The sequence below is a fragment of the Mesocricetus auratus genome, unplaced genomic scaffold (assembly GCF_017639785.1).
Source record: "Mesocricetus auratus isolate SY011 unplaced genomic scaffold, BCM_Maur_2.0 Super-Scaffold_100011, whole genome shotgun sequence".
In the NCBI taxonomy this organism is placed as follows: Eukaryota; Metazoa; Chordata; class Mammalia; order Rodentia; family Cricetidae; genus Mesocricetus; species Mesocricetus auratus.
The window spans coordinates 7,159,962-7,283,112 of NW_024429195.1; the positions used below are offsets into that span (position 1 = coordinate 7,159,962).

A 123,151-nucleotide genomic window follows, 5' to 3' on the forward strand; every position below is an offset into this window, starting at 1 on the left:
TAAAAGCATCATTGTTTCCAGTTTTCATCTGCAAATAGGCTGGCTGAGATCCGTGTCACACCAGAAATCGTACACAGTGACTTCTAGGCCTGACCCTGGGCATCTAATGAATCAGGTAACCAGATGACCACTATATTATCCTGGATACTTTTCTGAGTATGTGCACATATTTTACAAAATAACTAAAGAGCAATGAATTGAAAGTGAAGCCCCAGAAGGCAAGAGGTGACCCATGGTGGCCGGAATCTCAGGTGTTTGGTGCTTTCAAGACAACAGGATGGAGCAAGCCCAAACTAGGGCTAGAATGACCCAAAATATCTCAGGCACAAAATACACAGGATATCAAAAAAACCAAAACAAACAAAAACACTAACTAATAGAAAGTAATAGCCTCTTAAGTCAAGCCGGCAAACTACAGACCAAAGGCTGATGTCTGATATTGTAAACAGAGTTTTACTGGAATTTCCAATAGGCATTTTTTTTCTAGTAAAAATCCGACTTCACAGCTCCCTCAATCCCTCAATGCCAAGTGGTGCCCATCTCCAGAAGACACTTCCTCTTAGAAAGCTGGAAGGGCTGGCTCGGAGGAAAGCCAGACTGCTTCTTTGCAGGCTGGGGGGGGGCTGCAGCTGAAACGACCTTGCGGGGAGGGGGGGGTTGGGGGAAGGGGAGTCCTGCCAAGGCTCCCCACCCCGCACCGCGCTAAAGGGGGTCCTGCGGCTTTAAATCCCCGCCAGGGTCGGAGGTTGCCCTGGGAGACCGACGCTCAACAGCAGCGAGCTTGCTCCAGGGACCGCCCGGCCGGCAGACATGCACCCGAGTCGCAGCGCGCCAGAGCCCAGGAAGGGCAGCCCGAAGGAGCAGGAGGAGGCCTCCTTCGGGGACGAGGAGGTGGAGGAGGAGGAAGAGGAGGAGGAGGACGACGACGACGACGAGGAGGAGGCGGCAAGCCAGCTGCTCCCGGAGTTGCTGGAAGATGAAGACCTCTGGAAGGTCATGGACGCTAGCTTTTCCGAAGACCTGGGGGGGTTTCGTCCCCGCCTGACTAGCGTGGCCACCCCCAGCCTGAGCACCACACTCCCGCCCAGCCAGCCTTCCAGCCCCACGTGGAGCGAGGAGGTCGAGGAGGAGGAGCAGGGGGAGCCGGAGAAGGAGGAGAAGGAGGAGAAGGAGGAGAAGGAGGAGAAGGAGGAGAAGGAGAAGGAGAAGGAGAAGGAGAAGGAGAAGGAGAAGGAGAAGGAGAAGGAGAAGGAGAAGGAGGAGGAGAAGGAGGAGGAGGAGGAGGAGCTGCAGCCCAGCGGGCGCACCTCTGCTTCCAGCAGCGCCTCGTCCCAAAGATGTAGCGTCGGGCTTCTCTTCCCGGGGTGCGGGGAGGGAGAGCTGCGTACCCCTCCCTCTGCTGCCCACTGTGCGCGGGCGCTCACACACGCACACACACGCACACACACACACACACACACACACACACACACGCCATCAAGTCTTGGCTGACCATGCAGGTGGCTCCTGGCGTAGGATACAGGGGAACTGCTTAGTAAAAGGTGGAAGCTGGGGTCCCTCCCCGCACCCCTACCCCGCGGGAGTGCCTTGCCAGGTGCTGACTGGCCTCCTTAACTGACTAATTCTGCAGTAACACGCAACTCTGTCCTGTGCGCTGAACTTCCGCGCAGACACCTCTAGATGACTTTCCTTATTTAAAAAGGAAAGCAGAGCATTTAGAACAGGCTGCTCAAACTCGCGCAGTTCGCGTTTTCACCGTGGGTGTGGCTTTGCTGTTGGGGAAAGGTTGATGTCCTTGTGCGTTCTAGGAGATTTTGTTTACCAGCATCCCTGGCCTTCTCTACCCCTGATAATGAACTTATAAATACACGCGGGATCATGAACACACAAAAATCATAACCACATCCCTGTGACAACCGGACTGTCTCCAACCCTCACCAAATGTTCCCTGGGAACAAAATTTCCTTTAAAGAACCAGTGGCGTAGAATGTGGAGTGGCTAAATAGTTTAATGTTTCATTCAACAGCTTATCCTAAAATATTTCAAACGTTTAAGAAAGACCTGTCTGAAGTGACTGTGGATAGGTAAGAAGAAGTTTTCGATTGTTGTATTTTTTAAACAGATAAATGTTTACCCCTTTAGACTTGTTATAAATGACACAAAGCGCGTACAACTTTCTTATTCAAAAAGTTTCGTTGATGTTGTTTTTTTTTCCAAGCGTGTTAGTACATGCTGCAATCCCAGCATTCCAGAGTCTGAGGCAACCCACTCTGGCTTACACAGCATAAAACAAAACAAACAAACAAAAAAAACTTAACAAACAAAAACTCCCACACTGGTAGGCATTCTGTAAGACATAAAGATGAAGTCCCTGTCTTCATCTAGTTACCCAACTGTGAGTATGATGTGTCTGCTTATCAACATGACACAAATTAATTAAGTACAGACCGTGCTAGGGCTGGAAGATGGCTCACCAGTTAAGGGAGTGTACTGAGTTGGGTTTTATCACCCACTTGGGGCGTTTCACAACTACCTGTAACTCCAGCTCCAGCAGGCTCCAGAACCTCTGGTCTCAACTGGCACCTGCACATAACACCACACACACACACACACACACACACACACACACACACACACACTTGAGACAGAATGCTTGTAGGGTTTGTCCATTTAACTCAAATTTCTAATGACATGTGTGGTTTAAAAAAATTAAAGTGTACAAACATACAAAAGTGAAAATCACCATCTCTTCCCTGCCCCACCAGACATAGTTAACATAATGCCAGCAGTCTTGGTTTTCTTTCTATTATGTGTGTGCCTCATAAATCTTTCTAAGAAGATGTTTTAAAATTTTAACACACACAGACTTCAAAGTGTTCTTTACTGAAGTTGGTGAGATTATGGGTGCTTTTTTATGCCCTAAAAATGCAGCCAACATCAGTTCAACTTCTATTTTCAATTGCCTGACTGCTATTCTCACTGAAAGGCGGTTTATGGTAGTCTGAGTGGGAACACACCCCCTACCCCCAAAGGCTCACATATTGGAATGCTTTGTCAGCAAGGAGTAGAACTGTTTGAGGAGGATCAAAAGGACCAGGAGGTGTGGCCTTGTTGGGGTAGATGTGGCCTTGTTGAAGGAAGAGTGTCAATGGAGATGGGCTTTGAGATTTCAAAAGTCCATGGCAGGCCCCATCTCTTGTCTCTGTCTCTGTCTCTCTCCTCTCTGTCTCTTCTCTGTGTGTGTCTCTCTCTATTCTCTCCTGTCCTCTCTGTCTCACTTCTCTGACTGTCTCTGTCTCTCTGTCTCTCTGTCTCTGTCTCTCTGTCTCTCTGTGTGTGTCTGTCTCTGTCTGTCTGTCTGTCTGTCTGTCTGTCTGTCTCTCTCTCTCTCTCTCTCTCTCTCTCTCTCTCTCTCCCTGAAGATCAAGATGTAAAGGTATCAGCTACAGCTCCCATACTAAACTATCTACTTCCCACCATGATGGCCATGGACTAACCCTCTAAAACTAAGAGCAAATTCCCGGTTAGAAGGTTTCTTTTATAAGAGTTGCCTTGGTTATGATGTCTCTTTACAGCAATTAAATAATAACTAAGACACAGATGAAAGTGACAAAGCAAGTTTTGGACCAAGAAAAAAAAATCCTTCCTTTTGTGAATGTCCTTTCATCTCTATGGGCCTCCATTTCCTTGCCAGTGAAAAGGAATTACTAAGACTTTGATTAGCTTTCGTGAAGGTAATCAAAATTGCCTTCTGCAACGTGAATTCTGTGGCCATCCATTTATGAAATTTTTAGGTGGATGATCAATGAGGATGGCCACAGAATTCACGTTGCAGAATTCACTTTGTGGTGAGCATACTGGGTAGGAATGAATACTGCTTTGATTACCTTCACAAATGATTAAGGAAGGCAAGGACACTTAAATGGAAAAAAAAGTATTCATTTTTGTTAGCTGTTGCACTGAGAGGGAAATGTCTAGGGATTTTCCTCTGGTGTTGCTTTACTGGTAGTCCCTGCAGCTTGTCTCTCAGGAAGGTTGGGTAAACAGGATTGCCTGGGAGACTTACCCAAGTGGCTTCCACAGAGGAATTCTTTGCCTATTCCAGTACATAGTCACTTCGGAACTGAAAAACAAAAGCACTTCACTGATGCAATGTGCCGGGAAACTGTCAAAAATGCTGGTGAAGACACAGTTGCCCTGTGGTAGAAAAGTAACAATGTACTAACTGAAACAAATGCTGCTTGATCATTTTAGAAGATAACAATCTCTTAATTAAATGCAGAGCAGCAAGGGAGATTGAAAAGCACTGTTTACTTGTCTCTCTAGAGATAACCTACTTCCCTATCATGTCAGGGATTGCTCAAATAACTGATCAAATTACTCAGAGAAGGAGTAGAGGTGCTTAATTACAGTGCATTTGTCTTAAAATCAGCACTTTGTAGAAGGCTTGCATAATTTCTTAGCATTCAGGAGGGGGAAAAAGGCAGCCCAATCTCTAAGCTCAAGGCCAGCCTGGTCTGTAGCTCAAGGCCAGCCTGGTCTGTAGCTCAAGGCCAGCCTGGTCTGTAGCTCAAGGCCAGCCTGGTCTGTAGCTCAAGTTGCATGACAGCCAGGCTATACAGAGAAACCCTGTCTTGAAAAACAAACTAAAACCTTTGTATAATTTGTGTGTGCACACATGTGTGTGCAGTATGTGTATGCATGTTTGTGCGCAGGTGCAGTCATGCCTGTGTGAGCATGTAGGGCCAGAGGTATGTTTATTGCTTTCCACTTGTTTTTTTCCTCACATAGACTCTCACTGAAGCTGGAGAACCACAGTGCCTAGCCTGGCCAGCAAGCACAGCCTTGTATTCATTTTAAACTAAATAAAGCAAGCGCTTAGTGAGAATTTAAATTTATGTAAATGTCTAAATGTGCTCATCGCTAGCACACACAATATGTATCCCACACACGCTCAGATACAATGCTGGTAAATCCCTATAGGAAAAAGATGACTTTAGAAACGTCTGGGATCTAGAAAGTGTCAGGTTTGAGCTGGTCCTGCTCAGGCTACACTCGCCTACAGCCATCTCTTGTCTCTTTCTTACTCTCACAGTTGCTGTGAAAGAAACTCTTCTGTGGCTGTCTATGGGTCTGCAACCCCCTCCCCCCCCGATCCCTCAGAGAGCGGTTAACATGCACTGTAACCGCTCAGGAGCCACAGGTCACATCCTGGAGGACGGGCAGTCACTGAAAGTCCCTGTCGTTCCCACTTTCTGCTGTTGTTGGGACTCGGAGACAGCAGCCAGTCTGCACTGTCACTAACTTGTAACTTGTCCGCATCAAGGACACGTCATGAGGCCTCCTCCCCTTTACCTCTTAACCTCCTAGGCCTAAATTCTTGTTAGAACTCCAACCGTGCCTGTCGATCTATGGTTTAAAGAACTCCTAATAAAACTCCTACCCAAAAGGTCAGTCCTCCTCACTGCCCCTCATGGACCTCATAGCTGAGGACTTTCAGGAAGGAAGACACGTCATGTTTAACTTTACTGAAAATATAGGAATGGAAGAAAGTATTCCAGGGAAAACATCAGAACTTTCAATGGCATATATTATTCGACTAAAAATACTACTATACAGAGTAGGTTTGCTAGCAACCATATAATTATACTCAAACTAACATTGTGATTTAAATTTCAGAAATATGTACACAAGCTTGGATCAGACAGTTCAGATATCAGTACAAACAGAAGAAAGTTGGCTTCAACAAATTTTTGCTCTGAGGGAGCTAAGTGAGTCGTTTGATTCCTGAGCCTTTGCTGGGGGATTGAATTGTGGATTGGGAAACTTAACCAGCGTGGAAGGGCGGATGCTGAACCCAGGCAGTGTAAATAGACACTGGAAAGATTGGTCAGTCTCACCAGGCCTTAGGCACTTTATCTCTTAGTAACTTAGTAGTGACACAGGAGTGCTGATCATCAAAATGAGATTAGATATTTAAGTCACTGGTATACAATATTTAATAAATGGCAATGCTTTTATTCATCAAGAAATAATCTACCATTAACACAAGTACGGTGGTGCTTATCTTTAATCCCAATACTCAGAAAGCATAAGCAAGCAGATCTTTGTGAGTTCAAGGACAGCCTGGTTTACATAGTGAGTTCTAGGCCAGCCAAAGATATGCAGTAAAACCCTGTCTTGAGAGAGAGAGAGAGAGAGAAAGTTCCATTATATTTCTGATATATATCCTTGTGTTTGTTATAGAAATGACATATGCACTCTTTTAAAAACTTCTCGAACCATCAGGAAATAATATCAAAGCTATGGTTTGGGATGTGGAGAGACCACGGAGGAGCACCCATCTAGAATGCAAAAGGTGGCGGGTCCAACCCCCAGCACTACAAAAAAATTAAACATTTAACTTACCCATATAAATCTTTAGAAGAAATCAGGTGGAGAGAAGGTTTGTCTCAGCTTATAGGTTTCACAGCTCATTGTTTCAGGGACTCAAGCAGAACACCTCAGAGGGGACAGCATGGAGGAGTGCTGCTTGCTGGTTTACACTTAGCCTTCTCCTCACAGCCTGGAGCCACCACAGTGACTGGCCCTTCCACCCCCGTTAACAATCAAGACATCCCTCCACAGACATGCTGTGGTGGTTCGAATGAGAACACCCCATAGGTCATATATTTAAACCCTTGGCCCCCAGTTGGAGGAGCTATTTGGAAAGGATTAGGGGGTGTGGCCTTGTTGGAGGGGGTGTGTCACTGGAGACCAGCTTGGTGGTTTCAAGAGCTCCTACCATTCCCAGTTGGGTGTCTCTGCTGCCTGCCTTCAGATAAGGGTGTAAACTCGCAGCTAATGTTCTATATACCTGCCCGTGCCTGTGCTCCCTGCCGTGATGGTCAAGGACTGTTTCTGAAACCGTGATAAATAAATCCTTTCTTCTGTAAGTTGCCTTGAGCATGGTGTCTTAGTCCAGCAATAAAAAAAAAGGTAATGCACGTGCCCACAGGTGAATCTGACCTAGGCAATCCCTCCTTTCTCAGGAGACTCTAAGCTGTGTCTAGCTGGTAGTTAAAGCTAACTAGTATGTCAACAAAGCGGCATGGATGTGTGAAGGAAAGTTGTGTGTTGTAATCGTTGTCTTCTGAAAGAGCTGACCCCATGCGTCTCTGTTCAGTCACTATTTAGGAAGGGGGAGGGGGATTACGGGCATTCGGAAATGAAACTGGCACTTATTTTTCTATGATATATTTTCTATTTAACTTGTTTCGCCTTTTTTCAAGATTAATGATGAATACATACATACTTTTTGTTTTGGTTTTAGAAAAACAACTATCCTTTGAAACAAAGGAGGCACTACCAGAAACTCCGGCTTCTAAGTTAAGAGGTAAATGGGTGTTTGTTTTCATCCCCTTTTGCTGGAAAAGACAAATTGTCAGTAAGGAAGGGACCAACCTGACTGGTCCTGTGCTGAGAACGTATACAGGTAGGCAGTGTAAATGAAGGGCTTGGGCTGTGTGTGTGTGTGCATGTGTGTGTGTGCGTGCATGTGTGTGTGCATGTGTGTGTGCGTGCATGTGTGTGTGTGTGTGCGTGCATGTGTGTGTGGTGTGTGCATGTGTGTGTGCGTGCATGTGTGTGTGGTGTGTGCATGTGTGTGTGCGTGCATGTGTGTGTGGTGTGTGCGTGCATGTGTGTGCGCGTACATGCGTGCACACACATACCTACTTGTGTTTCAGTGTGGATTATGAGGTCAGGACGGAGGAAAATCTCTAAGCTGGAGGGGAACAGAACACACGGCAACAAGGTTACAATTCCCCATCTAAATCTGTCCTTTCTCTTCAGGAAAGTGGGTGATCAACCCTGAAGAGCCCAAACTGAGTATTTTATGTGAGATGGAGGTGAGCACTGCTCATCATAATCACTAATGCATCGTTCTTGTTGCAAAGTCATTTATTCCATCTTTAATTCTCTCTCTTCTTAACATTTAGTTTAACGAAGAATTTGTAAAATTTTTTGAATCTCCTCTAAGAACGTTATCCAGCATCGGTCCACCGACCATTCTGTCATATAGAAAAGATCTTTTTTATCCGCACGTCAGCCAAAAGGTGACTTCAGTTCGTATGTTTTATTATTTCTGTAAAGGGCTATGTGGGGCCACACAGTATTTGTACAATAGATGTGAATATACCTTAAAAGAATCAAAGCAAAGGGTTCCTTTACTTGGAAAAGCACTTGGCTTGGTTTCCTAAGTCTTAATAGCTGAGTTCTGTAAAACAAAAGAACCCCTGCCCTGTGGTTCCAGAGGCTAGAAGTCTGAATCCAGGTACCAAAGGGCCATCGCTGTAGTGAGATTCTTCACTTTTCTCTGCTTTAAGAACCGGAGGGCAGTGTGAGGCCGTGATTGACTGGTAGTTCCTCCCTGCCAGTCTCTGTCTCAGCTTCGCTGGCTTCTTGTTAGGTCCCTAGGTCCAAAAGTCCTTCTCTACTGACAACACCAGTAATACTAGATTAAGGCCCGTTCCAACAACCTCATCTTAACTCATGACCTTCATAAAGCCCAAAGACAGCCACATTCCCAGGTACCAGAAGTTAGACGTTCAACACATCTTGTAGGAAGACACAATTCAGCTAACAGTGATCACAGAGTGAACCTTTGCCATATTTAATGACATAAAAGGTCCAGCTAATGCCTGTGTTTGCAAAACTAAAGGTTTCATTAGTAATTCCAACGAGCCAGGGCGCACCTTGCACACGGAAGTGTTGAAGGAATGGGGTAGAATGATCATTCCCCCAAACTAGCTAGTGTATGACTCCCGGGTCCGAATCCCAACGACAGCGCCTTCTGGGATACACTGGTGGAGTTTTGTGCCACCGGTATCACAGCGCATGAGCAGGACTGACTGATGCGACCCGTGTGAGTGTCCCGATGTGCAGCTCGCTGTCATTGTGTACAGCAGTGAACTGGGCGTCAGTAACAAAGGACACTTCATTAGACACCGTGCAACATTTTACCAACGGCTGTTTGCCGAGCTGTTTATCCAGGTTTGGAAACTTGGTGGTCACTCTATAGACTCTTCGGAGCCGAGTTTGTTTTTTTTTTTCACCTGAACAGAGCACTTTCCTTCCTCTGAGCCGCAAGGGGGCTTATACCCAGAGAAGTCTCTTGAGGTAGTGGGGTTACAGTCTCCCTCTGACTTGCAGAGATGGGCTTGACCGTAAGAGAGAGAGGCCTTGTGGCCTCTTCTCCAGGGAGATGCCCTGACCTGGACAAGGTTTGGATCCTCTGGCTCCGGAGGCAGACCGAACAGGTAGCATCAACATTAGATGTGTTAACATTAGCTCAGGAGCGGTAGCAGCTGGCCTGTCTACCCAGCCACGTCAAGGTCTTTCTCCTTCTCTACCCCTCTTCTTAGAAGGAGGAAGAAGAGCTAACCCTCAAGTGTGAATTTTGTGGGAGTGATCTGCAACCTTTCCTTTCTGAAGTGGACATTGGCTCTGACAGCGCTCACCCCGAACACAAAAAGGGCGTAAGTTAGTTTGAAATCAGGTTTGGCAGAGGAGCTTGTGTTGCTTTTTAACATTTGTGGCATCCCCCCCCCCCCTGCTTCTTCCCCTTAGGTAACTCTGAGCGGGTTGTGTGTTAGCCACCAAGACAATGTCAGCCACAACCATCACATTCACTAGGACAGCTCTGATTTAAAAGACTGGTAATAATGTGTTGACAAAGCTTCCAGGAAGCGGACATTATGGCTAGCCTGGTGTCGTGGGGTAGACATGCTGTCCCAGAACTCGGGAGGTGGGATACGAAGGTTGAAGGTTTGAGGCCGGTTTGGTCAACATAAGGCCATAGAGGGCGGGAGGAAGGGAGGGAGGGAGGGAGGGAGGGAGGGAGGGAGGGAGGGAGGGAGGGAGGGAGGGAGGGAGGGAGGGAGGGGAGGAACCGCTAACAAACTTTCAGTTCTGTGGTCATTCAAGAGGTGTCACAACAGAGATGAGTAATAGGTTTTTTGTGTCCCCCAGTAATAGTCCACCCACGCAGTAAGCCAGGTCAAACTGAGTTGAAAAAGTGTGATGACAGGTGTCTTTGAGCAAAGCAACTCCTAGGCAGGTTCTCTAGTCCCAGAGACTGAGGGCAGAGAAGATGCACCCCCCCAACCCCCACCCCGAACTAAAACCGGGAGATTCTATAGCCTGTAGGCAAGGGGTGATGTCGTGTCCACCACAAGCTGGGTTTGTGCCCAAGTGTGGTCAAAAGCTGGAAAGGCCTAGGCAGGGACTTGGGCTGCGGGCAGTGGCAGGGGAAGAATTTGCAACAGTGGAACCGGCTTTGGGGCGCCTTCTTTTTATTGGAGAATCTCTGAGAGGGCAGGGTTTGGGGAGGAGGGGGTGGATAATGGGGCTTTCTGGGTCATGCAGGGGCAAGCTGGAGGTTCCAGCTGAATATTCCAACACTTTTGATTATATGGGCACTGGTTCAAATCTGGCTACTTCCTGTTGGCGTGGGACAACGTGAGGAGGAGGGGCAGTTGGGAGTTGGTGGGCTCAGGCGCAGCAGGAGGTATGTGATGGGCGAAGAAGCATTTGGTTGACTGCCACCCTGGGGACCTCACAAATCCATTCCTGGAAGACGCGGAGAAGACAAGTTGCTAAGAGAAAAAGAATAGATTATTATAGCACTGGCCCTATGAGCCGGGGCACCCACGGGAAGGGTGGAGATTGCCGGGGAGAACGGGACAGAGCTGAGCCCGGGAGGCGTTGGCAGAGCCCTTCAGACAGTGTGTGGGATGACTCCACAACAGTTTTAAGCAAGCCAGCCCCGCTTTCTGATACAGTAGCAGCACTCTTTCCCCTGGAAACAAACAAGTGTCTATAAAACACCGAGAACAGACTTACTCCCTCGTGTCATAGCAAAGACCATGGCACTGGCTTGAAAGATATGAACTTCTTTGCTTTGTCTAGAGAGCCTGGCTTTAGCCCGATGAAACACACCAGAGGAAATTTAAAATCTTGAGCTCGTGACTGAATAGTAAGTAGCCAGGGACCTGTCCGTTTTTTGAGAACTTCGTTTATCAGTGCTGAAACCCTGAACCTCTGAAATCCCAGGGGAGCTTCAGCATAAGGAAAGGGATGGACGTTCAAAACATCTTTACATGCCTTACGCCATTTACTTACAACAGTACAGCTTGCGTTTGTACATATTAAATCGTTTTCTGTGCTCCTTTAGTGAGAAGTTACAGCTGAACCCTGTTATCCTTTACTATGAAACCCGTGAACAGGGCAAATGTGTCTGTGTTTTTTGACAAGAAACTAAACCAATGAACTACCAAGGGGGTATAGCCTTTGGGGGGAAGGGGGCTGCTAAATTGCTAAAACTATCACTAGCCTGTTCATCAAACACCGTCAAAACTGAGAATGGTAAATTTTGCCTGAGTCAGCAGAAGTGCAGACCAAGCAGCTCCCAAATCTATTCAAAATGACAGGGACTCAGTGGCTACCTAGACAGTTACCCCCAGGTTCCTCCACGGTCACTGGGGACAGAGGCCCCAGGCCTCACCACCAGTCTGCAGCTGCCAGGCCCAGAAGATCTGACAGACTTTGCTGTGCAGTAGGAACTTGGGGGCAGCAGCCTACCTGGCCAAGCAGGGCGATCAGCTCCCCAGTGTCCTGCTTGTCCACGGTCTGGACAGGGCCTTGACAGCAGCTGAGGTGAAAGGCAGCTTTTTCCACCCTGCGGCTGGGTTTGCCACTTTAAAGCAAGCTCAGGTGAGGACTCAAGCGCCCATGCATTTTCACCCTTCCAGGAGATAGGGGTGTGACCAGGAGCTGGCATGCCTATCACAAAAAGCTTCTTTGGTAAACATTTTGAATGCTGTGTTCTCCGATCTCTGAAGCATTCGAGGACCATGATCTGTGAAGCAGGTCTAAGCTAGGCAGACGTTGCTTGTTTCTAGTTACTTGTTTTAGGCTGAGCTTTGAGAACATAAATACAAGCTCAATCTGAACATATCAAAAAAGCTGATCCTTTATGAGGTGACAGAATTTAACTTGCAAGTCTTATAAGAACAGGATTTTATAACTTCATCCCTATTAGGTTTAGTCTGAAAAATAACAATTTCTGAACTGAAGCTCTTTTAATATCAAGATAAAACTTTTAACTCATAAGCACGGTCCACAAAGAGACTGGGAACTTTCCCAATCCTTTTTAGTACACCATTACAAAACACAACAGTTTTCTGTATGACTTGGTTTACCAAACTAGCTACAGCTTAACAATGTTAGTAAAAGCAAGGAAGTTAGACATACATTCCTAAACCGTCTCTGTTAGTCTGAATGGAGCTTAAGTAAGGAAAGACCCTTTGCCAGACTTCATAGGTCACTGTCCTGCTGCATCATAAGATAGGAATAGCTTTGACTCTGGTGTCTAGCTGTGGCCCAAAGCTTTAGCTTTTTACTTATCTATTTATTAAGGTCAGACATTAACAAAGGCATTATGGTAAAATGTCTTATAAATGTTAAAATGCTCCATAGCCTTATAAATTTAAGCATTTTAAAACCGTTACCTAAAAATCTCAGGTTTACTTAACCTTTCCGTAAAACTCTACAATTTTCTTTTAAGGAAGTTTAAGATCTTTCAACTGTGTGACCTGGTAATACTCAGCTAAGGTACATTTTATTTCAAGAATGAAGACACAGAACACTACCATAATTTGTAGAAGGCAAAACCAAGTTTCAACAGTGTAAACAATTCAGCATCTCTAAAATAAATATCAAGCGGATTACGTTGCACAATCTGAGTGCCGAAAGGGTACATCCCAGTATGTGGATGTATGGATTACGTTGCACAATCTGAGTGCCGAAAGGGTACATCCCAGTATGTGGATGTATGGATTACGTTGCACAATCTGAGTGCCGAAAGGGTACATCCCAGTATGTGGATGTATGGATTACGTTGCACAATCTGAGTGCCGAAAGGGTACATCCCAGTATGTGGATGTATGGATTACGTTGCACAATCTGAGTGCCGAAAGGGTACATCCCAGTATGTGGAATTTTGGTGGCCCAGCTTTATTTGAACCAGCATTGTTTAATATCCTATCTTTCATAAAACCTGCTTTCGGGACAGGATAGGAATTAGCATAGAAATATCAGTCCTAATCCAAAACGTCTTCAAAACCCTGTTGACTCCTTGGTAGGTGGTCACATTTAATCAAGATGGTGGTGAAATCACATGACATCCTTCTCCTCAAACCCTAGCCAAAACCCTTCTCAAACCCTGTAACTGCACTTAAGATGGTGGCAAATCACGTGCTGTTTCCCAGAACAGCTCCAAATTGGAGCTACAAGTTTTAAGTTAGCTTTTTGTTACAGATTTTTAACCATAAAAGTTGGGATACCCTTAGCTATTTTTTAATAAAGTAGAACAGCATAAAACAACTTCAATATTATGTATAACTAAATGACCTATGAATCTCTGTTATTCCATCAGATTCAGTGGCCAGAAAGCTGAGAGAGACAAATTCTGAGCCTAGGTAGCTAGTTGCAGTAGTAACAGTTGAACTTTCGCCAACACACATTGAATATAGTGAACTCACACATCCAAAACCAGTGAGAAACAAACCCGCAGTAACCACATACATGGATACATTTAACTGAGCCTGACACAATTTTGTGTGGCTCCAAATCCACAAGAAGCCTTATAGGCACACATACATATACACATACATACATACATACATACATACATACATACATACATACATGACAAAACTTTCTGCAGGAAACAGACTTTGTTCCAAATTATATAGATTTCAAGCCATGTGGAGGGAGAAAGAGGGAGGGCATCAAAGCAGAATATTGTCCGGGTGGTCAGGCCAGCTGCAAGGCAAGAGAAAACCAGGAAGGAGAAAAAAAAAAAAAAGGAGGTGCCCACGTGGGTCAGCCAGCCAAGCAGGAGCCGCGTGGAATACAGCAGCCTAGCGCTTACCCTGTAGCTCAGATTCATCTGAAGCGCACCCAGAAAGTCAGTGAGATGTACCAAAAAATAGATCATGAGCTGGCAGCACTGGTCAACAGAAAGCATGTGACTCTTCTCGGTGAGAGCGCCTCGATGCTCATGGGATAAGCAATGCTTCAGAAGTTGAACGAACTGGGCTAGGAGATTTTGCCCCATTCACCATATTCACCTCGCCTCTTGCCAGCCGACTACTTCTTTAAGTACGCTGACAACTTCCTGCAGGGAAAACACTTCCACAACCAACGTAATGCAGAGCATGCTTTCTAAGAGTTTGCTGAGCATGGGTCTTTATGCCACAGGGTTAAACCAACTTACTTCTCGTTGGGGAAAAAAATGTGTTGATTGAAATAATTCCTATTTTGATTACTAAAGATGTGTTTGAGTCCAGTTACATAATTTAAAAGTTGTGGTTCAAAACTTACAATCCCTTTTGCACTAACCCACATAGTTACAAGCAATTTTTCTTCCTGGATTTATACTCAAGAAAATGGGCAACATGTATCTATACAAAATTTGTAAACAAACACTCATGACACTTAATACACAGAAATGGAAACATGTTTCAGTGCAATCAGTTATTATTCAGCCAGACAAATAGAACTCTTGAAGCATACTACAAGACCAAGGAGGCCTGAAAACACTACGCTAAGTGAGGAGGCCAGTCACAAAGCAGCATGTGCTGCGTGGTTCCAGGGACATCAAGTGTGAAAAACAGGCAAATGTAGTTAAGGGCTGGGCTGGGCCGGGCTGGGCTGGGGCGTAGCTGGCAGTGCTTCCTAGTATGCCCAAAGCCCTGGGTTTTATGCCGGCTACCAAATAAGGGGGCATGTGCTAATCCAAAAGATGGGAGGAGAAAGACCACTGTCCCAAATCACCCTGGCCAAATTAATCCAAGCAAGCTTTTTTTATTTGTGTACATGAGCTGACTCCACCTTAGGTGGGCTTCAAGAAGTCCACCCTGGATTGTGAGGAGGACAAGGTTTTAATAGCTCAGGGGGTAAGGGTTCCCAAATGGGGGATCTGATGGCAAAATAGGTGGGGTTACAGGAGCAGAACATAAACATAACAACTGAGTCATAACGACCTCCTGAAACCAAGACATGACTGCAAAGGGGCCGTAACAACAGGAAGTCAGAAGATGGTAGTCATAACAACCCTTTTAAAGATGAATGATCAGAGATGCAAAGCAGCCAGCTACACTAGCTCTTACCTCTGTCTCAGACGGAAGGGGCTTTCCTGTCCTTAGACTGCCTCCTGAGACTGGACCCTCAGACTGCTTCGGACTAACTGCTGCTCAGATGCCCTGCCTCCTGTCTCCTCCAGCCTTGTATTCATCTCTCTGCCCCTCTCCGTCTCCACCTCCTTAGTGCTGGGATTAAAGGCATGTCCCTCAAAGTGCTGGGATCACCTTTATGTGAGCTGTTTCTCTTTTAGACTGGGTCAGTTTCGTGTAGCCCAGGGTGGCCTTGAACTAACAGACATCCATCTGCCTCGCTGGGATTAAAGGTGTGCACCACCACTGCCTGGCCTCTATGGCTAACTAGTGTGGCTAGTTTTGCACTCTGATCCTCAGGCAGGCTTTATTCATGATAGCATAAACAAAATATCATCACAGGGTTGCAAGATGGTTATTGGATTTCTGAAACAATGACATGATTGCCATTCCTGGTTCAGGCAGTACAGAATCATTTGTAGTTAAGGTTACTGGTGGGGCATAGCCCACTCCTTGAGAAACAGAGAATCATACATAGGAATGAAGCTAGTTTGTCTTTTTCTGAGATGGCTTTCAGGGGTAAGATGGAGGCAATCTGGTTCTTCACATAGTGGCGCATACAATATTCCCAGTGCTTGGGAGGTGGAGACAGGTCGACTACAAGCTCAAGGTCATCCTTGGCTACATAGAAAGTAGACTGGGATACACGAGTTGCTGTCTCAAAAACAAAAGAAACAGATTAGCGATTAGAGGTGTGAGGAGGGGAGATGACTTCATGGGAACAGTTTTTATCTGAAATGACTGGCAATGGTTGCTCTGAAAATACTAAACACCAGAAGAAGTAGCTCTTTTAAGCAGATGAATTGTGTCAAGGTGTGTAAACTTTATCTTGCCAAGGCTACTAAGAGAAAAGAGTTACGGCCTCTTGTTATCCATACCTCATTGGTTTGGGGGATTTTTTACCCCTCTGGTCTTCTTCGACAAAATCATAGCCTCTTTGTCTTTCAGGCCTGTTGTTGTATTCAGTTACAAAATCTTCTTGATTATATCAATGAGGAAAGGCTACACATCAGACGCACTAAAACGGACTTAATCAGCATCGATCCTCATGCAGCCCACGGCAGTGACGTCGATAGACTCAAGGCAAAGGAAAAAGCCATGCAGAGGTAATGCAGGGCCATGGTGCTGAGTCAAGACGGGACATTGCTAACCAAAGAGTATCTCATAAAGTGAACTTCCCAAAATATGTAATTATGAGCATGCGTTTCTTCTTCTTCTTCTTCTTCTTCTTCTTCTTCTTCTTCTTCTTCTTCTTCTTCTTCTTCTTCTTCTTCTTCTTCTTCTCCTTCTTCTCCTTCTTCTCCTCCTCCTCCTCCTCCTCCTCCTCCTCCTCCTTCTTCTTCTTCTTCTCCTTCTCCTTCTCCTTCTTCTTCTCTTCTCTTCTACCTCTTCCTCTTCTTTTTCTTCTCTTCTTCCTCTTCTTCTTCTCCTCCTCCTCCTCCTCCTCAACCTCATCCTCTTTCTTCTTCTTCTTCTTTGATTTTTCAAGAAAGGGTTTCTCAGTGTAGCTTTGTAGACCAGGCTAGCCTCAAACTCACAGAGATCTGCCTGATTCTGCCTCCTGATGGCTGGGGTTAAAGGTGTGTGCCACCACCACCCTGCAGGAGGATGTGTTTCTTATTTAAAAAAAAAAAAGAGCTAAAGCAAGCTCATTATAATCCCTGGTGAATTTCATGAGATTCAGAAGTTCCAGGAAGAACCTCAGCAGTAGAATGCTTCCCTTGTGTACCAAGGCCCTGAATCGAATCCCTAGCACCACATACACAGATCCTAAATAATAATAGTAATAGTATTAGTGATGATGATGATGATGATATTAGAGCCCACACACGTGCTCAATCCCATAAACTGGGTTCATAAGTGATAGCAGATTAAAAATAACAAAGGATGGTACTTGAGCAGTTGAAATTTGTAGCGCACTAGTACCACTTTCTAGCATAATACAGATTTATGCTTGTTGGTTTTGATTTTTGTAGGAAACAAGAGCGTCAAATGGCCAGACATTTTGCAATAGTACCAAATGAACAGAGCATCCCAGTGCCTGAGGAAGGTAAGGCTACTGTTGACTTGGATGCTGTAGGCATTAGACAGCTCAGATGTTGGGCCACGGCGTAAAACTGGCATATGTTAAAATAACCCCGAAAGTGTTCATCTGTAAGTATCACAAAGCATGTATCTGGCGAAACGGGTCGAGAAATCTGGGGCTTAGGTTCTCTGGCTTTAGAGCTCTTTGTCTCATCATTGTTGGTTGGAATTAGCTAGTCTCAGCCCCAGAGCACTGCTTGGGCAGAGGCTGAGCGATACCAAGTTTGTGTCTCTTGTGTTAGGAAGCACACGCTGCATTCTTTTTTCAAGCCTGGATGTGGGGCAAACTGTCAAAGACATCGGAATACTTTCTTCTTATACTCAGCAGGGTTGGTCAGTGTGGGTGCAGAACTGGAGAAGTTTAATTGAATTTAGCATAAGAAACCGTAGCTTTATACGTTCAATGGGCTCTTCACAGGCCATCTAATTTAGAAGAAACAGTGTAATTTTCTCAGTCAGCGTCAGGTCCCTTCTGTTATTGAAAAGGTACTGAAGGTAGTCAGTCCAGTTTGCATTTCTGTAACGAAATATCGAATATTATAGAGGGTTTCTTGAAATTCAGTGTTTCTTAACTGAATTTCACCTTTAATCCCAGAACTCCAGCCAGGTGGATCTCTGGGAGTTTGAGACCAGATTGGTCTACATACATAGTGAGTTACAGGCAGTCAGGGCTATGTAGTTCAAACCCTGTCTCAAAAAGAAAAAAAAAACAAACAAACAAAAGGAAAGAAAAAAGATAAAGTAAAGAATGAGGGATAGAGGGGGAAGAAGGAAGCTTCGAAGGAAGGAAGGAAGGAAGGAAGGAAGGAAGGAAGGAAGGAAGGAAGGAAGGAAGGAAAGAAGGAAAAGCCTAGAAATTCCACTTAATGAAAACTCAGTGGAATTTTCACTTTTTATTTAATAGAAAATTTTGATCACTGTTAAATCAAAGAACCTCCTCCCTAATTTTAACTTAATAGAGGCCCTTATTTTTCCTCCATTTTTAAAAAAAAGTGTGACAAATCAATGCATTTGCAACAGGGTTTGAATTTTATTTTATTATTTAAAGTTTTGGGGTTTTTTTGTTTATTTGTTTGGGTTGTTTTGTTTGTTTGCTCGCTTTTTTTTTTTTTGCAAAGCACACATACTTTCCTGTGATTTTTCTCCCACTAGACCCAAAGCACCTGAGGACAATTTCTTACCAGCTCTCTGCAGATATACCAGAGAAAAAGATAGAGGAAGACACCGATGAAACTGAGATTGAGATTACCAATGTCTCCATCATTTGCTGTGATTCCAGGAAAGCATGTGGAAAGGTCATTCTTTTACAGGTTTCTTTTTATATTTTAAGTCAATTTTGCCTAAGACATATAGCAGTTCTCATGGAGCTTCACTGTATGACCCATTGCTATCTCTCAGAAGTAATTATGCAGACTTGGCATTGCAACTGGTTCTATGCTTTGTGTCTTATTAATGTTCTTAGTTAAAGCCTTTTGGCCTTAAAATGTGACAGTTGCACGTTAAAGACCTTCTGGAACTCTTAGAAAGCTAAAAGGAGGGAAGGAAAATCACCGGAGTCCTAGCCACGTCCTCGGAGCTGTATTAGCATTTGAGGGGTTCCGTGTTTGCGGTGCACCTCAAACACTCCTGTAGTTGAAAAGGAAGGACTTTAAAGGGACATTCTTCCCTCAGGTGACCCAATGCAGTCTCCACTGAGTTCTAAATCTTGAAAATGCACAGACTGTAAAATGTATGTAGAAGTATAAAGAACCTAGAATTACCAAGATACTCTGGAGGAGAACCAAAGAGATATGTAGCCCTCTACAGAGCATAGTGACTAAGCAAGGGGGACGCTGGAGAGGAGTTGACAGAGCCACACAACAGTCTGTAATTAGATTCCAGCAAGCGTGCATTCATACCTGATGACAGCAGTGCTACCACAGAGTAGTGAAGAAAGAAAGTCTTTCTAATGTGTAGTTCTGGGTCAGCTTGGACTGGGCAGCCATATGTTTTATTAATGTAATTGGAAAGACTTTCTCATACCTTATGTAGAAACCAGTTTTAAGGAGAGTAAATACGTAAATAATGCAACATACAGAACTATATTTTCTTTTCTTTCTTTTTTTATTTTTTTGTTTTGTTTTGTCTTATCTTGTTTTGTTTTCCAAGACAGAGTTTCTCTGTTTAACAGCTCTGGCTGTCCTAGAACTCACTCTGTAGACCAGGCTGGCCTCAAACTCCCACAGATCTGCCTGCCTCTGCCTCCCGAGTGCTGGGATTAAAGGTGTGTGCTACCACCACCACTCAGTTTCTTTTCATTTTCAAATGCATAATATTGGGGGATTTCATATACACATGCAGTGTCCTTTGGTCCTATTTCATACATGCATGTGGTGTATTTTGATCATATTTCACATGCATGCAATGTATTTTGATCATATTTCATGCATGCATGTAGTGTATTTTGATTATATTTTGTACATGTATGTGGTGTATTTTTATCATACTCATCTCAGTTCTTCCTCCTAACTCTCCCCAGATCCAATTCTCATCCTCCTCCAACCCTTACCTACTTCATGTCTTTTGATTTTATAACTCAGTCTATTTGTGAGTCACAAAGTATCTTTAGCATCATAGAAGAGAGTTACACCTGAAAGCAGTATTTGTAAGGACTTGATTAATTAAAGTTAAAATTCTGAAAAACAAGCCAAAAATGAAGAATCATTTAAATTACATATGACATAAAAAGGTCTTATATCCTAAATTTATGAAGAATTTTTATAAATCAAGTTGAAAGAGTTAATTTTTCCAGGTGTGGCAGTGCACACCTTTAATCCCAACATCAGAAGGCAGAGGCAGTCAGATCTCTCTGAATTCAAGACCAGCCTGGTCTACAAGAGCTAGTTCCAGAACAGGCTCCAAAGTTACACCGGGAAACCCTGCCTCTAAAAACAAAAACAAAAACAAACAAACAAAAAAGAGACAAAACAAAAAAGTGAATATTACACAAAAGTGAGCCCTTTCCCAAAACTCGAACAGAAACTTCTCACATGAGAAAATGCAGATGACTAAAATCATTTGAAAGCCTGCTCAACATCCTTAATCACCTGAGAAATGAAAATTCATTCCATGCTAACCATACTGTCGACAATATAAACTCTGATAGTGCTGCGCTTTGGGGAGAGGACCAAACAGTAGAGGACCAGCACTTGCTGTGACATGTGATGTGACACAGAGCTATAAAGTCATCTCAGTGGCACCGTACCCTACGGGAACTTAATACCCACATGCAAGCACAAAAAACGTTCTAGTTATTAGTGCCTCTAGTGGTCAAAACAAGGAGGAATCCAGGTTCTCTCACCCCCAATGAGTAGTGACAAATAGAAATAGAAAACCATGAACAAAGGAAAGTCACTGCATGACACCTACTCAACGAGAAGGATCCTTCACTGGGAAGAAGGAAGACATTGCAATTACAACAGGCAATCCCATGTGTCTCCCACAGGTTTCTATTGCTGTGAAGAGACACCATGACCACAAAACTCTTACAAATGAAGGCATTTAATTGGGGCTGGTTTACAGGTTCAGAGATTTAGTCCATTGTCATTGTGGTGGGAAGCGTGGTGACTGTCGTGTAAGCAGACATGCTTCTGGAGAAGTAACAGAGTTCTGCATCCAGATCTTAAGGCAGCAGGAAGAGACTGTCACATTGGTGGCATCTGGGACCTCAAAGCTCACCCCTGTGACACACTTCCTCCAATAAGGCCACAGCTACCCCAGGAGGCCACACCTCCTAATAGTGCCTCTCCCTGTGGGCCTATGGGGGTCATTTATATTCAAACCACCACAGCCTATACATGGAGCATTAAAAGTGGGGAAAGCTAAATGAAGAACACACGGAAATGAGCATAAAATCACGTTGTCAGATGCATCTCGGCCGAGTGCTGATACTGGCTTGCCACACTGGGACGGGACTCCTGGAATCTCTCCCTCCATTTATCAGTTTATATGGTAATGACACGGTGTTTATTTCATAATTACCTACTGCTGAAATGATGTCCTGAAGCACTTTTCTGGAAGTATTCCACATTTCATAGCTTCAAAAGTGAAAAAAAAAAGTCTGCCATTTCCAGATGTAGCAATAGGTTTTCAAAGTAATTACAGTGCTTATCCAAAAGCTTAGATCATTTCACCTTAGGAATTCTTGATCTGTTTTAGTACAAGTCAAGATCAGGAATGCTTAGAATTAAACCAAATCCTCAGTTTACCATAAATACTATCAGATACAACTTCTTTTTCACAATGAACTTCCTTATAAAAGTGGTTGAACTTGGAGTTATCTTCCTATGTCTTCACTGTCTCTTCACTGGCTTGTTGCTGGGGATGCAGCTTGGTAAAAAGTGCTTGCCTAGAGTTTACGGGGCCCTAAAGAAAAACATAGTGTAGACAGATTTTTCTTTGGGTCACCAGCTCACAAAAAATGGTGACATGGAGACATTATTAGTTTTGAAAGCTCAGCCTATAGCTTAGGCTTGTTCCACCAGCTCTTGTAACATAAATTAACCCATCTGTATCCATCTATGTAACTCTTTTATCTCTCTCCCCCTGTCTCTCTCTCTCTCCTCTCTCTCTCTCTCTCTCTCTCTCTCTCTCTCTCTCTCTCTCTCTCTCTCTCTCTCTCTCTCTCTCTCTCTGTCCAGCTTGTCACATTACCTTTTTCTTCCCAGAGCTCTCTGTCCCCACAAGTCCTGCCTAACCTCTTCCTGCCTAGCTATTGGCCATTCAGCTCTTTATTAAAGCAATCAGAAGACACCTTGGCAAAGACACCTCCTCACAGTGCACAAAAAAGATAATTCTGCAGCAAAGTAGGACAGATTTACATCATAATACTTACCCTTTCGTTGTCCAGCTGAGTACTTCCACATATATGTAAAACCGCTACAGTAAGGATGTGAATGCTATCATTGCGATACGATTGATTTTTTGTTTCCTTTGTTTCTTTTTAATAAAATAAAAATAATAAAACTTTCAAATGGGTAAGTGATGAGAAGGAGTTTATTAAGTTACTCTGCAGGCGCTCAGGGTGACCTGTGACTGCTGCTGCGGGCCGTCCTGCGTGGTTGAAGCAGGGCTAAGTGCTTTAAGTGAAGAAACGGTTTGCACTACAGTGCTCCGCGCGTTAGTTAGCAGACAGGAGTTGATGCTGCTAGCCCCGTGTGTTAGCTCAGCAGTTCGTGTTGTTTGCTGTGCACACAGGACATGAAGGATGAGCTCTTGGAGAAGCACTACAAGCACGGAGGCAAGTTTCTCACCTCCTTTCCAGATGGGACAACACAAATATTGTATCCTTTCTTTCCACACGTTATATAGTATTGACTTTAATTCCCTGATGGCATAGGCTTGGAGCCTCAACTGCTTGAGATGCTGAGGTGAGGGAGGCTGAGGTGGGGAGGAGGAGGTGAGGGAGGCTGAGGTGAGGGAGGCTGAGGTGAGGGAGGCTGAGGTGGGGAGGAGGAGGTAGGGGCTGAATCCTGAAAATGGCACGTCCATGGTCTGCCCGGGCAACGTAAGAGTGAGCCTATCCCAAAATTAAAAATCAAAACAGAGCTGAGGAGGAGGTCTGTGGCAGACCACATTTGCTAGGCCTTAGTGTCAATTCCAATAGAAAATGGAAGGAAGGAGGGAGGGATGGACGGATGGAGAGACAGACAGACAAGACAGGACAGAAAGAGAATGGGGGTGGCGGTACAGGAAAATACATACTCTGGGAATTCTGCCACCCGGAGAAAAGCCGATGACATCCGAGAGGCACCTTCCCTCCCACCACCCTCCGGTCCCCAAGCTCACACAGACAGTTCTTTGAAATCAACTCTAGCACACACTTCTCTTTTCAGCGCTAAGAGCACGGAAATTCAGCAGACATTCAGACAGTGCAGAGTCCTGCGAGCCTGTTCTAGCAGTGGGGACAGCTCTCTGCCTTACCTGCTACACACTTACAACTTGTTTACTTGGGGACAGCTCTCTGCCTTACCTGCTACACACTTACAACTTGTTTACTTGGATTAAATATCTAGGAGAAGAAATTCTAGGTAAGAAATTCAGACATTTCCATCGCTGGTGTTTCCGACCCCCAAACTGCAGACAAATTTACACACCCACGAACCACAAGTCCCTAGCCAATTCACCACAGGCCACTCAGACAGCCAGGCCACGGAGTTTTGGCATAAAAGCCGCCCAGCGTCTCTGGAAAAAAGAAAAAAACAAAAACCCAAAGGGACCTTTTTCATGATCTGAGTGCTTCCTGTGGAGCAGAGTCATTTTGAGTCAGTGACCCAAATGTTTAATCAAACCCTACCAACGAACCAGAGAATGTACATTCTTGGTTGCAAATAACAATGTTTAGGCCCCTGTGAGAAAGAATGGGCTTTTTTTTTCTGTTGTTTTGTGGGGGTTTGTTTGTTTGCTTTTGTTAAATACCTTGCCCAACTTTTATTACTAATTATTTCAGCTCGTGACTTTAATTCTTACCTCTCCTAAGGCTGTGGCTAATTTTCAGGATGACTCAAATTCAGTCTTGAATTGCCATTGTCTCTGAACGGCCTTTGCATATTGCCCTGATACCATCAAGACATGTTCACTGTGCTTCCTTCGCGATGCTAGCGTGAGTGGGATGGTTTTCTTAGTTTCATTTTCAAATGGTCTCTGCTAATATAAAGAAAATGGAGTCGATTTTATCTTACAGACTAGAGTTACAGTCCACCTGAATTCACTTATTGCTTCTAAAGTTTTGTTTTGTGGTGTCCACAAGACTTTCTGTATACACAGATCCCAAATATGTTTTTAACACCTCCCCTACCCCCTCACCTCCCCCATCCCCCAATTCCCTACCTCCCCCACCCCCCGATTCCAATCTAGACAGGGTCCTTTCCTAAACTTTCCTTGGTTAACACGTTCATATAAAACTGACTACAAGGGGCCAGCAGGATGGTGGGTAAAGGTCCTTTCCACCAAGCCTGATGAACTGAGGTCATTCGCCAGGACCCACATAGTGCACAGAGAGAGAGAGACCAGTTCTGCGGCACATACACACACACACACACACACACACACACACACACACACACGCACGCACGCACGCACGCACGCACACACACACACACACACACACTTGTAATAAGGATATTAATCATTGGAGGGTGTGGGAATGTACGTCTTTGTTTAGGTTCTCATCTTACTGGGAGACCATACCATTAAGTAGAATGTTAGCCTATGGCGTTTCTGTGACTATGCTCTGTCAGGCTGAAGATGTGCCAATCTCTTTGAAGACTCCCAAGTCTCTGTATCATGAAGCAGTAAAGGTTCTTCAGGTGATTTTTCTATAATATTGGGATGACCATGCTCTTTTTGCTTTTTATTCTATGAACGTGGTTTATTTTATTTGCTGATTTCCAGATGTTGAGGCAACCTTACATTTTGGGAGGGGTAAATTTAATTTTATCATGATGCATTGTCCTCCTCCATATTTCTAATTCTACTTCTTACATTTTGTTCGGCATGTTTTACCTTCCAGACACACATTTTGGCCCATATAAAAGCGTACGTTTATTTTTGTATTAAAACAGAGACCTTTCCAAATGCCTCATAATTTCAAAACACCCTTCATAAATTAACTTTATTCCAAGCATAGTCCAGGATCACTAGAAATGCTCACAGGACCTTATCTGACCTCAGCTATCCATCTGGAAATCTAGCCATTATCCAGGTGCCCAACAAGACAGATGGCTTCACCTGCATTGTCCAGGAAGACACGCCCACCAGCCCTGCTATTCTGGCAGTGCTGGACTCCTCTGGGAGAGGCTCCTGCTATCATCCTAATGGAAATGTCTGGTAGGTGCCTCAGGACCCTGCTGCTCTCTGCGGTTTTCGTTATTTTTTTCTCACTGTTATTATTTAATTGTATCTTTTCTCTTGATAAGAATGGCTTTAGAAAGATCTATTTAAGTCTTTAGATAGTGATATAACTCCAACACACTAACTACACTGTGTTGCTTACTCCTTGAGATACATACATGTCTTTTGAAATTATCTCTCGGTATACTCTAGGTATAATCTCACTCGGGAAACTCTGTCAATAACTGGCAAAGTCTGGATCTTACCAGTGCTGACAAAATTGGGACACAGTGTGTAGAAATACATTTCTGGCCCACGGTAGCACCAGATCCAATAACACTTTGTATAATAGGAAATTTCTACGTATCCTTCATGATTAACTAGTAAGTCTGTGTTGCATTTGGAGGAGTATTGTAATAATCGTCACCTATGTCAATTCAGTCAGTTGTAGAGACCAGGGATTTCAGGGATCCCCAACCCCTGTGAACTGAACTCTTGGGTACTCTGGTCCCTGACATTCCCAGAGCCCTTTCCCTCTGCCTGTGTGCAGCAAGTCTGCTTTCCCCGTGGACTGAAGTTTCTTGAAGGCATGTCCTGAATCTTCGTCTTTACACAGCTAAGTCTATGGCATGGACTCCAGGAACGACTGGAGAGCGGATTCGGGACAGTTTAGTCTAATATTGGCTGTGTGAGATGGCCCCTTCCCAGGTCTAGCAGGGTGTCCCCTTGGTGTTTTCCATTCCTTTCGCTGTCAGGTTAGTATCAGCAGTCAGTGCTGGAGAAACAGGATACTAGTCATCTTGCTCATGGGGGCCCTCGTGGGCATTTCACACAGTGAAACAGGGAATGCATTGTCAAAGCAAGCCAGCCTCCTAAGAGCACAGACCTCTCTCATGGTAGGGATGGTTACCTCTGCTGAAGAAAGTAAGGGAGCTTGGGATGAGGTTGCACCGTGGAACGCCATGGTGACAGGAAGCCTCAGAGCAAGCATGACTGCTGGTAATGGAGTGAATGTGGGTCCCTGGCGATGCCACCTGGTTGGAGAAGCCCACTTGGTGTAAGTGACAACCTTGCTCTGCTGTAGAACTCTTCTCCGTTGCAGTGAACTCCTGTTGCAGTAACCCTGAGCCCCTGCTTCCCACACCCAGCCCCCAAAAGCCTGGAACCCATTAGCAGGTGGTGCAGCCCAGTGGGAGAGTGCACGCATAGAATGGTCAAGGTCCCAGGTTCGGTAACCAGCACCCTCTAACCCCCCCCCCAAAAATATATAACATAGAATGGTCAAGGTCCCAGGTTCGGTAACCAGTACCCTCTAACCCCCCCAAATATATAACATAGAATGGTCAAGGTCCCGGGATCAGTAACGAGCACCCACTAATCCCCCCCAAATATATAACAGAATTGTCAAGGTCCCAGGATCGGTAACCAGCACCCACTAATCCCCCCCAAATATATAACATAGAATGGTCAAGGTCCCAGGATCGGCAACCAGCACCCTCTAACCCCCCCCAAAAAAAATATATATATATATGCCCTTCCATATATATATATGGAAGGGCATTGGACTTTTAGCTGCATCCGCTTTCTTTAACAAGGACCGATCTGGGCATCCCCCTGATTTACATCCACAGTTTTGCATTCTGTCCTGATGAAAATCTGAGCATTGGTCCTTCCTCTCTCAGGAACAGCTTCCCCCTATGCATCCTTTATTTTCCTAGATGAAACCTCCAGGGCTCCCATTTCACCGCCCCCCAGCTTTTTTTGGGAGGGCCCACTTCAGTTTATCAATATGCTTCAATTTGAACCCAGTACTTCAAATATCATAAAGTGAGTAGTAGTACTTCTGAAGTTTCCTAAGGATCCCGCCACTCCTGTGCCTTGGTTAGGAAGTGTGGGGGTTAGGGTTAGGGTTAGGGTTAGTGTTAGGGTTAGGGTTAGGAAGTGTCGGGGCTAACTCAGCCTTGAATTCTTGAGCTACCATTGGTAGGATATTTTTGGGGGGTTGTTTTTATTGTTTCTTTTTTTGGGGGTGGTTGTTTTTGTTTTTCTCTGTGTATCTTAGGAACCTGTTCTGGCACTCAGTCTGTAGACCGGGCTGGCCTCAAACTCACAGAGATCTGCCCGCCTCTACCTGCTGGGGTTAAGGCGAGCGCCACCACCATTTAGCCTTGTTTCTGGTTTTGAAGCCAAGGTCTTCCTCTGGCAATCGTCCTGACACAGCCCGTGCATGCTATGATTCCAAGTGAGCCACCACTCACAGCTCTCCCATTTCCCCTCTGATTTCCTCCCAGGGTATACATCAACATCTTGGGAGGCCAATACTCGGATCAGGCCGGCAACAGAATTCGAACTTGGAACTGGTCAAGCTCCATGCCTCCCTCGTCCTTTGTCTCATTTAAGCCAGTCTTTCTGGCTTTGAACCATTACATTGGAATCCGCATCCTAGAACAAGACAAGGTCTCCATTAATTTTCTAGCAATGGGCCAACAGGCAAGAATCAGTGTTGGGACTAAAGTAACGGTGAGTGCGCTAAAAAAAAAAAATGTTTAAATCATTTCAAGAAAAACTACTTTTTTTTGTTTTTTACGAGACAGGGTTTCTCTGTATTGTTTTGGAGGCTGTCGGTCCAGCCGGGCCTCGAACTCACAGAGATCCTCCTGCCTCTGCCTCCCGAGTGCTTGGATTAAAGGCGTGTGCCACCACCGCCCGGCATCAAGAGAAACTACTTTTGTTAATGATATTACTGATCAAATATATTTATGCCTAATCTGTCCGCTGAGAATTTTCAGAATTGACAGTGAAGGCTCTCTGTGTAATTGAAGCAGCCTTACATTTTCCTCTCTGTCAAAATTCCTCCAATTCCGACGTAAGTCCCCAGTAGCATGGGTCAGGTGTGACCTGCATTGTTTACCTTGGTAGTTTTGTGTTAGAGTTTGTGCTGCAAGGTTTCAGTTTGCTCTCTGCTAGGGCCGAAAGCTAGGCTGGGTCAGGAAACGTGAGTTCTGATCACGTTAAGAGGAAATTCAAGCCCTGGCTCCTCAGGAGACACTGCCAGCTTGCCGAGGTCCCTACCCGGTCATCATCTCCCACATTCTGAGCTGCCACGGACTCTCCCTGCCCTGCCCTGGCCGGGACCAGCTGCCTCTCTTGCATCATGGCTGCCTCTCCCACTGACAATTAGCTCCCAAAGGTCAGAACAGGCTCTCCCTGCTTCCTTTATCCTAGCGCCTTGCCCGGACTTGATCAGAGCACACCCTCCAGGGTGCAGGAGTGAAGAAAGACATCAAGCTACAGTCTGTAGTTTCAAGTCTCAGCACTGCCCCTTGGCTGTATGGGTGAGCTTTGGCTTCAGCTTCCCAACTATAATATAAGCAATGATTCCTGCCTTGTAGCTGCTGTGAGAAGTCTGGGGCAATGTAAAATACTGAGCACATGGTACCTGGCACTGAATATGCACTAAGCATCCAAAGCTGCCACATAGATGCAGAGAGAGATCCACAGTGTGCGAACTCATATTCACATTCATATGGTGTGTTCCCACGTGCACGGTGAGTTGGAACACACCTCTCAGACTCTGACAGGCCTCATTTAACCTGCCTCCTCCCACCTGCCCGTTCCCACTCCGGGACACTCAGCTTCCACTCCCTCCCTCTCTTTCCCAACAAGCTCCACGACCCAGAGGAGCTCCCAGCTCTGCGGTTCCTGAGCGAAGACGACCTGCTGCTGCTGGCCAGCTTAATAAAGATCCGGCGACTGTTCCACAGGCTGAAAGGGTGCGTGAATTTCCCCTCAAGTCAGGCTTGGGAAAAATTAAAGCAACCTTCCTACCTTTCTTCACTGTCTCTAAAACTACTTGCCCTCTGCCATAACTCCGGCATAAAGGAAAATATAATGGCAACAATTACAAAGCTAATAAAAGAAAAATTGTAAAGAAGTATCACCGGCCTTTCTTTTGTCTTGTGAAGGGTCTTTTAAGGAACATGCGATTTCAAAGAGTGACGCAAACGACCTGAAATATCATTATTTGGTCGTATACATCTAGAATACACTGTGAATCTCTGCTGGTGTATATTCTCAGTTGGAAATTTAACTCACTTCCTCAAGACCAGAGAACAAGAATGTGGTCGCCGGAACCTTTTCAAACAGGGAGGGTGTGGGGATCAGTCTATGGGTCCCTGAAAGGGAGTCCAGAAGAGGAGTAACTCTCAGGAAGCCAGAGTCACCACGCACAGCACCCTGGAAGACGCTGCAGCATGATCCTGCAGCCTAGGAAAGCGAACCCTGCCGTCCGTCCACCAGAATGTCTGCCTCCCGCCAAAGGGAATTATGGCTCCTGGCCCTCCACCTGGTCAGCATCGGGCTGAGGAGTCCCGTGGAATGCACAGAAATACGTGTTTCCCGTTTGCTTTGGCGAGCGAGGCGGGGCAATCCTGGACCCCCGGGGATGACAGGGCACAGCCCTCTGCTCCATCAGGGTTGATGAACAGAAGGCAGATAGTGAGGACCCCGTGTACTTACTGCTCCGTTGCGGCAGACACACACCATGACCAAGGCAGCTTATGAGAAGGCAGCGTTTAATCGAGGGCTCACTCACGGTCTCAGACAGTGGGATCGCCGTGGCAGGCAGGGAAGGGCAGGGCGTGGCGGGCGTGGCAGGCAAGCAGGCAGGCAGGCAGGCGTGGCAGGCATGGCAGGCAGGCAGGCAGGCAGGGTGCCGGAGGAGGGGGTGGCCGAGAACTGATCTGCAAGGTGGAGACGGAGAGGGAGCAGAGGGCTGGGCCCCGTATGCGTTAAGTGTTACAGCTAAGAGGGGAAGTTGTCAGGCAAAACCACAGAGTCACACCGCACACAAACCTCACACGGGAGGTTCACTGGGGAAGACACAGGAGGGTGGGTGGCTGCCTCTGCTCGGGGAGGCGCAGCGGGGAACTGGGCAGAAGACAGGCTTTATACAGGGTTGGGGGGGTGGACCCTTCCAGAGCCCTTTCCTTTGTGGCCTGGGATTGGAGGGATTGGAAAAGCTCCCCCCACCCCCACAGGAGGCTGTTCTGAGTCTTTCCCAATGGATCTCTTGTGTGAGGTTTGTGTGTGTGGTGTGCTTCATGGTTTTGCTTGACTCCCGACTGCCAGGATGCCCTCCCCTTCCCCCACCCCTGGCTCGCACATCCCTGGAGTGGGCATGAATAGCCAACAGTTTGGGCTTTTGAAACCTCAAACCCTACCCCCAGTGATATCTCCTCCAACAAGGCCACACCCCCTAATCCTTCCTGAACAGTTCACTAACTGAGACACGGGGTACACTCTCATTCACACCACCACAGACCCTAAAGACACACTAGGGACCCCAGGGCCCCAGAGCTGCTGAACACCCTGGGGTTTCTCAGCTCTCCAGGAGTGGGAGAGATTAGTTTCAGGTAACATTCCTAATCACCAAATTTGGCACTGTGTGGCAAAAGGGGAATTAAGACCACCTTTCCCTCACCCCACTGATAATCACAAGATCAGGCTGGTTTTCTACAATGGACTCTGTTACGACTTTGCTACAGTTGATCCCCAGCGAAGGGTACAGTTCTGGAGGTTTTAGAATCTTTTGAACACAGGGCCTACTGGACAGAGCTGTAGGGGTGAGGCTTGTGGGCTCCAGGCCGCCCTCCCAGTTCTCAGCCTCCTGGCTGATGCCAGGTGGGAAGCGCCAGCTCCAGGACACCACCATCACCATAAACTCTGCCATGACTTCCCCCGTATGACGGACTGTGTCTTCTCAAAGTATCCGACCTTCTTCCCGTAACTCACGGGTGAGATGCTTTAGTTACAGCCAGAAAAGGCTTAACTCAAGTGGATGCATGCTGTATCCCAGGGGAACTGCAGATGACAGCAGCCTAGCTCTTGCCCTTAATCCATTAACAATGCCCTCTGCCCCCAAATATCTGTCGTTGGCTTGCATTCCGGGAACTTTGTTAGGACTGAAGCTGTTTTGTCATTTTTTTATTTCTGTCTTGCGAGTTTCCACTGCTTGTCTTTGTAATAAAGTGACTCCTAGAGTCACATCTTTTTTGCCATTTAATGTTTTTAATTGTATGATTAGAACTATATAATTTCCACTATCATTTTTTTATTTCAAGTTTCTTCTCCCTGCCCTTTCCTTCCTCCAAACTTTTCCATCTGCCTCTCTACGCCGTCCTTCAAATCCGTGGCCTATTTTTTCAGTCATTGTTATTGCATGCATACATGTTCGTATGTATGCATTCCTAAATGCAACGTGTCCAGTCCATATAAAATTACTTGTATGTTATGTTTTCAAAGCTGACCATTTGGACTGGACAATCTTTTGCATAAAACCATTTACAATGTGCAACAGCACAATGTTTCAAAAGGTAACCACATATGCCACACTTACAGGTTACTAATCTCTAAAATGTCTCCAGAGGGGCTGGAGACACGGCTCCTCAGTTAAGAATGACGCTGAGTAGTCTTTTTGTACACTGTGAACATGTGTCACTTTGATTGGTTTAATAAAAAGCTGAACAGCCAATAGCAAGGCAGGGTTTCTGAGCAGAGAGAATGCTGGGAAACAGGAGGTGGAGGTGCCAGGAGATGCAGAGCAGCAGGATGGGCAGGAAGGAGATGAGGTAACAAAGCCACGTGACAGGAAGCACATTAGCAGGAATGGGTTAATTTACGCTATAAGGCCAGTTAGAAACAAGCCTAAGATGAGGCCGATTTCATGATTAATGAGTCTCCGTGTCATTTTCTGTGAGCTGGCAGCCCAAAGAAAAGCCCAACTACAGAGTGCAGTTATTCTTGCTAAGGACTTGGATTCAGTTCCCAGAACCCATCTCAGATGGCTCACAACCACCCATAACCCCAGCTCCAGCAGGTCCAACACTCTGTGGCTCAGTGGGCACCTTCACACATTTGGTACAAACAAACTCACACACACACACATACACACACACACACACACACATACACACACATACACACACATACACACACACACACACACACACATGTAAATAAAAATAATTAAAAATCTTCCTTAAAAATACCTTTTGAGCCGGGCGGTGGTGGCGCATGCCTTTAATCCCAGCACTCAGGAGGCAGAGGCAGGTGGATCTCTGTGAGTTCGAGGCTGGGCTGGACCAACAGCCTCCAAAACAATACAGAGAAACCCTGTCTCATAAAAACCAAAAAAAAAAAAAAAAACCCTTCTGGGAAATATACATTCAACAAGTTTTGCAATATGATTAGAAATACAAGATTTAATAAGGTGTGAAGGCAATGACTGATCAAATATTGATTCATCAGTTAAATTTTAAAACTTTATTTAATAATTTTTACCCAAGTATGCATTAGATATAAGCTAGACTCAAATCTTTGCTGAAGGCTGGCTTTCAAGAGGTCAGGAGCTGACGAGGAGACATGGAGTTGACAATTAGTTGACTTTTTTGTCTGAGAGAGCGAAACTTAGTTTTCTGGGGCTGTAGAAAAAGGGGAAATCACACACACATACATCTTCGACACATCAGGGTCTCTCATCTCTATTTTTCCCTTTTACATTTCTCCGATGCTTTCCTTTTATCTTCCCCTCTACATCTTTCCTGGTGTTTTCCTTCTAACATCTTTTCCCTTTCAGGCTGTATACCCCAGCAAAATCTTTCAAGCAATATAAAAATTACAATGCGGTTACATTCTATTTTTTTACGTTCTATTTTTAAGTAATTACAATAAATACAAGTAATAAAACCAGCGTGTTTCTCATTTCCCTTACATGATTAAACATTTCACGTATTATAGGTAAAAAGCAAATTATTCTCAAGGACCCACATACATTCATGTCCAAGCAACTTGCTATAGATTAACAAAGTGTAAGCAAGCAGGGTGATTTTCTTCGTCGGTTCTTTTACTGGCAGGCTGTATTTTGTAGTTACAAAGAAAACATCAATCATCTTCTTGTTTATCTCAAAAAATAATTTTATAAAAAATCTTGAAAGAATGACAAATCTAAATTTTTATATATGAAAAACAATCAGTCATCCCTACTTATCTCCTCATGGTGCATACCCAGTCATCAACAGTTTTTTATATCAGGAAGCTGAGGGGAGAAATGAGTATAAGGAATTAAACATTGGCTTTCATCACCTCTTTAGCAAGAAAGGCCTGTCAGCTAGTGCTGTAGAATACTGTTTTAAGGTGTATCACTTTTCTTTACACTGTGGAACACTTGCTTAACAATGTAAAGATGTCTTGCTTTTATTTATGCTGCATTTGTCTAACCCTGTGGAGCTGTGATTCTTTGCCTGTCTAAAGCACTCAATGGCTTAATAAAGAGCTGAATGGCAGGAGAAAGGCTGGGCAGGGCTGGCAGGCAGAGAGGATGGATAAGAGGAGAAGTCTGGGAAGAGAGGAAAAGGAGCGAGGCAGAACGAGAGGAAGGGGACGCTCGGGGCCAGCCACACAGCCAGCCACTGAGAAAGAGTGAAAGCAAGTTATACAGAAGTAAGAGAAAGGAAAAGCCCAGAGGCAAAAGGTAGTCAGAATAATTCAAGTTTAGAGAAGCTGGTAAGAAATAAGCCAAGCTAAGGCTGGCATTTATACGTAATAGTAAGTATCCATGCGCGTGTTTGCTTGGGAGTCAGATGGCAGGACGCCCAAAAGAGCAAAAGAGTAAAGAGTAAAAAACCATAAGCAACAGCTACAACAACTCGTAATATCTGGCTGCCTTTGCTCCTGTGCCTAGACTCAACAGGTCCTGTGCCAACCACTAAAAGCGTGCCTTTCTAAACTCTAAATTGCTCCCCAAGTTTTTTTTTTACGTCAAAGCCGTTAACAAAAGCATCTTCACCTAACATTACTAACAGTCTACATCCCTAAATTCTAAGGATGGTGGTTGACTCATTAATTTGCTCCAGCAGCAATGCTTGGAAAAGTCCATCGCTTCTGTAAGTTCCAGTGACACTGCCCAGTGAGGAGCTAGAAGCCCCCTGAGAGTTTTCACACAGCTCATAGATTATGAGACCACGAGAGCAATAAGTAGAGCTATGCTCAATAACAGCATGAGGTCCTCTGGGTATGTGGCCCTCAGGGCTCTGCACCCCAAGGCTGACGGTCAGGCCATGTTCCCCAAGCGTGACAGCTGCTTGCTGTTCCTCTTGCACGGCCCCTGGCACATCTTAATCGATGCTAAGTACCGTATCTTTGCCTGAAGCATCTTGCTTCTCATCGCTTATTGAACTTCTAGTTTCTACACAGTGAAGCACAAACGGTAACCTGAGCTAGTTTGACCGGTGCAGTGTTGAGAACAGAGCACGACAAAGCCCTTGCTAGATACTGTGCTATACGCTATGAAAAACACTTAGAAGGAGTCAAGCCCATAGCAGATACTGGATGAGGTCTCAGGCTGAAACTAGCAGAATAATGAGACATGTTTTATCAAGTTGTTGAAGGACCACATGTTATTTTAAAATACCTTTAATAAACCATTTCATGTTATGCTGCTTCTTTAAAAGTCCATTAAAAATGGTAATTTTTGAGAGGAAAATATCTACAGATGGTCCCAGCTTATGGTGGTCCTTTTGAAGATTTTTTTCAGCTTTGAACTTTGGAATCTAGTTGCAGAGAGGGAGGAGTGATGAGCAAAAGGATCAAGACCAGGCTGGAGAAACCTCAGAAACAGCTGACCTGAACAAGGGGGAGCTCATGGACCCCAGAATGACAGCTTGGAAACCAGCATAGGACTGATCCAGACCCCCTGAGTGCGGATATCATTTTGGAGGTCTGGTTAATCTATGGGTCCTCTGGTAGTGGATCAGTATTTATCCCTAGTACACGAATGGATTTTGGGAGCCCATTCCCCATAGAGGGATACTGTCTCAGCCTACATACACACGGGAGGGCCTAGACCCTGACCCAAAGGATATGACAGACTTTGAAGATCCCCCATGGAAGGCTTCACCTTCCCTGGGGAGCAGAAAGGGGATGGGATAGGGGTCTGGTGGGGGATAGGAGAGGAGGGGAGGGAGAGGGAACTGGGCTTGACATGTTAAAACAAGTTTGATTCTAATTTAAATTTTAAAAAAGGGAAAAAAGATTTTTCAGCTTTATGGCATCTCGAAAGCAATACACCGTCTGTAGAAAGTATACTTAGAGATTTGGATTTAATCTTCTCCTTGGCTAACAGTAAGCAGTATAGGATTCTCTCAAGACGTTAGGCAGTGTCGGCAAGCCGGAGCTGAGTCAAATCCGGTCGCGAACTGTCTGTGCTCCGGGGTACACTGTTGGCATTTTGTAGTGCATCTTTGCATTCAGCCACATCCACAAAATGTGAACCCACGTGAGCACACAAGCTGTTTGACACTTCATTACGCAATTAGCTTTATGTTAGATTACTTTGACTAAAGCAAGTGTACTGGGCACTTTTAAGGCATGCTGGGCTGAGCTCGGAATACTGAAAGCATTTTCAACTTGACGTATTTCTTTCTTGAGACAGGGTCTTACTGTGTAGCCCTGACTGGCCTTGAGCTCAGGATTCTCCTGCTTCAGTTTCCCAGGTATTGTGTGTACCACCATGTCTGACTTATATTAATATAGTTCAACTGGGACAGATGGTGGTGGCGCATGCCTTTAATCCCGGCACTCAGGAGACAGAAGCAAGACGATCTCGGTGAGTTCAAGGCCAGCCTGGTCTACAGAGCGAGTTCCAGGACAACCAAGACTACACAGAGAAACCCTGTCTCCAGAAAAAAAAAAAAAAAAAGATGAAAGAATTTTGAAAGATAGAAAATAAACAGATTTTCCCTCCAAAAAGAAAGAAAGAAAGAAAACAAATTAAAGTCTAGCATAGAGTCCAACTAAGTGCTAGTGAACCGGACAGCAATAACTTTCTATCTCCTTAGCATATGGTGCGATGACTTCACACACATTAGGCAAACCCTATACCACCGAGCTATACCCAGGCCCTTGGGGTCTCACTGTGTAGCTCAGGCTGGCCTTGGGCCAACAGTCATCCTGGGTCAGCCTCCCCAGCACTAGGATTTCAGGCATGCACACCCACACCCAGCTGGAAAACAACAAACATCTTGTGAAATTGATAGGATTTTCATTTTCACTGATGAATTTACTACCACTCAATTAAAAGTGCATGGATAAACTGGAAAGCAAAAGCATCTAGGGTTTCTTTTTAATACGTGTATTTAGATAAAATGGGCAAGATTTGGAATAACAATCATGTATACCGGAAGAAAAGCTAACCTTCTACGTCTGTTTTAAGACAGGGATGCACGGCGTTTTCCCCAGTTACGTTAGAAAGTATACTAGGGCAACAGAAAGTGCATTTTACTTTAAGCCAAGTAACTGCACCCTGGTCACTCATTGTGCTACAAGTTAGTGAACATATTTTTCTTAACTATGCATATGCATACCTGTCTGTGTGTGACTATGTGCATATGACTGCAGGTGCCTGGAGAGGCCAGAAGGCATCCAGTTCTCTGGAATGGCATTTGCAGGCCATTGAGAGTTGCCAGATGTGGGTGATGAGAAACTACTCCAGAGTTGTATGTGTTCTTCTTAACCACAAAATCATCTCTCTAGTCCCATCATAGATACATGTAAGCTCTGCCTTATATCAGAAGAGACACAAAACACCTTTTAGCGACATATTCAACACATAAAAAAGTAAAGTGAACATAAAATAAAAACAGGTGAATATAAAGAGGGCATTAATAAGAAGATAATGTGGGTATGACACCTTACAAATGCATCTGGTAAGGATTGATATCTCTGATAAAGCAGGGACAAACAATCTGTAATGAAAATATAGCCAAGTGATTAGACCTCCTTAAGTTAGGTTTCCGTAGGGCCAGCATCTCTGTCTGTATTCCCCCTACAGCAGACCAAAGCCCAGGAATTACTTGGTTGGTCTGTGAGGTCACGGAGTTTAGAAATGTGGCTGCGGAGGAAGCGCAGTAGGCTGAATTCTTGCCTCGCATGCACAGAAGCCCGTGGCTTGACCCTCAGCATCACGTAAAACCGGGCCCGTCCTCCCAGCACGTGGGGAACGGAGGCGAGAGGATCAGAGTTCAAGGCAGGAGGCCAGTCTGGGCTTCAGCAGACATGCCTCAGAAAAAAGAAACCACAAAGGGGGTAGGAAGTTAATGGAATTATGGCATTTCAGGGTGGGGCTTGTAGGCGGTAACTAGGGTCAGAACCCTTGGCCTGGCAAAAGTAAGGATGCTGAGCAGGGCATTGGTGGCACACTCCTTTAATCCCAGCACTCGGGAGGCAGAGGCAGGAGGATCTCAGTGAGTTCGAAGCCAGCCTGGTCTACAGAGGGAGTTCCAGGACAGCCAGGTCTACACAGACAAAACCAAAACTGTCTCAGAAAAACCAATAGTGGTGATGACACATACTCTCTATCTCCTGCCAAGGGCTAGTGTGTGCTGTCTCGGGATGCTGCTGGCAGGAAGGCTCTCACCAGGCGTGGCTCCTCAACTTCGGACCAGAAGTTTGGGACAAAATGAAACTTCATCCCTTAGCAACGGAGATGAGTACAGAACGGAGTGGCAAGTGGAAAGCCAGTGATGGGATTGCACGTGCGCAGCAGGCGTGGTGGCTGCTAAGTGTACGCATCACGCCTGGAGGCTAAAGCCAGCACCAGATAATGCATAAAGAAGTCAAGGGAGGAAGATGCTGCCTGCCTGTCTGTCTGTCTGCCTGTCTGTCTGTCTGCCCGTCTGTCTGTCTGTCTGTCCCCCACTTCTCACATACTTGCTCCACAGAACTGTGACTTGAAGACAGAGCAACCTCATCCTAACTAAAGGATGACACCTCGCTGTAACGTATAGTCGTCCCCTCCAGCCGCTTGGGTCCCGCTGCTGTCTCAGCCCCCAAATAACACGCAGGACACTATATTAATTATGAAGCTGTTGGCCGTTTGCTATGATTTCTTAACGGCTAGCTCCGACTTAATTGTTAACCCATAATTGCTAATCTGAGTATTTCTCTTACTGGAGAAAGGCGTCCGGACCTCTTAGTCCTCTGGCTTCCTACATCATGACTGACTGTGCCTCTCTTTCCCAGAATCCTCCTTGACTCCTAGTCCCACCTATCCTGCTTCCCTATTGGCCAACAGTGCTTTATTTACATATACACAGAAGAACTCCCCATCACCTCACTGCGTCATTTTAAGCATGTCCTTAAAGAACAGCAAAGAGACAATACACTAAAACGAAATCACTTCCTGTTCTATTGCTCATTCGAGAACATTCCCGCACCTGACAGATTCTGGAGAAGCAAATCAAGTGAGATCTGCACAGAGATACACACAGCCATGGAGCTTTAAAAAAAAAAAATCAGTGTATCTGCCCCTCCATGCTGGGAGTACCAGCTCCAAATAACCCAAAATCTACCTCAGAGCCTAGGCCCGGCCTGTCAGTGCTGTTCTATCTACACATGTGCCCACCTTACCAGGTTTCATGTTAATCATTTTCCGCCTCTGTTAAAAAATGTCAGTCAGAAGTATGGCAAGCATGGTGATCATGTAGCCCGAGTGTGTTGATTCCAGGCTGGAGTTCTCTCCACTCATGTTATCTATCTGTTTAACATTGGCTGTGTCTATTTTGTGCCAACTACTAGCACACCCAGCTGGAAATCTTACTTCTTTGTCCTTAGGGAAAAGGAGATATAAAAGGAGATGGTGCCTAATAGTGAGGACAGCGTAAAGGAAGACAAATGTTCAAGGATCAAAACGTCTGTCTCAGCCCAGAGGAAAGAGAACACAGAGGCCAACAAATCAACTAATTGATTTCAGAATAACATAGAATGTCTTCCCTGAAATGACAGTTTACCCTTGAGTGTGTTGACTGGATTTGGGAGACATAGGTGATTCAAATGATGACCACAAAGTCACATGCCCAGAAGATGAGTAAATGAATACTTGCTCATATCATCAAGTCCTCAAAAGGGGGCTGGAGACCAACTGTAACCAACGGCTACCTGGTCCCCAGGAAGATGCGAGGAAAGAAATAGCTCACAGGTTCCTTGGAGTCAGAAAAGGGTGGCTTGGCTCCAACTGGATTCAACCTAAAAAGAACGGGTGATCTTTTAGCGCCCAAGTAACAAGGAGGCAGAGTCAGAAAGTGCACCCAGGGGCCTCTGACCCCCATTGTTGTTTTTTTTAATCCAGAGCACAGGGACAGCGGACCCACATCGTTGTGTAGACTGCCCTTGGGCGTGTCTCCATTCTCTGTAGCTAGCTGTGCTCTAGCTGTGTGGCTATGGCCATGTGACCCAGCCTGGGTTCTTTCAGATGTAAAGTGAAAGAGGTAAGATCACTTTCTCAGGTTTTTAATATCGTACTCTGCTCAAACTGCTGTGAGGAACTACCACAGGCCCAGGCACAAAGCAGCAAGCATTCCTTGCCCGTCTGCACTCTGAAGTCTGAGGTCAGAGCTCCCGCAGGGTCAGGCTCAGGGAAGGACCCTCTTCCAGGATGTAGACTGTCAGCCTGCCATATGCTTTCCTGCAGTGGACACAGCTTGAGACCTTGGTAGTTTCCGATAGAGGCAGCAAATGCCTGGGTTAGTGGTGGACACCTGTGACTCGGAAAGTGAAGCAGAAAGGTGGCCACAAGTTCAAGACTAGCCTAGGCAGCACACTGAGTTCCAGGCCCTCTCAAATAAATAAAGACACTGGACCTGTTCACAAAGGTCTCTCATGATCAATCATCTCCCATAGACCCCATTCTCAAAACACCTTCACCCTTTAATAGCCCTCCCACACACCCCCTGTAACAGCCCTCCCACACACCCCCTGTAACAGCCCTCCCACACACCCCCTGTAACAGCCCTCCCACACACCCCCTGTAACAGCTCTCCCACACACACACCCCGCCCCAGCCCTTAGCACAACTGACTCCATTCAAGCCACAAAACTCAGCGCGTAGACAGTGACAAGGCCTGGGATGCCTTGGGACTTTACAGATGGTTGTGAACCACCTTGTTGGAAATGAACTTGAGTCTTTTGCATCAGGGTTAGATGAGTCATCTATGGCCCAAGCCTAATCTAATATCTTTAAAACAATCTCAAACCTCTAGATTTTATGGGCTACTAAAAGATACAATGTAGCAGCACTTTCTAATACTGTTTAGGCATTGAGGAAGGTAAACCTGTCAGTTTCCTACAGACTTGCTCTTAGCAACTTAAGAATGCTGAACAAAGAACCTGCAATTGTTTTTTATTCTCTCTTAAGAGTTACTAGGACACAGAGCACAGTCCAACAGATGGCCCTAGGGAGTGTCAGTAGCAACTTGCCTGGAGGCTCCAATCTTTCTTAACCAAGTACTTAAGTGATGGATGACTCCAACAAGCTCTAGAGAACCCTCAGCTGGATAGAAAACCAGCTGAGTGTTTGATTTGAGCAGCTGATAGCCAGGAGCCATGGGCACAGAAATATTATCTCATCTAGGAATGTGGCAGAGTCGAAAAAGAGGCTAGGCTAGGCAAGGTGGCACATGTCTTTAGTCCAACACTTGGAAGGCAGAGAGGTCTGAGTAGTTCGGGGGCCTGCCATGAGATATAAAAGAAGGCTGCCTCAAAAAAAAAAAAAAAAAAAAAAAAAAAAAGGTAATGGAGTAGCTGACCAAAAACAAACAAAGGAGTGAATATCCAGTAAGAAATAAACAGGAAATGTAGGAACGTAGGGCATGAGGGTAAATGAGGCCATTGATATTGACAGCAACGACCAATGATTGCCGATTCCTATTAAGTTGTTGACGGTGTTTTTCCCTTTTGACTTTGGTGACTCGAGATTGTTAATTTCTTGTGTTTCCTTAGATGTAGTTAACCTCATTAGGTTGAGATTGGAGTTTAGTTTCTAGCATCTTCTATAGGGCTGGATTGGTAGACAGACATTGCTTAAATTTAGTCTTATCATGGAGTGCTTTTTCTCCATCCATGGTGAGTCCCCTGGGCACACTGGTCCGGGCTGGCATTTGAGCTGAGTCTCCATTGAGAAGGGTCTCCTCCTCCATCCTGAACTCCCGGCAGCTCCAGGGCATCCCTCCCCTCACTGTCCTTCTCCTGAAGGCCCTCTGCTCTTGCTTCGCTCACACTCACCGTGTTTTCTCAGTGCCCTGCTGGTCTCCCTCCGCAGATATCCCTGCCTACATTCAGTCTACTCCTCTCTGCTCTGGAACCTTCCAGATACCTCTGGTGTTCTCCTATCTACAACAAAGACCTTCCCTTTAGCTACACCACGAAACAGTCATGTTGTCAGTTTATACACTTTTAAGACGGACACATGCAAAAAGATTGTATTCTTTTATCCAGGAAGCTCTTTAACAGGAACCCACAGGAAACGGTATACAGCAGTCAAAATATTAATTGGAGTAACTTTTATTCTGAAGAAACAACCTTGTCATGCTGTTTATCTAAGTTGCTATTTTACCAAATTACTTAAGTGTTCCTGAAAAAGCAGGCAATTTTCACTGTTTTTCTTCTGGGCTAAATCATGTTATTCAGTGTGTAGCTCAGACTGATTATGAACATTATCTTCAAGCTCTTTAAGAAATGCTAATTCCGCTAGGCAGTGGTGGTGCACGCCTTTAAACCCAGCACTCAGGAGGCAGAGGCAGGTGGATCTCTGTGAGTTTGAGGCCAGGCTGGACCGACAGCCTCAAAAACAATACAGAAAAACCCTGTCTCAAAAAGCCAATAAATAAATAAATAAATAAATAAATAAATAAATAAATAAAAGAAATGCAAATTCCTGGGCTCATTTCCGAGCAGAGGAATCGGCATCCGGCCTGGTCTCGATTAGGCAGAAACTGAAAGGGCAGTTTGGGGAGCACACTGCAGTTAACCCGCTGCTCACTCGGCTCATGCTTGATAGAGCAGAGCAGAAACCCAACCTGCTAGCTTTGGGAGAGAATGTACAGCTTGTGGTCTTCACTAAATCTGAAACTGGTTACGTTGTGTTCAAGCTGGGTCTGGTTAACCTGTAATCTTTTTGAAAGAGGAGGGAGAGCCTGGGAAAGTAAGTATTGGCTTAACTAAAACAAAGTGACCTTTATTTTCTTCTAAATTGACTTGCTGTTTGAGACAAAAAAGGGGGTGTTTTCTCCTCCTTAGATTTGGAGATGTTACAATGTAAATTTCTCAGGAAAACTGGAAGACGGAGGAAAAGATGGACAATGTATGCTATTTCCTTTATGCCCCAGCCTAGAATAAATCACAGAGCTTCAGAACGGTGCTTGTAAATTATAAGGCTTAAGAAAAGCAGTTTTAAGGTCTAACAGTGGTAAGACAATGTCAGTCGGAGACGGAGGACAAAAATCGGCTGGCTTAAGAAGCCATCAGAGGCCAGTTGGTGGTGGCCGGCAAACGCCTTTATTCCCGACACTTGGGAGGAAGAGGCAGATGAATCTGAGGAGTTTGAGGCCGAGTTTGAGGCCATCGTAGTCTACAAAGTGAGTTCCAGGACAACCAGGGTTACACAGAGAAACACTGCTTCGAAAAACAAAACAAAAAAGCCATTAGAAATACATGACAACTTTTAACATAAAATATATTCATACATAATCACACAAAGCAGGGTTCCTTTCAGGTTGGCTTATTTATTTTCACAATGCCACAAAGAAGTCCCAAATGTTTACAATTCTTTACTTGCTTTTTTTTTAAAGAAAATCCCTAGAATATCAAATGTTTAAAAAAAACCTTTTAACTGAATTATTTTAAGTTATGACAATGATAGAATGTGTCAGTCAATCAAAATTCCAAACTAATAACCTTTAGAGAAAGGACGCACCATCACGGGACCTCATCACATTTCACAGGTGTTCAGGCTGAGCAACTGTCTCTAACGCTAGTGCCATAACCAGCTACTCACATTCAGAAAGCAGGCGTTCCTGTAACCTCACACGCTGAGGCCTAAAGCCATGTTTACCAACCTTTTCATGAACACAAAGACCTTCCACAATGGCAACTGAACTGAAAACTCCAGGAAAATTAGCTAGCCTTTGACAAGTCCACAGTCCTCTGATTTATAGAGCACAGACATCTTGTAACTATACAGCTATACCAATTTATAAGCAACTAATAAATTTTAAATTGTTAGTAATAAAGTTATAGTTTACTTTCTCCTTTACCTTATAATTTTTATATTCATGCATCTCATTTATCTGTTTAGTAGAATATTAATTTCTGGATTTAAATATGAATAAGCATAAAACAGATGAGTGTGGATAAAACAGCTGAATTTTACTAGATGTCTAAGACAGTTAAAGCTATTAACTAGGAGACAAAATCAATCTAAATCAATCTAAGGCAAACATGGAGAAAGTTGGATTTGACTTTAGGTTCTTCATAGTTTGACCTGTCAAGTACACATGAACATCCATGGCCAAATTCTGAATGTCTATGTGCCAAAAACTGTGTCACAAATGGAATGCCATTACTTGAAGAAAGGTCCCTCTAATGCGAAACTTTACAAGATGTGGAGTCTGGAGTGATAAGCAATCACATTAACAAAGTTTTAAGACCTAGTCAAAATATATATATATATGTATGTATATTTACACATAAATAATAACCTCTAAGGAACTTGAGTGTAAATGACAACACCTATCACCAGAAGATCCCGGGCTAGCCCTGCCGCCGCACTAACCAAAAGGTCACATCGCATCACTTAGTTCATCACTAGACTATCTTCTGTTACCTGAGGACCACAGTAGATCCCACTTTAAGCTGTCATACTAAGAGGCATGGCCCGAATGTACTCAAGGTATGTGCAGTAGTCAAGCTGCTCTTAACATCTAAGAGTTGGGTGGCACCACACCCTTCCCTTAAGCTCTTTAACTTTCACCCACAAATCCAGGGTTACAACTGGCTCTTCCACGTAATCCCTGTCTGTTACGATGGCTGCTGTGTAACTGTTATTCAACATTATGTTTCTAGTTCTGCCAAATCATTCTTATTATCTTTATCAACTCTAGGTTTCTTTTTAGAACTCTGGACCAATATGAACACATTAACAATATTTTTAATTTTGTCTTCCAAATACAATAGAATTCTGATATAGGATGGTAAGATAATTCAATTACTAGACGAATGATCTCCGTTTATATAATACATACTTTATAAAGAGGTTTCACTGAATTTTTCTTTAGTGAGGTGAGTTTCAACTGTTTTAAAAACAGTTACTGTTCTAAACAGTAAGTTAGCTCATCGCTTGTGTGTGAATGTAAAGTATGCCCTTTATGAGAGTATCTGAAGTCAAAAACAAAACATGAGGCAGATGTTACTAAAAATAAAGATAACAGGTACACTGAGCAATAAACTTTCACCTGCTCACTTTTCTTATTATTTAGTATAAAGACCCATTAATCGATTCATTAGATTGGTCAAGGCAAGACATTTGAACTACACAATAGGATTCTAAAAGCAGTTGTTCTTGTTCCTGATAATCAATCAATCAATCTCCCTCTGTCTCTGTCTCACACACACACACGCACACGTGCGCACGCGCGCATACACACACGCACACACACACACTCACACAGTAGAGTACTTTGGATATTGGATTTCCCCCCATAATCCTGTATAATTTATTGTTCACAATCTGCAGTGTTCTGAAAACTATATATTAAGCATAACCAAATTAGAGCTATCTGATAAACTTTTATAAATTATTTGGGAACTTCAGGATTTTCCCCAAGAAAACTAAGGTTAAACTGTAAAAAAAAAAAAAAATGAAAATTCATATAAAAACGCAAGCTTAACACACATCTTGAAAAAAACTCAAGTTGTAATTCAATTCTGTACTTTCTCAAACATGACCAAGAAAAGAGTTACAAGTAGTAATGCCACGTCAAGAAGAAACTATTAACAGTGGGTTCGGGGAAGCTACACAGTATCATTTCGTTGCACTCCATGTATGTGCAGAATTCAGCATGTGCCAGCAATGGGAAAACTATCTTGCACTGAGGTTTTCCAAGAGGTACAACGAGCCTGCCAAGAAACATCTGGTCTGTACTAACAGCTTGCTGTCTTCAGTACAGGCCTTCATAATGTCAGTCACGCTGCTCTTGCAAAATCCCTTAGTGTCTGAAACAAAGAGAAAGAAAAGATAGTGTATTTTAGTAGTCACTCCTATACCCACTCTTGGGAAGCTAACCCACTCATCAGAAAGCAACAGAGATTGATACTACTACGCAGCAACAGCTAACCAAGTCTCTTCACATTTACACAAGTGCTCATAAATTTTCTATCTTAAGTATGTTAAAAATAAAAATTAGTTAAAAAAGTAACTAATTATTTGAAAGAGAAGCTATGTAGCTACAAACTACAATAAACCACAGCAATTCTGGCTACTAGGAGTTCAGGGTTTGAAAGACACACCCATCTGTTTCACCTTAAGTGGGAAGTTGAAGTGATAATATAAGTAGCATCTACTAGCGTTTGTGGTAAAAATTAATGGACACCTAGGAAAAGTTACTGTGCTTGTTAAACTACTCACAAAACAGTTTTCAGTGCCACAGGTAGGGCTATGACCGATGGTGTGGGATTGAATCCATATGCACATTGAGTTTCATCTCATTGTCAAGAATTTGAACAAGTTGTTGCATGGACGGAAGATGACCAGATTCCAGCTTAGACCATACCGGCACATCTAGAGAAACAAACAGTCAGCACCCCCACCTCAAAACACATTGACCATGTAGATACTGACCCCATAAACATTTACTGAGTCTCACACACAATTAGGGGTACGGAGGTGTACTCTTCTTCCTCTTAGGGAGTTGCCATTGCAGCAAAGGAAGCACTGGGCATTACAAAAGTCAGCACAAAATTTTATTTCTTTACTAAGATTAAACCAGAGTGCTACAGTGCTATGGAGTGCAAACAGCAGCGTCTCTTGCTGACTGGCCAGGAAAGCACATCGGTTAAACTACACCTCAGATAAAGACAAGTCCTCACACTAGAGTACAGGAAAGCACATCGGTTAAACTACACCTCAGATAAAGACAAGTCCTCACACTAAGTACAGGAAAGCACATCGGTTAAACTACACCTCAGATAAAGACAAGTCCTTACACTAGAGTACAGGCTCGTGGACCTGCACAGGCTACATCAGGAAGTGTTGCAACTGAGACTGAGAGGCACAGAAATTTAGATTGGGGTATTTTTGCCTAGGGAAGAGCATTTGTCACAGACATTCAACTCACACAGCAAGTTGAAGTCAGCCATGGGAAAACATTTTAAAGCTATGCATAACTTTGGAAATCAGTATGTCAGTTTCTCGGAAAATTGGGAATCAATTTACCTCAAGACCCAGCAATACCATTCTTGGATGCACATTCATACAACAAGGACATTTGTTCAATTATGTTCATAGCAACATTATTTTTAATAGCCAAAACCTGGAAACAACCTAGATTGATGGAAACAACCTAGATTGATGGAAACAGCGAAGAATGGATAAAGAAAATGTGGTACATTTATACAATGGAGTGTTACTTAGTGATTTAAAAAAATCTTGAAATTTGCAGGTAAATGGATAGAAGAACTAGAAGAAACCACCCTGAGTAAGGTAACGCAGATGCAGAAGGACAAACATGGTATGTACTCACTCATAAGTGGGCATTAGACGTAGAGCACAGGATAAGCAGACTACCATCTACAGCCCCAGAGAAGCTAGGTAACAAGGAGGACCCTAAGAGGGACACACATGGAGGGCCCCAGGAAGGGGAAACAGTTAAGATCTCCTGGGTAAACTGGGAGGGGGGTAGAGGAAGGGACTGGGAGAAGGGAACATGGGGCAGGGATGGCGGAGTTGGTGGAGGGACAGAGGGGACAGCAATGAAAGAGATACCTTGATAAGGGAGCCATTATGGGTTAGGGAGAACCCTGGTGCTAGAGACACTCCCATGAATCCACAGGGACGACCTGAGCTAAGACTCCTAGCAATAATGGAGAGGGGGCCTGATCTGGCTTTCCCCTAAAATTTAACTGTCATCACAGAACCTACATCCAGCAACTGAGGGAAGCATGTGCAGTGATCCACCGCCAAGCACTGGGATGAGCTGTTGAAGCGAGGGAGGAGGGATCACATGAACATGGGTGGGGGAGGTCATGATGGGGAAAATCACAGAGACGGCAGACCCAAGCTAGTGAGAGCTCATGGACTGACAGCCAGGGAACTAGACCCTCTGAATGTGGGTGACAGTTATTCGGCTTTATCTGTTTGGGGGGGGCTGGCAGAAGGACCAGGACCTATCCTGGTGCATGAAGTGGCTTTTTGGAGCCCACCCCCTGTGGTGGGTCACCTTTCTCAGTCTTGATGGGGGTGGGGGGTCCTAGGTCCTGCCTCAACTTGGTATATCAGACTTTGTTGACTCCCCAAGGGAAGCCTTTCCCCTCTGAAGAGTGGATGGGGGAAAATGGGAGGAAGGAGAGGGAAGGGGAACTGGGACTGGTATCTAAAAATGGAAAAAATATTTAGTGAGTTCAGAACAGCCAGGGCTGTCACACAGAGAAAACACTGTCTTTTTTTTTTTTTTTTTTTTTTTTTTCGAGACAGGGTTTCTATGTATTGCTTTGGAGCCTGTCCTGGAACTTGCTCTGTAGACCAGGCTGGCCTCAAACTCAGAGATCCACCTGCCTCTGCCTCCCAAGTGCTGGGATTAAAGGCATGCACCACCAACGCCCGGCGAGAAACACTGTCTTAAAGAACAAAATGAACAAAAAGGTAAAATCACTGTTGAAGGTATATTCGCCAATCTACTGCTCAGAAAACAAGAGCCATGTGACAGGTAACGCAGATTGGGGAGCCAGCAGGGACTATTAACAGAAGTAGATTTGTAGCAATGTAGGAGACAGAACAGAAGTTCTGGTGATCCCTTAACTATGGAGTGGAGGGTAACAGAAGGCTACCCTAGGGTTCTGGGCAAAGCAGGAGAACAAATGATGGCACGATTAAATGAGCAAAGACCCAAGAGGAAAATCAAAGCAGCACATGGAACCAGAGCAAGTAGCTAGGAGCTTATTTTGAAGTAGGCTATGATAAAGATTCCCAAGCAAAGCACTCAAAACAGGTCTCCAGTACCCTACGGTTATGCGCTCAGGAATCATCATCCAGGTTTTACTTGAAAGCTACGGAGCAGAGTATTAATCAGACAGTAAACACACAGGAGCCAAATCATCTAGAAGGTCTAGAACCTCAAGTAGCAATTAAAATTCTTCTTCTGAACCTCCAATTTCTATAATATAAACTCTTATATGAACATTAAAGACGTCTCCATGGAAAATAAAAAGCCTGCTTGTTATTAAGTATGTAATTTATCACAAATGCACACTACTCAGAACCTACCATTTAACGTTATCTCAAATGCACCTGTTGACATACACTGGTTCTCAATCATGTTGCTCAAGAAGAAAACCATCATACATGCATAAACCTAGAAGTCAAACAGCACAAAACAAAAGACACATTCATTTTTAATTCAGTTTCAACTTTAATTTGATAGTACTTTCTTTTAATATAATTTAAGTGTCCATATAAAATGTCATCTCACAAATCACCTAAACACCAGGAAAAATTCACAGCTCTTCACATCTTAAAGAACCTACATACAGCATTCTTATTACCTGTCGGATTTCTGAAACTCCTCAACAGCTGAAGTTAAATACCAACTTTACAGTGTAAAATGCCTTCACAAGAGAATGGTGATGCAGCCACCAACTTTATGTATATTACATACAACCTACTTAAGTTTTTTAAAAAATCATGTTAGAACCATCTGTAGGCTTAGACTGCTCTAGCATATAGAAACACATGCATTCACCCTTCAAAGGTAAATCTACCCTCTTCAAAAAGAGTACAACTGCTTTAATTTAGTAAAATTACATAGGACAAAAAGTTGGATATGGTGAAGCAATAAATTCATAATACATTGTTTCAAAAAGTAAATGTCCAAAGAGAAAGAAAGAGCTTGCCTGTCTATTCTATTTGGGCAAGGAGGAGTTTGATGTCACAGCTTTTTATAGGAACACAGAAGGCACTGTCACACACTGTATCTACTCTAGGCTCTCCCACAATGAACCAAGAATGGCACTATACCACGTGCTACACGTCAGTGAGCACAGCACACAACGCATCAGCACTCAACTGCAAACCCCGGTCTGGCCAACAACGGGACAGAGACGTATTTCTCCTAGCCACCTAAGGATATTCATGTTAACAAATGCCTGTTCTAGAAGAACCACCAGGCAGGAGTCCTGTTAAAGGCACCGAGTCTAGAACTGAGGGCAGAGCTGGGACACTCCCCAGAGAACCCGCTTCATAAGGAGCATCTAAAATACTCCCATTCAATGATGGCAAATGACTCAGGAAAAAAAGATTTTAAGTAAAAAGATACAAGTAAGACTAATGGGTGAAAGTTGAGAGGCTGCAGCCATGCAGTAATAAGCCTGCGCACCTGACTGAGTAACTAAGAAAAGCCCAACCCTGGGAACGACATAACTTCTGTCTTCTCCTCTCCCCATGCTAGCATGCTCTGTGGCGTCCATCTCTACCACATGGCTGCACACCCACCACAGGTCTGAATGCTGTATCAGCTTAAATGCTGTGCCTTTTTCCTTCTCTCCAGGCAGCTGCTGACACTTTACAGTTTCTTTCTCTTTTGAATGCTAATAAAGTTGTCCCTGTGTTTCCAAGTTAAAAAAACAAAACAAAAGCCCTAAAATGAATGCCACACACCACAACCTAAAAGCCCAGGCACCAAAGCCATATACATACCTTATTTTCTTGGCCCCACTGCCAGATGCTAGGAGCTTGCATGCCGAAAAAAGCAAAAGGATCCTTGCCAACAATTATTAAACCTATTAATACTAGTTTGAAGACTGACAGGAAAGATGCTATATGTCTATCAAAAGAAAAGAAACAAATTAATCAGTAACTACAGCTTGTCCATTCTGAAATTTAATAATTAAACTGTATGTGAAGATATCTTCTAGGTGTAAAATACAAGTTATTAATTACATTACATTTAGTATCGTTCATTTTCTAGGAAATTGGGGTGGGGTGGGGTTCTGAGGTAAAATGCATGCTCAGAAGGTGAAACAACCCGGGCTCAATCAATCTTAAGACTAATTTCCCAGCATAAATTGCAGGAGGAAACACCTCTTTAAAGTCATCACCCAAAAATAAATAAATAAACAAAAAAATGAATGAGCAGGTAAAACAAAAACAAAACTCTTCATCCCATTGTTCTTTACAAAGTAGCATTCTCTGTATATTATAAGCAAATAAGAAATTACATGAACCCATTTACAAAGCTTGTAGTTGAAAGACTGTATTCCAGTCACTGAAACTCACTCACCTATAAATTGGTTGAGGGAGGTAATTCTCTCCTTCAATTCGGATGTCTGGATACCGCTGGCTAATAACCCGCATGTACTCCTCAAACACCCGCCTGTACCCTCAGGATACACTGCCAAAAAAGAAATGATTCCATTAAGGGTTTTGAATGTATCTAGACTCAAAGTAATGTCTAAAAATTATTATCAGATTAAAATTGTTTCTCATAATTCATCACAATTAATGACTGACCCTAGACAATGGATACAGAGGTTTTTTTCCATCTTATAAATTTTGTGTATTTAAGTTCCCAGCAAATAAATCAGCTAGTTAAACACCACGCTCCATAGCTTTGGGTTAGTTAGACAATAGCAAACACCAATTCAAACATGTCTGCATACCAAACTCTCACATCAACTGACCCTTTCAAGAGAGCACAGAAAATGCTGGCTGAAATGGAAATGGCAGAAATCCTTCCTAACTGCTTACTGCTTATATGGAACCTGGGAAATACATCTGAAAAGTTCTCAACGTGACTCTGGACCCAAAGATGTGTCTAGAGAACGGAAGTGCCCACATTCCCAAGAGGCGGAGTGGCTTTGGACATTCAGTGGGTAACTGGTGTTTCCCTTCATCTGGAGGGGTTGGTTACAAGCTGCTATTGGTAATGGACAGGAAAAAGGCTACAAAGGAGATTAGATTCAAGGATCTTTTTCTGAAGGGAAAGGGGGCACCATATAGAAATGATGGGCTAGAAGGGGGATTGTTAGGGCTACTTTTAAACAACTGCTAGTCTCAAATGTCTTACATTGGTATGGGTTTTTATATATTAACACAAAATAAGGTTATTTTTGTTATACTGTGTATGTTTCTACCCTTGTTTAAGGTATTGTAACTATGCAGCTCAATCAGCACATTTCAGAGCACACACAAATCTCTAAGACATACACATGGACCCCACATTTTTAGGCAAACTGCATGTTATTTAAATCATCATAATTACATAATCCTAATGTACTTTAGGTGTTGGTTTTCTTTCAATAATTATAACATTTTTATTTACAAAAACAATTAAACTAAATAAAGTTCCTAGTACTTTTTTAACATACAGTATTGCATAAAACATTTTCCTCTATGAAGAGGGACCAAACAAAATTTTCATCTTTTTCCATGGGCTGCATGAACTCTGCAGGCTCTCACAGGAAATTGTTTCTTTCTACTTGCTGGAATGCACGCAAGTTCCCGTCACCTGACAGCCTCTTGGGTGCTCTCTACAGTTGCTCTCCTTGCACCCCCAGGGGAAGGGCTGGACGGATCTGTCTCTGGTTCTGGAAAGACTTCATCATTGTCATCCATTATCCAGCTTCTTGTACCTACAGCAGAAACTATTTACATTTCACTTTTGCTTGTGGACTGAGGACACTGTACATTCTAAATGAACTGAAAAGTCTACATTTTAAGCACAGAACTACTTATTTTGTCCATTTCATTTTTTTCCTTAGAATAGAATAACATGAAAGGCAGTGAATGCCTCTCATGTAGGCATTGTATTCCTTGATGCTGGTGGGTGATTCTCTCCCATTTTTCTCTTTTTTCCCTGCTGTCATAAAGACAGATAGGAGTGTCATGGACTGTTGGTATCATTCAGACAAACCACTTGTCTATCCATGCACGGAGAAAAATATTGTCTTTTCTGGAGAATATTCTATCACCTTTCTTCATTCTTGACGTTACATTTTCAAATATGGTAGCAAACCTCTACTCTCCCTAACAGCCCCACAACCTCTACATTTGTTCTGTAAAAGCAATTCAGCAGTAGATGCAGCACTGTAATAATTATCCTGGTAAATATGGTACCATATGCCAAGATAAAGTCCAATGACTGAAAGAACAGTTCTTGCAATTTTTTTTCCTTCAGCAGCGTATATCTCCATATTGCAGATATATAGTCTGTGTCACTAGAGCACACCATCCAAACAAGTAAACTATATTTTGTTATTTTCTCTGGGTGGCACGTACGAAATTTTAACTGTCCTCTCCATGGAATCATCCAAAGACAACTGTTGTTTTGGATTGTACATTGTTCAAATTTTATGCAGGAAATAATCCAGCACAGGTTGGATCATGAAGAATGACTGTCCATTTTGGCATTATCATTGAAACGGCAGAATGTCCGTATTTGCTCAAACCTGTGGTGACTGTCTGCAGAAATATACGGGTACACATCAAAGGGTCTGTGGACTAACAGTCTTCAAGCTCTTTTTTCTTGTTTGGCCCATCAGGACAATTAGCCCAAAGACTGTCTTGATGCCCTTCTGTGTAGCCGGAGGCCACACCAGTGTTGCAGATTGTGTTCTGCTCTTCACTGAGGTTTCATCATGGTAACTGAACAGCCCTTTGTACTATGTCTCCAACAATTCATCACCAAAAAGAGATGGGTCACAGAGTCACAGACACAGAAATATAGTGACCCCAGCATGACCTTCAAACATTTGTAAGCATGGTGGTGCGTTGATTTCAGATCAACAATTATCAGTAGCTTTGTGAGAGCCAGAGTCACTTGAAAGCACCGCCACCTTGCTCTTCCTCACAGATCTAATTTCACTGTCAACAGAATCGGTAGAATCCTCTCAGGAATAATAAAAACAGTCATCTCCATCTTCCATCTCACTAGGAATATCTGATAAATCATCGTTAAATACCGCCAGAAGTTTATCAGTTTCGTTGGTTTCCCTCCTTCTTCTGTGTGAGGGCATTTCTAAAAACACCAGGAACTTGAAGACAACTATCCAAATGACAAAAATATAATGCAACTGCAGTGCTTTCTGGGTTCGTGCAATTATATAGCTTTTCATAGATTAACCTGCAGTTTCTACTAATGAGATTGCTTCCAAATTCAATGTGGGCAAGACAGTGTGATGACATCTAAGGTTCATAACAGATAGCACATGATTCAACTCATGAACAGTACGATAAGTGTTTAAAATGTAATATAAAGTTCTAGTCCTTAAAAACTATTATTATGCCGGGCGTTGGGGGCGCATGCCTTTAATCCCAGCACTTGGGAGGCAGAGGCAGGTGGATCTCTGTGAGTTCGAGGCCACCCTGGTCTACAGAGCGGGTTCCAGGACAGCCTCCAAAGCCACAGAGAAACCCTGTCTCGAAAAACCAAAAACAAAACAAAACAAAAACAAAACAAAAAAAAACTATTATTATACAACATTGGGAGTAATTTAAAAATGTGGGCTAGTTAAGCATTTATACCAAACTTGTAGTCATGTTAGGTATGTTTTCAAGATCATACAGAAATATATTTTTGATAGATGGTCTTCAAACACTTCAAAGACCTACAGAATATGGAATTTAAAATGTTTTCAATAACAAAAGGCTTTTTGTGACAGTAAGACATGTCTGCTTCTGGCAATACTAATTTACTTCAAAACAAGATGGTGGGTTTTGAAGAACCCCCATATGAAGTTTGATTTCAATGAGACAAAGTTAGCCATTTGGGCAAGAAACTGCCCTTGCCTTGACTGCTGGCAGTATGCTGTCCAAACTCAACAAGCTGGACACAAAAATAAAGTGACTGCTAGACTTTGCCAAGACAAGGTGGGACAGTCCTTCCAAACTCCTGCTTTACAGAAAAGTCTGTCAGATATTCTAGGCCTGTAGGTCGAGGATGGATGTCCCAATGTTACAAAGAAGCCTTGTAACTGTCCAGGCAGCCAGATGTCTCTGTCACTTCTAGTTTTGGAAGTTAACTGCTCTACACTTTGTTTGCTCAGGTAATTTATACCCTCTTGGGTCTCTGATGGAGTTGAAGATGAGATAGTCATAATATTACAGTTCTCCTTGTTACCAAATTTTAAAAAACTCACAAAAGAGGTATAAAATGTATAAGGTTGAAGAACCATAAAGGTTTAAGTTATTTAAGAAAATGTTTTGAAGTCTAAAAGATAGTTTTAGGATGGTAATACAAGTTATGGTAGAAAATAGTTTAAGAATAAAACTTTAAATTCATCAAGATAGAGTATTTTCTCTGAATATACTAAATACAAATGGACTAGATAGACATTGTGAATGTAATTCTTACCTGATAATTGTTCTTATTGTATATCATTTTTCTATGATAAAGTTAAAACCTTTCCTTTTTAACTAGACAAAAAGGGGAAAATGCTGTGGAATGTTTGTTCACATTGTAAAGATGTCTTTGCCAAGGTACCTTCTGATTGGCTTAATTAATAGCTGAATAACCAATAGCTAGGCAGGATGTATAGGCAGGACTTCTAGGCAGAGAGAGAAAGGAAAAGGAATCTAGGTGCGCAGGAGACAACAGGAAACAGAACAAGTCAGAGGCACAGAAAGAAAGGTAGAAAGCCATGTGGCAGAATGTAGATTTAAAAATGAGTTAATTTAAGATAGAGGAGCTAGTCACGAACAAGCCTAAGCTATAGGCTGAGCTTTTAATAATCTGTGTCTCTGTGTCGTTATTTGGGGGATGGCTGACAGGACAGAGAAAAGACTTGTTACACTGGGGACCTCTGGAAGATCAAGCCAGAGCTCTTAGCCACTGAGCCATCTCTTCAGCCCCCGATGTTTAAAAGGAGAAACGCTGGTGAGACTTAAGCAGTACAGGTGCCACATGGTCTGAGGGCAACAGGAATAATGGGAGAGGTACAATGAAAGCTGGAAGCTTGGTTCAGTGGCCAAGAACATAGCATACCCCACACACAACCACTCTGGCTAAGCAGAGGACAGACGGGCAGCAACCTACCATACTGGAACCATCATCTACATTCCAGCAAAGGGCTGGGTAGGACGGTGTCACAGGACCAACTATAGCAAATCCACCAATTTTAGTTTTGTTAACACACACAAGTATACCATTGGCAACACTTTAGCAGCTCTCTAATGGATAAGTCTTCATAGCCAAGGCTGTGTCTCAGAAAGAGAGAGAGAGAGAGAGACAGAGAGAGAGAGAGAGAGAGAGAGAGAGAGAGAGAGAGAGAGAGAGAGAGAGAGAGAGAGAGAGAGAGAGAGAGGGAGAGAGAGAGAGAAAGCAGGAAAAAAATCCTGGTCTGTGTGATAGTTTTGATTCTAGCACTCCAGAAGCATGGCCAGGTGGGTCTGTGTGAGTTCAAGACCAGACTGATCTACAGAGATAATTCTAGGACAGCCAGTGACTGGAGACCACTGTGTCAAAAAACAAAAACAAAACAATGAAAAGAAAGAAAAGACCTCAAAGACTATGGGGGGGGTCAAAATGAAATAGCAGAAAGGGTAACCAAAAGACTCAAAATAAGAGTCTACACTAGAAGCTGACCTGCAGGGCGGGAGAGACAGTTCAGAGCCCACACCGCACTCATCACTCCACAGCTCAACATCTTGACAGCTCTTTCCCCACTTGTGGAGTCCACTGGGGAGCTCAGTGGCAGAAGCTCACCTAGATCTAATACAAAATGGCACACCATTTGCATAGACCCTGTACACATCTTCCTGTATGCACGAAAGCATCTGTAGGTTACTATAATACTCAGCACAGTGGAACAGTTGTGTATTCTACTGTTTGGAGAATGCCACACAATGCAACACACCACCCCAAAGATATTTTCAATCTGAGATTGGCAAAATTCATGGATGTGGATCTCACAGATGTAGAGGGCCAACTGAAATTCACCGTGTCATGCTGCTAAATGACCTACCTCTTGGAGACCTAACTTCTTTTCCATTACTACCTTTTGTTCCAAGTTCTATCACCTCTCAGTTGGACAACTCTAAAAAGCCCTTTCCTGTGAGGAGCCGCCCTCACTATCGCTATCGCCATTAGAAGATGGCGCTGACATCTGCTGTCAGTTGGAGTTTACCGTTTAAGCTGTGCCTCACCCGTCATCTGGGGTGATGAGCAAACCACCAATCCCGCTCTACACGTCTCACTCGGAGCTCCTAGGCTTATATAAGGGGCTGGGTTTCTTAGCTTGGGGTCTCCCTCTCAGAAGCTGATCATCTATCTCTCAAGATGTATTAAAGCTTTACTGCAGAAGGATCCGAGTGTCCTGCGTCGTTCTTGCTGGCGAGACGGTAGTGCGGGACATCTGGTGCCGAAACCCGGGAACTCTTCAACATCGCCGGCGCCGCGGGAGACCCCTCGGAAGACGGGGCGGATTCAGAACTGCAGGGACGTAAGTTCAGAGAGGTATGCTTTATCCTGAACACCCCTTTTCTCGACTCTGGCCTTAGTTTGTCATCACCGTGGGACGGGTCAGTGGAGGCTTTGGTGCTAGTCCTATTTGTCCTTCTTCATCGTGGCTGGCACTGACAGAACGGTGCTGTCAGTCTGGTAAGTCGAGCGCCGTTTTTTAGATAAGCCGCTAGCGCGATGGAGTTGTCACAGTCAGTGGTTACTGCCCTACAGACTGTGCTAAAACAAAGAGATCTCAAAATTGCACCACGAACACTTCAAAATTTTGTGAAGGAGGTAGATAGAGTGGCACCATGGTATGCTTGTTCCGGGTCCCTCACTGTGGCCTCATGGAACAAGCTAGGTAAAGAACTAGACAGGAAGCATGCAGAAGGAGATCTCCACTTAGGTACCAAAGCCATTTGGAAGCTAGTTAAAAACTGCTTGGAGGATGAGGCCTGTCACCCTGCTATAGTAGAAAGTCAGGGAACCTTAGAGGAAGTTCAGGATAGCATGTCAGAAACTGAACGGAGTGAGAGAATGGGAGCTTGCAAAAGGAAAGACATGTCTAAGAAAAAAGGCCCTCCCCAAGAAGTTAAGAAAGGGGGAGAGAAAGAAGGGAGTGATCATTCACCCCCTAACAAATCTAAGAAAAAGAAAAAGCCAGAATCTAGGCTATACCCTACGGTAGAGCTAGAAGCCTTGGAGCTAGATAATTCCGATTCTGACACTCTGGATTCTAGCGAAGAAGGTGGTCTAGAGGAGGAGGTGGCACGGTATGAGGAAGAAAGATATCACCCTGATAGACACCGGCCGCTGAAAACAAAAATGAATGTGAGGCCACCACCTATAAATCCGGCGGGCTCACGCCCCTCGGCGCCTCCGCAGTATGAGCTTCGGCTGAATACTGGTACTGACTCCTTTTACCTTTAGAGGAACGGAGAAAAATACAAATGGCTTTTCCAGTATTCGAGAATGTGGAAGGCGGAAGAGTACATACTCCCGTAGATTACAATCAAATCAAAGAATTGGCCGAATCCGTTCGTAATTATGGGGTCAATGCTAACTTTACCACAATACAGGTAGAAAGGCTTGCTAATTTTGCCATGACTCCCACTGACTGGCAGACGACAGTGAAAGCAGTGCTTCCCAACATGGGACAATACATGGAATGGAAGGCTCTCTGGTATGATGCAGCCCAGGCGCAAGCTAGAGTTAATGCCACAGCTGAAGATGAGAATCAGAGGCAGTGGACATTTGAAATGCTGACAGGTCAGGGTCAACATGCCCTTAATCAAACCAACTACATCTGGGGCGTCTATGGTCAGGTGTCGGCCGCCGCTATTAAAGCATGGAAGGCCCTCACAAAAGGGGAGAATCCAGTGGACACCTTACAAAGATTGTCCAAGGACCCCAAGAGCCATTTTCAGACTTTGTGGCCAGAATGACCGAGGCCGCCGGTCGCATCTTTGGTGATTCAGAACAAGCTATGCCCCTGATTGAGCAACTTGTCTATGAACAAGCAACCCAGGAATGTCGAGCGGCTATCGCCCCTCGCAAAAGCAAAGGTTTACAAGATTGGCTCAGAGTGTGCAGGGAGCTGGGGGACCCCTAACCAATGCAGGACTAGCTGCCGCCATTTTACAAACGCACAGGCGTAGAGATTTATCTAGTCGAAAAGCTTGTTTTAATTGTGGGAAAATGGGGCACCTTAAGAAAGATTGTCAATCCCCTGAAAGAACAAGAGAACTGAAGCTTTGCCATCGTTGTGGTAAAGGTTATCATAGGGCTAGTGAGTGCAGGTCAGTCCAGGATATGAAAGGGAGGCTTCTGCCCCCTATTGAAGAACCCAAGGTACCCCAATCAAAAACGGGTCACGGGGCCCATGGTCCCAGGGCCCTCAGAAATATGGGAACCGATTTCAGAAAAGCAATCAAGAGGAAGTAGAGGCTTCCGAGGAACCCCCGGAATGGACTTGCGTGCCGCTTCCGACTTCTTACTCATGCCCCAAATGAATGTTCAACCGGTCCCAGTCCATTCCCCTGGACCTTTGCCCCCTGCCACCATTGGGCTTATTCTGGGCCGTGGCTCCTTAACTTTACAGGGACTCATTATATATCCTGGGATTGTTGACCCGTATCATAAAGAGGAGATTCAAGTTCTCTGTTCTAGCCCTCGGGGTGTATTTTCTATAAAGCAGGGAGATAGAATTGCACAACTGGTGTTGCTGCCCTCCCTCGGGGATGGAGAAACCTACACTTTACAAAAAAGGGCTATGGGATCTTCTGGAAGTGATTCAGCCTATCTGGCTATACCCCTAAATGAGAGACCTACAATAAAATTGTTAATTAATGGAAAAGAATTTGAAGGGATAATGGATACGGGAGCAGACAAAAGCATTATTTCACTCCATTGGTGGCCGAAGTCTTGGCCCACTGTTGTTTCATCTCATTCTCTACAAGGTCTTGGATACCAGTCCTCTCCTGCCATCAGTGCCTCAGCCTTAACCTGGCGGAACGCTGAGGGCAAACAGGGATGTTTTACCCCCTATGTGTTGCCACTCCCTGTAAATTTATGGGGACGGGATGTGTTACAAGCCATGGGCATGACCCTAACTAATGAATACTCCCCCAGGCATCAGCCATTATGGCAAAGATGGGGTATACAAAGGGTAGAGGCTTGGGTAGGCAAGAACAAGGCAGAATAAAACCCATTACACAACATGGAAATCGGGGTAGAAAAGGACTGGGTTTTATTTAGGGGCCGTTGAGGCTTCACGACCCATACCGTGGAAAACAGAGGAGCCGTTATGGGTCTCTCAATGGCCTCTATCCTCTGAAAAATTAGAGGCTGTCACAAGATTAGTGCAAGAACAGGAACGGCTGGGGCATCTAGAGCCTTCTACCTCCCCATGGAATACACCAATTTTTGTTATTAAGAAGAAATCTGGGAAGTGGAGATTACTCCATGACCTGCGGGCCATTAACAATCAGATGCATCTTTTTGGCCCTGTTCAAAGAGGACTTCCTTTGCTTTCTGCACTCCCTCAAGATTGGAAGCTTATTATTATAGATATTAAGGATTGTTTCTTCTCTATTCCACTTTACCCACGGGATAGACCAAGGTTTGCCTTCACTATCCCTTCTCTTAATCATATGGGACCAGACAAGAGATTTCAGTGGAAGGTACTGCCGCAAGGCATGGCCAATAGCCCAACAATATGTCAGCTGTATGTGCAGGAGGCTTTGGAGCCAATTAGGAAGCAATTTACATCTTTAATCATGATCCATTATATGGACGATATTCTTATTTGTCACAAAGAGTTAGATGTTTTACAAAAGGCTTTTCCCATGCTGGTGGCTGAATTAAAACAGTGGGGATTAGAGATTGCCTCAGAAAAGGTTCAAATTGCAGATACAGGGCTCTTTTTGGGCTCAATGATTACTCCCAAAAATATAGTTCCTCAGAAAATAGAAATTCGCAAAGACCACTTACAAACATTAAATGATTTTCAGAAACTTCTGGGAGATATAAATTGGTTGAGGCCCTTTTTAAAAATTCCATCTGCTGATCTAAAACCCCTCTTCGATCTCCTGGAGGGTGAGCCTCATATCTCCTCACCCAGAAAATTTACCCCTGCTGCCCACCGAGCCTTACAGATGGTGGAAGAGGCCTTACAGGAAGCACAATTACAACGTATTGAGGAGTCACTACCTTTTAATCTGTGTGTTTTTAAGACAGCTCAATTGCCAACTGCAGTCCTGTGGCAACATGGACCATTACTTTGGATTCATCCAAATGCTTCCCCTGCTAAGATTATTGACTGGTACCCTGATGCTGTTGCACAGCTCGCGCTTCGCGGAATAAAAGCAGCTGTTACGCATTTTGGCAGGGATCCTGATTCCTTGATTGTGCCTTATACTGCTGCACAAGTTCAGACCTTGGCAGCCACATCTAGTGATTGGGCAGTTTTAGTTACTTCCTTTTCAGGACAAATTGATAATCATTTTCCAAAGCATCCAATTTTACAGTTTGCCCTAAACCAGGCTATAGTGTTTCCACAAGTGACAGCTAAAGACCCACTCCCAGATGGGACTGTGGTGTACACTGATGGATCGAAAACTGGTATGGGAGCTTATGTGGTCAAGGATAGGGTTATATCTAAACAATATAATGAAACTTCACCTCAAGTTGTAGAATGTCTGATAGTACTGGAGGTTCTTGAGGCTTTTCCAGGACCCCTCAATATTGTATCAGATTCCTCTTATGTGGTTAATGCAGTTAATCTCCTTGAGATAGCTGGAATAATAAGATCCTCCAGCAGAGTTGCTAACATCTTTCAGAAGATACAAGCTGCCTTGTTAAATAGGAGATTTCCTGTTTTCATTACCCATGTCCGAGCACATTCTGGACTCCCAGGTCCCATGTCCTTAGGGAATGACTTAGCGGACAAGGCTACAAAGCTGGTGGCCGCTGCCTTGTCTACCCACACACAAGCAGCAAAAGAATTCCATCAGCGCTTTCATGTGACGGCTGAGACCTTGCGCCGTCGTTTTGCTCTATCCAGGAAAGAGGCTAGGGAAATTGTTACTCAATGCCAGAATTGCTGCGAATTCTTACCTGCTCCCCACGTGGGAATAAACCCACGTGGCATTAGACCATTGCAGATGTGGCAGATGGATGTTACTCATATTCCCTCTTTTGGAAGGCTTCAATATGTTCATGTTTCTGTTGACACCTGTTCTGGCGTAATGTTTGCCACACCCCTAACAGGGGAAAAGGCCTCATATGTGATTCAACATTGCCTTGAGGCCTGGAGTGCTTGGGGAAAACCCAGAATTTTAAAAACAGACAATGGACCAGCATATACCTCTCAAAAATTCCGACAGTTTTGTCGGCAAATGGATGTTACCCATCTAACTGGCCTACCTTATAACCCTCAAGGACAGGGCATTGTGGAACGTGCCCATCGTACACTCAAATCATATCTGATTAAACAAAAGGGGAGTATTGAGGATGTTCTACCCTCGGTACCAAGAGTTGCTGTGTCCATGGCACTTTTTACCCTTAATTTCTTGAACTCTGATGCCCAAGGCCACACTGCGGCCGATCGCCACAGTTTAGAGCCTGATAGGCCAAAAGAATTTGTAAAATGGAAAGATGTGCTAACTAATGAATGGAAAGGCCCGGATCCTATTCTAATAAGATCCAGGGGAGCTGTGTGTGTTTTTCCACAGGAGGAAGAAAACCCCCTGTGGATCCCTGAAAGACTCACTCGAAGAGCTCCTTCACAACTCCAGAATAAGAAGGATGGAGGCCAAGTGGGTGATGAAGACTCTCCTACTCGGGATGATGGTTCCTAGTATGATGGGAGAGTTACGGTGGGCCATCATGTCTACCTTCCCCTACCGATGCCAGTGATGCATAATGCCCAGGAGTTCCCTAGATTTTTCACAACTAATAGAGAGTTGGGGCTTGCCTTTTTGCCTTTAGATCCTCAGATACAGAGTTTTCAGGATGAGAGAACCTTGTCATTGGTAGGAAGCTTGTGCTTTACTGTGATTTCTTCATTAAAGGATAATTTTATTCATATGGATCCAGAAAGATCTAATGCTAATCCTTTTGAATTAATGGAAGCTGTACTGATCTTTCTCCTATGGCAATGATTGCTGGAGGATATAGTGAGAAGGGACAGATTACTTTTGATTGGAAAGGGGCATTAGGCAACAGTCTGAGTGAGGGACAGAGCTCTGGATCATCTGATTGGTCCTCCTCCAATGTTAAGTATACCCCTTTTAAGAGAACTAATTATTCAGCTGCTCCAATTTGTGTTTGGCTGCCCTTTATTTGGGTTGTGAGTAATGATACCTTAGGTAAGAATCAGAAAGAAATAAATTGCTCTGCTTAGAATTGTTTTTATGCATTATGCTGGGATGCTATTAAGCACCCTTTTGCTTTGGTAATGCGCATGCCTCGATTTGTTCCAGTTCCTGTTGAGGTGCCAAGTAGTTTGAGTTTGTTTAGGGAAAAGCGAGATTTTTGGGATCTCTGCTATTATTGTGGGCCTGATAGCTGCCGCCGCGGTTACTGCTTCGGTTACCGCCTCGGCCCTTGCACTTTCCGCCACTGTGCAGACAACTCAAACCATTAATGAACTATCAGCCACTGTGACCATGGCCCTAGATAAACAGGCCACTGCCAATTCTCAGATACAAGGAGGCCTGATGTTGGTAAACCAACAGATTAATTTGGTTCAGGAACAATTGGATATATTGTGGCAGATGGCCCAATTGGGATGTGAACAAAAGTTGCCTGGCCTTTGTGTCACTTCAGTACAATATGAGAATTTTACAAGAGCAGCTAACCTGTCAAAAGCTCTGTCTCAACATTTATTACAGAATTGGACTTTTGAGTTTGAGCAGACACTCCGTGAGTTGAGAGTGGCGATCCTGCAAGTGAATTCGACGCGTCTGGATCTTTCTCTGATGGAAGGCCTCTCCTCCTGGATTTCATCTGCATTTTCTTATTTTAAGGAATGGGTGGGGGTGGGATCATTTAGCCTAGTTCTCTGCTGTGGAATAGTGTTGATGCTTTGGATGGTGTGTAAGCTCAGAGCCCAAACAAAAGAGACAAAGTGATGGTGGCACAAGCACTTGCTGCCTTAGAACACGGAGCCTCCCTGACATTTGGTTAACCATGTTAAAGCAATAGGTCGCTGGCCTCCCGGCTCTTGCACCCCACGAGGCTAGTCTCATTGCACGGGATAGAGTGGGTAGGCTTCAGCAGCCCAAGGAGTTGCAAGGCTAAGCACTGCACAGGAGAGGTCTGCGGTATAACGACTTTCTCCTGGGAGATAAGTCATCTTGCATGAAGGTTCTATGTCATGATCTCCTTCCCCCAGAAAAACGACATCGGGACTGGTCAGGGCTCCCTCTGGGGATAAGACCCTGGAGAGGAGCTTTGTACATGTTCCAAATTTGCACATGGGGATTTGACCTCTATCTCCACTCCAAAGTTGTGGGTGTCCTATGGCTTCAAAAATAAATGAATAGGGGGAGATGTGAGGAGCCGCCCTCACTATCGCTATCGCCATTAGAAGATGGCGCTGACATCTGCTGTCAGTTGGAGTTTACCGTTTAAGCTGTGCCTCACCCGTCATCTGGGGTGATGAGCAAACCACCAATCCCGGCTCTACACGTCTCACTCGGAGCTCCTAGGCTTATATAAGGGGCTGGGTTTCTTAGCTTGGGGTCTCCCTCTCAGAAGCTGATCATCTATCTTTCAAGATGTATTAAAGCTTTACTGCAGAAGGATCCGAGTGTCCTGCGTCGTTCTTGCTGGCGAGACGGTAGCGCGGGACACCTTCCCTCCTAAATATATTTCCTTCCATTCTTGTCCTCTGAAAAAAATTTTTTCACAATAAAACTAGTTGGCCTTTCTGAGCCCAGCTGAAACTCAAGGGTCTATGCTATGCTATGCATTTTTTTTTTTTTTTTTTTGGTTTTTCAATACAGGGTTTCCCTGTGGCTTTGGAGGCTGTCCTGGAACTTGCTCGGTAGACCAGGCTGGTCTCGAACTCACAGTGATCCGCCTGCCTCTGCCTCCCGAGTGCTAGGATTAAAGGCATGCGCCACCAACGCCCGGCTATGCTATGCATTTTTTTTTAAGTCAATAAATGCCTTGGGCTTCTCCTTCAATAAGGCCATGGTTTACTAACCCCTACAGAAACATATCTCATCATTAGATCTCTGTTCAAGGCGTGAAAGTGCTTGCTAAGCAAGCATAGGGACCCAAGTTCAATCCCTGCCATTAACAACAGCAAAAAAGCCAGGAGTGATGCTGTGTGCCAAGTCCCAAGACCTTGTCTAAAAAAAAAGCAAGATGGGGCTCCAGAGGTCCTGAGGAGGAAGGAGAAGCCCCACCCCCACTACAAAGTTCATTTCTTCAAGGAAACCTTCCTGATCCCAGACTGGCACTCTCCTATCAGTAAGATCCCCTAACAGCACTAAGCAAAATTGTAACTTTATGCACTAGTTTGTTCTTGCCTATAAAAACCACAAGGGAACATAATTGAATTCTGTGTACAACATAAAATATTTGTAAAGAGTAGGTAAAACATTAGTTTGATAAGCATATAAACATCAAGTGTCAATTAACCAGTATGATCCACACAGTTTCCAATTCAGCATTTTACTACTCTCGATCATTATCAACATATAAATCAGTTTAGGTTTTTGCTTCTGTGGAGAAGGCGGAGTAAGAGCAGGTGACTCTGGAAGTCAAGGGCAGACACCCTGGGGCAGAGTTACTGGAAGTTGTAAATGCCTGATGCAGGTGCTGGGAACTGGGACTGAGCATCTCTCCAACTCCCTCAGGGCTTGGCCAATTTCTTTCTCCTATACTACGACAGCAAGGGCTGAGACAGCACATTTAAATAATAATCTAGTTTCATAATACCTGCTTCACTTATCTCACAAAAATGTAGGCAGGAGCCATCTTAGAATTACAGCCCTGGATAATTAAACTGTTAATTTGAAAAATCAGCATTTTCTAATGTTCTGAAACCTTTACTTCATTTAATCCACTATTCTCAATAATTCAATTATCTAATGCTCAAGGGAGTAGTAACTATTAACTGTAAAGAGTTATGATATGGTCAGCAACCTCTTTAAACTGTAGGAACTGTAGATCTAAGTGGATGCTAAATCATATGTAAAAGAAAATTAAGACCCATCATGCCTATGGGCAGCTCTCAGAATACCCTGACCCATAGTTAGAGGAAGGAAGGGAGACAGGACTTTGGGCCAAGGTCTGACTGGAGAGCTGCGTCTTTAGCAGTCAGTATTTAAACATCCAAATCCTCGGTAGTATGAAGTCATTGAGACGACGGTGCTGAAAAATCAACTGACTAACAAACCAATACAGAGACACAACAGAGCTCAGAAACAGAGAACAAAACAGTACCGTTTGGGGGACGATTCCAGGGTGGCCCTGTCTCACCGGTGCACTGTGAACCTTAGGCTTCGGGCCTCGCAGGTACTGAATGAACAGTTGTTGGAAAGGCACAAGAGTATAAAGCTTGGTCAGAAGCATCACCCCTTTCAAACTCAGCTCCTTTCCGTGAGGGGCTGCTGATCTGAAGCAAGAGTGCTAACACAGAAGGGAGAGAACGCTGAGCTACGGCTATCTAAGGAAAAGTGCTTACAGTAAGTATGGAAGAAAGTGCTTAAAATAAGTATAAAACACAAAAGGCAAGTGACATGAGCTTTACAGAGTTTTACGGCACTGAAATTTCAAGTGAAATTTAAGGTATTTTTCATGTGTTTATGCTCAGTTCTACTAGTTTCTTCTCCCTTCACAAACTTGCAAGTAAATATTTTAAAAGGGTCTGTCAAATATTCATTTATTATGAACAGATTAATTTCTAGGGGAAGAGCAGAAAGCTAAATTTAACAACTTGGTAGGGTCTTAAAATAAAGCTATTTCTGATGCATATATTCTACAACAACAAAGGGCTTATAAAACTGCAAAAAAAACTTGACATTTTAAACAAGACTGAACCTAAATTACAAATAAAATACTAATCATCAAAATTTCAACTAAAGCAATTATGAGGGTTTTTTGGGGGGGTGGGGTTCACACAGGGTTTCTCTGTATTGTTTTGGAGCCTGTCCTGGAACTCTCTCTGTAGAACAGGCTGGCTTTGAACTCACAGAGACCCACCTGCCTCTGCCTCTCTAGTGCTGGGATTAAAGGTGTGCGCCACCAACGCCTGGCTCAATTATGAGGTATTAAAAAGCTTTAATGCCTGCTTGACATTCCTTCCATTTTGGGGGGGGGTGTTGTTTTGTTTTTGGACTGGGAGTGGGGTAGCTCAGGTTGGCTTTGACTTACATACCCAGAGATGATCTTGAATATTTGACCCTCCTGATTCTGTTGAGGTTACAGTTGATCATGCTATGCTTATTCTTTTGGATATCTTAAAGAAAATGCACATAGGAAAGTAACAAGAATCCAAATACTGTATCAGAGAGATCTGGAAACTGGGCCTGAGTTCAATGCCCCAGGCAAACACGGTGGAAGGTGAGAAACCATCTTGCAAGTTGTTCTGATTTCTCCATGGGCGATGAGACACAGACACACACCAATATATACACATACATTAAAGAATTTCAATGTAAGCAAAGGCACGCACACACACACCAATATATACACATACATTAAAGAATTTCAATGTAAGCAAAGGCACACACACAAAAATACTTTGAAAAAGCATGAGTTCAAATAAGAAGACAGAAATATTACATTTGAGTTGGAAACTTCAGTCTTTTAATACCTAGTTAAATCCCAACTACTACGCTTAATCATTAGCTATCTTTGTTAGCTGGTAAAACAGCTACCACTGTCTTTAAAAAAAAGCAAAAAAAAAAAAGTATAAGGGGCTGTGGGTGTCGGCCAGTGGAATGGCAGCGATCTGATGTGATAAATCCAGGCATATAATGAAGTTCGCTGGGAATTTTGTTTGCAACCAGAAAAAAAAAAAACACCAAATCTGCACGCTAAACTTAAAGCCCGCTCCCCCTCCCCGCGTCTTATTTTCTGATTCTCTGGCAGAAATTGATCTTTTTAAAAAAATTTTAAGCAAAAAGGTGAAATACAGATATCTTAAGATACCTGGTACACGTTTTTGAAAAGCCGGCTTTAAATGAATTCCGGCCAATAACAACACTGCGGAGTGCCCAGATTCAGGAAAGTGACGGACCCGACAGCCCAGCCTGCGAAAACACCGCCGTTTGCGGTTCCGCTGCGTCCGCCCTTGTGATTTCTCTTTTTCTTTTTAAACCCGCGCTTCAGAAAGCGCCCCCACCCCGTCCCTGAGTAAGATGGACGCCCGCGCCGCCTCTGACAACAGTCAGCTACCCGGCGGCGTCCGCCACGGACCTCGCTGCCCTCTGCGGGCGGAGCGGAGCGGGGAGGCCGGGGAGGCGTGCGGGCGCCGCGGGTCCTGGGAGCGGGCGGGCGGGCGGGCTCCACCTCGCGTCCTCGGAGCGCGGCCGCCCCGGCCCGGCAGCTCCCGGCGCGCACGGATGCGGAGCCCCGCGGCCTCGGGAAGGCCCGCAGCGGCAGCCCAGGCCTCCAGGGCCCACAGGCGGCCTGCGGACGCGCGCCCGGCGCCGGCTCCCCCGGCAGGCACGGAGCCAGCCGCCGGCTAGGCCGCGGAGCCGGGGCGGCTCGGGGAGGCCGGGGCCCGGGCAGGGCGAGCAGGGCGGCCCCGGGCGGACGGGCGGGCGGACTCACCATATCTGGAACTTGAGCAGCGGCCCCGTGGCGTACTGCATCTTTAACCGCTTGCTGGGCGCGCCGCCCAGGTTGGCAGAGGCCTCGCCGCGGGCCGCCGCCGCCGCCGCCACCAGGAGAAGCAGCAGGAGCCTCATCGTAGCCGGCACCGACGCCGCGGCCGCCGCCTCCTCCTCCTCGCCCGAGACTGCAGCCGGCCCGCGGGCGAGCCTTCCCCAGCCGCTCCCCACGGCGCAGGCGCGCTCCGCCAAGGTCGCCCAGGGAAGCCCGAGTGCGCCTGCGCGGCCGGCGTCCGCGCCCACGGCGGAAGGAGTGCCAACCCCGTCGTCGTCGCCGGATCCCGGTGATGCTCCGCCACCATCTTGGATGTGTGCAAACACCCAGAGGGTGCGAGGGGGAGGGAAGGGAGGGTTTTGCTGATTTTTTTGCTGGTGAGATATATAAAGGGGGAAGGGGTGCATAATTGTATCTCTTGGCCAGAAAAAGGGGCTGTGGGGCGGTGTTTAATGGCGCAGAGCTGTTGCTCCTGCACTCCGGGGCGTCTGCAAGCTAGGGCGGTTTCTTCCTGTGCTGCCGGTGTCGGAGGACATCTTAGGTGACAATCACACCGGGTGATTGTCAGAGGAAGTGGCATTCCTGCAGTGCCGCCCTGCGGGGCGCGTGCTGGCATGGTTGATGCCCACGAGACGCCCATTGCTGCTGATGCACCTGTGGGCATCACCTTGATGGGGCGTTGGTGGCCCGCGCACGCCTTTAATCCCAGCACCGGGAGGCAGGGGCAGGCGCATCTCTGCGAGTTCGAGGCCACCCTGGTCTTACGGAGCGCGTGCCAGGACAGCCGGCGCTACAGAGAAAAACCTTATTTCAAAACGACAAAATGTGGACATCAGCTGAAGTTCATTGCTGGGCAAATTTTTACAGATACGACTGTTACGCAGTATTCACATTGGAATATAAAACGTAATCCCAGAAATCACAATTTCAAGGATATTTTATTATTCTTTTAACTGTCAGTTTCTTAAAATCTAGATTACAAACAAGCTTTTGTCACATGTCATCAAGGGTATTTTGATAGTGGGGGAAATGCTCATTGCAGTGGGAAACGGAACACATAGAATTCTGTTTAGTGTATCCCTTTATGTGTCTAAACTTCCATCAGTTTGTATCTTCCTCATTTTTTTTCAGTATCTCCCTCCCCCCAAACAATGGGTATATTATTTTTGTATTATCACAAATATATTCTCACTTACTTAAAATGAGAATGAGGTGGGGAACACAAAAGCATCCTTAGGAATCTAATAAAATCCTTTCACCTAGAGTTTTTCTTTGATTTAAATTATTTGGGTTTGGATGATTTGGTCTTTTTTAGATAGAATCTTAGTATGAGATATAAGTTGTCCTGGATCTCTCTACATAGCCCAGGCTGTCCCACAGCTTGAGACTCTCCTGCATCAGCTTTCCAAGCGATGAGATTACAGGTGGGTACCAACAGTACCCAACTCTTTTTCGTTTTGGCTGAGACAAAGTCTGGTGTGAGCTAGGCTGTGTTCAAGCCACCTACATAGCTTGGCCCTGCACTGCTGGCCTTCTTGTCTTCAGTCCTGGCTCTGGGATTAGGTGTGCACTGCAAGGTCAATGAGAAGAAAAGATAGGCAAGGGAGTATGCTCGACGGTCAGTGAGCTCCAGAATTCATCTGCCTGTGCTGCCCCATGACCCAGACTGTCTAAAATAATCACACCCAAGTTCTCGGAGAGCAACACGTGGCTCTTTGGGGTATGTGAACACAATATGTGAGTCCTCAGAGTTTGGGTACATGTGTTAAGGACTGAAATGTCACCGGGCGTGGTGGCATGAGCGCCTTTAATCCCAGCACTCGGGAGGCAGGGGCAGGCGGATCTCTCTGTGAGATCCAGGCCGGCCTGCTCTACAAGAGTTAGTTCCAGGACAGGCTCCAAAGCCACAGAGAAACCCTGTCTCGAAAAAGAAAAAACAAAAAATTGAAATGTCTGGGTACTTGGTTCCTCAACCAGCAAAGCCTCAGTTGTGAAAAAGTAAAACAATAATAATCACACCTAGGGCTGGAGAGATGGCTTAATGGTTAAGAGGGCTAGTTGTCTTTCCAAAGGACCTGGTTTCTATTCCCAGCATACACATGGTGACTAACAATTGTCTATAACTCCAGTTCCAGGGGATCCGACTCCCCTCTTCAGGCTCAGACGTACATCCAAGCAAAACACCCATACACATTAAAAAATTAGCCGGGCGTTGGTGGCGCACGCCTTTAATCCCAGCACTTGGGAGGCAGAGGCAGGTGGATTTCTGTGAGTTCGAGGCCAGCCTGGTCTACAAAGCGAGTTCCAGGACAGCCTCCAAAACAATACAGAGAAACCCTGTCTCAAAAAACCAAAAAAAAAAAAAAATTAAATTAATCACCACTTTTCTTTCTTTTTTATTCGATTTTTAAAAAAAATCTTTTTTGAGACTGAGTCTCTCTAAGTAGCTCTGGCTGTTTTGGAACTCACTGTGTGGACCAGGCTGGCCTCTAACTCACAGAGATTCATTCACCTATCTCTTCCTCCTAAGTATTGCATATTCCACTACTGTTGTAATTTAAGAAAAGTGGCTCCTGAGAGAGACACCATGTGACAGGGTTCAAGAAGAGTTTTTTTTTTTAAATTAGGGAAAGGGATCATAAAACGGGGAGGGGGGAGACTGGCCTCCAGGGACAGGAGCAGCAGGAGAGAGGGGAGGGGGAGGGAGGGAGGGAGAGAGAAAGGTAGGAGGTGGCAGGGCCCTTTTAAAAGGGAACACAGTGAATATGCTTAGGTGGTGCTCTGAGGGGCTGCAGCTGAGGGCTTTTCCTGTCAGAACCCCAAGGGCAGGCCAGTGCAGATGCCTGAATACTAACAACTATGCCTGGCTTTAATTTTCTTCCCATTTATTTATGGGGTGTGAGTGTGTGTACTTGTGTGCACTGTGCAACTGGAAGTGGGCAGGTCAGAGAACAACCTATGGGGATCGGTTCTCTCCTTGGACTTTGTAACTTCTGTGAATTAAACTAGTTTAGACGGTCAGGCTCGACAGCAGGTGCCTGAGCCCTGTCACCAGCAAAAACAAGGACAGCCCCTGGAACCGAGCACTTTATCAATAAAGCCATCTCCCTGGCCCCCATTTTCTTATTTTGGCACTGATGTTTAAACATTAAGGTTTGTTTACTAGAGACATGGTGTCACAATGTTGCTGGCTGTCCTGGAACTCTCTATGTAGATCAGGCTAGCCTCAAACTAACAAAGAGCTGCCTGTCTCTGCCTCCCGAGTGCTAGGATTAAACGCCCAGGCCACACCATGCCCAGCTAATAGTACTTTTTTTCTTTTTGCAGCAGCAGCACTTTGAGATTCATATCAAATTGAACAAAAGAACACATCACACATACTTCCTACTTCATCACAGACTAGACTATCTATGAGATGTCTCTTGGAGCTTATGAAACTTTCTATGAAAAGTTTCTTAGGACTTATGAACACTACTTTTCTTTTTTTTTCTTTTTCTTTTTTCTTTTTTTTGGTTTTTCAAGACAGGGTTTCTCTGTGGCTTTGGAGGCTGTCCTGGAACTCGCTCTTGTAGTCCAGGCTGGTCTCAAACTCACAGAGATCCGCCTGCCTCTGCCTCCCGAGTGCTGGGATTAAAGGTGTGCGCCACCAACGCCCAGATGAACACTACTTTTCTTTAGCAAGGGAGAAAAAGTGTTCAGTTAGGCTGTGTGCGCGCACGCATGTGTGTGTGTGTTGGTATGTGTGCATTCTACTGTCTCTTGCCAGTCTTAATCCCATAAAGAGAGTCTTACCTTCATGACTGCATCTAGTACTAATTACCTCCCACACTTACCATCTCCAATACTATCCTATTACAGACTGAGTTTCAACAACGAATACTGAGACAATGCATTCAGCCCACAGCATATCCAACATAAAGGTCTTCTGCCAACTTGAATTTACATGCTGACGTGGAAACGAACACTCCAAGTAATGAGTGACGATGCTTCCAGTGTATGGCCTTCTCAGTCCACTCACACATATGTGGAACCAGCCATTATTTGTACTAACATCTCATTACATACTAAATAACTGGACAGTGGAAATTAGTGATACATTCAATACTGAAAGAAGGAATTATGAATATCCAAAGCAGAAAACATACTTTATTAGGTGTTCCACACGGTTGCTGATGTGTTCCACTGTAAACAACAGTAAAATGATATGAAACTCTGTAAATATATATATATATATTTTTTTTTTTTTGGTTTTATGAGACAGGGTTTCTCTGTATTGTTTTGGAGGCTGTCAGTCCAGCCTGGCCTCGAACTCACAGAGATCCGCCTGCCTCTGCCTTCTGAGTGCTGGGATTAAAGGCATGCGCCACCACCGCCCGGCCTCTGTAAATATATTTAAAAGGGATTAGATTCCTATAAGAAGTTAAGTCCAGGTGGCACATGCCTTTAATCCCAGCACTCAGAAGGCAGAGGCAGGCGGATCTCTGTGAGTTCGAGGCCAACCTGGTCTACAAGAGCTAGTTCCAGGACAGCCTCCAAAGCCACAGAAAATGAGAAACAAAAAAAAAAAAAAAGAAGAAGTTAAGTCCAAAATAAAGTAAGTTGAAAGGGTATTTATAACCATTTATAAACAAATAAGCCTACAACATTAAAAAAAAAAAGCCTTCAAGTTGAACCATTGTAAGTGAAGGACTATCTATCATTTGGTGAATAATAGGCCCATAAAACAAACTCTGAAACACTTGTGCTGGGCAGAAGTACAGGCTAACTGCAGATTTTCACCATTCCGTCTGCTCCATCAAGTCCAGTCCCCAGTCCCATTGCCAGTTCTGTAGCAGAACACCTGCTGTAGACTGCCTTCCCGTCCTGCACCCGTCTCCCGTGGGTCACACACACTCCCCCCCACAACCATCTCCTGGGTCACACACACACTCCCCTCCATGTCTGTCCGTCTCCTGGGTCACACACACTCCCCCCCACGTCTGTCCGTCTCCTGGGTCACACACACTCCCCCCCACGTCTGTCCATCTCCTGGGTCACACACACACTCCCCTCCACGTCTGTCCGTCTCCTGGGTCACACACACTCCCCCCACGTCGTCTCCTGGGTCACACACACTCCCTCCACGTCCGTCCGTCTCCTGGGTCACACACACTCCCCCCCACATCCGTCTCCTGGGTCACACCCACTCCCCCCCACGTCCGTCTCCTGGGTCACACACACACTCCCCCCCACGTCCGTCTCCTGGGTCACACACACTCCCCCCACGTCATATCCTGGGTCACACACACTCCCTCCACGTCTGTCCGTCTCCTGGGTCACACACACTCCCCCCCACGTCCGTCTCCTGGGTCACACACACACTCCCCCCCACGTCCGTCTCCTGGGTCACACACACTCCCCTCCACGTCTGTCTCCCGTGGGTCACACATACTCACCTCCACGTGTCCTCCCGCCGACTGTTTGTCCCAGTGCTCACCCCCAGCAGGCACTCCCTGGGAACCAATCAGCCACTCCTGGCCTTGAAGCAGGTAAACTGACTGCAGAGCTTTACTGCTCCCTCCGTTCTTCCAAGTCTAAGCCCCCAAGTCTCGTCCCCAGCTCCGTAGCAGACCTTCTGCTGTGGCCTCTCCTTACTCCGTGCCCCTTTTCCAGGGGACGAACTCAGCACACGCTGAGGGAGCACCCTGCCTTCCTCATGAGAGGTCACCACCCTCAGTACATCCCCATTCCTAAGTCTCAGTTCCCAATACTGAGAAACACAATTTACCTGGAAACCCACCAGTGCGCACACCTATAAGGACTCCAAAAGGTTCTACAGGCTGTACACAGCCACTAAACTTTCCTAAGGACAAGAGAGGAAAGAGGAAACAAAGGAAAAAACACCCAACCAACAAAGACAGGACCAGATATCATCACCTAGAATCACTGTCTTCCCAATCCCAGATGCCTAGACACCAATGTAAAGAAAAATCAACAACAGTCAGGACAACATGTCTCCTTGAGAGTCCAGCAACCCTACCAGAACAGGCCCTGAATATTCCAAAATAGCTGAAGCACAAGAAAAAGACCACAAAACAGGCTTTATGAGTATGATAGAGGTCCTTAAAAAGAAAATGAATACATCCTTTAAAAGAATCCACGAAAACAAAGACAGAAGAAAGAAATAGAGCCACTGAAAACATGAAAATGAAAATAGAATAAAGAAAATCTAAACTGAGAAGTAAAAAAAAAAAAAGGAACTCAACAGGAACCACAGAGGCAAGCTTGACCAACAGATTACAAGAGATGGAAGACAGAATCATAGACACTGAAGACATGAGAGAAGAAATGGATACATAAGTTAAAGAAAATATCAAATCTAAAAAGCTCCTGGCACAAAACATCCAGAAAAATCGAGGACACTATGAAAAGATCAAATCTAAGAATAATAGAACTAGAGGACAGAGAAGAAGCATCAAAGGCACAGAAAATCTTTACACAAAACCACAGAAATTTCCCTAACCCAAAGATGCCTATATAGGTACAAGAAGCATACAAAACACCAAATAGGCCAAAAAGAAAGTCTCCTCAGCACGATACTCAAAACACTGAGTGTACCAAACAAAGAACCAATACTAAAAGCTACAAGGGAAAAAGACCAAGTAACATATAAAGGCACACCTATTAGAATTACGGTTGGCTTCTCAATGGAGACTCTAAAACCCAGGAGGTCCTGAACAGATGTCCTGTAGACTCCTTTAAAGAGACCACAAATGCCAGCCCAGACCAGTGTGCCCAGGAAAACACCATAGGAGAAAAAGCACTCCATGGTAAGACTAAAGTTAAGCAATGTCTATCTACAAATCCAGCCCTATAGAAGAAGCTAGAAAGTAAACTCCAGCCTCAACCTAATGAGGTTAACTACATCTAAGAAAACACAAGAAATTAATAATCTAAGACCAGGTCAGGCAGTGGTGATGCGTGCCTTTAATCCCAGCCCTTGGGAGGCAGAGGCAGATGGATCTCTGTGAGTTCCAGGCCACCCTGGTCTATAGAGCAAGTTCCAGGACAGTCTCCAAAACTACACAGAAAAACCCTATCTCAAAAAACCAATAAGCATCATCATCATCATCATCGTCACCATCATCACCATCATCACCATCACCATCACCATCATCATCATCATCATCATCATCATCATCTCAGACCAGCAAAGTCAGAAGAAGGGAAACACACACGCACACACCACCACCAACATAAAAGGCACCAACAATCATTGGTCATTGCCATCACTCAATACCAATGGTTTCATGTCTGCAATAAAAAGACACAGTAACACAATGGATTCAGAAACAGGATCCATCCTTCTGCTACAGCCAAGAAACATGTGAACATCAAGGATAGACCTCAGGTTGTAAAGAGAAGCCTTTTCCTTGCCAGTGGCTTGGTGTGTCGTCCCCCCCGCCAGTCACCTGGGCTCTACCAAGTTGTAGTCCCCAAATAACATACAAGATGCTGTATTAATTATGAAGCTGTTGGCCTTGGTTTTTCTTACTGGCTAGCTCTGACTTAAGTATTTACCCCATAATTGTTTTTTTTTTGTTGTTTTGTTTTTTTTTGTTTTTGGAGACAGGGTTTCTCTGTAGCTTTGGAGTCTGTCCTGGAACTCTCTCTGTAGACCAGGCTGGCCTCGAACTCACAGAGATCCGCCTGCCTCTGCCTCCCAAGTGCTGGGATTAAAGGCGTGCGCCACCAACGCCTGGCTACCCCATAATTGTTAATCTAAGTATTTCTCTTACGGGAGCAGTTTCCGAGCTTCTTATTTCTCTGGCGGGCTACATCGTGACTCCCTGTGTTTCTCCTACCCAGAGTCCTCCTCGACTCCTAGTCCCACCTATCTTGTTTCCCAATTGGCCAACAGTGCTTTATTGACATATACACAGGACTTCCCCAACATCAGGTAAAAGATTTGAAAAAGATATTCCTAATAAATGGACCTAAGAAACAAGGAAAAACCATATGTGGCAAAATGGACTTCAAAATAAAAGACTAATCAGAAGAGATGAGGAAGCAGTCATCAAAAGTCTCCCAAATGAATTCCAGGACAGCCAGAACTACAAAGAGAAACTCTGCCTCAGAAAACCCCAAAACAAACAAAAGCCCAACCCAGGGCCAGACAGCTTTAGCACAGAATTCTTCCAGACTTTCAAAGACGTTTTAATGTCAATACACCTCAAATTATTTCACAAAATAGAAACAGAAGGAACACTGCCCAACTCACTTTATAAGGCCACAGTTATCTTGACACCCAAACTGCACAAAGATCCAACAAATAAAGAGAAGTATAGATCAATTTCCTTCATAAATATAGAAGCAAAAAGTCAATAAAATACTTGCAAACTGAATCCAAAAAGACATCAAAAAGATCATCCACTATGATCAAGTAGGCTTAATCCAAGAGATGCAGGGATGTCTCAACATACATAAGTCAATAAATGTAATCCACCATATAAAAAACTTAAAGACAAAAAGTTTACAATCACCTCATTATATGCAAAAAAAGGCCTTTGACAAAATTCAATACTCCTTCATGATAAAAGTCCTAGAGAGATTAGATATAAAAGGGACATACCCCAACATAATAAAGGCAGTTTACAGTAATCCTGTAGCCAATATCAACTTAAATGGAGAGAAACTGAAAGCAATTCCACTAAAATCAGGAACAAGAGTTCATACTGATTCAATATAGAACTTGAAGTTCGCCGGGCGTCGGTGGCGCACGCCTTTAATCCCAGCACTTGGGAGGCAGAGACAGGCGGATCTCTGTGAGTTCTAGGCCAGCCTGGTCTACAGAGCAAGTTCCCAGACAGACTATACAGAGAAACCCTGTCTCAAAATACCAAAAAAAAAAAAAAAAAAAAAAAAAAAGAACTTGAAGTTCTAGCTGGGGCAAGGAGATCAAGGGGATACAAATTGGAAAGGAAGACGTCAAAGCATCTTTATCTGCAGATGATTCGAGAGTGTACGTAAGTGACCCTAAAAACTCCACCAGGAAACTCCTACAGCTAAGGTAGACACACTGGTCAGAAGAGTCAAACAGAAGACCCACACATAAATCTGCATACCTATAGACACCTGATTTTTGATAAGAAAGCCAGAAATATACACTGGAAAAAAAAGACAGGATCTTCAACAAATGGTGCAGGTCAAACTGGAGTTCTGCATGTAGAAGAACGCAAATAGAAACATACTTATCACCTTTCACAAAACTCAACCCCAAATGGATCAAAGACCTCAACATAAAACCAGCTACACTAAGCTTGACAGAAGAGACAGTGGGGAAGAGTCTTAAACACATTGGCACAGGAAAACTTTCTTAACAGAACACCGTTAAACAGAGGCACTAAGATCAATAATTAATAGGCCCTTATGAAACTGATAAGCTATAAAGAACTCAAGAAACCAGATAGTGAAAAACCTCGGCATCAAAGCGCCGGGCACTGAACCGAAACGTCTGCCCAAGAACCGGGGCCAGACCACTGGCTGCAAATGCAAGAGGTGATTTATTGAGTACACAGGAGCCTGCGGATGCTACTGCAACTCGGGTGCAGAGCATACCGGGCTTTCAGGGAGTATAATATTTATAGAGTTTCAATGGTTACATAAGTAACAGGCATTTTATTGGCTCATCTTGGGGGCAGGAGTAGTTCCCACGGACTAAGTTTCCTGGTATTACTTTATGAAAGACCCAGGCATACTTCAGCAATTATTATCCTGGTCCCATGACTACTATGGTGATCATAGACACAACTGGGGGCAAGGGTAGTTGCCAAGGACTAGGTGTCCTGGTATTGTCATATGAAAGTTCCCAGCACGCTTCAGCAATTATTATCTGGGTCCCATGATTGCTATAGTGATCAGACACAATTGGGGGCCAGGGTAGTTGCCAAGGACTAGGTTTTCTAGTATTGTCATATGAAAGTTCCCAGCACGCTTCAGCAATTATTATCCGGGTCCCATGACTGCTATAGTGATCACAGACATCCTGTTTTGAGGGTGAGACACCTGGTCTGGGTTTCTTTCATTAGGCAACGGCCTGGCCTTGCTTTTCTTTTCCTAGGGGGTCCTGGGTAGGGGTCTTTCAATAGGAACCCCCGATATATTAGTAAGCATGTGTATGTATACATGTGATGTCTCAGTTTTAACCTAAATGTACATCAGAGTGAATTTAAATGCTACATTGCACATGATATGATAGATTATTATAAATGACAGATAGAGAGTACTGATAGGGAATGAGCTCCAAAATGTTTTAAGGGAAAAGGGGTACAAAGGGGATTCACTGACTTTTTCCTTTCTTGGTTTTTTTTTTTTTTTTTTTTGGGTTTTTCGAGACAGGGTTTCTCTGTGGCTTTGGAGGCTGTCCTAGAACTCGCTTGGTAGTCCAGGCTGGTCTCGAACTCATAGAGATCCGCCTGTCTCTGCTGGAATTAAAGGCGTGGGCCACCAACGCCCGGCCCTTTCTTGGTTTTTGACCTCAATCTTGTGATACTCCTACGTGACACTCCTCCTCCCAACCGAGCTCTGGGACCACGGGCATATGACATTACATTTGCACAGACCAGCTTTTATATACTGTCATTTCTTTAAGATATACATGAACATATATATCTGAATGTATATACACTTTGTACCTTTAAAAAAATTGATAAATGTTGCTGTAAGAATGCAGGCAAGAGATATGTTTTCATTTTATTCTGGGCTGTTTTTTTTTTCTCCCTGAATTGTGTATGTGTGTACTTTTTGTTTTCTTTCTTTCTTTTCTTGTTCTTTTGCTTTTTTGCCTTTTTGAAGACAGGGTTTCTCTGTAGCTTTGGAGGTTGTCCTGGAACAGGCTGGCTTCAAACCAGAGATCCACCTGTCTCTGCCTCCAGAGTGCTGGGATTAAAGATATGCACCACCACTACCCAGCTGTGTGTACTTTCTAAAGAAACAGAAAAATTAGTACGCTCATGAAGACTCAGTGGTAAAAGTACTTGTTGCCGAGTCTGACGATCTGAGTTGATGCCCGGAGCCCACACAGAGGAGAGACTGACCCCTGTGGGTTGTCCTGTAACCTTCACATGTGAGCCATGGCACATGCCCACACTGAAACACACCCACCCAAACACCCAGCAAACAAATGTTTAAGACAACAACAAAAATCTCCCGGAAATCAATGAGAGAAATATTCAAAGGAAAAATTTGTTTGTAATCTAAAAAATAAAACTTGCCTGAAGATCAGAGTGCAGAGCTAAGCCCCTAGTTAGCCACACACCTAAGTCACTAGTTAGTCATAGAGGACTGGTGGCCACACCTTTAAATCCAGCAGCACTGGGGAGATAAAGGCAGATGGATCTCTGTGAGTTCAAAGCCACCCTGGGCTACATGAGAGTGGATCAGTCTAACAGAGAAACGGAGCTCACACCTTCCATCCCAGCACTAGAGAGGGATATAAGGCAGGAGCTCCATGCAGTCTCAGTGTAGTCTGAGGTTTGGAGGAGAGCACTGCGGTCACTCTGAAGACAGGATCGCTCCTCTTTGGTTTTGGCCCTGGTAGAGGTGAGAACTCTCTAGTGGCTTTGCTGCTTTGTTTTTCTGATCTTCAGTTTGAACCTCAATATCTGTCTCTGGGTTTTATTATTCCTGCTATAGAAAAACAACCCATTAAAATATGAAGAACTGGCAAACTTAGTAAAACACATGAATGAATCTCTAGTAAAAAGAAACAGACGTAACCAATAACAAAAAAATCATTTTCAATTTAATTTGGCAAAGATTCAAAGGCCTTGTTACAGTCAACACCAATAAGCATTTAGAACTTTTCTGGTGGACTAACAAATTATCCATAATTTGGCATTGTTTATAAAAGTGACAGTGACCATGGGTTAGGACCAACAGCTGCTGCCTTCGGGACCCCAGCAGTGCTCCACAGGAACCCAGGCACAGGCTCTGGAGTCAGACTGTTTGTGTTCGACTGTCTCCCACACTGGCAGGGTTCCTTCTTTTTTAAATATTTATCTGTATCTGAAGTAAATGGACATTTCGCCTGCATGTATACTGGTGTACGCTTGGTGCCTAAGGAGGCCAGAGGAACCTTCAGAAACCCTGGAACTGGAGTTAGAGCCATGGCTGCATGTGGGTGCTGGGACTCAAGCTTCAATCTTCTAGAAGAACAGCCCGAGTCCTCATCTGAGCAGCCATCTCTCCAGCCCCCACAAATATCTTCATTTTCTGGACTTAGTTGCTTCACTTACAAAATAGACATTATAGCAACATCCACTTCATGGTTTGTTGTAAGAATAACACATCCCATAAATTTATAATAAAGAACATCTTAACTTGAAGGCAAAAAAAAATTTTAAATGTCTTTATTTATTTATATAGGAAAGACTGTTACCTATTAAAAACAAATGTCCGTCAATTTGTTAAGCTTACCTGACAAAACATCATCTCTCTTTATCACATATTGACATGATACAGGGTGCAGATGTAAAAGTCAACTTAATAGACATCATTAAATAATCACACATACGCAGCCTTGGACAAATAGTTAAAGATACAGACTGATGTTAAAAGTGGGCATGTGGAGACTCCATGAACATCATGGCACTAACAGATTTGCTTAGATTGGTTCCGGTCAGCAAATTTGCTTTCTGTGAATCTTCAAATTCCCAATTCCAAATCTTCAAGCTCCCGGAGAAGGGCTGTCTCTTTTTGAATTTTCTCCAACTAGAAACATTTCAAACAATAAAGTTATTAAATAGAAAATAGTTGTTGGATATGTAACCTAACAGTATAAAGAACAAAATTTAGAGATGCAATATTCCTATACTTTATCAGATCCACTGGTAAACCCAGATTAGAAAGCAATTAACATGTTCCTGTTATGAATCAAGGCACAATGCATGGAGCTGTCATACTGTCTCTTCCAGTGAAGGATTTCCTGCATCTACTTGTGCTTAAAAGTACTGAAAACAGCCGGGCAGTGGTGGCGCATGCCTTTAATCCCAGCACTGGGGAGGCAGAGGCAGGCGGATCTCTGAGTTCCAGGCCAGCCTGGTCTACAGAGGAAGTTCCAAGACAGCCTCCAAAACAATACAGAGAAACCCTGTCTTGAAAAAAACGAAAGGAAGGAAGGAAGGAAGGAAGGAGAGAAAGAGGGAGGGAGGAAGGGAAAGAGGAAGGGAAGGAAGGAAGGAAGGAAGGAGAAAGGTGCTGAGAACAACAGGAGGAAAAAGGCAAGGGGGACGGTGTGAGGGACAGGAGGAAACGTGTTATTTACCTAACTATTGTCACTGCTTTTACAGTGACAGCATTAGGATACCCCTTAGGAACTGTACTCATTCACCAAGACCTAGGACTGAGCTTCTTCCCCTATCACAGACAAAACTTTTAAGGATATTAAAAAGAAAATTAAAAAGAATTTTGCAAACAGTTTCCCAGATAAGTTTTTCAGTTCTGTCCTTTTTTCCTGACTGAATGATTGCTTATACTAAATGCGGGTGGTGGGGGAATGGGGGTGCCAATGACTGAGCCCAAATGGAAAGTGAGGCCTTACCTGATTCTTCTCTAGCTGTTTCCCAGAGGCTGCCTGCTCTTTCAGTTGCTCTATTGCCTTTAGTTTCTGTGAAATCAAATGAGGAGGGAGAAAAAGTTACTTTCTAATGCAAATGACTTTATCAACAACAGCCATACTGCATTTCCTTCAAAGAAGGTCAGTTAAAAATGCTAAAATGGGGGAGGGGAAGGGAGGGAGAAGGAACTGGGATTTGTATGTAAAATAAGATTGTTTTAAAAATAATAAAAATAGCTGGGCAATGGTGGCATATGCCTTTAATCCCAGGCAGATCTCTGAGCTCGAGGCCAGCCTGGTCTACAAGAGCAAATTCCAGGACAGGCATCAAAGTACAGAGAAACCATGTCTCGAGAAACTTGCCACACACACACACACAAACAAAACACCATGGGATTGGACAAAATATGTTTTTGCAATGTTTTTCTTATTCTGTGTGTGGGTGTGCACACAGGCACCTAAGCCAAGCATACATGGAGGGGAGGAACACTCTGGAGCCTGGTTTCCCTCTCGTCACCTCTCGGTGAGGTCTGGGATCAGACTTGGGTTCTCAGGTTTGCCTAGCAGGTTTTTATGTGCAGGCGTGGATTCACAAGAACAAGACAGATTTCAGCATCCGTTTCAACATTCCACTGTGGCAGAAAACATCTCTGGACTTCAGTGAATCCTCACCCCAGGGCTGACCCACCACACCCTTAGTGTCTGTTCCTAGGTAACTCAAAAGGAGCCACTGAAAAGCGGAGGGAAGTGTTCAGGGCTGGGCAGAGCTCAGAGAGGAGCACTCGCTTAGCATGCCTGAGCTCTGATTTCAATCTCCAGCCCACAGAAAGGACAACAATAAAAAGCGACTTGCCTACACAGATGTCTGTGGTTCCTTATTACTTCAAAATTAACAATATAAGCAGTTTCAGTCACCAAAGCGTTTGTGAATGGAACTGAACTTGGGACCTCTTCTAAATTATAGTATTTTATGGAAGGAAAGCAACAATGAAACACATGCTAACCAAACTTAAATCCCGGTTAATTATGCAGCTCTCATGAACAAGCCTTCTAATGCACGTATCTATTTTTCATTCAGTCTCTCACCTTCTTTAGATTCTTAATTTTTTTGTCTACTTCTGGATCACCTGAAGCAGACTGGGTGATAGTGTTCCGTGGTTCACTCTGTGGGGTGGGAGCAGGAGCCAAATCACTTCTTGCTTCCTACAGGAAAAACAAATCTCAAGATTTATCTATTCTGTTTGTGGGTGAGACAGCGGAGTGGGTAAAGGTGCTGGCTGCCGGCCTGACGACCTGAGTTCAACTCCTGGGACCCACGTGGTGGAAGGAGACCTGACTCCCTCAAGTGCCACAGCACGTGTGGTCAGAGGACAACCTGTAGGCATTGATTCCTTCCCTCCACTGTGTGGTCCCAGGGGTCAAACTTGAATCTGACCTATTAAAACACATTTCTAGAGATGTGTGGATAGAGATAGACAGACAGACAGACAGACAATACTAACTATATAGTATACACACACACACACACATGTATGTAACATACTAACTGTGGAAAGGAACTTCAAATTTTAGAATATAATGCAACTCTAACTTTTGAAATTACATTATCGGGCCATCGAGATGGCTCAGAGTAGGTAAAGATGCTTGTTGCTATTGGGCGTTGGTGGTGCACACCTTTAATTCCAGCACTCAGAAGGCAGAGGCAGGCGGATCTCTGTGAGTTCAAGGCCAGCCTAGTCTACAGAGCTAGTGCCAGAACAGTCAGAACTGTTGAAACACTTCCTCCAAGGAGGGGAGGAAGGAAACATGTGCCTTCAGGAAACATGCTATACAATCTCACTGCCAACTCAGGTTTCAAGATCAGGTCTACTTTCTTCAGAGTTTTCTTTTCATCATTTTAGATTCCCATATTAAAGGTTTGGTTCCCAAGGTACTGCTACTAAGAGGAAGTGGGCCTAATGGAAGGGTTCAGGCTACTTGGGGAAGGCTCTTGGAGAACCAGAGGGACCCCAGTCCCTGTCTCTTTCTCTCTGTGTCCTGGGTCATATCAACAGTTTTGCTCCACAACAGGTTTCCATCATGATATGTTATATGCCACATCCCAAGAACAGGGCCAATCTATCATGGACACAACCTCAGAAACTGTATTACGAGGAGATGAAGATGCAGGTCGGACGCAGATAGCCGCCTGTCAGCTGCAAAGCCCTGGATTCAGTCCCTAGCACCACTAAAAGCAGATAGTGGTGCACACTTATCCCAACAGTCAGGAGGGAATAAGACACAGAGGAACACACTTATCCCAACAGTCAGGAGGGAAATAAGACACAGAGGAACACACTTATCCCAACAGTCAGGAGGGAATAAGACACAGAGGAACACACTTATCCCAACAGTCAGGAGGGAATAAGACACAGAGGAACACACTTATCCCAACAGTCAGGAGGGAACTAAGACACAGAGGAACACACTTATCCCCAACAGTCAGGAGGGAATAAGGAAGGAAGATCATGACTTCAAGGCTAGCCCTGAACTACAAGACAGGAACCTGTTACAAAACCACACAAACAAAATCCCAGCTACCCCACCATAGCGAAAGATGTTAACAGTTACCACTATATAGATACAGATACTAATTCACAGGGAGGCACACAAGAAGGCTGCCTGCTATTTATATCTAATACCAAGTACATCTTCTCACATCACAACCACATTTTCAGGAATACCATCGTTAGACTTAGGGGTTCAAGTTAGATCAGCAGTTTTTGACTTGGTTTGGAAGATCTCAGCAAACAAAAAAATACCTGTTTGGCAGCTCTTTTAGCTTCGTGCTTCCTTTGATTTTTAAGGGCTGTTTTTGATAGTGGCTTGTCACCTCCTGGATGTGGTTTCATATTCTGGGGAGGTTCATCTTCATGCTAAGGGAAATGTAAAACAAGCACTTCTGAAATGGAGTTCAGGGTTTGAAAAGCATAGGCAATAGCAAATTAAGTACCTTTACTAGTACAGGACGATTTTATCAGAATTATTTAAGAAAACTGGCAAAGAACATTACAAATCTGTTCCTAGAACATAGTTAAGTAAGGGCCTCCCTATTAGCTGATATGTATCTACTAGTTAAATAAGCCCAGGCAAGATTCACTTTTGGTCTATAGAAACAATGAAATTTGTCTCAGGAATGCTAGACATGTAGTTCTTATGCAACTGAGTAAAAACTGCTTCTCTGGGGTCTTTTTGGTGTGAATAATACCATTAGGAAGCAGTGACCTCATTTGTTTTCTTCACAACAAGAATCAGGTTACAGCCCTTTACTGGGAAAGTCCGACGTTGAAAGGCTAAGCATTGTTGAAACAGACTAATGGGATTTGAGAGGCTTTAAGAATGTTTTAGTCACGTAAGAAGGGTGTTTTCTTTTTATGCAAGCCAGGAACAGGATAAGAAGTTTCATTCTTTGAAAGTGTTCTCTAATTCTCGGGGCATCTTATTACTAGTTTATTCAGCCCCTTTGAAATGAACATTCCTAGTTGTTGGCTAGGGTACAGCTTCACTTTTCTAACACCCTGAAGAACACGGAGCTCACACTCAGATGTCCTTTACTATTAATCACTTCACAGAAACTCAGACCACTGAGCAATGCTCTCCTGAGCTCTGAAATACAGTCTGAAAGTCCATGTGAATCTAACCAACCCTCAGGAAAGGTGAGGAACTAATGGTAAGAGGACAATAAATGTTTTTACAAAACAACAGTGTGTGTGGTAGTTTGAAGAATGGCCCCACAGGCTCATGTTGAACGCTTAGTCATCAGGGAAGAGCACTCCTTGGGAAGGACTAGGAGGAGTGGCCTTATTGTTGAAGAAAGTGTGTTGCTGGGGTGGGCTTTGAGATTTCAGAAGCCCAAGCCAGGCCAAGTGTCTCTGTTGGTGTCTGCCTCCGCCTCTCTCTTCCGGCTGCCTGAGGATCCTTCTCCAGCACGTGTCTGCGCACTGCTATGCTTCCTGCCATGACAATAAGGGACTAAACTGCTGAAACCGTAAGCCAGACGCAATTAAATGCTTTCTTTTGAAAGAGTTGCTATGGCCAAGGTGTCCCTTCACACCAATAGAACACCAACTAAGACAGTATTTTAAAAACTGAGATAATTTCATATATCTATTCAGATGCATTGTGTCTTCAAAAATCAGTAACTGGCAAACTGGACCAACGATCACCTAAGGAAATGAACTGGACCAACGATCACCTAAGGAAATGAACTGGACCATGATCACCTAAGGAAATGAACTGGACCATGATCACCTAAGGAAATGAACTGGACCATGATCACCTAAGGAAATGAACTGGACCATGATCACCTAAGGAAAATGAACTGGACCATGATCACCTAAGGAAATGAACTGGACCGACGATCACCTAAGGAAATGAACTGCTGCTGAACAGCTAGCTGCTCATGGTTTCCTCCTGCTCATTACTGCCCTATGTCATCAGCCTTACCTAATCAGCATCTGAATTGAAGTCCTGGACCCATAAAGCTAATGTATCATGTTGAGTTATCTTTCCCAGAAATTAAAGTGTGATGCAAACAACAGACCATTGCCACTGCTCTAAGTCACCCGTCATAAACACATGGCAAGACCTTACTGCTGAAGACATTGCACACTTTGGCCGTAGGACATAAGAGAAATCAATCTCAAACTGATCAGGAAGTTTCCTCCCTGCTGGCTAACATTCATGGTACCAGACAGCGCTGTGCAGACTGCTGGGTAGAAAGACATCAATGGTCTTCCTAGTAGGTATGGTGCAATATTGACCTTCCAGGCAAGATGTGCCTACTGCTGCAACAGTGATTAGATTTGAGGCTTGTTCTACATGCTGCCTACTGTACATCCTGGTCAAAAGTCCTGATATTAGTATTTTGCTAAATAGCCATGGTGTCAAATTGCCTTCTAAACATTTATATTTATACCCACACACCTGAGCTGCTTTCAACCCTGGTCAGAGAAATCTCCTTTTTCTGGCTAAAGTGCTGAGAAAGCCCCAAAGAGGAGAAGGTATCACCCCCAGCTTGTCCCCAAGGCTCAGGCAGCACTTCAGAAGAGGACTTGAAAGCTGGAGGATGGGGAGGCGTGCCGAACAAGGCTGACTTCTGGTTAGGACATGGACACTGCACTCAGGAACTCACAGCAGCTGGGGTAACCCGCACAACCTCAAGGCAGGCAAACCCTGACAGATCGGATGGATGATTTCTAGGCTACAGCCCTTACCGAAGAATTGCTGGTGAGTGACAGTTGTCAGGGAAGCAGAAGCATGGTTTTTAAGGACATGGCCACCGGTAGCCTCCCTTTTGCCAACAGATGGTCCCACACCCATGCATGTATGGATAGTACTAAATGGCATAGAGGGCTATTTTTAAAAAAAGACATGAATTTTAGAGGGAAACATGAGGGTAGTTGGGTGGGGAGATAGAGCAAAGATATGATATTTCACTGCGTGTGTGTGAAATTCAGTAAAAAAATGTTTTAAAACTGTAAGTCCCTTTAAATTAACTGTTTACCCAGCTTATTATATATATCACATATATAACATATATATATGTATATATACATACATACATATATTGTATGAGCTGCTCAGCATCTACATTTTCTGTGGGCCTTAGAGAACTCTGTGGAGTATATTCTAAGTTGATACTAAGCAACTCAAGCAATGAGGGAAAGTCCACAGAGTTTCACACAAAATCACTTTCCTCTGTGCTACTACTTACCAGCTTAGAATTGGTGGCGGGCTTATTTCTTAAGGCTGGAGGTCTATACGCTGTTGCAGGTTTAGGTTCCTCACTAGGTACTTCACTTGGAACTGCTTGGTACATTATTGTTTTTGCTGGAAATACTCCATCCAAAAATGGCTGCCAAGAGACCTGCCATAATTCTCCGTTTGATGGCACATCATACTTATGCAAGATGGAGCCGGTGTAGTGCCAGACCTTATACCCGTTATTAACACGCAACCTGGGGGCACATGTGGCTGTTAAAATATGCTCACCATCTGGACACCAGGCAAAGTATGTAGAATCGGAGGCCACTGGTTTAGAAATCAGTTTGTAGTTTTTAACATCCCATACTTCCATTTGTCCTCGAAGATTTCCAAATCCAGCCAGTACTAATATATGTCCATGAGGGCTATAGAAGGCTGCATTGCGAGGACCAGTCCCAAAGTCAAAAACAGGATCACACTTCAGGTTGAAAACCGTTGCTTTCGCAGGCATAAAACCATAAACGGCACAAAACTCAGTAGAGCTAGAATTCCAAACCACATCATAAATTGGGCCATTTTTTGCTAGAAAAAGAATATAAGATACAAATCAACAGTAAAAAACTTATATAAATATTACAAGATACAAACATATGTAACTCAGAAGCATGTCAAACATCTTTTCAAACTTCAAAAATTAAATATTCTTATGGGATATGAGTATTAATACATAGTCATATATTTAAGAACTCCCAGAGTTTTAGTATCTTAAACACTTTGGTAATATGGGCTCATGGAAGCCAACATAGACTTACAGTAATACTTTATTACTAGAAATAAAAGAGTTTTATTGAGGTTTTGCTAGGATATCCATGCTAGTCAAATTCCTGAATCCAGATGACCCTCCTAGCTCCAAATGCTAGAATGCAGCAACAGGTGCAGACTACTATGTCCAGCAACAGGCTTTTGTTTTTTTGGAATGAATAATATCAGCACATTGCCATACAATATATAAATGCAAACAATATAAAAACACATGCCACAAAAAAATGTATTTATCAAAGCAACCCATTTCATTTCTCGACAATCCTTTTACAGAGTATTTTCTTGAAATGAAGCATCTTCTCTAAAGACAAAAAAATGACAAGGTTCTAAGCTTTTGTTATTTCATTTAGTATCGTATTTTGGAGACTTTTCTACGTGATCACATAAAAATCCGCCTCTCCCTCTGCCTCTGAGTCCGTTTCTCCGTGTGTAGACAGGCATGTAGGAGCGCGGCTGCGAGGTTAATAACCTGGCATCGCACCCTCACTGCGCTTCAGTGTTCTGTGAGGCGGCCGCACCCCCGGGGGACAGGAGTCTCCTCCCATTCACACCACAGCAGTTATTTTTACCTTTCCCACCTGTTAGGTTAAACCTGTGACTTAGGGTTATTTCCATTTGTCTGATTACTGTTCTCTTCTAACAAAAGCAATTTCGTTTGTTTTCTGGTAGGAAAACTTTCTGTACCATTCCCATTTTTCTTTCCCGTTATTGAAGCATTTAGGTAACTTGGGAAATTAAGAAAGCTTACCTTTTCTTATGGCCTTACATCACTCGTCTGCTTTTTATCCTTTGTTATTTTGGGGTTTTTTTTTTCTTCTTTTTTTTTGGCTGGGGGAACAGTTGGGACGGGGTCTCTTGTAATTCAAGCTAGACTGGAACTCACTATGTTAGTGAAGATGACCTTGAGTCTCTGGCCCACCTCCATCTTCTAAATATTGGGTTAAAGGCATTCATTACTATCCTCAACCTTGTCAGATTAACAAAACAAAAACTTCTATTTAGCTAAGTTAATAGATTCTTCTAGCAGAAACCTATAATTTTTTTATACATTACAAATCTATAATATTTTTCCTCTTAGGATTTTTGTCTTGCTTAGAAAATGCTTTTTTCAATTCTAAGATTAGAAAAGGGTTTTCTCATGTTTTCTTTTTTAAGAGTTCCTCTGAAGTTTTGCATATAATTTTGAGAGCCAAGTGGAATTTATTTTGGTAAAATGAAATAACAATTTTATGATCCAAATGATCAGTCAATTTTTTTTCTTTCTTTTTTTCTTCCCGTTTCTATAGCATATTTATTCCTGCCCTACTTAATTTGTGCATGTGGACATATTTTCCCTTAATGCAACAACTTACTTATACATCTATCTTTCAAGAAAAAAAATTTTCTTAGTTTGTTTTACATGGCATTGTTAAGAAAGTCAAGTTAACAGAGACCCTGTCTCGAAAAAAAAAAAAAAAGTCAAGTTAATGGATTTGAAAGTTTTATTGAATTCTAAAAACTTGCTTTTACGACCTGCCTGCATAGCTGTGTATGACCACACTTGTGACGCCCCAGAGGGGATTCTGCCACTTCCTTCCTCCCTCAACACTGACACATAGAGCAGTGGTTGTTACTTGGCAACCATAAAGGGGAAGATCAGCCAATTTTTTAAAGAACCACAAATTAAATACTATTCATTGTTTTTGCTTTACTTGTTTGGTTTTTTGTTTTTCAGAAAAGATAAGGGTTCTCTTTGTAGTCCTGGTTGTCTTAGAGCTCACTTTGTAGACCAGGCTGTCCTTTAACTCACAGAGATCTTCTTGCCTCTGCCTCCCAAATGTTGGGGTTAAAGGCATGCATCACCACTACTTGGCTTTACTGTTAAGTCTGAATTTTATCATACACTAGTATCTACAAATACACAGATCTATTTCTAGATACTTTTATTTTACACACACATTACTTTTCCATAGGCCAAATCCAAATACTCTTATTACATTTTAGCATCGTGTAGTATCAGAATTTCCCACGTCCTCCTAATAGTTTTCAAAATACTCTTATGTGTTCTTTTTATTACCACATTTCAGACCAGTTTATCTAATTTAAAAAAGCCCTGATTGGCATGAAAATGTTAAATTTTAGGTTAACTATGAGAGAGATGCTATCATTTATAAAAGTTTATTTATTAAAATTTAGAGTTTATCTGAGGCTTTTAAGCTGGTATGTCTTACTATGTTTGGATGGCTGTTGTCTATCCTGTGACTTCATTTATACCCAGACACAAACTCAGTGTCACCTTCTCTAGATCTGCCATACTTGCTTGGTATTTCAGTCTCTGTCTAACTCTTATTTCAAGGGGAGTATAGATATATTGGAGGGGAAAGTGTGAAATATTTCCTCTACTGACACATGTTCAATTCAAAGTAAAAAAATTAGGGAGCTGACAGAAGTTGAAATCTATTATTTTGGGCTGGAGAGTCGACTCAGCAGTTAAGAGTGACTTCTTCTCTTGTGGAGAAGCAGAGTTCAACGCCAGCACCCACTGGCAGCTCCCAACCAACCTTAACTCCAGCTGCAGGGGATCCCGTGCCCTCTTCTGACCTTCTTGGGCTATAGGTATGCAGTGTGCAGACACACTCAAGACCCATAAGATAGTAAGATACAAAGCCTAAGAAAACGTTTAGTAAAGTTGCTTTAGTGATCCAAGCGAGAGTGAACTGGCGCCGCTGCTGGACTTCCCTCTCATCTGCAGCTCTCGCTAAAGCTGCTCCAGCCACTTGCTGGAGTAGTGAGTGCTCACAGAGTTGCTCAGAGGCTCCGCCCCTGCTCGGTGCTGGCAGGCAGGCACACTGGCTGGTGTCTGTCAAAGTCGGCTGAGAAACGCCATCATGGAATTCGGTTTTACCCATGATGATGACGGACTCAGGTCCCTGCTGGGCAGTGCGAAGCTACTGCTGCTCGCTGCAGCCCCTGGCTTCCACTCTTAGCAGAATGAATCGCAGCCCAGGTTCGGCCAGACCCTCGAGGTTCCAGAGGGTCACTGGGTCTACTGTGCTGGAACGAGAGTTGGCTGCTGGCTGCTGAGTTATTTTTGTGGTTTATTAAAATTTCTTTCCTTTTCCTCTTCATTTTGATGGACACAATTTCAAGGCGCCCAAGAGGCACCCAGATAGATGCAAACAGAACCCCTACAGGGGCCTAGGGTCCGCAGGGTTCACTTCCAACAACAACTGAGCCCACAGTGACGTCTTGAAAAGGCCAGGTCCACTTTAGTTTTTATTTTGTTCCCCACCTGCTCCTCTTAAAAAATTGGTTTCATGGTGAAAGGCAGAAGCAGCGCTGTGTGTCCAGCCTGGCCAGGGCCACCTGCTGCTCATCTGCAGAGCCTGGTCGCTGTCGGGTCCCAACCAGCCCCGGCTTCCCTTGACACAGTACAGTTAGAGACTCTAATTTAAACCGTTGTTCCACAGACACACCCCTGCCTCCTCCTAATAAAGGCTCATTTCACCTTGTGGGAAAAAAATATAATTTAGACTGTGCTGGCCCATGTCTTTAATTGCAGCACTCTGGGAAGGCAGAGGCAGGCGGATCTCTGTGAGTTCAAGGCCCTGAGAGTTACAGAACAGCCAAGCTGTTACACAGAGAAGCCCTGAATCAAGAATTTAAGTTGTATTACCTTCATGGTGTACGTGTGTGCGCGTGCGTGTCTGTGTCTGTCTGTGTGTGTGCATGTGCGTGTGCGTGTGCATGTGTGTGTGTGTGTGTGTGTGTGTGTGTGTGTGTGTGTGTGTGTGTGATTTTAACCACAGGACAACTGTTAGGGTGTGCATGTACTCACGTAACTGGACTACAGCACTCTCTCCATTTGTTGTCTGTGTCTGTGTGTGTGTGCGTGCATGTGCGTCTGTGTGTGCGTGTCTGTGTGCGTGCGTGTCTGTGTGCGTGTGTGTGTGTGTGTGTGTGTGTGTGTGTGTGTGTGTGATTTTAACCACAGGACAACTGTTAGGGTGTGCATGTACTCACGTAATTGGACTACAGCACTCTCTCCATTTGTTGCAATGTAGTGCAGGGTTTGTTCTCCATAGTAGGACGCTCCTGTCTTGTCAACATCTGTACTAGCTATTACCAGCACAGCAGTAGCTGTAACAGTGAAACAGTATTCAATTAGATTCAAAATCCAGTTAATCTACATATTCCTTTATATATATGAATGCCAAAATTAATATTCGATAACAAAAATGAACAATTATTCATCATACCTTTTTTATTCCACAGCATTGTAACCTTGTCAGCTTTGAAGAAGCTTTTGTTGGCCAGCGCTGCCTGAGGTCCAGCAAAGTTGGGGTACTGATATAATCTAACAAATGAAGGTGCCCCTTTACTTCCTGGGACATAGACTGCCACCTAAGACACACATGCATAAGTCATGACTTAATTCTTATAAGCAAAAGAGCTGAGATGGATGTTCTCAGAATTACTTTTAAAAAAGAGAAAAGACTCAAGTTCTATATAAATAAATAAAAACAGGAATTACCTTATAAGGTTGGCTTCCAGGTGATAAATTAAAGTCATTAACCTTTTGCAGATGTAATTTATTTGCAATTGTGTCTAAAAAAGAGGAAATGGGTTAGAGATTGATGTGTTTTACATCAAACTCTGAATTCACTATAAAAGGTTATGGTTAACTACAAACTATTCACTGTAGTTTCGTGTGGATGAAGCAGAGCATTCCAGACAGAAATAGGCTTGAACCACATTAACCCATTTACTGGGAGTATAAACTTGGGCAAGTACGAAGATGACTCTAATTATGCCACCTACTTCCCAGGGATTGATTGTAAAAACACAATGCCAAGCACATGGTATATGCTCCAATAAATGCCAATCTTTATATTAAAGAATTCATAGACCCCATTAGATGGGAAAGACTAGCCTCGGCTTGCTAGTGTACAATGTACATATAGAAATTCTATGACAAATACAAATAAGAGTGCTGACACTGATTACCCTATCTTCATCAATGAAAATCCATGTTAATATGTAATAGTATTACCCTAGTTAATGGGATAAATAAATCAATAATATTTAGAATGATTCTGACCCTATAATGCCACTGAGGAAAAGAAAACTATATATTAGATTAGGGATAGCTTGTGGTTGAGCACTTGGCTACCATGTATGAAAACCTGGAAAAGAATCTTAGCACTGAAGACAAACAAAAACCTTTGAAAACTATTTAAAGTAAGTAAAGTTCTTTAGTCTTTCCATACTAAAATTGTTGTTTTCGAAGAAGTGAACTTCATTGTTAACGTTTCGCGCACAAATAATTTCATCATCTGACCAGGAAGGACACCTACGCCAAAAGAAAGAAAATTGGGAAAAGGTAAAACCATGTTAAAAAGCTATGATGGTATTTAAGATAAAACATGTTATGTCTGTATAAACAGTTTAATAATAATCTTATTAAATGGTATGTCTTTAAAAATATATTGTTCCCTTCTTTTTAAAAACTAATAGAGATAGTATTATACTATAAACCCTTTAGAATAATTTATCTTCAAAGTAAACTCTAGAGAAACAAATGCGTACAGTGGCATTAGCAACACTGTGAAGCTACCCTGTTCTGGATGGGGCGATGACAGGCTGAAGAGACAGCTCAGCGTCGAGAGCTCTTGAACCTTTAGAATAATTTATCTTCAAAGTAAACTCTAGAGAAACAAATGCGTACAGTGGCATTAGCAACACTGTGAAGCTACCCTGTTCTGGATGGGGAGATGACAGGCTGAAGAGACAGCTCAGCGTCAAGAGCTCTTGAACCAGGGTTCATTTTCTAGCACCCATCAGCAGTTAGCGTCGTCTGTAATCTCCTTCCAGAAGACCTGATGTCTTCCCACCCCCAAGGCCACCAGGCACACATATGGTGCACAAACACACAGGCAGGCAACGCACTCTTAAAGTAAATGTAAAACTTTCCAACAACAGCACTTTAAAGCATGTATTTACCAGTTTTGCATTTTTTTCTGTATGAAAGATTTCAAACATGTCCCAGTTTTCACGTCATAAAGCTGTAGGTTGGGTACCCCTGCTGTGCCATCTTTGGAAGCTGCAATAAAAATATTTTTATAGTGACTGTCTTCTAACACTTGTAAGATTTCATTCTTACAAAAATCTTGAATAGGAATAAGAATACTAAATAAAAGAACTGTCTAAACTCAACTTTCCTTCCTATCTTTAATTATGAAATTATTCATTCATTGCTAAAACCATAACATGACAGTTTTTGAGTTAAAGTCCACCTCTGAAATGATAGCTTGTAAGTTTTCTTTTCTTTTCTTTTTTGGTTTTTACTAGACAGGGTTTCTCTGTATTGTTTTAGAGGCTGTCGGTCCAGCCCAGCCTCAAACTCACAGAGACCCGCCTGCCTCTGCCTCCCGAGTGCTGGGATTAAAGGCGTGCACCACCACCGCCCGGCTAGCTTATAAATTTTAAGAATACTTGAGGGATTTCTTATTTATTAATTCTGACAAATTTATTAATTTCTGACAAAGGGATTAAGTCATGAAGGTTTGTACCTATCATTATGATTCTTGATTTCCCTTCAAGTTACTAGAAAAACAAGATTCATTAGAGTCCAACCCTCTTAAAATAAAACCCTGAGGTTTATAACACAACAATGAACTATATCATCACTTATTTATTTAAAAAGAATGTCATTGTCACAGAATGCTTCCCTCCCTCCTTCCTTCCTCTTTTTTTTTAATGAGACAGGGTCATATATATCCTAGACTGACCTCAAATTTCTGTGTAGCTGAGAGTGACCTTGAACTACAGGTTCTGAGGCTGTGATACCTCAGAATTACAGGCTTGTGATACCTCACCCAGTCTATGTAGTATAGGGATTAAACCTAGGCCTTACGAATGCTGGCAAGCACTGTATCAACTGGGTTACATCCAGCCTCTAATAGAATGTTCTGAAAACAGCCTTTATACCACTCTCTATGTCTGTCTGGATAAGCATGGCTATATGACAGTTCATATGTCATTACCATTAGATGGCTTTAAATATGTCAAAGAGGGCACTGCTGCTATGCTTTTCGTTTTCTACCTAGACTCATCCTGTGTCAGTCTCCCAAGAGGACTGGAGTCACAGGCCTGCACACCACACTCTGTGATAACAACACTTCTCCATGTCATACCCTGCCACACTGCCTTCCCTGATAGCAGTTATTCTCAATGCTGGTTAAATCACTATTACCCCAGACCTCTAGAGAACTTTTCTAGTCAGCAGTCAGTCACTTTTTAAACTTTCTTCTGCAGCTTTTCTTCTCCTTTATCTCATAACTTGTATTTTTACTTTACTTCTTTTTTTTGTTGTTGTTTTGTTTTTACGAGACAGGGTTTCTCTGTATTGTTTTGGAGACTTTCGGACCAGACAGGCCTCGACCTCACAGAGATCCACCTGCCTCTGCCTCCCGAGTGTCCCGAGTGCTGGGATTAAAGGCGTGCGCCACCAATGCCCAGCTTTACTTCTTGAGGTATGTTTTTTTTTTTTTTTTTTTTTTTGGTTTTTCGAGACAGGGTTTCTCTGCATTGTTTTGGAGGCTGTCCTGGAACTCACTCTGTAGACCAGGCTGGCCTCGAACTCACAGAGATCCGCCTGCCTCTGCCTCCCGAGTGCTGGGATTAAAGGCGTGCGCCACCAACGCCCGGCTACTTCTTGAGGTATGTTATTTGCAGTCAACCATGACCCAAAAAGCATTAGCAGTCGAGTTCCAGAGACAACTCACTAATTTTAAATTGCACACCATCTTGAGGGTGAAACGCTGAGCCATCCCATTCTGTCTAACTGGAACACAGGTCTTTCTTTTTAATGCATCATCTTTGAAAAAAACTTTGTTTGCTTGTTTATTTACTTATTTTGAAGCAAAGTCTCACTATGTATCTCTGGCTGTCCTGGAACACACGTTGTCGGCCAGACTAGCCTTGCGTTCACAGAGATGCACCTGCCTGGTTAATCATCTTTGTGGCCAGTGAATCTATCCATCTACACCCACATTCTTCTACCCTCCCAGGAGTCTCCGTGCTTGTTATACTTACTGCAGAGGACACAGTGCCTGCAAGTAACCTTCATTTTACTTAATGAGTAGAACATAAAAGCAGTGATACTAGCAATTTGGATAAGGAAGCTACAAAGAGCTTCCTTAGAGTGAAAGGTGAAAGTTCTCATCTCATATAAGAAAACACTGCATGATTACAGATGAATCTTCTATACATGAAATTGAACAGAATTTTTGTGACTTTTTCTGTGAAACCCTAACAGCCAAAAGTTGCAGTCATAGTACAGTAAGCACTTGGCTAAGATGAAAGGGCTGGGCTGTGGGTGGCCCTCAGCTGGTAGGGTGCTTACCTAGCACACATGATGCCCTGGGTTTGGTCTCCAGCCCCACACGGATGGGGCACGGCGGTATACACCCGAGACCTCAGCATCCAGTGGCGTAGACAGCAGACCAGAAGTTCAAGGTCACCCGTGGCTGCAGAGTTTGAGGGCAGCCCAAGCTACTTGAACTGAGACCACTTAAAGGCTGTCTCAGGTACGCACTAAGATCAGATCCCTGTGGGGAGGTGGGGGGTGCCTGCTTGACCTCAAATCACCACCTTACAGGGTTATAAACCTGGCTTCCCCACAAAACCTAACTGGTCCTGCTAGAGCACCTTTACACGGGGAAGTACTTACCAGTGTAAGGCTGCCACGTTGCCAGGACAGTGTTGTTTGGCGAGAATTCAAGGCAAACTGCTTTTGGGACGTCGAAGGAGTGCAGTAGTCCCTTGTTAGTGACACTGATTATATTTACTCTGGTTTCAAAAGAAATTACATCAGCAAAGATACCATTTTATAACAGCCAGCACTAACCAAAACATTCATGCCCCTTTTCAAATATAGAATACTCCAAATCATTCACTTTTCATAAAAACTACTTTTCAGGCAGTTCCAAAAAACACGTATTTACCAGACAGGGTTTCTCTGTATTGTTTTGGAGGCTGTCGGTCCAGCCTGGCAGGAAACACTTTTAACTTATAGAAAAATGTAAATTTTACGCCAAAAGTATTGAGAAATAGTGCCCAATTAGCAGACAGACCCAGAAGTGATATGACTTCCACCTGAGTGATCCCATGGCCAGGCTACAGGAGGCCAGCAAGTCAGAGGGAAGGCAGGCAGAATGGAGAAGCACATCTTAACTTTGAATACATAGAAACCAAAACAGGTGGGAAATCAGTAAGCAAGCCTGGTAGGCTCTCGAGAGCTGTCACCTACTAAGAATGACAGCGAAGTCACATGATAGCAGTTGCTTCATGCTGCCCACACTGCATACCTCCTGCACAGAGTCATGCAGTGGCCTCACCACCTTCGGTGAACCTCTCATATGGATCCTGGCAAGCATCATCACCTCTATTTTACAAATAAATATATTTAGACTTTAAAAAATCAAATGAGTTGATTTCATCAGCCTCTTACTTATAAACTTTAGTCCCAGCCCTCAGGAGACAGAGGCAGGTGGATCTCTGTGAGTTCCAGGCCAGCCTGATTTAAACAGTGAATAAATATGAGCACAGCCAGGGCTAGGTAGAGAGACCCTGTCTCAAAAACAAAACAAAAAAATTTAACATTGTGGCTAAGATTCAATGTGATTATATTGTTCATGATTTGCAAGTATTTTATTGGTTAGAAAATAGATGCAAATCAACTAATTTAACTCAGTCTTTAACAGGTAATTTTTAAAAATCATGTTATAACTGACTTTCAGAAAGATTCTGAATATATTACCACTATAAAGAACTTTTAAATTCATTATTATCAGATTAATGAATTATTTTTCTCTTTTGAAAAGCCTAACAGTATAACATGTTTGAAACATCAAAAGAAAAATAAGTAACAGATATTCAGACATTATATTGATCTGCGAAATATTGTCACTGTAAAATATTAAAAAGGAGCCGGGCGTTGGTGGCACACGCCTTTAATCCCAGCTCTCAGGAGATGCAGGCGGACCTCTGTGAGTTCGAGGACAGCCTGGTCTACAAAGTAAGTTCCAGGACAGCCTCCAAAGCCACAGAGAAACCCTGTCTCGGAAAAAAAAAAAAAAAAAAAAAGGGACAGGTTTTTAGAAAACTATGACCATTTATTGAAAATCATTATTTTCTTATAAGACCAGTTTTGTAATCTGATAGTTTACATAAGTTATGCAAATCATTCTTTCTATACTTTATATACAATAAAACTAACAGTACTAATTTACTGATTTAACAGCAAAATTATGAAGTATCTAAGTCTAAACAAGCAAAACAATAATTATTTTCTAAATGATACTAGCAAATTTAAGAAACCCTACCAATGACTTAGAATACTATTTGAAATAACTTTTTGATTTTTCACAGTAATTTTTAATTTTGAGTCACTACATAACTCATATATATGAACACTTTTGAGGGTGTTCAAAGTACTCTCACTACACATGACAATAAAAGACAGACTTTATCAATGATAACCTAATACATGCATTTCAAATCATGTCAGCTATAGAATATTCATGGTACACATAAAATTTTCCATAAATGAATACTAACTTTTCTCCATTGTTCCAGGCAAACAATGTCCCATCCTTACTAAATGTGTAGACTTTGCAATTTTTTCCAGATTCCCTGAAAAAAAAGTTTAAATTAAAAGACATTAATAATCATACTTTTCAAAAAATCTGATTGAAAAGTCTACAAGCCATTAATTCAATGACTTAATTTATTATACAAAATTTTTAAAACATTCCAAAAATGTTTGTCTATTTAAATACTTCATCTCTTAATAATAAATGTTAGCAACCATTGTAAAGTATGATGGAAACTGGTTTTATACAATCACAAACCTTCAGAAATGGATCATTTTTTGATGAGTGGTTTGAATGAGAATGACCCCCATAGGCTCATGGATTTGAACATTTAATCATGGGGGAGAAAGATTAGGTGTGCCTCGTGGAGAAAACATGTCACTGGGGATGGGCTTTGGGGTTTCAAAAGCTCAAGCCAGGACCAGCTGCACTCTCTTCCTGCTACCTACCTATGGATCCAGATGTGGAACTCTCAGTCCCTGTCTCCAGAACATGTCTGCCTGCACACCACCTTGCCTCCCACCATAATGATAACGGACTAAACCTCTGAACTGTAAGCTAGCCCCAATTAAGTGATTTCTAAGAGTTGCCATGGCCATGGTATCTCTTCACAGCAACAGAACACCAAGAAAGTGACCAAAGAAGCAAAACAATGAAACTGAATTTGAGAGTTATTAGCTGTCACCTCTGAGCAAGCTGAGGGCTGCAGTCAGAGGCTTTGTAGAGACTGGCCCCACACTATCTGCATAACAAAACCGTAGTGGACAGAATACCCTCAAGGACTAAAAGGTCCCTGGATTTGAAAGATGAAGCTATGCCACCAGTTTCCCCAGTGGAGGCTTAACGTATAAAAACAATACAAAGATCTTAGGAAATGGTGATGCAGACTTCTGAATTATCATCTGTGGAAATATGACTAGTGTCAACATTCTACCAAGAAATCAAAACTATGTAAGTATTACAACACTCTCCTGGAGACAGCCACTGTGAATGTATCTAGTAACAACAAAGACCTAGCCAGACAGAAATGTGTGTGAGTATACATGTACATATCTACTGGTGCAGTGACATTAAGGGGGGAACTTTGTAGCAAACAAGTATTTCAATTGCTGAGTAGCAACAAATGTACCAAGAACTGACCAATATCCCCATTTAAACCACACATCATTAATTTATCTTAAGATTTTTTTCTTCTGCTTCATTAAATAATGGTAACTTATATTCATTTTACAGACAATGAAACTTAACAAAATATCTTTTCCACAAAAACAGATATGAACAAGATGTTTCTTGCCTTACTATAGTACAACTCATTCTCAAACCTGAAGACAGAAAATTTCTATTCTTAATAATTCCTCCCAGGTTATAGTCTATTCCAACCAACTCATATGTGCCTACCTCATTTTGACTCCATAATCATACCCATATCTCGATGGTTATAAATAGCATCTGTTTGTTTGTTTTATGGCACAAGGTTTCCCTGTGCAGCCCTGGCTGTCCTGGGAGTTGCTCTATAGACCAGGCTGGCTGAGAGATCCACCTGCGTCACAGATGCTGAAATGAAAGGCACACACCACCATGCCCACCTCACAAACAATATTTTAATAACTCGTGTTAGAACTGTGTTTAGGACTGATGTCAATTTTATGGAATCCAGAGACCAATTCTTTTTGCTATTGTTGAGATTTAATTTATTTTTGTTTTATTCGTATGAGTGTTTTGTCTATGCATGCAGAGCCTGGGGAAGCCAGAAGAGACCCAGCAGGTGGTGAGCTGATGTATGGGTACTGGGAGGGGAACCATGGTCCTCTTAAACACTGCTCCATCTCTTCATCCATTAATTCTTTTCTTAATCTTGGCAAACGGGAAAATGTGGTTATTCTCCTTACAAATATATAATAATAGATTGCGTATACATTATGCACATGTATAACCTATTTTTTGGAGACAGTCTCGCTATTTTGCGCTAGCTACTCTGGAGCACACTATGTAACCCAGGCTGGCTAAATCTGCCTGCCTCTGACTCCTGGGTTAAAGATACGGGGCTGCCCAGTCAATACAATTTTTTAAATAAAAAACTTCCAAAGGAAAAAAAAGCCGGGAGGTGGTGGCGCATGCCTTTAATCCCAGCACTCGGGAGGCAGAGGCAGGCGGATCTCTGTGAGTTCGAGGCCAGCCTGGTCTACAGAGCGAGTTCCAGGACAGCCTCCGAAGCCACAGAGAAACCCTGTCTCGTAAAAACAAAAACTTTCCTTTCTATTTAGACAAAAAGGGAGAAATGTTGTGGAATATATCTTCACACTGTGTAAAGGTATGTCACTGTGATTGATTAATAAAAACTAAATGGCCAATAGCTAGGCAGGACTTTCAGGGCAGAAAGAATGACGGAAAGAAAGCAGAGTCGCCAGCGGACACAAAGGGAACAGACATGTAGGAGAGGTAAAAGCCACAATTCATGTGCCAACATGTAAAGGAATAGAAATGGATCAATTTAAGTTACAAGAGATTGTGGGACAAGCCTAAACTATAGGCCGACCTTTCATAATTAATAAGACTCCATGCTGCTTTTTGTGAGTTGGCGGCCCAAAGACAATTCTGTCTACATGAGGACTATCATCTAATGAATGGCTTGATCTACTGAGAGACTCAAAATGTGAACAGACTATTGGAAGGTGGTCAAACTGTGGAAGACAGACTCTAGTTGGCCCACAGGCGACTAGAGGGCATATGTCCACGGGGGCTACAGCGTGCCCTGGCCTACATTATGTGAAGAACCTCCTCTGCAACCTGCCATGTTTATATTCGGCCCAAGTGCAAGTGACTAGTCAACGCCTGACTGGAACCCAAACAAACTCCTTCGTTTACTCAAATATTAGGTCATACCAACATAAAAGTAGCAGAATTACTCTTTCAATAGCTTCAAGTAGCAACAATTTTTAGCTCACAATAACATTGCTGAGTGCATTCAATAATTTTGCAGATCTTCATAAGATCATACTGCTATTCTACTCTATTCTTATCCAATTTTATTATTTAAAAATTTATATAGACCAACGTAAAAACCATATGTATAGCAAAGTTCATTCACAGATATCTCCTGAATCCTATTATGTTGTCATGTGTTACAAGTTATCATTTTTACTCAATTTTATTTTAACCATCCATAGTTTCTTTGAAAGAAAAATATACCTATTCAGATACATAGTATCCACATATATTTTACTTTCTTCCTTTTTATGCCATTTTCATCTCCTGGCAGCATAGTGATTACTAACAGTGACTTAACTATCATATTTGTAAATTTTTCTCAGTCTAGAAGATGAAACTTTTCCAAACTAAATTACACTGACAACTCTACTTTTCCTTGCTAAGCCATTAATTCTTTGTCCTCTTCTTTCTTTTCTATTTTTTTTTTAAGGCATGCACATGCAGCATATACCCATGCAAGTCAGAAGATGGTGTTTCATCCACTGGAGTTAGAATTACGGGTAATGTGAGCCTCATGATGTGGGTACTGGGAACCTAACTTGGATCCTCTGGAGGAGCAGTATGTATCCTTAATTACTGAGACATCTCTCTAGATCCTAAGTTGTTGATTTTCAAATCTGAAGATTATTTTTCTTGACTAAATAAGTAACAAGAATGGAAACTTTTTAAATAAGAAATCACAAGAAACTGGCTTATCTATTGCTTTTCTTTCTGTTCAGTGGACTGAGAGATGGTTCTACAATTAGGAGCGAGCTTTACTTCCAGCATCCACTTGGCAGCTCACAACTACCTGTAGCTCTAGTTCCAGAGTACACAGCACCCTCCTCTGATTCCATGGACACCACACACACACACACACACACACACACACACACACACACACACACACACACAAGTGTTGCATAGGCACACACAAAAATTAAAACATTTTCAGAAATATCAACAAAAATCCTTTGGAGTGCATTATATGTTTCTTATTTATCATTTGACAGAAGCTATACCTTGGAAGCACTGTGCTTTCTGTAAAGTGTGGTGGTCCATTCACCATGTACAGTCCTTCTGATCCTCGGACTAAAGAAACAATGGAAAGAAACTTGATTACTCTAAAAAGTACTCAGCGATATTATGGAATGTTACTGAAAAGCAAAGCATTTTCAAAATACAGTGAAATCGTAAAACATTTCCTTATACTGTAGAATGTTAACATTTCAAGTCCACTTTCTTGCCTTTTCACATAGAAATCCTGTAAGTGAATAGAAGTATGCAACTTGAGAACTTCAAAAAAAACAAAACAACTGTGTAACCTTTGAAAGGGCAAGACTTAGCTGGATACAGTTAAACAAAGAGAACAATAACAAATTCAAACAATCTGAGGGAGCAATTAGAAAGAGAGAAAAACCAGAAAGAAAGTTAAAAAGAAGCTGGGAAGAGGAAACCAGGTCTCAGACTCAGAAGAAAATGGATGTTGAAGTTACGTGATGATCTTAAGACTAAAACCTCAAGAGTTCAGGCTTCTGTTTTTTTTTTTTTTTTTTTTAATGAAGCTGTTGGCTACTTGCTTGGTTTCTTATTGGCTAGCTCTATCTTAATTATTAACCCATAACTGCTAATCTGAGTATTTCCGCGTGGTCTTCTTTTAACGGAGAAAGGGCCCTGACTCCTTTGGTGTTCTACATCGTGACTGACTGTGTCTCTATTTCCCAGAATCCTCCTCAACATCTAGTTCTACCTATCTTAATTCCCTATTGGCCAACAGAGCTTTATTTAATCATCCAATAATACAACATATCCAAAAAAGGACTTCCCCCATCATCTCCTCTTTTCTGTCTAAATAAAAAGAAAGGTTTTAACTTTAACATAGTCAAATTATATATAACAGAACAATTATCAAATAAGAACTATAGTTACACTATTTAGTCCATCAACATTTAGTAATATTTAAAGAAAGTATTTTATCATCCATCCTATCTGTATAAGTCTAAAGTCTTATATGTAGCTTATCTTTTTTTAAAATATTTATTTATTTATTATGAATACAACAACATCTTGCCTCATGTATGTCTGCACACCAGAAGAGGGCACCAGATCTCATTACGGATGGCTGTGAGCCACCATGTGGTTGCTGGGAATTGAACTCAGGACTTCTGGAAGAGCAGTCAGTGCTCTTAACCTCTGAGCCATCTCTCCAGCCCCATGTAGCTTATCTTTCATCATAACTAAGGAAAACTATAATATATCTATCTGTCTTCAACTCTATCAAAGACCACAGAAGGATAATATATAAACCCTAGAACTGACAGAGACATCTTGCTACCTGGACAGTCACCCAAAGTTCCTCTGTAACATTGGGGCATCCATCTTCAGCCCATAGGCCATAGTGTGTCTGGAAGACTTCTTAGCAAAGCAGGAAATTTTAAACTGTCCGCCTGCATTGGCAGTTTATCAGTCATTTTTCTGTGTCCTGCAGAAAGTCTGGTAGACTCTTCCATGAAGTAGGAACCCTGTAAGACTGAGTTCAGCAGTCACTTTCCTGTGGGTCCTGAATGTCCAGTTTATACAGCAACAGTCAAGCAGTCCAGGCAAGAGCAGTTTCTTGCCCAAATGGCTAATGTTGCCATGTTGAAAGCAAACTCCATAACTAGTTTCTTTGATGCCCATCTTCCTCTCAGATGTAATTGGTGTGCCAGGAATAATGTGTCGCACTATCATGAAAAACCCTAAGCTATTTAAATGCCATATATTCTGTAGGTCTTTGAAAGGTCTGAAGAATATCTATCCATCTCAAATACATCTCTGTATATCTAGAAAACCTAACATAGCTATAAGTTCTGACTATTATAGGTAACTATAATCTGTATTTCATTATACATTTTTAAATGAGTTATACAAACACAATACCTAAAGAGGAGAAACATATATATTACAAAATTGACCTTAAATTTGTATCAATAAATGAAAATCCATACCAATACAATGTATTCATTTCTATACCATAATCTCCCTTTTACCTTTAAAAAAAAGGGATTCATTGTGATCATTAACCAATTATAACCCCATTTAAATGAAAACAAAAATTTATAAAAATATTTGGGAATCTAGGCATTGCTCATTCCAAACTGCTTCCTGTTGGTTGGGGGCACTGTCCATACCATGGGGATCATGACAAAACACAGAAACTTGGCCAAGTCCTTGTTTTTGTAGTCTGTAAGGCTGCATCATCTCAGCTGTCTTATGTTGGATCACTTGGGACACCACTTCAGGGGGTCTTGCTTTATCAAACCACAGAAGCCTGGAAGGAATCCACAGCCTTTCATTTTCAGAGAAAAGGTCCATCTGGACATCTTACTCCTTTGTTGTCCTACATCGTGACTCCGACTTCTAAACGCAGATCTGCATTTTTAAAAGATCGGTCTGGTACAATGTAGAAAATGAACTGGACAGAGAAGACTGTGGACATTTGATTCAGAGTGGAGCAGCAGGATGAGAAGCAGGCAATGAGGATTAACAAGCAATGAGGATTAACATGCAGGAAAATGTAGCAGGACTTAGTGGTGGGTTGATACTTCAACAGCACTTTACATACCCAAGCGAAGAAAATTTAACTAATGCCCATGGCTTCAATACATTTCCATTTCTCCTAGTTAGTCTCTTCCACCCTTCTCTTACCTACTAGGAAAGTTAACAGATGGGGTGGGGTTTAACTCCAATTCTAATCCTTTAGAAAAATACTTAGCCTGACTAAGAATTAACTACCTCAGTTTCAGTATCAGGCAGTCCAAAAGAACAGTAAACCATTTTTAGTTAGAATGAAAATAAGGTAACCATAAATGAATAAAGTGATAGGTACACCTTTATGGCGCTGCCAATTTAGCAAACAGAAAACAAGTAAACCCATAAAAACTCTAAGTTTGTTAGACAACATTAAGCACACAGCTGGAAGACAGCCCCCATCAGTACCCTACCACAGAATGGAACCCATCAAGCTTCCCTGCCCATTTCAAAACTAAAACTCTGTACACAATGACTGACAGGCTATTTAATGTGCTCCTGTATACCTCCTCTATGTGCTAAGTGTTAGGGATGAAAAGACTTTACCACTGTCTTCAGGGTAATTTCTAACTAGGTGTGGAGGCACTCCTATCATTCCAATATTCAGGTAGCTGAGGCAGGAACACAGTCTGAGGCCAGTTTGATCTACTGCTATAATTTAAATCAAATGCTGAAGATACCCTTTTTTAAAAAATTATAATTAAATTTATAAAATGCCCTGTGCCATAATATGTCCTAGATTTTAACACTGTGAAGGTTGTGAACTTTTTTTTTTGAGACAAGGACTCAGCTGACCTAGCTATATCTTTCCTGTAGACCAAGTTGGCCTAGATTCGCATAGATCAGCCTCCAATGAAGTACCATGCCCAGAGAAAGAAAACACATTATAAACCTATTATTATTATTTTGTGTGTGTGTGTGTGTGTGTTAATTGACCTTATATACATTAAGGTAAGTGTATCTACGACTGAGCGACCTCTATAGCTCTGAAGTGTTATTCTTTACAGCATTCAAGTTCTGCTACTACACAGGGCCGGCACCAGCAGCATTTCTCAGCACCAAACCTGCTGCAATGTACATTAGGATTTAGAATAGGCTATATTTTCTTAATACTATAATTAATTCTTTTTAAAGTCAGTATTTCACTATGTAGCTTTGGCTAGCCTGGAATATTCTTAAGTAGAGCAGACTGGCCTTGAATTCACAGAAATGCTCTGCCCTCTAGTGCTGGGATTAAAGGCATATGCTACCTCACCCAGCATAAGTCACATGGTAACAAAAATTATAGGGATAAAACAAATACAAATTTCAAATGGGGCATTTATCAAGGCCATACCTTAGTTGTATATTATGTAGAAATTTAAGCAGTGTAAGGTCACTCTCACTCACTAAGGTGTAGTAGAATCAAATACACTAAGCTTTTTCAGATTTACATGGAGATCTCAGAATGGCAAACTGTCAGTACAGTCCTAATAAGGCTGCAATGTAACTACAAAGTGTGAACATGATCAAAGTGTTGTTAGTCTCACTGCTAGCCCAAGCTCGTGTGCTTAAACAGATGGGAAAGAAGAGGAAACTTTTCCTTATCTCGCCTTAGCTCCCCGTGTTCTCCACCAGGAAAGCTTTTCCCCAGGTCTGGTGACTTCCCATTGGTAGCACTGATCCCCTATGTTGTTCATTTCTGACAACAATATGGGAGCTCTGGATATTCAGACAACCCTAATGGCTTTTCTAAAATCTGTATTTAAGACTTATACTTCACTAGGACAGATGGTAAATCCCAAAATAGTAGCAGTAAGAAAAAACAGCAACAAGAAGAAAAACAAAGCCCATGTCAACCATACTGTCATACAGAACTGGAGTCTTAGAAAACAACATGTGCCATTTTAAAAACCAGTATGGAAACTGCCATGTTTTTCTGGCTTAACTAACACTCAATGTCTCATATGGTCTATTCTCGGTATCTGCCTCTTTTTTAGGGACAAGCAGTATCTTGGGCCAAAATAAATCAACTGCTTTTCAACACATATACATATATCCTCATGTTCTTACTCATTTTTTTTTTTTTGAGACAGGGCTTCTCTGTATTGTTTTGGAGGCTGTCCTGGAACTCGCTCTGTAGACCAGGCTAGCCTCAAACTCACAAGAGATCCACCTGCCTCTGCCTCCCAAGTGCTGAGATTAAAGGCGTGCGCCACCAATGCCCGGCTCTTGATTTGATTTTTATTTTATTAATTTATTTGCTTTTGAGACATAGTCTCACGTTGTACTTCATACTGTCCTGGCACTCACAGTAATCCTCTGACCAAGCCTCCTGCATGCTAGGATTATAGGTGTGAGCCCCCACATCAAGCCGTTCATATTTACATTCTAAAAAAGAGGAAACCTTGAAAACAAAATACCCAGAGTTATCTTTTTGATGATTTCATTCATGCAATACTTTGAAATGACAAATTTATTGTGATGCCAAACCAAACTGTAGTTGTCAAGGACTGGAACCATGAAAATTTTTATTGAGAAATGGAATACAAGAGTTTCTTGTACTATATTCTGATAGTGGCTTCATGAATGTGTATACTGAATGCAAATGAGGACACAAGCTCTCCAAGGTATGGTTGAGGAGATTTTATTGTAGGTATGAACAGTCAGAGGCCTCTGCAGAGTCCAGACTGAACCAGGCCAGGAAAGGAGAGAGTGAGGAGCAAAGAGAGAGGAAGGGAAGAGAGAGGGGACCAAGAGAAAAGGATAGCCAAGAGAGAGCACGGCCAAAACGGTACACTTTTACAGGACTCAGGAGCTGTGACACGGGGAGGGACAGACAGGTTTGTGGTAAGGGGTACGTGAGGAGAGCTGCAGGGGGACAAGACTCTACCACAGGGACTTACAAGGCTGAGAGACCCCAGAGGCTACAAAGTGCTGTAGTCATCTGTCCTGAGTTTCTTTGGGACCTGACATACATATAATAAAATCTCTTAGTAATACACACAGACAGACAGACAGACAGACACACACACACACGCACGCACGCACGCACGCGCACACACACACACACACACACCCCAAATAAACCAAAAGAACCCAGGTAAGGGTGCAGCTTGGTGAATACTACTGTGCCAGTGTCAACTTCCTGGCTTTGATAATATTCAATGTTTATGCTATCATTGAGGAAGGCGCAGTACCTTTATTTTTCTGTTCTGCAATTTCAATGAGTCTTAAATGGCATCCAAATAAAAAGATTTTTTGTAATTATTTTTATTAATACTTTGATGACAGGATAGCAGAAAGTAAATGGAAACTTTAGGACTTCAACACTAACCAAAAATGTTTTTAGAACAGCGGACAAAAATCTAAGGCCTCAACACTTTTAAATAAATGCAACACATTTTCTCTATATACATCTTTCTGATAAGGAATTCAGAATAACTACAAGTGTTTGAATGTGACAAAGTAAATAGAATGTAAAATTTGCTAAGACGGGGCTGGAGAGATGGCTCAGAGGTTAAGAACTCTGACTGCTCTTCCAGATGTTGTGAGTTCAATTCCCAGCAACCACATGGTGGCTCACAACCATCTGTTATGAGATCTGGTGCCCTCTTCTGGCCTGCAGGGACACATGCAGACAGAGCACTGTATGCAGGATAAATAAATCATTACAAAAATGTTTGCTAACAGTGTATTCACACCCAGTTGTGAATCCACTTTTGATGACTAGAAAGTTAGTACAATGGATATGTATCAAGCCACTAACTTTTAGGAAACACTAATTTCTTCTAGGAATATTCAAAGATGAAAATATAACTTGGTCCTGATCTCCTGATTAATCGTTGGCTGATGCAGAGTGAAGCCAAGGCAGAGGCAGCCAGCGTTGAGATTCCTGTTGGGAGTGCTGGCCCAACAATGGAAAGACCTCTCTTAGAGTTATTACGCTGGTTCAGCATCTGCCTGAGGATGAACTGTCTCCTTTAATGAAAGAAAGGCAGAACCAGGGAATAAAGAGAACAGATTTTAGAAGTCATATGAATACTTGAATCCACTGGCACAAAAAAAGTGTTAAAAAACTCACTTTTCACATATTTTGGTTCTTATTTTTGACTTATATTAAGAACAATAAAATTCACTGATAAGTTCCAAATTATTCACAGATCTAAAAATCTGTAAGTATTTTTAGATACTTACTAAAAATTAAGAATGTTTAAGAGACTAAGCAGTGTGCTTTACTGGTACAAGACACAGTGAAAATATCTAAGTATTATCCTGACCCTGCAAATTTGTATCGTAAATCTTTGGGCTTCTAAGAATTATGAGACTGTGAGGAAGTGTCAGAACAACGACTTTAACTGTGAGTACTGTAAGAAAAATTGTCGTTCTTTGTTAATTTGATTACACACAAATAATCTGTTCACTGATTTATTTTCCTTTGTTTAGTGTCTATGATTTACTGGGTTCTGGATTGGTAGGTACTGGAAAAAGTGTGAATGAATAAGACTCTACCCCTAACACCAAGAAGTTTTACAGTCTAGAAGGGAAACAAAGTATCTCAACAGAGAATTTCCTTTGTGAAGTGTTTAAAAAAAAACCTCCTAGTATATAGAAGACATAAAAATAGCTCACCAAGAGTCCAGGAAATGTGGGAAATAGCTTGGAAGAAGCTTGTCAAATCAACAGGAAGACTAGGACAGTCCCAATCAAACAAGTCAGTACTGAGGGAATACAAAATAAGATGGGACGGGAAAGCAATGTCAAGAGTTAGTGCGATATTACAAGCGATCCCTATGACGGGCTAAACAGGACCGACTTTACGCTGCCTCAAATTTTTAACAGAATTGGAATACTCATTTAGTGTCAAAGGCTCTAAGTAACAAACTCATCTTTATGAAGCTAGAGAAACTATTTATTTAAATTACACAATTATTCCATCGAAACAGTGTCAGGGGGCTGGAGAGATGGCTTAACATTAAGAATACTTTTGCTGCTCTTCCAGAAAACCCCAGTTGAGTTCTGAGTACTCACTTCGGGTGGGGCTCAGTTTAACTTGGGAATCCCATACGCTCTTGTGAGCCTCTGAAACCCTGCTCTCCTGTGGACATGCGCGCGCGCGCGCGCGCACACACACACACTCACACAGGAAATTCAACAGGAAATCTAAACAAAACAAAATAACCTCAGTCCGGCTGTGTTTAGCAGACCACAACTACCGTTTTCCAAATACCTGGTGGATAAATTACAGTAGTCTAAATGAACAGGAGTAAGCACGGGTCTTAAATCGTAATAAGAATTTGTTTCCCTCATGATCTCGTCCTTCCCAGACGCTGTCACAGAGCTCACGTTTTTTTTTAAGCCCCTACAAACTGCGTCGGCTTCAGGCTCCCCCCAGAGTCTCCCCTAACGTCCGACTTCGAAAACGCTGCCGGCGGCTCGGATGGACGACGTCAGGCGGTCATCTACCCCGCCACCCCGAGCCTCCTCCCGGCCGTGCGCGCTAACCGGTCCCTGCGCTTCCTCGCTCCCCGGCGGGTCCTGCTGTCCGCACGCAAACGCGGAGGCCGCCGCGTTCGTTCCGCTCGGTGCGGGCGAAGCTAACGTGCGGGGTCGCGTTTCCCCCGGACACAGAGGCCGGTGGCTCAGGGGAGGCGCAAGCCGGGCGAGCACAGCGCTTAGTGCCGTCCTGTCCGTCCATCCGTCCGTCCGTCCGTGCGTGCGCCCGCGGACGATGAAGAGTGACGGACCGGGCGCTGCGAGGCGGAGGCGCCCCTTCTTCCCCACGGCCACGCTGCCATCGCAAAGACTCCCACCAAGGCAGCCTGGCCCTCCCGCCAGCCACGAGAGCGGGCCAGCGGGACTCCACGGCCGCCCGGGCCGCTCTGCGGAGCGAAGGCGCGGGCCAGGAGCCCCCTCGGGAGAGCGCGCGCGGCTCGTTCCCCGGGAACTCACCTGTCAACAGCGGCGTGGACGGCGCCATCTTGCCCCGGAAAGGGAAACGCGCAGGCGCCGGGCGGGGGCGGGAGGGGAGGGTGAGAGGTCACGGCTGGAGGCCGAACCCGGCGTCTCCACGTCTCCCCAAGCTCCGGAGACCGCCCGCGGGGGCTTCCGGCGCCGCCGGCGTCGGGGCCGAGCCGCTTCCGGCGCGCGGGCGCGCACGCGCAGCTGCGGCCTCAACCCCGGCTCGCTTTCCCCGGCGCGCGGACGGGCCGAGGCCCCGCCCTCCCGGCCGCCCTCCCTGCCCGCGGCGGCGGGGCGGGGCTCGCACTTCCGCGGGGCGGGGCCCGGCCGCTGCTGACGTTGGCAGCCGGACCCGGAGGAGTTGGAGGCTGCCGGCCGCGCCGTCCGCTCGCTTGGGCTCCCTCCGCTCGCTCCCCCGCCCGCCCGCTCGCTCGCTCGGCCCCGCGACCGGCTCTCTGTCCCCGCCGGCGCCCGACGCCCGCCCCCCGGCCTCGGCTGCTCGGACCGCGGCGGCTGCAGGCGCTCCCACCGGGGCTCCGACCCACGCTCGCTCGCTCGGCAGCCCAGGCCCGGCGGCCGTCGGTGGCGGCGCAGGCACCGCGAGCCTCCGCTCCCTTCCCCTCCCCCTCCCCTCCGGCGGCCCGGGAGCGGCGAACGAGCGCGTCCGAGGGGCCCCCGGGGCGGCTGGCGCGGCGAAGATGGTCGCCAAGCAGAGGATCCGCATGGCCAACGAGAAGCACAGCAAGAACATCACCCAGCGCGGCAACGTCGCCAAGACCTCGGTGAGCGCCCGTCCCTGGGCCCCGCGGCCGCTTCTCCCCAGACCCCCAGCTGCGGTGCAAGCCCCGGGCGGGAGGGGACGCCCGCAGGCCCGGGGATCGGGGAACCCAGAGGTGGCTTCGCGTCCGAAACTGAGTTTCTGGGTTTGTTTCTTTTTTTTTTTCCTCCTTTCGGCAGAGAAACGCCCCCGAGGAGAAGGCGTCGGTCGGACCCTGGTTGTTGGCCCTCTTCATTTTTGTCGTTTGCGGCTCTGGTAAGAAGAGCGTTCGTGGGGACCGTGGGGGGCGGGCGGGGCGGGGGCGCTGCTCTCGGTTTGGAATGACGTGGTGAGCTTTCAGTGGCGAGCCCCGCGCGCGCCTGGTGCTCAACCCACCTGCTGAGAGTTTCTCAAGACTCTGGTTTCTCGCGAACCCAGTTCTCCATACACCGCAAGAGGGTGGTGCCACGGACATTTATCCTACCTGGATTTTTGTGCACATAAATGATCAAAAAAAAAGTTTTTTTTTCCCACCTGGATTTGTGCACATAAAAGATCAAAAACACTTAAGAAAGGAGATCAGATCTTCCTAGTGATCAGCTGGAAGAGATTACTAGGCCCAACAATTGTTGGAAGAAGGATGATTTGCAACCCCGTTATCAGTGGTGTTGCAGAAATCTGAAGAACATCTCGAGCATATGGAAACTAGCGTGAACTGTGCCAGCAGCTAAGGTCTCTATGTCAGAAACTGTTTATAAAGTGAGCTGGTCCAGAGAAGTGACTGTCTGTGAAGCAAACGTAACTTTTTTGGCCATTTAATGTGTGAGGCAGATGTTTTCAGGTTAATACAGCGTACGCAGAGAAATCTTAGTTCCTGAGGCAGCCTGCCTTTAGGGTGGTAGACCTTGCCTCTGCAGATGTGTTACAGAATGCCTTCCTGCCCCGTGCTAATATGCAAGCTGTTAATATTGAGACAGATGCTTTTGTTTTCTACGTTCAACAGTTACTGAGGTTTCCATTTCACATTTCACTTTGTCTTTTTCCTAAACTTAACAACTGGAAGCTTTTCTTGGTATATGGCCAAGAGCCTACCAGTTTATATAACCCAAAGATTATCGGATTTCAGCTTTGTGAGACTGCAGAAAGGTGCATATGTTAGCTGCGTGAGAAATAGACAGGAATGAAAGTATTTGGTAGAAAACCTTGTTTGTTGTGGTGCTTTTTTAACTTCTAGAATAATTTCTTGTCTGGGAGCTTTCTTGGACACCTTACAGGTAAAATTCAAGGCCCTTCGGTTGAAGAAGTAATTTGAGTTGGAGATGCAGCTCAGTTGCAGCCCTTCCCTAGCATGCATGAGGCCTGGGAACCATCCCGAGCACCACAAGATAATAACATAAAGGCGTTAATTATTCGATGATGACAAACCCGCCTTCGCTTCCTATTATACCAGAGTCAGATTAGCATTTATAATGTTTTTTCTGGATTCTGCAGCTACAGTAATAATTACTTTTCAGTTGACAGGCCTGTTTTAGTCAGCTTATTTTAATATTGTCTCTTTCTCTTTACAGCAATTTTCCAGATTATTCAAAGTATCAGGATGGGCATGTGAAGTGACCGACCTTATGCTGTTTCCATTCTCCTGTGAATTTAGCTTGAACTCATTCCTGATGCTCGATGCCCTGGTTAAAAACAATTCAGTAAATCATCCTGCGTCAGAATGACGTTTTCATATCATCCTTCATGTGGCATTCCAAGGTTTCTTCAAGAGTCATTCCAGGTTTTCTAGTCCATACCACAGTGCCTTGCAAAAGCACCACGTGACTAAAGCAATAAAATTTGATTATTAAGTTCCAGTAGTAGACTGTACTTATTCAGTACAGAATGAGTTTTATGTGGTTATTAAAATTTATGGCTAATTAGATTAAATCTGTGTAGACAGGGTATAGATTTTGTTAACCCTAATGTGTAAATGCAATTAGCTTAATTTAAATTTGGAATCTTAAGGTTTTATATAGCTAGGCATTTTATTACTATCTTGAATTGAAAGCACACTCCGTTATAGGGTCATGTAACTATCCTATAATAAGGTGCTTATAAGTGGACAACTATACAGCCTAGTTTTACCACAATCATTGTCACATAAATTTTTTGTAAAAGCTTCAAGGGCATAATATAAGTAGAGATGCTAACAACTGCATCTGTTTTAACTATAATGTTTCTGTTACACAGCCTTGAATTTTGCATGAGTGAGTATAGTCACCTAAGATCCCATTTGAAGCTCTGTTGAGCATTTTGTAACTTAATCAGTGATTGAGGTTTCACTAAAAGCTGTCATAGCAGAATGAATTAGGGAAGGTTTGCTTATGTCATACTGATTTCACCAGAATTAACTTAATCAAGGGGTTTTCTGTGCTAGACAAAACTTAAGGGGGAAAGACTATAAGAAATAAATGCCTCATCGCAACACATTGAGTCCAGTGTGCCATAAGATATCTTAGCATGTTATTTGCACTTTTAATACCAAAAAGGCACATCAGCTAAAAAGTTACAATTGAGATGCCCTTAGGGTACTAGGTCTGTCAATCTGAAGTAGTTTTTGGAATTAAATGAATTTACTGATAAGATCAGTCTAGTCTTCCCTTGTATGACTCTGCAGGTTGTGATTGATGAAATTTTCTTCTTACTGTTATAAGGGTGAGGAGTGATGAGGCGGGTTTGGGGTTTTTGGTACTGTCCAGAACTGCAAGTCCTGACTATTTATATTTTTAGCCAGAACTTGATGCAGAAGCCGAGCAATTTCTGTGTTTATGACGTGGAAGAAGCCTGCTTATGTTCGCTTTGCTAATTGCCCCACTCCTCAGGCAATTTCTTAAGATAAGCTGTTTTCAAAGGAACGGAAGGAGAAGTTGCTACCTGTTCTGTGAGCAGTGTGACCCTCACAGGAACCTTGCTTCCCTCAGATGTGGAGAGTGGAGGGAGGGGTAGTCGGGATGCACTAGATCAGTGTGTAAAACAGGAACGAGCCGGCTGTGGGTCTGCAGGGCGTCGCTGACCTTACCTCCCCTCCTAAGAACCCTGCGCTTGATCCCTCTGAAGCAAGTCTTGGCTAACTGAGTATTTTATTATGACTTTAAAAGTGAAAGATAGCCTCTAAATTTACAGCAGGTGCCTTATTTCCTTTGAATCAAATCATTCCATACCAGAATTTCCCTCAGTTTACTATAGATAATTGGCTTTAAGATATTTTTGTTTTTAAGCATACATTTTAATTAATTTGTTAAATTGCTATAACAATCATTTCACATCTGTAAAATTACATTCCCTTTGTATCATGTAATTTACCTACTGAGTGCATTTTATATTCACATTGGATTATGCATGTTTGGGTTAATGAAAGCTGTGTCTGTTTGATTTATGGTTTAAAAATAAAGTTCCTGGATATTTGATGCTTTTGTTGTAAAAAGAAAATGATTTTGCAGTGTACTTATTTGAGTACTTCTCATGGTTCATAGAAAAAATTTTTTAAATATTTATTTTTTGTTTTTGGTTTTTCTGTATTATTTTGGAGACTGTCCTGGAACTAGCTCTTGTAGACCAGAGGCTGGTCTCGAACTCACAGAGACCTGCCTGCCTCTGCCTCCCGAGTGCTGGGATTAAAGGCACCACCACTGCCCATATTTATTATGTGTATACTGTTCTGCCTACATGTCACAAGAGGGCACTAGGTCTCATTATAGATGGTTGTGAGCCACCATGTGATTGCTGAAAACTGAACTCAGGACCTCTGGAAGAGCAGTTAGTGCTCTTAACTTCTGAGCCACCTCTCCAGGCCATTTGTTATTTTTAACAAGTGCCTGTATTTAGCCAGGTGGTGGTGGCTCATTCCTTCAGTTCCAGCACTCAGGTGGCAGGGACAGACAGTTCTCTGAGATCTAGGCAAGCCTGGTCTACAGAGTGAGTTTTAGGATAGCCAGGGCTACACAGAAACTTGACTCAAAAAATGTAAGAAGAAAGAAAGAGAATGTACCAATTAAGTCTTAGGGTTACTACTGTTGTGATGAAACACCATGACCAAAACGCAAGCTGGGGAGGAAAGGGTTTATTTGGCTTACAGTTCCATATTGCTGTTCATCAAAGTTAAGTCAGGACAGGAACTGGAGCAGGACTGGAACCTGGAGGCAGGAGCTGATGCAGAGGCCATGGAGGGGCCGCTTACTGACTTGATCCCCATGGCTTGCTCAGTTTCTTAGAACCCAGGCCCGGCAGGCCAGCGATGGCACCACCCACCATGGTCTGGGCCCTTCCCCGTTAAGAAAATGTCTTTCAGCTGGATCTTATGCAGGCATTTTCTCAATTGAGGTTCTCTCCTTTTAGATAACTAGTATGTGTGTCAAGCTGGCAGACTAGTCAGCACATTAAATCAAAAGAAATAGTACTGAGAAGCACACATAAGGTCTGTAATTGGATGTAATAGCAAGGAAAATGTAAAAAGCAGAATTCAACACTTAACCCACTTAGCATATAGTTACTACCCCAGGTCGGTTCAAAGGAAAAGCACATTTCTTGGATCCCACTTTTCTACTCAAAGTTTATATTGTAATGTTTAGCACAGCATGGAAATAAATTTACCCAAATACACTTAATGATTCAGTTCCAACAGCAAGGAGTTACCATTTCATGTATGTACTAGGTTGTATATAATGTTGCCGGAAATAAGTAGGCTTCTTTGTTTTTTGATTTTTTTGGGACAAGGTTTCTCTGTAGTTTTGGTGTCTGTCCTGGAACTTGCTCTGTAGACCAGGCTGGTCTTGAACTCACAGAGATCCACCTGCCTCTGCCTCTGGAGTACTGGGATTAAAAGCTTGTGCCACCATGGCCCAGTAATAAGTAGACTTCTAAAGTAGCACAGGATTTCTTTGTAGCAGGATTGCATTGTCATGGGCTTTGACATATACAATGTGTATATCCATATATTCAATTGCGAGGCAAACTTGGGTTCTGGTGGTTTAAGGGCACACAGGACCACCATACAGAACTGTTTTAATTTAGAACTTAGTACTAGGTCTGTCAAGGAAGCTGCAGAGCTTGACATCTGTAAAGCTTACAACATCATGAAATTCTCTGTGACATCTGTAAAGCTTACAACATCATGAAATTCTCTGTTTAGAAATTATATTCCAAGCCGGGCATTGGTGGCGCACACCTTTAATCCCAGCACTCAGGAGGCAGAGGCATGCGGATCTCTGTGAGTTCGAGACCAGCCTGGTCTACAAGAGCTAGTTCCAGGACAGCCTCCAAAGCCACAGAGAAACCCTGTCTCGAAAAAAACCAAAAAAAAAGAACAAGAAATTATATTCCAGTTTGATTTGCTCTCCACCTCCCAAGGCAGGCGGTGGGAGCTGAGACCTCCACCCTGTGTGCCTGAGTCTCTTTCCCACTCATCTGATACTCCGTCAAAAAGCGATGGATCTGAGAAAGTGATTGATGCAGGGCTCCTGGCTTTCAGTTCCATGGTGTAGTCCTTCACAGTAGGGAGTTGTTCACGTGACATCTGTAATAAGGACCACGGCAAAGAATACGTATGTGCGGGTACTCAGTTTGCTTCCTCCACTCTTGGAAAGTCCCGCCTAGGAAAAGGTGCCACTCATAGTGAATTGGTCCTCCGTCTCAGTCAAGATAACTCCCCCACAGACATGTTCAGGGGCTGTCACCGTGGCAACACTAACCACCACACTCCCTTAGAGCTTTGCCCATCTAAACTCAGCTTCACTGTACCGACTAGACTCCAAGTTGGATTAAGATAGCATGACCTTATTTACAAAAAAGTACTAGTGAGCAATGAAATACTAGAAACTAAAGAGAAGAAAAAAAACTAGTCTTTTATGATTCAAATCCATGCATGTTACAGAAACAAGGTAGACCTGTGGGAAGTTTACAAGCAAAATGTGCATCTATCCAGTGATTACTAAGTAACACAGACGTGTGAATAGAGTTCTGTGGGCAATGACCAAACGCATGGCCATAACTGCTACAGTAGTTCAAAGGACACATGTAAATGATGTATAATGTCACAGCTTTGCCGGGGAACAGAAACAAAGCCAAGGTTTTATGATTCGCTACTCCCTAGAAACCACAGACCTTATCACAAAATTCATGTGCATTTCAAACATGCTTTCAGAAAAGCCCTTCTTTTTTCCCCAAGGTTGCTAATTCAAAGAAAAAAAAGTCCTTTCATAAATGCAGTTTCTTTTGAAAGATCAATGAACGTTTGCTATTGGTTTTTCCTACAACAGAAAAATGCAAAATTGCATCAGTAGTGTTCTCAGCACAATATACTTACATGCCTCTCTAAAACTCCGCCATAATTTCATTGCATTTTATTAAAATGTCATCTGTGATGCTGAAAAAGAATTCCAAAATTAAGTTATTTAAAAAGTAATTATGAGGAGCTGGTGGTATATGTCTATAATCCCAGCTCCTGGGAAGCTGATGTCAGAAAGTTGCCCAGGGTTCCAGGCCTGCAGATGAGACTTGGGAGGAAGGGAGAATGAAGGTCTCCTTTTGTCTTTAAAGATGGGAATCCCCATGATTTTCCAGAAGTGAAATCTGAAGATAAAATTTCGGACCTTTTCATTTCCACTAGGATGGAATAACTCGTTAGCCTTTGTTTTCAACGGCCCTTCCCACGGCTCAATTTGCCTTTCCAGCCTCGTCCTTCGCAGCTTCCCTCTATAGAATTCTATAGTTCTTGTGTTTCAGATTTCCTACACACACACACACACACACACGCACGCACGCACAGCATCCCTGCCTGTCTTCTCAGATGAGTTTTCATTGCAGGTCTATGCTGAATGTGTTAGAACTTAGTATACTGTCGTGCTTATCAGTTTTCAAGCCTTGATTTCTTAGATCAAGTGTGCCCTCCTACTTGCACCACTCCCAAGCCTCTACGGAGTGAGACAGTACAAGAGCCATGCATCTTCATTAACAGGAACCTTGTCCTCCTGCTGGCATTGTGGCGCATGCCTGTAATACTGTCACTCCCGAGGCAGAGACAGGAAGACAGAAGGTTAGAAGTCAATCTGACTACATTTGGACACTATACTCCCACCCCAAATACACAAAACACAGTACATTAATCCCAGCTACTGTGCTACTGTGACTCCAAGGCTAGCCTGGGCAGTTGAGAACCTTATTTTCTAAACATTTAGGTGGAAAAAAGCATACCTCAGTGTTAGTTAGCTTGCCCGACATGCATGAAGCCTAGGGCTTAACCCCCCCCCAGTATCATCAAAGCAAAATTCAAAATAATAAATAAAAATAAAACCATAACGAGATGTATTTGTTCCTGTAAAATACTCTTAACACTAGAGTTAGTAATCCACCACTTAAACCCTGGTGACCTAGTTAAGAGTTGTGCTAAGCACCAAAATACAATTTCTTGGAACAAACTCACTCGGGATAGACTTATAGGCTTGACATTTGGAAGAGCACCAACAATGTGATATTTGTCTTTCAGTCATATTCTTAAAGGTCACATTAAGTGTTGAGGAAACCAGCAAGCATTTTTATCAAAGAAATGTAATACCTTACCATACCAGTCAGTCAGGTATGTTTGCCATTTTGAGCCTGTGCCTGTGGCCTTCAAATTGCTATCTGCTCAACTTCCGCCCCCGGTTCAGGGAGAGGCAAGAATGCCCATACACCCTTCTCCACGCAAGACCCCTGCAAACCTCATGGGTGTACCCCACCCCAGTTGCAGCCTTTGGGAACAGGTAGCTCCTCCTCACAGGGCATTCCTCCCAGCCGCAGCAGAGTGACTGGCAGTTAGCATGTGGCGTGCTCACCAAACCAGATCTCAAGCATTCCCCAAAGACTCCCTGGGTCCTTTTGGAAACCACCCCTGACTCCAGTACGTAGGTGTCCTGGGGACTTCAGGTAGGCAAGTTTGTTTTTCTGTCAATAAGAACACAACTTCGAAGCCTAGAGCACAACAGTGTCAGGAACTGAGTTGACCATTTCAGATAAAGGCTAATCATAAAGGTAAATAAATATCCAGAGATCAAAGCACACTGGAACAAGAGCACAATTGTTGAGTTATTCCCAGAGGATTATGGGGAGAAGACTAAAGTCACTCGTTCTTGCGAACAGCATTAAGATCTTTCCTGACGCAGAAATCTTTTCTTCTGTGAAGACGGACATGAAACTCCACTCTCATTGCCAAGTGCCCTCAGGGAAAGTCAGGCCCAACCTCATCCAATTGCCTGCCACTGAGACCAGCCTTCCACAACCACTGGCAAATGTAAGCCCATTAAAATTAGTGTCCCACCCTGCTGTAGGGCCCTGAATCTGAGCTTAAGTTCTCCCAGAATCTGTCTGTCTGCAAACTGACATTGGAAAACATTGAAAACAAGACTAGGCTTTCTTTTTTTTTTAAGTATTTTAAAAAATTATTTCAATGTAGGGGTGTTTTTGTGTGCTTGTATGTATGTTCACCACATGTGAGCAGTGCCCATGGAGGAGAGAAAGGGGTATCAGATCCCCTGAAACTAGAGTTAGAGGCTCCAGCTCTGAGCTGCCAGCTGCCTTGTGGGTGCTGGGATTGAACCCAGATCCTCTGGAAGAGCAGGCAGAGCTTTTAACTGCTGAGTCATCTCTCCAGTCTCCCACAAGACTTCTAATTCTAGCCGTGGCACTAAATGGCCTCATGGCCTGAAGTCTCACAACCTCCTTTCTTTGCCTGACTGAGGAAAAGGAAATCCCTCTGCCTCAAACAGCTGTTACGAAATCACATGGTAAGGGCACTTTGCATAGTTAAAAATGTTCAGTGCAAATAAAACACCACTGACTATGTGAACTTCAAAAACAAAGACCTCTGATAGGGTGAGGGACTTTCCTCACTGAAGAAACAGCAGCCCTCACATAGACTAGGCTAGAACTCACTCATCCTTCAATGGCTCACTACTCATAGATTTTCCAGTGTAATTTTACCTTCTGAGAACTCTGCCTTTAGAATAACCACTGGAAACCTGTAGCATTGTGATTCATATTCCGCTGCTTAGTTCAACAACATGAGATGTATTTTGCATGTACTTGGTCTTCAAAAGTCTGTTGCCCTGGCAAAGGAAGAAAAAAAAAGGAAGGAAAGAAGGAAACAAAGAAACTGACAAGGGGAATATTGGTTTCAAGGCTTGTTCATCCAAAGGCCCTTATGACACCTGTATTATTATACAACAGACTTGCCCTTTGCATGTGAAAAAGACACTATGCAAATATAGTGACTCAACCCCCTGTCCTTGGAAATGTTTAAGTTCTCATTAAAAGAAAGCAAAACTATTTAGAAACCACAGACTGTGACTGGATACTGCAATCATTCTGAAACTAACCTCAGATTTACAGAAAAGGTGCAGATTGGGTAGAAAGTTCTTGTCTATCTTTTATTCAGCTTCCTTTAAGATTGATATCTTCTAACTACTAGGCTACATTTGCAAAAATCAAGAAGCTAGCGATAGTTTGGCAAGGCTGCAAATGCCTGTGATCGCAGCACTGCTCTAGGACGGCTGAAGCAGGAGGCTGAGTCTGAAGCCAGCCGGAGCACAAAGAGTTAACGCTCCCATCTCAAACAAAACAAAACAATTAGCTGGGGAACAAGGCTTCAAAGCCACTTGGATTCTCCAGGTGCTGATGCTTCTTTCTGGGCTTCAAAACCCAGTGTCACCAAATTGCAATGTAGCCTTCACTCTTTTTTTTTAAATAAAACAAATTGCTCTTAATACTACTGTATGATTTGTCAAGTGGCCAGCTTGCTATGTGATCTGTTTTATGAGTTCTGCCTGATGTTTTGTCTTTAAAAAGTTAATGTACGCATTTAATCCCAGCACTCTTGAGGTGGAGGCAGACGGATCTCTGTGAGTTTGAGGCCAGCCTCTGGTCTACAAGAGTGAGTTCCAGGACAGCCTCCAAAGGCATAGAGAAACCCTGTCTCAAAAAACCAAAAAACCAAAAAAAAAAAAAAAAAAAAAAAAAAAAAAAGTTAATCTAAGTAATAAGGCATGTGGTTACTTCTAAACTCAAAAAGTTTCTGCCATTTTTTAACACATGTAGACATGGCTAGGCATGATGGCACTTGCCTGCCTTTAATCCCATCTACTTGGGGGTAGAGGCAGGCAGATCTCTGTGAGTTTGAGGCCAGCCTGGTTTATTCCAGGTCATCAAAGGCGACATAATGAACATAATGAGAGAGAACCTGTCTTGCCCCTCAACACCTGCAAACAAAAAAGTACAGATGTGTGTAAATATGCACGTATATTTTTAAAGTTGTATCATAAATACAATTTCTCTTTGACTACACATTTTATTTCAGGAGTGACTACATTCTCTGCGTTTCAAAGCCAGTTTCCTTAGTTTTCATTTAAAATGTAATTTATTTATCCAAAAGAAAAGGTGCTTTAGTAATTTAAAAATAAAACAAAAATTGGATTAAAGAGCAGTATAATTATATAAATATAAAATACATTTTTCATGAAATAGGAAAAATGGAATGGTTTTGAATGACATGGGATTTTATATGGGGAACTTACACTTAAGGCTTCCTGAGAAACACAGACGATCACATGATTTCACTAATTAAAAATGACTCCAGAGCTGGAAAGATGACTTGAGAGCTCTGTTGTGGGATAATCTTTTTGTACACTGTGAAGATGTGTCTTTGCCAAGGCATCTTCTGATTGGTTTAATAAAGAGCTGAATGGCCAATAGCTAGGCAGGAGGTCTAGGTGGGACTCTGGATACTGGGAGGACTCTGGGAAGAGGAGAGGCAGAGAGGCCGTGGAGATGTGGGATGAGTCAGACACACAGACTGGAAGGGTGGTAAACGCCACGAGGTAGACCACAGATTAATAAAAAATGTGGGTTAATTTAAATTGTAAGAGCTAGTGGGACAAGCCTAAGTTAAGGCTGAGCTTTCACAATAAATAATAAGTCTCCGTGTGGTTACTTGGGAG

At 43.6% G+C, this 123,151-nt stretch overlaps 4 protein-coding genes across 8 annotated transcripts; 2 read left to right on the forward strand and 2 right to left on the reverse strand.

Annotated features, from left to right (window-relative positions):
* Window positions 1-810: 810 nt before the first annotated feature.
* On the forward strand, window positions 811-29,166 carry Erich6 (glutamate rich 6). Of its 2 annotated transcripts, none has more exons than XM_040754394.1 (14): window positions 811-1,339; window positions 2,027-2,084; window positions 5,680-5,771; window positions 7,313-7,375; window positions 7,834-7,889; window positions 7,980-8,096; window positions 9,405-9,518; window positions 16,227-16,384; window positions 17,255-17,328; window positions 18,516-18,658; window positions 22,599-22,684; window positions 25,074-25,229; window positions 27,524-27,752; window positions 28,899-29,166. In XM_040754394.1, exons 1-14 carry the CDS (start codon window positions 811-813, stop codon window positions 29,160-29,162), a joined length of 2,139 nt encoding a protein of 712 aa, XP_040610328.1. In that variant the 3' UTR covers window positions 29,163-29,166. The 2 variants fall into 2 exon arrangements, with proteins under 2 accessions (XP_040610328.1, XP_040610330.1); XM_040754396.1 differs by having other exon boundaries at window positions 9,408-9,518.
* Window positions 29,167-42,824: 13,658 nt separating this feature from the next.
* Selenot (selenoprotein T) lies at window positions 42,825-68,298 on the reverse strand. The gene is made up of 6 exons (XM_013119013.3): window positions 68,063-68,298; window positions 50,609-50,719; window positions 50,026-50,152; window positions 48,598-48,685; window positions 45,745-45,897; window positions 42,825-45,332 (listed from the first exon to the last, which is right to left on the reverse strand). Exons 1-5 carry the CDS (start codon window positions 68,197-68,199, stop codon window positions 45,773-45,775), a joined length of 588 nt encoding a protein of 195 aa, XP_012974467.1. The 5' UTR covers window positions 68,200-68,298; the 3' UTR covers window positions 42,825-45,332; window positions 45,745-45,772.
* Window positions 68,299-80,489: 12,191 nt separating this feature from the next.
* On the reverse strand, window positions 80,490-111,596 carry Eif2a (eukaryotic translation initiation factor 2A). Of its 4 annotated transcripts, XM_021231709.2 has the most exons (15): window positions 111,383-111,596; window positions 110,063-110,151; window positions 102,904-102,973; window positions 98,880-98,954; window positions 96,991-97,109; window positions 94,260-94,359; window positions 93,527-93,609; window positions 92,791-92,864; window positions 92,516-92,660; window positions 92,280-92,396; window positions 87,466-88,037; window positions 84,512-84,625; window positions 82,797-82,913; window positions 81,696-81,761; window positions 80,490-80,866 (listed from the first exon to the last, which is right to left on the reverse strand). In XM_021231709.2, exons 3-15 carry the CDS (start codon window positions 102,948-102,950, stop codon window positions 80,801-80,803), a joined length of 1,695 nt encoding a protein of 564 aa, XP_021087368.1. In that variant the 5' UTR covers window positions 102,951-102,973; window positions 110,063-110,151; window positions 111,383-111,596; the 3' UTR covers window positions 80,490-80,800. The 4 variants fall into 4 exon arrangements, with proteins under 4 accessions (XP_021087368.1, XP_005077963.1, XP_040610331.1 ...); XM_005077906.4 differs by lacking the exon at window positions 110,063-110,151 and having other exon boundaries at window positions 111,383-111,503; XM_040754397.1 differs by lacking the exons at window positions 110,063-110,151; window positions 111,383-111,596 and adding an exon at window positions 110,768-110,772.
* Window positions 111,597-111,695: 99 nt separating this feature from the next.
* On the forward strand, window positions 111,696-115,594 carry Serp1 (stress associated endoplasmic reticulum protein 1). The gene is made up of 3 exons (XM_005077905.4): window positions 111,696-112,173; window positions 112,349-112,424; window positions 113,717-115,594. Exons 1-3 carry the CDS (start codon window positions 112,090-112,092, stop codon window positions 113,755-113,757), a joined length of 201 nt encoding a protein of 66 aa, XP_005077962.1. The 5' UTR covers window positions 111,696-112,089; the 3' UTR covers window positions 113,758-115,594.
* The last annotated feature ends 7,557 nt before the right edge of the window (window positions 115,595-123,151 follow it).

Coding starts and splice junctions, on each gene's coding strand:
- Serp1 (XM_005077905.4), top strand. CDS start 112,090: ATGGTCGCCAAGCAGAGGATCCGCATGGCCAACGAGAAGCACAGCAAG. Junction 112,174..112,348: donor GCAACGTCGCCAAGACCTCG/GTGAGCGCCCGT, acceptor TCCTTTCGGCAG/AGAAACGCCCCCGAGGAGAA. Junction 112,425..113,716: donor TTTTGTCGTTTGCGGCTCTG/GTAAGAAGAGCG, acceptor TTCTCTTTACAG/CAATTTTCCAGATTATTCAA.
- Erich6 (XM_040754394.1), top strand. CDS start 811: ATGCACCCGAGTCGCAGCGCGCCAGAGCCCAGGAAGGGCAGCCCGAAG. Junction 1,340..2,026: donor CAGCGCCTCGTCCCAAAGAT/GTAGCGTCGGGC, acceptor TTCATTCAACAG/CTTATCCTAAAATATTTCAA. Junction 22,685..25,073: donor GATGGGACAACACAAATATT/GTATCCTTTCTT, acceptor ATCTGACCTCAG/CTATCCATCTGGAAATCTAG.
- Eif2a (XM_005077906.4), bottom strand. CDS start 111,410: ATGGCGCCGTCCACGCCGCTGTTGACAG. Junction 84,626..87,465: donor CCGCCACCAATTCTAAGCTG/GTAAGTAGTAGC, acceptor CATTTCCCTTAG/CATGAAGATGAACCTCCCCA. Junction 81,762..82,796: donor AAATTAAGAATCTAAAGAAG/GTGAGAGACTGA, acceptor TTGATTTCACAG/AAACTAAAGGCAATAGAGCA.